Here is a 144,179-nt window from a genome sequence, read left to right as displayed (position 1 = left end):
AATAATGTCATAAAATTAGTGTGAAATGTGCGGTTCACTTTAATCATGGTCAGATATCTCAAAAATAAGCACACGGACCTATACATTTTATTTACCACATTATAGGTCATATATTTATTTACAACTTTAAGAAGTTTTATTAAAATCTACATTGTAGAAAAAATTCTATTCGCGATAATGTTATGAAACTGATGATTTTCCCACAGACTCCCATTATGAAAAATTGCGTGAGGTCCAACTATTCAAATCAGTGTAGCAAAAAATCAAGCACAGGACTCTATCTTTTATAACTGATGGATATTCTGAAGTTTTGATAAATCAGGGTTTTATCAAATTCTACATTGTAGAAAATGTTTCGAACCAAACGTGCAGAACTATCTTAAGCTAAGGCAATTTCAATCCGCTTTTATCTTCTGTGTAAGATGCATCATACTTTTCAATCATCACTCTGAAGGTAAATTTATGGTGAGCTGACCGTAGAATATTTGGTAATTTTCTAGTAAAATTACATTTTTTTCACGAGCATTATATGCTCAGAAAAAACAATTATTTAGTTAACAAAATGTGTCTGTCGTATTTTTACCGCATACTTATTTTACCGTTTGAGCCACCAGATATTTCACTTAGGTTATGCACTTTTAACGTTAGCCCAATATATTGAGAAAACAATATGTAACATCAAATCATAGAAAAGGGAGTTGTTTTACTTGAAAATACAACAACATATAAAACATTGTTTTCCAAATATTTCTGTGTTTTGATGATATAACCCCTAAACTTAAACAAAATATTTGTATTAAACTGCATTTACTAATATAACAAACAAAATCACACAAAAGACAGGAACGTAGTATATCCTAAAGAGCAGTTATTTAGTTTTGCTTTAGCACCTGGCTATAGCTCTAATTCAGCTACCAAGTTTCAACCTTGCGTCGTTTGAGTTTTCCTTCTACTTCTGTGACCGCATCACTTAACTATTCTGAATGTAAAATATAGTCCCATATTCATTTTTTATAACCTTGGTATTGTGTTAGTGTGTGAGCAACTGAGGACTACTATTTTAAACAACAAAAAACAAGCAGCAACGGATTCTAGAATAATTATAATCTTATATTCACATTCGAAATATTCAGAATCACTCCTCTGTAGGGTAAGGGTTCAGGTTTAGGGTTAGGGTTTAGCGCTTTGGGTTAGGTCTAGTCCCACCCTGGGTCAAACTTAGTTTTACACAGAGTTGTATAGGAAAAACCTTTAAAACCACATATATTAATACGGAAATCTGTTGTGTATTGTTACATTTTTTTTTCCAAAATGTTTCATTGAATACATAAATCAATGTGTTGTACACACGTGCAAATCAAATAAAAGATAATAGGTAATGGTAGATTTCTCGGAAGCACAGAGCATTAAAACACAGCCCCAGAGCCACGCATCTGCACAGTAGGCTCACAACAAAAAGAAGCTGTAATGGAAAAATATTTCAGACGGGTTACTTCAAACATCCAACAAGTAAATATTAATTTATGCTAAATATAAATGGAGGGGAAGGAAATGGTAAGGGGCAAAATGGAGCCGGGGAGATGGGGGAGCCCGAAGGGGAAAGTTGAACAAGGACGAATGTACAAGGGAATGCCATGTTCTTTAATAACAGTCACACTACAACGTAAACCACAATACCACAGACATTCATGTACCAAAGATAAACACACAACTACGATCAACTGAATAACATAGAAAAACGAACAAGCAACACATAAGAAAACAGTAGGGCACCGTTATAGACTCACAAGCATACAAACGCACCCACAAAAGTAATAAATTTATTTTGCTCGGTTGCATTCTGTGCTTCCAGAGGCTGTTCTTACAGATTTTATTGAAAAAAAAAACAGTCGCACTTTTCGTTGTTACTGACTGAATGTGTGTACTGACACAGCTGATGCTATTACAGATACCACAGAGGAAGCAGTATGATCGGTATTTGGCACTGAAATGAAATTGAAATTGATTGAATTAACAATGATAATGAAAAAGAAATATAATTCCAAAATAACATTGAAACCATGGTATGAATACAATAACAGCTCAATTTCTTTCATGGATACAATTACATAATCGAAGTATTGAACCAATTCCACGTGTGTGATAGGTCAGCATGCAACCACTCGGAAATGTTCTTTTCAGTATAAGAAAAATAGTTTTATATATGTTCATGGACTGGAATATTATGCCGTAGACACGTGGCATGATACCCTACCTAGTCATATTGTACTGACACTGGGCTGAGCAGCCCTGCTAGAACTATTCTTGTAATGTTGACCGCCAAAGCGATGAAGCTACAGGTACCATTTTCGCATATTTGGAATGACGCAGCTAGGGAACGAACACTCGAAGCCAACACACAAACACTTTGCCTAACTGTGAAAGTGTGTATATTACCTCGAAAAACTAGTTGGTAAAGTGTTCAAAGAAAAGTACTGACAACTGATGACAGACGCTTTGTGCGGAGGAAAACACACATTTTGCTGTCTGTCTTCGACGCTTTTAAAATAAATCTAATCTTAAGAGTTAATGACTAAAAAGGAAATAAAATGTCTAATCCATTATCAATATATGCTAATAGGGCGTACATCTATAGGTTGCCTCCAGTTCCTAAAAGTTTTACTTCATTTGATACACTAAGTGAACACTGTCGATATAAAGATTCGTCTCAATTGTATATACATTTTGAACAGGTCGTGGAAGACAGCTTACTGTCAGTGTTAACAAAAAGAAAAAAAAAATGATTCCAAGACAAATATTTCAAAATTTTTAAGACACGCAATAAGGATCCATAATATATTTGATCATAAGATAGCTTTAAAAAGTGTTATAATATCCAGGCACAGTTATTTAAGACGGTAATTAAAGATCGTTCAAAAAAATGAAAGAAAGAGATCCACTATATTTTTACCCCCCGACAACAAAGTTGTAAAGGGTGGGGGGGGGGGGGGGGGCGGGTATACTGGTTTCAGGTTGTCTGTCTGTCTGTCCGTCTGTCCGTAGACACAATCTTGTGCGCTCCATCTCTTCTAATCCCCTTCACAGAATTTAATGAAACTTCACACAAGTGATCAGCAACAACAGAAGTTGTGCATGGGGCATGTTAGGTTCTTTCAGAAAAAAAAAATGCAGAGTTACGGGACTTTGTTTTTTTTTTACTATACTATATACATAGACACAATCTTGTGCGCTCCATTTCTCCTCATCCCCTTGACACAATTTAATGAAACTTCACACAAGTGATCAGTAACAACAGCAGTTGTGCATGGGGCATGTTAGGTTCTTTCAGAAAAAAAAATGCAGAGTTACGGGACTTTGTTTTTTGTTACTATACTATATACATAGACACAATCTTGTGCGCTCCATTTCTCCTCATCCCCTTGACAGAATTTAATGAAACTTCACACAAGTGATCAGTAACAACAGTAGTTGTGCATGGGGCATGCTAGGTTCTTTCAGAAAAAAACAATTGCAGAGTTACGGGACTTTGTTTTTTGTTACTATACTATATACATAGACACAATCTTGTGCGCACAATATCTTCTTATCCCCTTGACACAATTTAATGAAACTTCACACAAGTGATCAGTAACAACAGTAGTTGTGCATGGGGCATGTTAGGTTCTTTCAACAACAAAAATTGCAGAGTTATGGGACTTTGTTTTTTCTTAACATACTGTGTACATACAGTCTGCATATGCAGTCTTGTGCGCGCCTAATCTTCCGAACCCTTGCACATAATTTCATGAAACTTCACACAAGTGATCAGTACCAACTCTAGTTGTGCATGGTGCATGTTACGTTCTTTTGGATAAATATTCTGCATAGCTACGGGACTTGTTTTTTGTTACTATACTGTATACATACAGTTTGTATACATACAGTCCACATAATTATGCAATCTTGTGTGTGTCAAATTGCAATGTACTGTGTCAGTGCATGACGGGGGTACATTCATCACCTTTAGTGATAGCTCTAGTTTATCTACTGTTTTAGATTAAGGGCATATTAGAATCGAAACAATTTATAGCAAAAGAGTGTTTTAACACTATGCACTTTGGCGGTAATACGTCGTACAAATACTTTCACACGGACCGTGCCCTCGTGAAATTATTGCACCCGACGTATAACCGTCCATCGTGCATAAATAGTGTTAAAACACTTTTTTTGCTATAAATTATTTCTTAAATATACACTACCAGGAAGAGAAATATAAAGTATTATCCTGAATGACTCACCGATCTTTCATTGTTTTGCAGTAGTATAAAGCATTTACATAAATTTTGTCACCACTTGTCAAGATGACTTTATTGTTTAAAACTAGTACGTATATAACATTATACAAGAACATTAAATAAAGAGAGACACGATACACAGGTTTTAAAACAAAGGGAAATATTGTCGGGTAAACAAGATAGTAAGTACTTCTTATTTGTTTTAATGTAACAGTTACATAAAAATATTCATTTCATTATATCTTCGTAGTTGATGTTGTTGTTGTTGTTCTATATCAAAGTGTTTATACAATAGGGTTATTATAACAGTACCTTGAATACGGTTCGGAATATTTTTCCAGACCTGGGTCCCACGAGGCGCTTGCACCAAGTGTGATCCGGTCTTGCAAAATCCACCGGAAGACAAATATGTCATTTGACATCACTTTTAATGACCCTTTTATCATATACATATTATCATTTCTATTGTTATATCAGCCAAAATGGACAATAATTTTAGACAAATAAGACTGAAACGCATTTGAAACGATGCCTTGATGACGCATGGAACGTCGGAAATAAATTAAGTATTGAATATTTTCTTTATTCGATGGGAGTATGATACAGAAATTTATATTTCTAAGTGAAAGCCGAGCTGTATTTCTGACAAAACATTCGTACGTATATAATAACAATAGATATTGACTGCAAAATATTACGTATGCAAAGGGAAATCTAAGGCAAGATATCATAGAATCCTTTCCTTTATAAAAATATTAAAATAGTTGTCGTTTTCACATAGAGTGATGTTTTCTTTTCCTCCTAAAATACATGTAGATATTTAGTGTACTTTGTTTTAGATTGAATGTTCGTTTATTTAGTATTAAAACACTGTTCTCACTAGCAGCACGTGTTACTATGAATGATGATACAGGGTGGGTGAGAATGTATAACCGATTTATTCTAATGCATGAATTACTTTTGGACTTTTGATTGTTTATTTTTCTTTTTTCTATTTTTAAATTGAACCGTTACAGGGTTGGTAAGAATGTATACCCGATTTATTCTAATTTATGAAATACTCTTGGACTTTTGTTTGTTTATTTTTCTTTTCTTTCTATTTTTAAATTGAACCGTTGTTGTGGTCTCTTAGTCATTATTTGGAAGAACAATGAGAAAGATGCGAAAGTCCATACACGTTAATCATACAAGTTAAGTGTATCCGTCTAGCAAGACCAAGCAATGATGTTATTTCGTTTAATCACAAAGTGATTTGCGAAAGAAAAGTTTCAAATGTTTTGTAGAATTATGTATAAAAGATAATTAAGTTATTGTTAGAGAAATGCACTGCGACCTTTTATATCCCTACTCGCTAGGAGGAATATTTAATACGCACCGTCCGTCTGTCATTTTGAACGTGATTTCGTCCATTTATAGGGCCGTCCAATACCCTAAGTCCGCACAGAACAAATCATACGAAAAAGAAAGTTTTCTTTGGCGATTTGCAATTTGTCTTAGGTAATTTGGCCTTAAAGTCTTATTTAGGTCTGTGTTGAGAAGCAACTAAGTTACTTGTGGAGAACAAGTCAGTACACGTATAGATGCCAGGTAAATAACTGGGTTACCTGACCGCCGTTACATATCTTCATTACATTAATTCGTCAGATCTTTATGAATAAATGTATTTCTTTTACGGAAATCACTTAAGTACCTAGTACTCTGTTCATTCTTATAATCAATCTTTTGACGTAAATGACGCCTAGCGAATAACATTTAAATAGGAAATTCATGCGATTATTTTTAGTCTTTTATGTAATAATTAAATACCTTTATAGTTTTACATTATTAGGTGTATAGCTATAAGGAATGTCATTTGTTTATTTTATATTTTTGTTGTTGTTTGTTGAATACATCTCGCATATGACCTGGCACACATTAATCTTCGCAAATATTTTCGGACGTTTTCATTAATTTACGCAATATTTGTAACCTGAAAATATCTATATTACCACAGTAACAGATACAATTAACCGATGACACGGTGGCGTAGTGGTAAGGTGTCTGACTTGCACGCATGTTACCACGGCGAAATAACATTAAATCATTTTTATGTAATGTAATGTTATCGATACCTGTTTTATTGTTACATTATTTGTTCTCCGCAAGTAACTGCCAACTTCCCCACATGAATCAGAGGTGGAGGACTAATGATTTCAGACACAATGTCGTTTATCAAATAGTCACGGAGAACATATGCCCCGCCCGAGGATCGAACTCACGACCCCGCGATCCGTAGACCAACGCTCTACTGAGCTAAGCGGGCGAGCTTCAGTAAATGAAACCATAAAATTCATGATACGTTTGATCCAATAAATGGTTAGTTTGCATATAAGATTTGTAAAAAAAAGATACGGTCAAACGACTCGAACCCACAACCCTGAGATTGGCAGCTTAACATTTGTCTGCACAGCTACCTGCACATGTGACATTATGTTACTTATGAATTATATATGTTATAGTTATATTGCTATTTATGTTGGGACATCGAAAATTAATTTAAGGAAATAAACGGAATATTCATTAGTGCCAGGTCAATACTCACGGACGATACCAGAGGTCTACCAAGGTTCCCTAGTTGAACCTACTTCGTCTCGGGAGTTTGACGAACCTCTAATGGATGAGAATGGTTGAATATATCACTGGAGTGTATGCGGATAGGAATATCAGGCTTTGACAGAGCCTCGTGACCGCCTAAACATTCCTTAAAGTCAACGTGAAACTAGGCGGTCAGATGCTCAAGAGATTACATTAATTCCAACCGTTATTTTGTCTATTATTAAGGATTTTTTAACCACCTGACTAAATATTCACCTTTGCATGACACGTAGCCCATGACGTCATTATCTCTGGCTTCCATAAAACAAGTTATTAAAGTCCTATTGTAAGACTATGGTTTACTAGGATTTGAAAACCATCTTGTTCGACAGCATGGCACTTTTTCTAATTGATCCCAAATTTTATATGTGATATGAGCTTAACGCACCGTATAGATGATAGCATCTGCCCTATCTCAGTGACACATGACAGTGTACAGTAATAAAGATTTGGTATCAGCTCTGATAAAAGTCTTTTCGTTTGGCTTAATACTTTCATGAGTCGCCTATTCACACTTTCAAACCAATCCAAGAAATGTACTCCGGTCCTTTGCACATAGCGAGCTCAATCCACCAAGGGTAAATTTGTTAAAAGTTAATTAGATACATAGAAATCAGCATTGGCAACAGAGATGTCAAATGCAAACGTTTACAGCGGTTGGTCATTTTCCTAGTAAATTGTGTACGACGTCACATTGTGTTGACGTCAACATGTCTTGACGTTACAGTTGGAGGTCAATACCATTTTGGCTCCCCCAACGAGTCAATGCTACCTTAATTCATTCAAACTATTGACTGTGTTTAGACCGATAGAAAGTATTATAAATATAGATTCAAATAATAATTGGAATTATTAGTAAGATATAATCCATATCAGTAACACTGTGAGTTTTGCCGATCTACTTGAACATTGTGCATTAATTTCTACTTTTCCTGTTAAACGGGATTAAAATTTTCGTCGCGCTTTCTTCTTCATAGAGTATTTGTTTAAATTAATGAAAAGGATACTTAACGAGAAAGTATAACGTTACGCTGCAAAAAAAAAAATGAAACAGAATAGCACTTTATGCGTCCTTATAATGTCACAAGACGTACGGCAGCATTTACTTCTATGCGCGTTTGTTTCTCATGCTGAGATTTAAATTTCTTTTAAAGTGCGTATTTCAACGCAAACAAAAGCACCAAATGAAAAGAACATATTTGTTTGTTTTGAATGAAATATGCTACGCAATCGTGAAAATATGAAATATTTTCACTTTTTGGTGAGATATATTCCATATTTACTTAAAAAAAATAATACCCTTTATATCTTCCCTTTTACTCTTTGGAGTGCACATGCTTATGATACAGTCCTATATCTAAACAACATTTCCGCCAGTTATGTAGGCACTTTCCATTGAGAGCATTTAACACTTTAACGATTTATTAAAATATCTCATTAGTTACACAATATGCCTGTTTATGAGCATTTATAAGTAAAAATGTTCTTCTTGTACTTTTTACTTATCAAATTTAAAATATTTTTAACAATGAGTCGTATCTTACACGATAGAAATCAGACATAATTTTGATCTTTATGTTGTTTGAATTATATGTAAGTGAGTATGTTAATTGTTTTTAATAGTGACTTCTGTATACAGCAATTACACAAACATCAGCAGACATGCGGTCTATTTGACATCATCTAACTAATGAAAGAAGGAGCTATCGTGGCCGGCTGGTTAAGGTCAATACTTTCGAATCACTTGCTCTTCGAATCATTGGGGAGGGGGTCCTCCGTGGCCGAGCGGTTAAGGTCCCTGACTTCAAATCACTTGCCCCTCACCGATGTGGGTTCGAGCCTCACTCGGGGTATTGAATTCTTCATGTGAGGAAGCCGTCCAGCTGGCTTACGGAAGATCGGTGATTCTACCCAGGTGCCCGCTCGTGATGAAATAATGCACGGAGGGGCATCTGGGGTCTTCCTTCACCGTCAAAGCTGGAAAGTTGCCATATGACCTAATTGTGTCGGGGCGACGTTAAACCCAACAAAATAAATAAATAAAATCTTCGAAACATCGCTTAGGGTGTAAATTGTTCATGTCAGGAAGCCCTCCAGCTGGCTTACAGAAGGTCGGTGGTTGTTCTACCCAGGTGCTCGCCCATGTCTCAAATGATACCAGGAGAGGCAGTTGGGTCTTCTTTTATGAGTGAGGAAAAATATCACCTAAAAGGGTGAACGAGACGTTTTAAGCAAAGTCGTAGTTAGATAGATAATTATCCTAATTTTAAATCCTTGTATGACAAATAATAGAAAAGAAGTTCGTTTGGCCGTTTTTAATTATTTCAATATTTATAGGGGAGGGGTGATTCTGTTAATTGGTGTGTCAAAATCATTATCTAGGCAAGCGATCCATTTTAGTATCACTTGGAAATGTTTCATGAATCTGCACGAGATAACTAAGCCAGAAGCAAGTGATTCTGTAAATAAAGACATTTCTGGTATATGCCAGTATATATGCTGTTAGTATCCGTGTAGTAATTCAATGGTTAGTAATGCTTATCTTTCAGATAAAATTCGAAAAGAGCTCTTTAACAAGGAAATAAGACCTGCTGAGGAGACGGACTTAAGATGAAACTACAACGAACAGTCCCTTTGATACTGCTGTTAGTTGAAGTTAATGAAATCATCTCAGCCCATCTGGAGAAAACGAACACGTGCAAAGAAGTGGAATTACACAACCGAAAATCCCTAGACTGCAGCCATCAGAACCTTTCATATATCCCAAATATTAAAAGTGATATTCAAACTTTGGTATTCAGTTATAACAATTTAACCAACGTAACATCGAACACATTTGGAAATTTCAGCAACCCTGGTAATCTAGTTGAACTTGAACTTGACCATAATAATATTCAAAACATTTCTGCGAACTCTCTTGATGCATTCTCAAATTTGAGATTCTTATACTTATCTTACAACCCTATACACTATAACGATTTAAAACACCTCCTTGGTGCTTTGTCTAACTTTAGGTATCTTTCTCACTTAAGTATAAGTGGAATTAGATCCATAACCATTCAGAACGACTTGTTTTCTTTGATGAAAGAAAATAGGATAGAAACTCTAGATGTTGCATTTTACGACATGGAAACTGTTTCAATAGACACATTTAGAAATTTCAATAGACTGGAAACTCTGTTTTTGAATAGCAATCATATACACAAAATAATCCTCTCTTACAACGACCATTTGCACAATTTATACCTTGATCACAATAATTTTAAAATTATTCCAGACTTTTACGCCGAAGGTGATGAATCTAACTGTCACATTCCAAATCTTGAGCTTTTGGCCATCCGCAAAAATGAAATACAGAAAATTGAAGCAAAAGATCTCAAATGTTTATTCCAACTGAAAACGCTTGAACTTGGTGAAAACCCTATTGAAATATTGCAAAACAACATCCTGTTAAACCTACCAAATTTAGAAACGTTAGAGCTAGTGTTTGCACCCTCTGGCAGTATAAAAGTGGAACCGCTTGCTTTCAGATCCACATCACTGAACACTCTTAAACTCGAATTGAATAGTCCGGCCAAAGATGTGTTTGAGTCTTTGAATGACACTTTTAAGTATTTACCAAATCTGAGAAATTTGAAGCTTGGTTTTATAAGTATGTTTCTGTTAAGTAAACAGCAATTGTCAAGATTATTTTCACCACTTGTTAACATCCGCTTTTTTCAATGTTTTGCATGTGAAATTTCTCAGGATCCTGAAGTAATCTTGAAACATATGAAAAATGTGGAATCTGTCTATCTTCAGTCAAATCGAATCCCTACGTTAAGTGATAAAACAGTTGAGGAAAACACACACTTGAAGTATCTCAATTTAAAGAATAATGCGATTGGACATATTTCAGAGTCGGCCCTTCCAATTTTACTCTTAAACAAATTGCATTTAATAGATCTTAGTCAGAATCCTTTTGTATGTGACTGCGACCTTGAATGGTTTATCAACTGGATGAAAACAAACAAAAATAAGACTGTTATTTCGGGTTATCCGCATAATTATACATGCTCACTTCCTCATGAAAAGTCGAAGTTAAGACTATTGGATATAACTTTTACATACAAAGAATGCCACCCGTGGAGTCCATGGATCTGGGTTGCTGTAATCGGCTCGCCTTGTGTCATTGTTATTGCTATTGTCGTGGTCATAGTTTACAGAAACAGATGGAATATCAAACATTACATTTATTTGGTTAGAAAAAGAAGGAACTATCAAGTCATTAAAGGTCATAACTTGGTGTATGATGCTTTTGTTGGATATGACACAACAGATTCGGCATGGGTGCGTCGCAGACTGCTGCCTATCCTTGAAGATGAAGAGGGATTGAAATTATGTATTCACGAAAGAGACTTTGTTCCTGGCGTTTTTATAAACGACAATATTGTCACCAATATGGACAGGAGTGCGAAAATCATTCTTGTCATAACCAATGCTTTTGCGCGTAGCGGATGGTGCACGTTTGAATTGAAAGTGGCACATTCAAAACTGATCGAAGATGAAACAGAGCTTGTGTTCATTCTCTTGGAGAAAATAGACGGAAGAAATATGAACCATTCTCTGAAAGTGTTATTTGATACGACAACATACATTGAATGGACAGAGGATATTGTAGGCCAAGAATTGTTCTAGGAAAAACTGAAAAATGTTCTGAAGAAGTGAATGCATGCTAGAATATGCACTGAATATTCTTGTGCAAAGATTATTGATCGCTATTTGTTTAACAAATTGTGGTTATAATTGTTATATTTGATATTATTTGAATGTGCTGTTGAGTGTGTATATAAGTTTGATCTTAAAAGCTAGCTAAAGATTATATGCCGCTTGTTATGTATATCTAATTATCTAGTACTTCTCTAAGGATTTTTTATCATTGCGTTGTTTATACAATATTTATTTCCAAATATGCAATACATACAAATATATATTAAATGTTAAAGAATTGAGGAGTAAGCTATAAGCTTGTATTAAACCCTCTTTCCTGTACACTTTTTATAAAGTTTGACATACATTTAGGGAAATGTCATATTTAAACTAAAGGCACAAGTAACTATTTCATACGCGTAGTAACAAGTAAGTAGCTGATAGATACACTTAACAAAATTCCTAATTGGTCGGTTTATTTTGCATTACTATTTTGTTAATAATTCATGTATTTACAAGAAATTTCAAATACCGACATTTGAATAGGTACTGCAATAAATTATTGATTTATTTTTGGCCGACTCACGGCGAGCATAACCGCATTAGGCGTTTTGACCAATATTGCATATTTTGCACGTGCAGGGCATGCGCACCAATATGCACTTGTTAGTGAACATTTTTGGCATTACTGACGAAAGTCCTACTAGAAAAACGCATATCATTGTGAAATTGACACAGGAGCAACGTGCCCAGGCTGTCGGAATTTTACAACAAAACTCAAAATCGGTCACTTCAATGAATTGTCATCGGGTTAAATTTTGCCAAAAGAGCGCAGACGGTAGATAACCAACAATTGAAGGTTCCTGTAAACGGAAATAAAGTTAAAAATGGAAATAACCATCAAAGTAACAGCTGCAAACAAATTATATCAAAATTCCTTTGAAATTGCAAAAATAATTACACACGTATCGTAAATGTGTCCCGGCTAGCAACATTCCGACAGCTCGATCGCGTTGCTTTTGTGTCCATTTCACCATGATATGTGTTTTTCTAGTAGGACTTTCGTCAGTAATGCCAAAAGTGTAAACGAACACATGCATGTTGGTGCATGTGCCATGCACGTGCAAAATATGTAATGTTTGTCAAAACGTTTAATGCGGTAACTTTAGCTGTGAGTCGCCAAAAATAAATCAATAAGTAGCTGCAGTACCTATACAAATATCGGTATGTGAAATTCCGTGTGAATACATGCATTATTAACAACATAGTAATACAATATAAACTGACCAATTAGAAATTTTGTTGAGTGTATATAGTAAAAGCACTTATTTTTCGCTGGGCCAATGTTTAGCGAATATGAAATATTCGGTATGTTCGCGAGGTTTTATATTCGCGAGATGGAACAAAAAGGTATTCTGCTTGTTTTGGTTGTCTTCCGCAAAACGCACACAACATAAAAATCGCCATGTGTAACGAATTATGGCTAGATATATCTTTGGTTTGGTCTGGAGGATGCTCCCCGTATATCTTTGGTCTCGACTGGAGGGCGCTCCCATTTTGTTGTTGTTCTGTACTGAATATAATTGTATGTAGTAATACACACTTTCATCCTCTTTGTACTGTAATGCTCGTCGTTTGTGGTTAGTCTGAAGTGGAGGCTACCTGTCGCATGTCGTTGATCTGTGCTAGAAAGTGTTCACCGTATGTTGCTGGTGTGTTTTCGAGGTATCTCGCCAAATGTCGGTGGACGTTCTCCGTTTGTCATTTCTGTACTGGAAAATACCTGTTGTTAGTCGAAGCTGGAGGATGCTTGCCCTTTGTCGTTGGGCTGTACTGAAATATGCTCGCCGTATATGGTTGGTGTGTGCTGGAGGGTGATCGTCACTTATCGTTGTTTGGTACTTGTCAGTCCTCGCCTTATCTTGTTGATCTATATGGAGGGTGCTCGTCGTATGTTGTTTGTCTTTACTTGAGGGTGCCCGCCATATACAGTTTTCTGTGCTTGAGGGTACTTGCCGTTGGTGTGTCCTGGAGGTTGACTGGGTAATTGTCAGTTATCGTTGGTGGGAACTTGAAAGTCCTCGCCATATTTTGTTGACCTATGATGAAGGTTCCTAATCGTATGTTGTTTGTCTTTACTTGAGGATACCCGCCATATGCAGTTTTTCTGTGCTTGAGGGTACATGCCGTTGGTGTGTGCTGGATAGTATTCGTCGTATATCGTTTGTCTATATATACATTGTATTGACGTATGTAAAACATGGGCCGTTCCATGAGAAAATCTGTGTAAGTGACATTATATACACTAACAATTGTTTAAATGCACCTTGAGAAGACAGAGGTTTATAGATAAAAGGCCCGTGACTACGTTAAGTTATTTTTCAGTAACTTTTGAACATAAAATGAATCGGATTTTTACTTGTTCGTTGGGATTGAATTTCGTTGATTTACTCAACTATGAAATCCACAAAAATAGGCTCCCACGAATATTAATGATTTTACAGTATATAAATATTTTGTTAGGTCAGCTTTGATTTTTATTGCTTATGCTTGTTAGTCATGGAATGCCATATATAAAATTTACACAAAAGAATGTGTAGTACAGGGGATAAAGAAACTCCAATCTGATAAATATTAACATGTTTTCCTGAATATACAATTTTTATTAAACAAAATCATTTTATTGAAATGATTTCCGTTTGTTTCTGTTTTGGTCTTTCGAATACCACTAACGTGGAATAGTTCTATCTTAAATCAATGATTTTTTTTTAGTAATACACATGTCAGTTTTGATGACTTTCCAAAATGTGATTGTTGAAATGACTCATTTTGTCCTTCTATATGTACATGTTAACATAATATTATTATTCAGATGCCATGACTGAATAAGATATGAGCCGCACCATGAGAAAACCAACATTGTGCGTTTGCGACCAGCATGGATTAAGACCAGCCTGGCCATCCGTGCAGTCTAGTTTGGATCTATGCTGTTTGCTTTCAATTAGAGAAAATAGCGAACAGCATGGATCCTGACTGCGCAGGCTGCTCCGGATCTATGCTGGTCGCAAACACTTTGTTGGTTTTCTCATGGCGCAGTTCACATACGCATGTAAGCGAAAATTGTTGAATTAACTTCATTAACTTTCTACTTTTTTGAAGAGAGTTAAGAGAGATCACTGATGATGACTAAATGTTAAATCAATAGTCAGAGGCAGGTATATATAGAATAGAAAGACATTTTAGTTTTGTTGACAAGAGTGCGTATGAAGCCTCTCGTGTCCATACTACATGTATTCCCTCGCAGCAGGTTATATAATTGTTTGTCGAAGTTGACAGAAGAAGAATAATTATCATTTATGGTTGCCCTAGAGAGATTATTCATTACGTAAAAACATAATTATATAGACGATAAAGTAAGTCCAAAATTTCTCAGTAAAGTAAAAACTAATAAAAATGCTCAAAGGCGTTATATATATTACGAAGGCATCCATTTAAGGCGCCTTATCAATCTCTATTAGTGCGTCACAGAGCAATCTAACCCGAGGACAGAGTTTATCTTAAAAATGATTAAAAAATATTTGCCTGTATTTTGTTACTTATTAAAAAGCAAATTTTCTAACTTTTGTATTAAAAGTTAATCTGTTAAAAATGTCCCATCAAATGTTACATATTCTATTTCGTAATCTGAGAATTGGGCAATTCAACAAAAACATTTGTAGCTTATGCGAAAATGACTTCTGAGTCATCCCTGCCATTCACACTTACAGTTAGTAGACGTTTAAGTCCAGCTCGCTTAGCTCAGTAGGTAGAGCGTTGGTCTACGGATCACGGGGTCGTGAGTTCGATCCTCGGGCTGGGCGTATGTTCTCCGTGACTATTAGATAAACGACATTGTGCCTGAAATCAATAGTCCTCCACCTCTAATTCATGTGGCCAGTTGGCAGTTACTTGTGGAGAACAGGTTTGTACTGGTACAGAATCCATGAACACTGGTTAGGTTAACTGCCCGCCGTTACATGACCGAAATACTGTTGAAAAACTGGGTTTAACCCAAAACAAACAAACAAAAAACAAAAAGTAGACGTTTAAAAGCTCATTCGGGGCCTCCGTGGCCGAGTGGTTAAGATCGCTCACTTCAAATCTCTTGCCCCTCATCGATGTGGGTTCGAGCCTCACTCGGGGCGTTGAATTCATGTGAGGAGGCCATCCAGCTGGCTTACGGAAGGTCGGTGGTTCTACCCAGGTGCCCGCTCGTGATGAAATAATGCACGGAGAGGCACCTGGGGTCTTCCTCCACATTAAAGCTGGAAAGTCGCCATATGACCTATCATGTGTCGGTGCGGCGTTAAATCCAAAACAAAAGCTCATTCAGAGCCATGTTTTATTATTGTATGTCTACATCTCAGTCTTGTTATATTTTCTTGTCCTTCGGGATCATTGATTTCAACTATTTAGATTTGAAGGACCGGTGCTAGGGGGCGTGGGCAGTGTTGCATTTTCCATTACTGCTTATGAATAGACTCAATCAAACCTAGTCTGCAATTTTAACTGTTTGCCTTGAGGGATCTACTTTTCAGATTATATTTCCGACTTAAAATATAAAAATAAAACATATCTGCTTTGACCTTATCTTATCGTATCTTACCATATATTTTTGTTACTGAAACTACTTGAAAATTAATCACTGCTAAATAAAATAAAGTTCCTTGCGGACAATAAAGGCGCTTTTCTTCATTACTCATACCTTTTTAGTCAAATACAATCCCTTTGAAGACAGATCTTTTGTATAATACAGGCATTCCTGTAAATGTTAAATGCACCGGAGTTTAAGAAAATGGTATTTTAATGATACTGAAGAATATAAAATGTGACAGGAAAAGAGGGATTATCGGCAGTTTGTTTCCATGACATAAACGGTAAGTTGTATTTTAAAGTTGTTATGTAAGTCAGTCTCAAAAAGTTGTCATGCAGTCAAGATCATTGCGTTCCGTTGCTCTCATTTTCTTGACATACTGTCAGCCCTTTATATTTTACACATAATGATGAATTTAAATAGTAATGTCACGAGTTTATCACTTAAAACCGAACTCTGAGAGAAAACAGTAACATTTTTATGTTATTGTTGTGAAAAACGGAAAATCAGGTGATTAAAGTACCGGCCTATTATAAGTAAGGACTATTTTATTTTTCATGAAATTAGCTCCCCCTCGATTTGTAATAACAAGATATCAATGCGCGTCTCCATGAATTGAAGCGCAAAAACACGTAAAAAGTATTTACTGCGTTTCGTTTCGTCATGCTCTGAATATTTCAATTAAATGGATCTGAAATAATCAACGCAGACTTTTCGATGTTTTTAAACAGGCAAACACGTCGGTATAAACTGGGAAAACTTGTTGTTAGAGCCGTTTTCATATGTTCCGAATAAGGTGATTCATGGCAATGGTATAAAGACTGGCTAAAGGCCATAATGATGGCAAAATTAATGTTGACTAAGCAATGAAAATTGTTTCTACAGAAATATGAATGTTCCAAAATCGTAATTATTCATTTGTCCAAAGTAACTATAAACAACTTATATCTTTCAGAGGACGCTCATCTGGGATCAGCTTTGATTAACCGTTCATCTAGGATCAGGATTTGATTTACCACTCATCTGGTATCAGCCTTGTTCACCGCTCATCTGGGATCAGTTGTGGTTTGCCGCTCATCTGGGATCAGTTGTGATTTGCCGCTCATCTGGGATCAGTTGTGATTTGCCGCTCATTTTGAATCAGCTTTGTTTACCGATCATCAGGAATCAGCTTTGATTTCCCGATCATCTGGTATCAAGTTTGAATTCTCGTTCATCTGGAATCAGCTATGACTTGACGCTCATCTGGTATCAAGTTTGAATTCTCGTTCATCTGGAATCAGCTATGACTTGACGCTCATCTGGTATCAAGTTTGAATTCTCGTTCATCTGGGATCAGCTGTGATTAACCACTCATCTAGGATCAGCATTTTTACCGCTCATCTGGGATAGCTTTCATTTCCCGATCATTTGTAGCAACTTTGATTTCCTGCTCATCTGGAATAAGCTTTGATCTGACGCTCATCTGGGATCAGTTTTGATTAACCGTTAATTTGGAATCAGCTTTGATTTACCGCTCATCTGCTATCAACTTTGTTTACCGCTCCTCTGGGATCAAATTGATTTCCCGATCATCTGGGATCAACTTTGATATCACCGATAATCTGGGGTCAGCTTTGATTTGACACTCATCAGGGATCAGCTTAGTTGCCACATTTCTGGAATCAGCTTTGATTTGTCGCTTTTCTGGAATCAACTTTTGATTTGTCACACATCTTGGATCATCTTTGCACTCATCTGCGATCAGCATTGTGTTGCCGCTCATCTGGGAACAGCTTTGATTTGCCGCTCATATGGGATTTGACACTCATCTGGGAACAGCTTTGATTTGTCGCTCATATGGGATTTGGCACTCATCTGGGAACAGGTTTGAATTACTACTTATCTGGAATCAGCTTTGGTTTACTGTTCATCTTTATCACTTCACTAGATACCTACTGTCTAAAACGTTAACCAGAATGAATATGCTTTGGGCAAAACTTCTTCTCCTAGTCGGCGTGTTTCAAGAACTATCTGGAAGTATAACCAATCTGAAAAGTCAAGGAGACAATTCAAATCATTGCGTACTAGGAGAAACACAGAAAGGAATGTCTCTTAATTGCTCAGACCAAGCTCTGTCTTATATACCAAGGAACAATGACTCTTTTCAAGTTTTGATTTTCAGTTACAACCTTTTAGTTAATGTCACTACTGAAACATTTGAAAACATCAGCAAACCAGAGAATCTTACAAATCTGGAACTGGACCATAACAGAATTAAGAACATATCATCAAATGCTTTAAAGATTTTCAAAAATCTTGAAATTTTATATTTGTCGAACAACCCAGTTTATTACTACGATCTAAAACATCTTTTAGGTGCTATTTGCCAACTGAAATTTCTGAAACAATTAAGAATAAGTGGCATACCTACCGTAACAATACAAAAAGACTTGTTTTCATTAATGAGTGTAAATCATATAGAGCAGTTAGATGTAAACTCATATAACATGAAGTCACTTAATATGGAAATATTCAGTACTTTTGATAAATTGGAAGGCCTTCGTCTTCAAAACAATCAAATCAAAATACTAGAACTATCAAAGCTAAGACATCTGCGGTCCTTATATCTACAAGGTAACAAGTTAGCAACATTCCCAAACTTTTCTATAAATAGAAACGAGACAGATTGTTATTTCCCTAAGCTCAATGCTCTCGACATTCGCATAAATCTTATAAGAGAGGTTGGTTTAGAAGATCTTGTCTGTATGCGAAAGATAACTCGATTAATGCTTGGCGGGAATCCTATAGAAATATTGCACAATAACATGTTATCAAAGTTACCAGTTATATTCTATTTGAATTTGAGATATATTGATGGATATACGTTTGAAATAGAACCATTTGCCTTGCGGTCGCGATCACTTACTCAGCTGTATATAGGTCATCACGGACAATCGCGTTATGTTTTCAAATCATTAAATGACACATTCAAATTAATACCAAAGCTAAAAATGCTTGACATAGCTGATATTAATATGGCGGATCTGAATGGCCAAATGTTATCTAATCTCTTTCATCCTTTAAAAACCCTTTTGCGTTTCGCATGTGTAAGCTGTAAAATTTCTCAAGATCCGAAGTTTATACTGAAATCAATGAAACGTTTAGAAATACTTGTTTTAAATACAAATGGGGTAACATCACTAACCGATGAAACATTTAAAGACAATAAGCACCTTAGATATCTTCATTTGAGATACAACCAACTTGGACATGTGCCAGAATCGGCGTTTCCTACCGCTTTTTTAAATGAAATACAATACTTGGATTTCAGTGGAAACCCGTTTGTATGTGACTGCGGTATTGAATGGTTCATTAATTGGTTGAAGAAAGTGCATTCGAAAATAACGATACAGAACTACCCAGATGGTTATAAATGTAAAGGTCCTACCGATAAGGCTAACATATTACTGTCAAATGTAGACTTTTCTTACAGAGAATGTCATCCGTGGAGTACCTGGATCTGGGTGGCTGTAATTGCATCACCTTGTGTCGTTGTCATAGCATTAGTTACATTGATTATGTACAGAAATAGGTGGAATATAAAACACTACATCTATCTGCTACGGAAGAAAAGAAACTATGAAGCTATCGAGGGACGCAACTTCATTTATAACGCCTTTGTTGCTTACGAAGCCGTGGATTCTATGTGGATACGTCGCAGGCTACTTCCCATTGTTGAGGAAGAAATGGGACTGAAATTGTGTGTTCACGAACGCGACTTTCAAGCAGGTGTGTTCATTAATGGCAACATTGTCGAACATATGGATTCCAGTGAGAAAATCATTTTGGTTGTTACCAATGCATTTGCAAGAAGTGAATGGTGTATGTTTGAATTAAAAATTGCACACTCAAAACTTATCAAAGAATCAACGGAGGTTGTTGTAATTCAGTTGGAGAAAATAGATGCCAAGAACATGAATCACTCTTTAAAAGTTCTATTTAACACAACAACATATATAGAATGGACGGAAGACATAGCTGGTCAGGAACTTTTCTGGACAAAACTTAAGGACGCTATCAGAAAATAGTTTTGTGTATCATATGCGATTGACATTCTTAAAAATCTTTAAACACTGCATGAAAATCTAGGTAAAATGTTTTAATGGTGAAAGAAGTCCGGTGTTTACCTTTCCGTTTGGTTTACAACTTGTAATTACATTAGACAGTGCCTTGACGTGATCACCACAAATGTAAGAAATGTTTTGCTTGAACTGGTCTAAACCTTATTTATACAAATATTAAAGAAACCAAAGAAGGCCTTTGCATTTTTTTCTGTATCACAAATAGAGCTGACGTGCGCAGGAATTGAACCACATGGGCACTAGCCCCTGAGTGGTTAGATCTTCACGAAACAGAACTTTGAACCATGGATAATAATACAATAAACCATAAGATCATAATTGTTTTTATTCCCTTCTGACATGCTCTTTAAAACATGATGATTAAAAGTATGCTTAACTTCATTCATCTGGGTCAGGCGGCTGTTTGACATCATAATTGAAGTCGTAATGTTCTCATACAGGTCCCCGCGTCAACCGTTGTTTATCGCAGAATATACAATGCTTGACTTCCTTCTTTGTTTAACCGGCAAAGTTAAAAAAAAAACAAAGAAAAATATCAAACAGGGAGTGCGACGCACCAAAAGCGCAAGACATGTTAGAATGAACAACTATCATTAATAATTTACAGGTTGATATAAGAATAAATAATAACCAGCATTATATTTATTTTATTTAATATTTATGATGTTACCCTAAGATCAGCATATGTTAAAAGATGAAAGGCATGAGGTTATTTTCTAGATGCCATTACGTTCATCTCTCCCGTTAGCAGGCACACTTCATTCGATGATTCCAGAGTGATTCAACGAAATCTTGTAAAATTGAAACAAAAAATCTTGAAGTGAGAAATATCATTTCATGTCAACACTTGAATGGCTTCGTTAACTCGTTTAATTGAACTCTTTTGTTAAATTGCATGCTTTAATGAAATCATTTAAATAATTGCACTAACATTTAGTGATACAAGAGGTAAATTTTGACAAAATTGACGTGACTTCTTCAATTTTCTGAAGTTTAGATTTTCTCTTAATGGCGTAGGAGCTGGGACGGCAGGGGCGGCACCCACCGCCCCAATATTTCGAGAAGCGGAGAAATGCCGACTCGTAAGTTTTTGAAAAGGCTAGAAAATATAATTGGGAATAAATACAGATGTCTTCCCTTGCTAATTTCAAATACCAGTAATTATCGAGGTATTACACTCCTAAATGTTATGGCAAAAAATATTTCATCTAGCACTTAGGAATAGAATCAACAAATGGTGTGAATCAGAGCAGTTATTTAGTGATTCACATTTGGTTTTAGAGATAATAATAGTACCGCTGACTGCGTATTTCTATTGCATTCAATTATCCAAAATGTTCTTCATTGTAAATCTAAACTATACTGTGCTTTTATTGATTACAAAATGGCCTTTGATACAGTTATTAGAAACGCTCTATGGATAAAACTTTTAAAGACTGGGGTCAGCGGTAAAATGATCAAGATTCTTAAGTCTATATATAGTAATGTTAAAGCATGTGTAAGAATGTCTTCTGAGATGAATTTTTCTGAGTTCTTTGATGTCACGCTTGGATTAAAACAAGGGGAACCACTCTCACCGATACTTCTTATACTCTTTATTAGCTATATAAGCACTACTTTGGATTTTAATAAGTTAACAGAGAATGATTTGAACCAGTTATATATGTATATGTTGTTATTTGCTGATGATATTGCATTGTTTACTACTGATCCGAATAGCCTACAAGCTCAGTTATATATTATCTATACATATTCAGAAAAATGGGGTCTCAAGATTAACGTTCAAAAAACCAAAATATGTGTATTTGAAAAAAGTTGTAGATCATTTTAAATATTTACGAGTTGATTTTTTGTATACTGGTGTAATGAAAAATGCTGTTAAAGTGCTCTCAGAATAGGCCCTTAAGGCATATAATAGCTTATCATCATTATTCACTCTTGTACACATAGATGTGAAAACTAAACTTTCTTTATTTGATACCATGGTTGTTCCAATTCTTACATACTGTTCTGAGGTGTGGGGCATATATGATTTTAAAGAAATTGACAAGTTGCACATAAAGTTTTGTAAAACAATACTTGGAGTTCGTCAACAGACCCCTAATTTAGCAGTTTATGGGGAACTGGGAAGGTTCCCGTTATCAGTTATTTGTAAAAAAGAGCATTAAAATATTGGTTAAAAATAATGCAAAATCCAAACTCCCCTATGTATAGAATTTTTATAGAACAGTGTAATAACAGTAATGATAGCTGTTGGGCAAAATCTATCAAGCGTTTATTAGACAGTCTTGGTTATAGTGATATTTGGAATAATTTTGATTATAATGTAAATTATTTGCCAATGTTTAAATAACGCATTTGCGACCAATTTATCCAAAACTGGCGTGTTTCTGTCCAATCAATGTCCAAGTTAGAATATTATAGTAAATTCAAAACAGAGTTTTGTTTTGAAAAATATATTGATGTTGTAACAAATAATGGATTAAGAAAAGAATTGAGTTGTTTCAGATTAAGCTCTCACAAGTTGGAAATCGAATTAGGTAGTTACTAGGTACCGTTAGAAATGAAACAATATGTAAAATGTGTAATTTAAATTGTATTGAATCAGAATACCATTTTCTGCTCTGTTGTCCTCTTTATGTTGATATACGTAGAAAGTATTTTGGAAATATATCTTGGCCAACGTTACAAAAATTTGTAAATATACTTTCTTCTACATATAAAAAATCTATGTATAACACTGCAAAATATTTAAAGGACGCGTTTAAGCGTGGACATGAAACCCTTAAGCGCATAGCTGCTTCTTAAGTTTGTTGTATAAATGTATTGACTAATAAGAACTATGTCTATCACGATAGTCTCTACTCCATGTTTTATTGAATATGTATATAAATATGCCTGTATTATGTATGTGTTTCTATGTCTTGGCCATATTCAATTTGTGTTTATGTTAATTGGCTAAAGGTATTGATTTGCTGATTTGCCAAATAAAACTGTAAACTGTAAACTGCTAATTGTCAATTTATCATGAAGTGCATTGGCGACTGATATGTACACAGAATCTTGTCATGGTCAAATCGCTGACACCTAACTTGATGACCTTGATGACAGGGTATTGTACAAAGTCGATAATCTGCAATGACCAAGGTCGCTATGTTTTCACGCCATGCAGACTCGGATTATAGACGATACATTAATTAATAAAGGTTAATCGTTTTAATTGCTTACTGACAAAGTATAGACACTTGCAATTAATGTTGTGTCTCAAATTCTACCGACAAAAGTAAGTATCTTGAGTAAAACACAAACTCAAATCGGCATCTTTAGATGTCTTTTAACAAAATATATTAAATAAAATATTTTGGGTAAACATATTGTTTAAAATTACAAAGAAACCAATTATAAAGATTAACTTCAACGCACCAAATGTAGAAAAATTCTCTAGCTATATGCAAAATTTTATCCGGAGCCATTCCGGACACCGTAGAAGCAAACCCACCACCTCCGCCGCCGTCCCTACGCCCCTGCTCTTTACCAGAAAAAAAATAAATAAAAAAGAAAGTAACGTAAGCATAAACACTATAACATCGATAAATAATGAACGAAAATTCTGAACAACTTTACTATTGGTTGTTTAGTCCTATTTGAAATCTAAGACAAGCGAAAATCAAAACACTCGGTACGTATGAATTAGAGTAACAGGTCATTTTGAAACCAAAACAAACGGAAACATGCCATAGCGTTGTTCTATTTTCTGGTCCTTTTGGATCACGGGTCCATATAGTTTCATTGTACTGGAATTACGCTGAAGCAGATGGTGGGATTCTCGTATGTGAGGAGTGTTGCATATTTCATTACCTCTCATGAACAGACTCAAATCGAGTCAGAATTATTTTGCCATTTTGAGATAAACCGCTTGGCATGCAAAGGAGTTCATATCTGGAGCTACAATCTCGAAGAAACGTTTGATTTAAGACTTTAACCAAAAAAAAGTTGTAAGACAGTAGCCTGGAGTGGGCGGGGATACACATCGCATAAAATTGTCAGTGCAATGACTGATATACGAAAAATGTGACAATTGTCCATTATGCGACAAGATATTGGTATAACTTAGAATTGATGGGCAAAACAATACCGGTCAGATGTCTTTTTACAATATCTATCCGATATACAAAAATATCGGTCTAAAGACGAAAAGAAATGGGTTTCTTGGCCATGAAGAAAATGACATCGAAAGCACCTAAAAGCATTGTGTATATGTAGAAAAAAACTGAAACACGCGAGCTATATAAATTAATATTGAAAATGAAACCCAACCTACAGATCTTTTAAAGACGACAAAATGAACTTTTACACACTTCAATCTACGCCCCAGTTAAATAATTTACTTATTTCCTTTTGCGCTTGTACATGTTAACTCGCACATTTCGAATCATTAAAAGCAGGAAGTTTTATCATTGTCAACAAAACAAAAAACAAGGAAAACACTCAAGATCATCATAAATAAAACACGTAATGCGTAAGTGGTGTCAACTATCATAAGTATGGCACAGCCGACGTGACATGGTTAATTATAAGGACTTTTTTTTGGCAATATTTTTCAATGAGACAACATCTTGTTCAGTTACTAATTCTATTTTTGTTGTCATACTGGACAGGATTGATTCTACCTATGCGACCAGTATAACTGTTCGGCATTCAGTCAGTATCTTGTTGGTAATCACCCCTTTTAACAATTAATGCTACTGTCCAAATTGAAAGATGGACAAGTTCATTATAGAAATTTAGCAGGGTAAGGGTTAAATGTTTTATGTTTATCTTTCAGACTACTTTACCTAACGAAAATGATTTAATTCTAGAATTTTCTTGTGGAAGATATCTTTCGTTGTTAAATATGTACAATAACTGTGGTTAAGGTTAGAATTACTTGTCCCTCACCGCTGTGGGTTCGTAACCTAGCTTGAGATGTAAAATTCTTCATGTGAGTAAAATAGGAAAAGTGGAACCTCCACAAGTCGCTCAACACGACAAAAATGATTATATTGCAGACTCGGTTTTGATTGAGTCTGTTCATGAACGGTAGTGGAAATGCACTGGTTTATGGAATGTCTGTGGTCCTACCCATGTAACAGCTCTTGTCTGAAACAATGCTCAGAGAGGTGCCTAGGGTCTTCCTCTACCAACAAAAGCTGAAAAAGTCACTTAATGACATAAATTATGTTGGTGAAACTCTAAACCCAACAAAAATAAACTATGTATGAAGGTCTGGAGTCCAAATTAAATGTCAAATTCAGTAGCTCTTAAACAGCCATTTGTGAAAACAAACTTCAAGATTTTTAATAATGTAGTCATACCGGGCTTACGATGATAGTAATTAGTGATGGTCCGATTGTCGACGATGTTCGATTAATCATCGCCAAAGTTTCAAAGACGGCGACATCGATTCTGACCACAAAGAATCGATTCTAGTCGCTGATTTTGTTGAAAAATTAAAATCCAGCTTTCAAGACTTTTTCAGATACCTCTCGGCGTACATATATTTGCGCTTTTCTAATCTTTGGGTTAGTATTTCAAAATATCTGCTCTTTAAAATGGAGAACGCTGTTAGGCCACTTCATGACCGTAATAATAATAAAAAAATTGTTTTCCTGGCAGCACAGAATCAGACGCCTGGAAATGTTTTGGGTTCTGCGTGAAGTCTGAATGCCGGGGATTGGCTCATTTTAAGGAAAACCTTGATACTACTAGAGCTATTTACAAAATATGCTTTAAAGCGTACATTAACGAAGGTACCCCACCCACTTCAGTTTTAATTGGAAACGATTTTCAGATTTTATTTGACAAACTTTTATTTTTCCTACAATACAAAATAGTAAAAAGATGATAGAACTAATTCCAGATCAGCCAGGGATGTCCGCAACATATTTTCCATGTCAAATTTGGCATTGCATCTAGCATGACTTGAATCCCAGGTCATTAGTCATGGAGAAAAGATGAAATCCAGATTTTTTCTCAGTTAGGTCCAACAGTTCCTCTCAGGTCGCAATTTGGACTGTGTTGTTCAAAACTTTGAACAGCCGGTCAAGCAAACGGTTGGTTAACTTTTAAGGCTATATGTCGACAATTTAGAAGACTTTGAAAAACAAATGTATGCGTTAAGGACTTTGAACAATAAAAAGCCTTCACAGTAAAATAGAAAAATCATACTAATATTTCCCATCAAGACAAATATTTTGAATCAAAATCTAACCAGCAGTTAGTTTAACAGCCCGTTAAAGATTCGAACAACTGGGCCCTTATTGCCCAACAATTGCTTAAAGGCTGTACACTACAGCAGCTCTGTCATAAAATTTTTCACCAAAAGTAATAAAACTAGTCACACTATAATGTGAAAGTCTTGAGAAAGGTTTGCTTTACTACTATATTGCTACAATACAATTATAGTCTATTTTGGTCTTTCGATTAATCGATTCTGCTTAAGCTGTCCGATGTGCCTTCGGGTTCCACTCGAATCTAGTCCATATCTGTAAATAGTGCCATCTTCCCCCTAGAAAAGGCCACTAACATGGCAGATATAAACTTTATCGATGCTTGATTGGTTTACAAAATTGTCCGTGGATGATTTTATGCACCTATATGCTTCTAAATTGTTTTGTTATAACGTGTATCAGTTTCCTTGTATTATGGTTTCGCAATTCGACATCGTGATTTCGCGATTCGTCATTAGGAGTTCGATCTTTGCCATTGTGATTTTGCGCTTCTCCGAAGGCGATATGAGAAATGCGAGATCACGATGGCGAAGCGCGAAATAACAAACTTTTCGCGATTTTGCGCTTCGCCATCGTGACCTCGCGAAGCACGAAGGGCCAGATCCAGATGTCTCGCCATCCGCCACCGTATTATCGCGCTTCACCATCGTGATTACGCGCTTACCGCATGGCCACTTTCAAGGAAAAGGCGTTGGCCCTAACGGAACACCTTAGCGGAGGCATTAGTACCGACTATCCTATGAGTAATTTATTTGTATGTCGTGATTTAAAATAATTCATAGTTCTGTTTTTTACGCAGACATGTTATTACACGTTTACATAATTACTGAGCAGATAATGTAGACATTTTCAAATATGAAATATAAATACATCTTTGTTTACTTCGGCGCATAGTCTTGTATATTAATATTTAACCCTAAACAAAATGTAAATGTAAATGGATTAGTAATCACAAAGCGGCATTCTTCGTACGAATACAACTTATACACGCTACATGACTCTCGTTGACTCAAAATCATTAACAGGAAGTAAAATACTGATACTGCCCGTGAATTAGCTCTTTTCTTGATATTGAAGTAACAAAGACATTTCAAATACCACGAGGAAGTAAAGGATAAAGTGCTTGAAAGTAATTTGGGAAATTCAGTTAAATGATCGGCAAGGTTTGCAAAATTACTTTTATAATTTTTTATTTTTTTTATTTAAATGTAATGCTGTTTTAGAGTCTTCCACTAGAAAAAAACAAACTTGATATGATACTGAGTTCTGCTCAACCTAGGGCTAGATGCCGTGTTTCCACTTTCCATTTTTTCTATTAGATATTATTGCAACTGATACACTGTAGAAAAGCACTCTTTATTCCAACATTTTTTCGCCTTTTCTGCGTTCTTTTCCAACAAACTTTCAAGTTCTAATGTTTATGGGAAAGGTACGCACGTCCTGAAAATAGACTAAAATGTTTTACATGTATATAGATATAGAACGTATTTTTCAGTGGAGTCTACTGTGTTTTTCCTAAACTGAACTGATGTAAAATTTGGAAAACAAATTAAATGAAAATATTTATAAAAGATTTTTTTCTGAAATAGAAATAAGATTTCATTTATTCTTGCACACATGATTTAGGAAATAAAATGTCTCGTTTTGGTTTACAATTTGAAAAATAAAAATAGTTTTGTGAAGTGAATTATTTCTACTTTCGGCAGATTACATGTAACAAGCACGCGCGCGCGCGCGCGCACACACACACACACACACACACACACACACACATCGCGGTTTATATGCAAAATTGTCAACTGAAGGAGGCTGTTGAAACACTAAACGTCTCAACACATGCGTTCAAATTAATTTTCAGTAGGGAAAATACATAATCTACGTCACATATTAGAGAGATTCTTTTACAGGCATTATACTGGTATGGTACATATTATGCTGACTATACTCGGCACTATCAACTATTTATCCTAGCCTCAAATTATCAAAACAGTCGTTTTCAACGTTTGCAAAACAGCTACATCAACTACTGAATACGTAAACAATAAATTTGAACAGACGTGACGCAACCTAGTCGTCTGCTGTTATTTTACTTGCTTGCGTTCAAGCTTCTTATAGATTCCGTTCAAGTACGCAACATGCTTCTGAAAGTATTAAACTTTTCTTCACAAACAAAACTACCCAAGTACTAGTAACACAAGGCGGCCGGCAAATCGCAAATGTTCTCTGATACAATGGTGTTATTTCTGGTCCTTTTTCGATCATAAATTTCATTGTAATAAAAGGTAAAAGAGTTCCTTATGGGTATATGAGGGGTGTGGCAATTTTCAGTACTTCAGTCAAACCGAGTCTGCTATTATGTTTGCTTGGTTGAGTTCTTTGCCTCCAAAAGCAACGAGATCATTAACTTCTAAACCACATTCTCTGAAACTTGCTACTTTCATTGAATGTTTGTATACTTGTTCAACAAAGCTTTATTAGAAACCCCTATATTTCAGGTTTTTACAAGGGAGAATAAATCCACGAGAATTTGGTGAAAATGGAAACACATAGAGGAGTGACAATTTACCTGTTGTTTCTTACGTTGAAACAGATCACAGACGTCAGCGCAACTGATATCGACACATATCAGAAGACAAAATGCAAAACACAACACTTTTATCATCGGGTGACTTTAAACTGCAGTCATCAAAACCTTACCTATATCCCAAAGACTGAGAACTTCGTGCAAAACCTGATATTTGGGTACAATTTTTTAACAAATGTCACGTCGGGAACATTTACAAATATCAGCAACCCGGCTGATTTGATAGAGCTTCAACTCGACCATAACGACATCAAGAACATTTCATCAGAAGCTCTTCATACGTTTACAAAATTGAAATACTTGTATTTATCAAACAATCCTATAGACTACAACAACTTAAAAGATTTCTTCGGCTCTTTGGCAACATTGAAGTTTCTTTCGCACTTGAGATTGAGCGACATACCCACTATTACACTAGATAAGGATTTATTTTCACTGCTGGAAGAAAATCGAATTGGAACGTTGGAAGTGAAATTCTACAAGTTGACAAAATTTTCAATGGACATGTTTAGAAATTTTAACAATTTGAGAAGTCTTTATCTAAGAGACAATCAAATTGTGGAGCTGATTTTATCTAAACATAAGAATTTGCAGTCTTTATACATCGACCACAATAATCTGAGAGTATTCCCTAATTTTTCATTAAGTGGAAATGATTCAGACTGCTATTTGCCAGACTTGGAAGTTCTCAATGTCCAAAGCAACAGTATAGATGCCCTTAGTCCGAACAATTTCAAATGTCTGCAGAAATTACAAAATCTTAAACTTGGTGGAAATCCTATTAAAGTATTGCGGAACAACGTCTTGTCAAAGTTACCTAATCTTGATTTGTTGCAGTTGAGGTATTTGAGAGCAGGAAGTTTATTGATTGAACCATTTGCTTTCAATTCAACATCACTCAAAAAGCTTAAGTTCGGATTAGGAAGTAGAGCTAGAGACGTTTTCGTTTCTTTCAATGACACATTTAAGTTTTTGCCAAATTTGAAGCATTTGGTGATATATCGAATCAACATGCTAGAAGTAACAAGTGAACAATTAGCAGGTCTATTTAATCCCCTCACTAGTCTTACATTTTTCAGTTGTTTTGCGTGTCAAATTTCACAGGATCCAAAATTCATCTTGACTAATATGAAATCTGTAAGTAATATTGGTCTGCAAGGCAATCTGATTAAAACATTAAGTGGAGAAACGTTTGCGAAAAACAAGTATTTGAAATTTCTCAATTTAAGATATAACCAAATAGGCCACATAAAGGAGTCAGCCCTTTCAAGAACACTTTTAGGAAGATTACATCAATTAGATCTCAGTAAAAATCCCTTTGTGTGTGACTGTGAACTTGAATGGTTTATTAACTGGCTGGAAACTAAACCGAAAGGGACAAGAGTCGAAAAGTATCCACACGGCTACATATGCTTCGGACCGGCGGGAATGTCTAATAAACTGCTGTCAGAAGTGACTTTCACCTACAGAGAATGCCACCCATGGAGTCCTTGGATTTGGACCGCCCTTATTGCTTCGCCTTGTACCATTGTGATAGCCATTATCGGTATTCTACTCTACAGAAATAGATGGAATATTAAGCATTATATCTATTTGTTACGAAAGAGAAGACGCTACAAGACAATACCCGGAAATGACTACGAGTTCGATGCCTTTGTCGCCTATAAAGCAGAGGATTCCGAATGGGTACACGGTAGGCTACTTCCGGTTCTTGAAGATGAAATTGGGTTGAAATTATGCATTCATGAACGAGATTTTAAACTAGGAGTGTTTATAAACGACAATATTATCAGCAATATAGACGCTAGTGAGAAAATGATTCTGATTCTTTCGAATTCCTTTGCACGTAGTGGATGGTGTATGTTCGAGCTGAAAGTTGCGCATACTAAACTCATTGAAGAAGAAAAAGAATTGGTGATTATTCTCTTAGAGAAAATAGATGCAAAAAACATGAAAAATTCTATCAAAGTTCTTTTAAATACGACGACTTATATAGAATGGACAGAGGATCAGGTGGGACAAGAACTGTTCTGGACGAAACTTAAAAATGTTCTTAAAAAGTGAAAATATCTGAGATGTAGCATATGATAAATATATAAAAAGGTCCGTACAAAGTATAGCGCACAACCAAACAGAACAATAACAGACGGTATAGGGTCTGTTTACGAGTGGTTATTAAAAATATGTAACAATTCTCAAGCCCCAATCACTGACTGATGCGGAATTCTATGTTTTTGTTTGTTTGTTTGTGTTGGGTTTAACGCCGTTTTTCAACAGTATTTCAGTCATGTAACGGCGGGCAGTTAACCTAACCAGTGTTCCTGGATTCTGTACCAGTACAAACTTGTTCTCCGCAAGTAACTGCCAACTTCCCCACATGAATTATCAGAGGTGGAGGACTAATGATTGCAGACACAATGTCGTTTATCAAATAGTCACGGAGAACATACGCCCCGCCCGAGGATCGAACTCGCGATTCTATGATACATAAACATGGAATGGACTGAGTGATCCAAAAGGGCAAGAAAATACTTACCGTGAAATAATAATAGTTCGTGGAGAATATTTTGTTGACTTTGTCCTTTCATCAATCCGCGAAAATTAATCACAACAAACTTATACAATTCGTTATGCCTACGGAAATTAACGATTTTTACAGTGTTGATATTGACAACAACCTATAATAATAAATCTTAAAAATAAAACGAAACGGAGGAAGGTATGTAGTACGTACGTACGTACGTGTGCTTTTGGGTGGTGTGTGTTCAAGTTTAACGTTCAACATGTTTTCAGGCATATAAACGACGGTGTCTAGTTTTAGCAGTGAGCTCAATTGCTGTCACACTAATATCACGCCGGAGTCACGTGTCGCAATACCCCACCCAGTCACATTATACCGCTGTACCACTAGGCTACCGTTGCGGTAAATCGAGAAAGGGGTAGTTAAATTTGTAAATGATATTGGTAATATATACTATATTTGATTTTAATTTCAACAAATATGATAGCGTTAAGTAAGCCATAACGATATATATATATATATATATATATATATATATATATATATATATATATATAATTCTATATAATACATATAATATATAATGTATTTTACCTTATATTGTACATAAATTGTGTAAAAAGGGCTACAAACTTTTCTGTTCCATAACAAAGGGTTAAAATATATAATTATTTATAAAGTAGCTTTTTTCTACGATGTCAGCTTGTAGACCATGATCGCACTCAACAGTTCCCCAGTGATTGCGTATTCTCTTTTTTCGGAATACTTCGGACGTAAATGTAGCTCAATGCGCATATGACTTCCCATAAAAACCGGAATTCATTATATCTTCAGTTGCGCTTACTTAAATTATGTTAGGAAAAAAATATATAGACGACTATTACTTTAAACATTCTAACGCTATCAAATTTTCCAAACTTGTGAATTGTGAAAATAGAACGACTTTACTTAAATTGGCAGTCTTTTGTAAAACTATAATGTCTAGGTTTAGATAATTTGCAAGTTTTGGGGGAGATGGACCCGTAATCACATACCGATTGTGACTGCGGGTCCACTATCTTAATAACATTTCTCATCCTCCTCGTACATTATTAACCATAAATTTATCTTGTTTAATACACCATGTTGTATGATATGTTAGGTTTATGTCTGATACCAATAAGGGCCTTGACTTTCAAGAAACTTTAAAACCTTAGCTCCGAGCCCAAGCTTAAGGTAGCTCTGCACGTTTGGACAAATATAGTTCTACAATGAAGAAATTTATTAAACCATATTTTTAAAGGCATTATGTGTATCGGATGGAAATTAAGGCAATAAAGAATGATTATGTCGTGTGCTTGATTTGTTTTTTGTTAAGACAGATTTAAAAATATGTATCTTCTGGTCAATTTTCACAATGGACTTCTATAGACAGTTTTGTTGACTGTTAAATACACGGGATCTTATAAATTCCCGGCAACATTTATATTACCCGTATAATGGTTACTAGAATTATTTTAGGTTTTCCGGAAAGTGGTGTTATGCCGTCAGTTCCGGTTAATCAAACGTGCAGAACTACTTTAAGATCAAAGACTGAAACAATGATACATCGTTCTAAGGCCCGAGTGGCTTAAGTAGTCTCACTGTACTAAAATCATGTAGACATTGTAACTGAAACCACTGTTTTAAACAGTACTTAAATTTCAGGATAATGTGACAGTTGAGCAGAGGTATATAAAGTCGTTTATTATTCATAGACTTTTTTTGACATGGGTGAAGAAATGTGTCAAGAAATAATTTACATTTGATTTACTGATGGATCATTCGCAGACTGATTGCCGATTTCACCTTTATCAAAATAAGCGTTATGATAATTGTATGGTCAACTGCTATGAATTCCTGTATGATGAGTAGCTGACACTGGATTAAATTCCTTAAACCTCTTGACTCTAAACAATCACTAGTGAGTGTATCTGATTGTTTACATTATCATTTAGGTATTAAGATCATAATGCTTTTTCTTACGGTTTTTATCACCCAGATCTTCCTATTAATGAATCAACACATCTTGTACTTTATCTGATGTTGACAAGATTCATTACTTTATTATCATTTTATAAGTCCGCCTTTTTCTTCCTGGTTCATTGCATTGCTAGAGAAACGCATTTTTATTTAAAATGCAGTAATTAGATATTTTGTTCTGTTTCAGGACTTCTAGCGTTGAAAACATTGCAAAGTTACGGAACAAAATGGAATAAAAATTACCAATGAATGGCAATTTTGATACGTTAATCGTAATAACTTTATCCAACCAAAATCAAAACGAAGAAAATATCTTCCACCGACTGAACACTCACTAGAAGCAATTCACGAGTAGCGTGAATTTCAAGTGACCATGTAGGTCAAGGTCACAGAAACCTTGAAACTGAAAACGGTTTCTGCTTAATTACTAAATATATATTTGTTCCACAATCGTCAAACTTCATGAGATGATTGTCTGCAGTTAACAAATGATCGTGTTATTTTGGGGGTTTAGTAGCTGAAAGGTAAAATAGTGGTGACAGGTTTCCGTTTCCGCTCAATAACTAAAGTACACTTTGGCCTACAGTCGTCAAACTTCTAAGAATTATTGTCCGTGATCAGATAAACCCTTATATTTTGGGGTAGCCACCCTGACATCTAGACTGAAAAGATTTTCCGCTAAAACATTTAAGACCGAATTGTCTGTCAATATTCATAGGACGGTTGCCGGTAGCCTGTTGTTTTGGAGGTCATTTGGTAGTTAAGATAAGTTAAGCATACAAAACAGGTCACCATGGAGGTGCACATGTGTTTTCAAAACAGCTCTTGTTATGTTCGTTACGTAATTTGTATTTGTATAGATTTGGGAGAATGTTGTAAGTTCGAACAAAATTAAAAACATCTCACAACCATCTCGACTGAAGAGTAATTGCTTACGCAACTGCGCGAAATCGTTTTTTTAACATTTTAGCGTAACACGGCTTTCGGACTTAAATACAAGTAGTTGTTATTTTTGAATGTGACTGGAGACAATATGACAACTTAGTTTCGGATAACCTTGAATAGTACACTTCTCTCGTTTTCTCGTAATAGATTTATTCTTCAAATCGTTAAAGAAGATAAACAGTTTGTATTGTCTTTCCTAGGACTTTGCAAGTCCATTTAGTTTAGATATTAAAACAATGGCGAATCGAAGATCATCATGAATGTGTTACATGACAATATACTTTCACTTAAACATAACAATAGCCGCACTACTTGGCCAGGCTGGTATAGATCATTGTTGAAAAAGGATTTATCATTTTCTTATTTTCGAGACTCCAGCCAAACAATTCAGTGATATTAGGTTAACATATATATTTGAAATTATATTTTCATTTGACGTTCGTTACACATACAAAAATGCAAGTATATAAGCTTCAAACATTTCTTATACCTACTAAAACACCATGCCTGCGTACACAACTGTAGGCTGCAGCCGTCTTTTGTATGACAAATGTAAATGAAAATTATTATTTAAGAGTTTTGAAACATGTTTTTCAGTTCTGTATGGCAGAGGATTGTGTATGTTCCAGATGGTTCCCGTTATATGTTTATATGCTTATAAAAGGCCATAAAATTCTAAAATCTTTAGTGATGTATCACTCTTTTCCTTAAAAAAACTATTATGAGCGAATGTTTATGTTTTATCATTAAAAATATTTCATTTACCCTTTTGTCTACTCAAAAATATTTTATCAATTTTACATTTTCTCTTAGGTGTAAGACAACTCATTTTAAGAAAATCTTTAAAGGACATCCGACAGTTTTGTTTGAAATGCGCCAAAAGTTTGGGAGTGTTTAAAACCTCCTTCTGCTATTTTCTATATTGACGTGCAAGTATCGGTTGCATAACGTCATTTGTGACGTCCATTTAATGTGTGTCGTCGCGTTAAAACGTTCCAGTATCTAACTACAGACCTATATCGCTTTCATCACAACACTAGAGAAAATCATTCACAAGCATATTTTAACTTCTACGAACACGTAGACAACATCAAAGAAAAGGCAATGAAACGTAATATCATTATGAGAACGTATTAACAAAATGAAACTATCTATCCGTCTTTTATACGCCCCCTTCTGGAGTATTATGATGAGTGGAATAACAGTAACCAGCATAATAAATTTGAACCCGAGGAAATCCTACTCGAAGCATGCATAATCATCGCAGGAGCCACCAAACTCCATTCTTCGACAAACTTTATAAAGAGACTGTCTTCCTTCTCCTAAAGGTCGGAAGAAGTCAAAAACATAAACTCACTCTTTTTATATAAAATGAAAAATCACTCTACAGTATCTTTCTTCCTTTCTACCTAAAACTGTTGTGCAAACATCCGTATACATTCTTAGAAATGTCGCTGATTATAGAAACCTGCACTATCACACTCTTCTTCAGTTCTTTGCGAACTACTTCATGCCATCAACTGTCACTGGCTGGAACCAACTACCATTAGATCACAGGAAGTTTTCAAATTTAAGCATCTTCAAAAGACGGCTTTCTGATGTACTGAATGTCACTATTACGCAGGTAGCCCACCCTCTTAGCTAAGTAGGGAGAAATCAGATCTACGGATCGCGGGGTCGTGCGTTGAGCCCTTGATGGGCCGAATGTTCTCCGTGGCGATATGATTAAAGACATTGTGCCTGATATCATTCTTCCTCCACCTCTGATCCATGTGAGGAACAGGTTTGTACTGGTACAGAATCCAGGAATACTGGTTAGGTTAACTGCCCGCCGTTACATAACTGAAACACTGTTGGAAAACGGCGTTAACCCCAAAACAAACAATTAAGCACCGGATTCTCCATGGTAGACTTAGGACACACAGTAGCTCTCCTAATGAACATCTTTCTTTCAAAAGGCATTGTTTACAGCCCACTGTATGTGGTGAGGTAGAAAATGCAAATCATTTCTATTTCAACTGTCCCATATATTTATTTAGAAATATGAAGCCAATAACCACTGTTACACTAAATACATTGTTGATGTCTCAATTACGAGCACACTAAACAATTCAATACTTCTACATGTTCATAAATAAATACAGAAAACAAAGAGATTTGAAGTAGTTTTAATACTAAATATGCCGTCCACGGTAACCTACCACTGAATATGACGTGGATTCAGCCGTCACAAATCTGTCACGCAAATGGCGTTGACGTATGTGATTGTCCTGCCGTACTGACGTTACACGCGGTCTACCTGAATGAGGCCTATCAACAAGCGCTCCCATGTCTCTGTTCGCCCAATTTCGAGCATGGCCGAAACTTTGACCATCTCTTCGAAATTTAGCCATGGCATTATCACAAAAAGATTAATCGTCAGAAAATCTCTCGACTTACACATGTATCTGTGTAATATTCGCTCAATAAATCCACATGGTTGACACACACGGGCTGCACGAGGAATTCATGAGCAGGTACATAACAATGGGCTGAATAAAATCGTACGAGTTCCGGTTGGCTGTGTTTGTCGGTCAGAGTACATGTTCATTTCTGATATTGTCCAATGGCAATAATGTCAATAGATATTGTTTATACCAAAAGATTCCTCATAATATCGCGCAATATCTCCGCTGCCGTGATTGTGCATACATTTACTCCGATGAGTTATTTTCTTTAGATAATCATATGATGACAAACAGATACTTAGTGAAATAATTTCCTTTAAGTTGTTTCCTGATTAGTCAAAATTCGCCATAGATCTCTTTGACAGCAAGGCTATCACTTTATCAAAAAGTCAAGGGAATGAAAACGTGTGATCTTGCTAAACGGAATAAATATCAGTGATACAATATACAGCTCTGAAATAATTTGAAAATTGCTTTTTGTGAAATGAATAAAACAGAAAGGTAACATTTTTCATTTCTAAGTGCAATTTATGTTAACTGCCTTTTTGATAAGCTTTAATTAGTTCGCCGATAAATCGAGAAATCGGAGAAACCAGTACTTATTGACTTAATTTGTTGTCCACTTAAACAAATTGCAACAAATCAAAGGTAATTTATTGAAAAACTTAATTAGATACGAGACAGTTTTAAACGTCAAGTAAACTCTTTAAATTTATTTGCGTATCTGTGTTTTTCTTTATATATCTTCCCAGATATTTACAAACTAATAATCAACACAAACATCCAAGAAAGTATATTTCAGAGAAATATTAAAAGAAATGTTTTAAGTATATAGTGAACTACTTTACAGTAACATCAAGACTGTAACTAATAGTACATATTCTCAAAGCCATTTACATTACAAAGAATGATAAGAAAGAAATCATAGGATAAGCTGCGTTTCTTATATATAAATATAGAAATGTATGTGCATTTTACAGTTCTGTTGATGCTTCGCGCGTCATTACTTTCTGCAGTTATTTATTTAAGATGCCGAATGGAGTAAAGCGGAATCCGCATCAAATACGCTCGAGCATCACCAGCAGCAAAATTAAAACGAACTAAAACTTTTTGTTTTTAGTGGCGTTAATGATACATGTTCAATGATAGGTAGCATTTAAGAAAAAGCTTGGACTTATTGTTGTTTAATATATATTTCAATATCCTTGTATAATACAGTTCCATTGACGCTGGTGCAAGAGGGCGTGAGAAGTATTGCTGATTACATTATCTCTCATGAACATACTCAATAAAATCTAGTGTCCTAATATTTTGCTCTATCATATTGCTTGGTTGCATTCTATAGTAGAATTCATTTACTGCAATCTTCAAGTGCCGTGTGGCGGACGTAAACATGTGTTCTAGTGGTAACACTGTCTGACTACAAAATCAAAGGTCGTGAGTAAGAGATCCCGCTCCAGCTAAAATATTGCTAACATTCGGATAATAGACCCGTGTATCGGTGTTTTACACCTGGAACGCTAAAGAACCAGGGATGCTTCTGGAGTTAGGGCGTCTTCTGTATCTTGCTCTATCTTCCCACTAACATTACTAACAGGCTTCTGGAGGAGTCGCCCATATACGAGTATGTTACCGGTGGCGACTATAAACAAGTTTATATACAAACAAACGTACAAGTCCCCCATACTTGGCTTCAGTGTTGTTATATTTTCTTGTCCTTTGGTATCATGGAGTCAATTCAATAGAATTCCGTATAATTCCGCTTAAGCCGGAGCTAGTGGGCGGGAGGTGTGTCGCACTGTCCGTTACCTCTGGTGAACAGGCTCAATCAAATCCAGTTTGCTATTATTTTGCTTGGTTGCATTCTAGGCTTGCGATGGAGTTTCTTATAGATTTTATAATTGACAATTACTTTTTATCCTGTATGCATTCGAATGAATCTATTTGTATCTATAACATTTTGAGTGCTTTGTATTTGTAGATATATCGTTGAGAAATAATCCACAGCAACCGTAGCCGTACAACAGTATAAGTTACATCAAATGGAGTCCCAGGGATTTGAAATCTTTCTACTATTTTTGTTTTTGGCTGAAAGCACAAGAAGCAGCGGACCCTTACTAGAGGAACAAAACAGCAAAAGCTACTATTGCAGAGAACAGATTGATCATCATCGAATGTCTCTAAACTGCAGTCATCAAAATCTGACATACATCCCTAGGACTAAAAACTATATCAAGAACCTGATTTTCAGTTATAATGACTTAACAAATGTCACGTCGGTAACATTCGGAAATATTAGCAATCCAGCAAATCTAGTTGATCTTGAACTGGACCATAATCATATCCAGAATATTTCCTCGGATGCGTTTGCTACGTTTCCAAATTTGAAATACTTATATTTGTCATATAATCCAATATACTACAGCAATATGAAAGATCTTTTGGGTGCATTGTCTAACTTTCATAACCTTTATCATTTAGAATTGAGTGGAATTACTACAGTAAAAATCCAAAAAGACCTGTTTTCGTTGATGGGGGAAAATCATATAGAAACACTTTCATTAAAAGATTCCAGTATCAAAAAACTTGCAATGGACAGTTTCAAACCTTTTAATAGTTTAAAATCTCTTTACCTAAGAGACAATCTTATTGAAGAGCTATCACTGTTTAAACATACAAATCTATATTCCCTTTATCTTGATCACAACCGTTTAAAATCATTTCCTGATTTTTGTACCGAACAAAATCGTTCAGACTGTTATTTTCGAAAGCTTGAAATTCTAAACATCCAAAATAATAGGATAAGTGAACTTCGTCCAGACAATTTGCAGTGTTTGCCAAATTTAAAATGTTTAAAGGTCGGAGAAAATCCCATAACGGTTTTATGTGATAACCTTTTGTCTCAGCTACCGAAAATTCATTATCTGAGATTACGAAATTTGAATAGAGATGCTTTAAAAGTACGACCATTTGCTTTTAATTCAACCTCACTAACAATGCTTCATTTAGGATTCGGAGGTCCAGCAAAAAGCATTTTTACGTCCTTCAAAGATACGTTTAGGCTTTTACCACATTTGAGGTATTTAGTTTTAGGTCATACTGGCATGCTTCAGTTAACTAGCGAACAATCCTCGGAACTATTTTCACCTCTGATAATTCTTAAATCATTTCACTGTTTTAGTTGTCAGATTGCACAGGATCCTAAAATTATCCTGAATCAGATGAAACATCTAGTTAATATAAGTCTGCAGTCTAATCTACTTACAAAGTTAAGTGATGAAACATTTAAGGAAAATAAACATCTGAGGTCTCTTAGCTTAAGATATAATGAGATTGGACATATAGACGAGTCAGCCTTGCCAACATCACTTCTAAACAGGTTATATCAATTAGACTTAAGCCAAAACCCTTTCTTTTGTGACTGTGGACTTGAATGGTTCATCAACTGGATGAAAATTAATAGAAATCGGAAAGTTATTTTAAGGTATCCACAGGAATACGTATGTTCCCTTCCAAAAGAAAAGTCTACAATGCGACTGTCTGATATATCTTTCACGTACAAAGAATGTCATCCATGGAGTCCTTGGATATGGGTCGCTATTATTGCCTCGCCATGTGTTATTGTTATAGGTATTACCGTAATTATACTTTATAGAAACAGATGGAATATCAAACATTATATCTATTTGTTAAGAAAGAGAAGAAACTATCAAGTTATTAATGGGAATAACTTTGTGTACGATGCTTTTGTTGCATATGAGGCAGAAGATTCGGCGTGGGTACGTCGCAGACTTCTACCAGTTCTTGAAGGTCAAATGGGCTTGACATTATGTATTCATGAACGGGACTTCCAACCAGGCGCTTTTATCAACGACAATATTGTAACCAATATAGACAAGAGTGAGAAAATTCTTCTTGTCCTTACTAATGGATTTGCTCGTAGTGAATGGTGCATGTTTGAACTGAAAGTTGCACATTCGAAACTGATTAAGGATGAAACGGAGCTTCTGGTTATTCTTTTAGAAAAAATAGATGGACGAAATATGAATCATTCTTTGAAGCTTCTGTTTGATACAACAACATACATAGAATGGACAGAGGATATTGTAGGTCAAGAACTGTTCTGGGAAAAACTGAAAAATGCTCTGAAGAAGTGAACAGATGCTAGAAGACGCTCTAAATGTTCTTAAATAAAAATTACTGATTACATTATTTATTCCAAAAATAGTTGTTATAGTGCGAATGAATCATTCCTAGACATAGAAGTAAAGTAATATTTGAGATGGACAAGTTTTGTTCATGTGACTTCTTAAGACGAAAATGTAATGTTCTAAAATCCTATGTATTATACTAGTATGTCATTGTTTGATTCGTAAATGTATATTATACCATTGAATACATGTTTTTCTTGTGACGTATATTCTGATCTATATTATAAATACTGACTGCAAGCTTGCATTTTATGGACTGTATTTCTATTGTAGCTATAAACAATCATTTAACATTATTACTTTTTATTGTTTTATTAGCTTTGTAAAATGTTTTATTATTTAAACTCAAATAAAAAGTATTGCATAATATACTAAGTTGACTGGAAAAAAATCAGAATGTCCAGGAAGAACTTCGATCTGGCTGCATATTTTCTCAATATGTGACAGAAGTTTATTTTCTATGCACATCTACCGTTATAGATGTAACGTTGTAGCAATAACGTGTATAGGAATTGACCAGGGTTTCCTGTAAATCAATTAAAATTTATCATTACCAATTAGGCGCTAATTAAAAAGAGTGCAATGCAGACCGTATTATAATAACTTGAATTACCGGAAGTTATGGAGATATACCTTTAAACTGTTATCCTCGTAAATAGCTGATAAGCGAAGGAAATTAAATTGAAAGTAATAAATTTGCACCAAAATTGTCTAAAATGACTTCCCTTCCTCGAGAGATTACCTAGACTTATTTTCGGTTTGACAATGTGGATCTACTTTTCAGATTTTATTGATCATACTATTAGTAATGGTATTATATGTAAAGCCAAACTATGTGATATAAGGAGACACAGATCAAATAGGAAAAGTTACGTTTAAAGACCCCATTCTCTCCAGAACTAAACTCTGCAGAAACGTATTTATGAATTTATAGATGATTGACATCTGAACAATGGTAAAAGTAACACAAGTCGACACATTCACATACTGTACCTAGAGAAAATAGAAAAAATGGAAACTCCACAGGTCGCCCAACACGACAAAAACGAAAACATTGCAGGCTCTGTTTGATTGAGCAGCTAGTGGTTCTTGTATAACATACTGTGGTTTTCATTCGTTGCATACTTGTCCATTATTTCAGCACGAGCGGGCTCCTGGGCAGAACCAACGACCTTCCGTAAGCCAGCTGGATTCAACGCCCCGAGTAACTTTCAAACTCATATCGATGAGGGGTAAGTGATTTGAAGTCAGCGACCTTAACCACTCGGCCACGGTGCTCCCTCTATAAAAGTAATTGAATAAGTCTTAAGAACTGAATGAAACAGCAAAAGTGCAAACTCCACAGATCACCCAGGTAGTGGACACTGGCGAAACACTTAACAAATGAAAGTACTTGAAATAATTTATGAGTTATTTGAATAATCTTCCTTATATCGTTTATCAGTATAATATAAAATAAGTGTGGTTACATGTATGTATTGTCCAAGTATCAAAGGGGTTCAATTTTCAGTGAGTGTCAAAAGAAATCGCGTTACTCTTGTTGTTCCTATTCCACTTTTAGTTATGTAGCATTTGTTATTAGTTTTTCTTCATCTCAAATGCCTTACTTTGTTTTGCTTTGTTGTAGTTGTTGTTGTTTGTTTGTTTTGTGGAGGAGGTAGGGTTGTTTAGTGCCGTTTTCAAATATTCAACGACGAGATGTTAACCTAATTAGTGTTTCTACATTTTGTACCTTTACTAATTTGTTGTGGCAGGTAACTGCCAACCTCTTCAATCGAATCACTGGTGGTAGCCGATTGATTTTAGACCAAATGTCTTCTATTAAATCGTAATTAAGACCATACGCCTTGCGATCGCATTCTCAACCTAGATCTGCGCTTTCCCTATTGAGCTTAGCGGGAGTGAAATATTTGTACACATAAGATGCAATCAAAAGGGCCAGAACCACTCTCAATATTTTTAATGTGTTGTACTATCCTCAAAAGATAGAAAGACAGTATTGTACACCACATGAGGATATGCAAGTGTATTAGATTAAAATCAAATCGGGTTCCGATATGATACAGCAAAACAAAGAAAATATAATCAATTGTTAACATGTATATGAATCAAAGGTAAACCCATTTAGTCTTTAATCTCAAATTAATAACAAACTCACAATTGTAAACAAATGCTAGAGAAGGAGTAGAAAAAAGACATGTGTGTACTTCATTTGTAAGGGCACAGTGATACACACGCCTGAAAAACGCTACAAAAACAATTGTAAACATATTACACGCCTGGGAATCAACATGGCCGCTTCTTTCAGAGATATACGGTAAATCGCTCTGTCGCAACTTCGGGGCTAGTACATGTCGCGAGAGAAAAAAAACGCCAACAAATGTAAGTATCATCTCCAATTTTGCATTTTTACAAACATTGTATCTAATATCAAATATTGAGGAATGGTAAGTCCTGTAGATTTGATTTCACTTAACAAACAGTTTTAGAGTTTCGGTTTGTTGTGATTTGATTTTGCTGCGAACTGTCACCATTAAAGCACTTTCATTGTCAAATGTTTGCCTTTTAACTGATACCAAGAAGCAAACAGAGTAGGCCTGAAATAACCCTTAAGGTATACATTACATTTTAAATTGAAATTTGTACCGAAAATCGTAGACATATTTTCTGTCGTGAAAGAGATAGTCATATCGCAAAGGAGACAGCTCTGTTTTCAAAGCTGATACGACTCATTAACAGTCAACGGTCGTCCTTAACGTAACAGAATACTAGTTATGTCCAGTTACGGGATACAATTATATTCTTTTTATATCTATTCAACATTTGTATGATACATCTTGCTATATATTTTCTTAGATTTATTATTTTGGATTAAGTGCCGTTTTCCAACAGTATTCCAGTTATATAACCTAACCACTGTACGAGCACTAAATTATAACTTGTTCTTCGCAAGTTACTGCCAACTTTTCCACATGAATCATTGTATCAGAGATGGCGGACGAATGATTTTAGATCGAATTTACCGCAACATGATCCACAGATCTGCACTCTCCTTGTTGAGCTTAGCGGGCGAGCTATATTTTCTTAGAATCTACATGTACAACTATTCCTCTTAAATGTATTCAATTAGAGGAAATGTACTACCCGGAATAAGCTTGTTCAAAACAATAGACGAGTTTTTCAGGGTGTTGGTTAGTCCCTGCACTCTTAAACCTGATGAAAACTAAGTCTTTGTCCTGTCCCTAACAGCCACACGTTGCAGCACAAATTTGCTTCACTCTATCGACCTATTACTCAAAGTTTCATAGCAGTGGCCCTGCAATATATTTACATTACGAGTTATACATGTAACATCAAATCCGGACAATAATTATTTTTCGCGGAGGATATTGCACATAAAATGAAATGTTTTGAAACTTACTTAAGAAAAGACAAATATTCCGTCTTTAGATTGCGTTTGTCCATGTCTTAAATAACATAATCATGCTTTATATATATATTGTCTTCAGCTTCAAATGTCTGGACATCCTGCACGGGTGATTCGTTGTTACTTTCAGTATATTCTCATGTTTCCTCCGCGTCACTAACTTCTTAATTACTTTGACTACGCTTGTCAGATTGATTAAAATTGTCTTTTTGTACTTTCGTTTATTCCAAACTTATTTTTGATAACATTCTATTGCTCTTACTTGTCGTCCTGAATGAGGCTGGTTAACCTTAAGTGAGGATGGCTTGTTGTTTTTCGAATGAGGAGATAACAATCAACGTATTGTAACAACTTTTTTGTGGAATGTTGGTGTACTTGTTTATAATGGGTTCTTCTGATATTGTCATAAATGTAGTGGGAGTTTCCAGTCTGAAGACTGAATTTTGCCTTTTAAATACACCCATCTGGAACAAAAGAAATCGTGTAGAAATGACAATATTGTCTTCTTTATAATTAAGAAAAATAATCAGAATCTATAACTATTCAAAATGGTGCAAAACCTTATAAAACCGCTCCATCAATACTGGAAAATCAGTTAACATGAATTTTCAATAACTAGATTCAGAGAGTTTACGGATTTTGTTATTTCAAAAGAGGATCACTAAACGTCAGTTTAGCACACAACAGTATTACACGAACCGGACGAATACAGTCGATGCTAGCGTAAGAAGACAGAACTATCACCCTTGGCAACATGACTTTCTCCTAGGACTACCTCACGCCTACTCGGTATGCTTCTTGTGCTGAGATATTGGTCAATATCAGCTGGATTAACTGTAGGAGGTGAGTATTTTTATTATTGTAAAACAAAGTACGACATGTAAAAAACAATGCCCCGTAGATAGTGAAGATTGCAACAACACATTTTGGTGCAATATGTAGGTCCATCAACACCCTCTTGTTTAAATGTTATATATGCAAATAATATGCATATAATTTCTAGATATACATCAATCATGAAATCAATGTTTGAATACACCGCACAGGCAACAGATAACTATATATAACCCCTTGTGAAAGATATATGGTCATCAAGACCCTCTCATTTTATAACAAAATGGAAACAACTTAGGGCCACCAAGATACACTTGAATAAAAATGTTATAAATGCAAAAATATTTATCTGGATATAATTAACGAAAGTATCGTGAATAAAATTCTTATGGGGCGTGGAATTGAAACAAGCAAAATAACAACAGACACTGTTTGACTGAGTATTCATGAAAGATAATGAAATGTACAACACCCCACACAACCCCAAGTATCTCGACTGATGTGGAATTCTATTACATTTATATTGAAGGGTCTCCATGATTCCAAATGATCAAAAAATATATATAAAAACACTGGATATATGTACGGCCACCACAGACACGTAAACGGTAAAGATTGCCGTTATGATTTTTAAACTTAAACAGAAAAAGTGGAAACTCCTGAGGTCTTTCAGTACGACAAAAATAAAAATGTTGAAGCTCAGTTTGATTGAGCCTGATTAGGGATGAAAGTGGAAATGCATGTTAGCGTCCGAGAGCTCTGGTCCAGGGTTGAGCAGAAGTCAGCATTTGCACATATTACAAGTACCAAAACAATTTAGAGCCAAAGTGATTTCATGAAAAGGTCTCAAAAAATCTTCTTTTCGAATTTCTGACCAAGCCGGTATTCCAACTTCTGTTACCCTTTGATGCTGACTACTGACTTAAGTCCAAATTTTCTTGACTATAATATAAACAATGAAGAATTAATTTCCTTGATTTAAGTGTTTGCATATCGTCGTGTATTGTGCATTTACCATTACTAATCCCCAATGATAGCGTGATTCCCGCGAGTTCATTTTATGTTGACTGATAAAATAAAAATATTACTTTACAAGTAATTATTCTATACCTATTTTATCTATCCAATCGCGAACGTTCATTTGCAACACGTGACCGTACAATATATTACGGTATTTGGATGCACGTGCGTACAAAAATCCTGTATTTTCTGTATTTGGACGCACGCGCGTACAAAAAATCCTCTATTTTCTGTATTTGGACGGTTCAACAGTCCCATGTTAAACATACGATAAAGCCCGAAACGCGTGAAAATGTTCCGAATGTAAATCGGATGAAGTAGGCGCTCTATATACAGAGTTTGATTATGCGTCTTGAAATCTGGATTTAATTTGAGTTTTTTTGTTCACAACACACAAAAACGATTCAAGGGACAACAATGCTATCTGATTTAGATATTAAAACGTTCGTTAATAATCAAAAACTTAAAAATACAGTAAAAAGGATCATCAGATGTTGGAATATTTGAAAAGTCGCTTAAAGGAGCCGTTCCGGACGAAACCTAGAAATTGGTATCAGCCCTAACTGTCTGAATAGCTGCCTCATCAGTTTTTATTTAACGGTTACGAAACAAAATGGAGAAGATTATGAATGGCAACGGACGGGTGGTCAGCATCCAAAACATGTCTGCTCTATAATTCAGTTTTCGTCGGATCTTCACCAAACTTGCTGACAATGTTTGTGGGCATTACATCTCGGCCATTTTCGATAACCAGCGAAATTGTACCAGGCACTCTTTGATTATAGTCGTTGAATTACTCGAAAAACGGGGAATTTAGCCTTGTCCGCTCTTTTAAGTCGAACTGTTTTCATCCGATCTTCACCAAACTTGCTGACAATGTTTGTGGGCATAATATCTCAGCCAAGTATTATTACCACCCAAATCGCCAAATGGCTATTGTAGGGAGGTTGCACCATATACTTTTGTAATGATGATACGCAGAAAAAACAACATTCAATGAATTATGTATATTACATATAAAGTGAAATAAATATAGATGAAAAAGGTTATTTAAGGTCTAACATTGTTCTGTATAATAGATATAGAATAAAAAGGTTATTTAACATTGTACCTTACAATACGAGATATATTTGGACTCGTACCCAGCTGAGAAAACCATATTTAACTCGCCTAGCGGCTCGTCCAATATGGTTTTCTCAGCTGGGTACTCGTCCAAATATATCACCGTATTGTACAAAACAATGTTAAATAACCTAATAATATTAGTTTTCTCATTTTAACTATCCAGTTAGTATAATGCAACATAGCTCAGTCGGGTAATATGCAGATAACAATTGGATATAAGCAAATCATGTTGTGGGTTCGAATCCTCATGAGGATTTTTTCAGATGTTTCTCTTTTTTGTTTATCCAATTTTTTTATGCCCCCGAAGGTGGGCATATTAAAATCGCACTGTCCGTCCGTCCGTCCGTGCGTGCGTGAGTCCGTGCGTGCATCCGGTAAATTCATGTTCGGGCTGTAACTCTTCTATCCATAAAGGGATTTTGAAATAACTTGGCATAAATATTCACCATAATGAGACTAAGTGCCGTGCGCAAGACCCAGATCCCTAGCTCCAATGTAAAGGTCACACTTAGAGGTCAAATGTTAATATGGTCTGTTTCGTGTACGGTCATAACTCTGCCATCCATGAAGGGATTTTGAAATAACTTGGCATAAATGTTTAACATAATGAGACAATGTGTCAGGCGCAAGACCCAGACCCCTAGCTCCAAGGTCAAGGTCACACTTACAAGTCAAATGTTAACAGGGTATGTTTCGTGTCCGGTCCATAACTCTGCCATTCATTAAGGTATTTTGAAATTACTTGGCATAAATGTTAACCATAATGAGATGACGTGTCATGAGCAAGACCCAGATCCCTAGCTCCAAGGTCAAGTTCACGCTAAGAGGTCAAATGTTAACATGGTCTTTTCTTGTCCGGTCAATAACTCTGCCATTGATGAAGGGATTTTGAAATTACTTGGCATAAATGTTCTTTATAATGAGATGAGTTGTCATGTGCAAGACCCACACCCCTAGCCCCAAGGTCAAGGTCACACTTAGAAGTCAAAGGTGTTTCTTGTCTGTCCATAACTCTGCCATTTTTCAAGGGATTTGAAAATAATTTTACACAAATTTTAACCATACTAAGAAGATGTGTCACACTTATGACTGAGGCCTCTTTGGTCAAGGTCACAAAATGATATGTGATTTTTTGCAAATACAACTGTGGCATTCTTGGGCCTACTTCGGGGGCATTTGTCACCAATAGTGACAGCTCTTGTTCCATTTTTGTTTCCATATTTTCGTTTCTTTCTTTGATGGTTTGAATTTGCGTATCTTTATATATAACATAATATTATGCTCATAATAAGCTTAAACACTGTTGTAAAAACGACGTTAAACCCCAAACAAATAAAATCATTATTCGCTTAAGTGCATGCATTAAATCAAAATCATATTTGATATGATGTTTGACATTTCCCATCTGCCATATCGGTTTAGATATTATTCTTTCGTGTTGTCACAGAGCACATGAAGGAATCTAAATCTTTTATGCAAACATAAAAAAATAAATGTCGATGCTGAGTTTCGAACCCACACAGCAAAAGTTTAACACGGACAGTATGTTTTACATATGAGAAAATTAAAACAAGAAATATTTAGTTTTTAGCATGTTAGAAAATTGTTGATTTCCCTATATTTCATTTTAATTTATTCATAGTCATATTTGTAAACATCAAGTCATCGTTGGGGCATAGTACAAGTGTTTGGATTAGAAAATATAGCAACACTCATAATCACATTACCAATTCATGTCTACCGGCAGGCAAGGATCTTTTTGAAATCTTGATTGAATGTATATAGTGGGAAGTATTGTGATATACGCATTTAAAACATAGAGGGAGACGCTGTCTTGTTTCCGGTGAAGTAAGTTGCAATTTTTATTTCATTTTTCTATCTTTAGACATTAAAATAGCTGTTGAGTAATTACTGCTCAGATTTATCCGATGAGGATAGGAACTTTTTATATGCTAGTGTATTTTATTCTTTCAAAATACAAAATCATATTATTATCATTATTATTATATTATACCAGATTTACATAGCAAACGCAGCACCATAGGGCGCGAAATTCATTCTCTACTAGTACAGACACAGAGCGGTTAATACATAAGATTTGCAAATCCTTTATTAGCCTAAAGAAACTTTTGGTTGTTTCCACGTGTACAATTTTCCGGCATTTAGAATTTAAAAAGAAAAAATGAAGGCTTCCTGAGTTTCATCAGCGTTTTTCATTTACCAGTATTATATAAACGTTTTGTGCCTATATATGATATGTATATCATTACTGCAAAATTTGACTCGTGTAAATCATGTCAAGTCAGAAAATATAAATAATTGGTTAAGAAACCAGAAGTGGTTATAAAAATGAAGTATGGCCATAAGAATATGAATTTGATCGTTGGCTTTAGTCAACTCAGATGACTTTTTTTAAAGATTCGAATTCTGCCCAGAAGTTAAAACACTATTACCAAGTAAGACATCGATTCTTTTCGTCAAGTTATGCTTCAAATAAAACTAAATTTGACCACCGCTGTAATTTCATGATGATTTTGAAAAGAACTTTCTTTGTATCGTAGTCATATCTTTGTTCTTACATAAAAATACATAACGTATATTCACGTTAAGTATTTTAGGTAAATTGACTGGAACTTGTAACGAATAAAAGTTGGTGAAGACTTCTCATTCTCATGTATTCTGTGAATTCGTCCTAAAACTCAGAGGTGTAAAAATGAAATATAACAATTTTCATCTTACTGACCATAGATCAAGCGTTCTCTAGATATTGATTGGGAACCTTTTAACCTGTGGCCTTGACGTTTAATATAGTTACCATAATAATATAGGTCATTGACAAACCACTGTCAAAATGAGGTTTGGTTGTCATAAGGCCAAGCGTCTTTTTGTTATTTATCGAAAACAATTGTCTGTGTCAGTGTCACTTTGTCCTAGAAATTTGGCCTTGAGACCCCATAACAACGGGTATATCAATGTCATGGTTACTGTCATTTTTAATTTACTCATCTGTAAATAAAAAAAGGCAACAACTAACCACAAAAACGTTATCCTATATACATATATGCTTTGTAGTTTGAATTCTGTTGGTATAAACGTTTTCCAATATTTGATCAGAAACCTTTTCCAGTCTCTGTCACTGTTACCTTGACCTATGACATTTCATCCTCAGAATAAAAGAAATATCTAAATAAATACAGATCCTATAAGTTAAATGACATTTTACATTGCAAATGTAATTAATTACATTCAGTTGCAATTTAAAAAAGCTGCAAACACCCATCAAGTTTTTACTTGAACATTAAAGTTCTTTATTGACAAGTAATCTTTCAAACTGATATACATGCACATGATAATACACTCACAAACTGATTTCAATTAAGTAATTCCTAAACTGCATTATTGCACAAAAACACTAATATCTTGAAATGTGTGCCATTTAGAGAACACAATTCAGTCTCTAATATTTTTAAATAAACGGGCGCAAAAGCAGATAGTCATTCCCGTAATATTTTGCCACAGTATAATAAATTTTCCACAGTTACTGTAAATAGGGGCTGTATTTCTGTGTTAGTTTACAAACAGCTGTGAACTTTTCATTTATTAATTTTAGTTAATCACGAAATGCAATTAAATTACAATTGATTGCAATTATATCTTTTATTTCCACATGTCGTCATGTTTGAAACATCTTTCAATTATTGATAGTAAACCATTTTTTTTATACGAAGATCACTATTACATTGCACTTTGACAAATGTTTCTGGAAAGCTTTCTCATTGCTTATTTGTTTGCACCCGGGTAACGAAGATTAGTAATTGACTAGCTATTGTACAGAATACCAGATAGTAAGTTACATGTGTTAAGCTGTACTTTCGTTACTCGGTCTCCTACATGTGGGGCAAGACATATTGATTTTGCGCTGTCTGCCGGTCCGTCAGTCCGTCTGTACGTCTATCTGCCACAGATATAGTCTACGTAACTCCTCTGACACCAGGATGGATTTATACAATACCTCACAAAAGTTATAATTGCCAAGCCTTGTTGTGCATATTGTCGATATTTTCTGTTTTAATAATTTTCATCGGAGTTATGGCCCTTAATTCGTCAAATTGTATTATGTTTTCGCCAGTTTTCTTATATTACTGAGCGTTTTTATTACAAAACCTCACAGGAGTGCCAAGATTAATTATACATTTTATCATCATGTTCCGGTTCAATGATTTTAGCAAAGTTATGGTCCTTCATTTGTCGTATTTTACCTTGCCCGGACAAATGCTTCGTGGCAACTAGAAGGAATTACACCAAACTTAATAAAAGTGATCACCACTTAGCCTTGTTGTGCGTATCATGTTGCATGTTCCGGTTCTGCGTTTGTTCTTGATTAATCAACTGTGATTATTTTTAAGCTACTTCTCTTATATAATTAGTCTAATTTCTAACAGACCATTATCAGCATGTTCTGCTTCAGAGACTTTTAAGGGAGATATGGTCCTTTATTCGACAAATATTTACACAGTTGGGCGGACTCCCGCCAAACCTTAAAGGTGCTATCAGTGTCAAGCCTAATGCATATCATTGGATGTTCAGCTATTTTCCATGGAAATATGGCCTTAATATGTTTTGCATGGGAGGTGGTGGGAGACCTACGTTTTTCTTTAGTTAATTATGAAACGATAATTATCATAATTTGACATGTTCAGAATGCAAATATACAGATTATAACTGTACTGGGAAAATGAAGAATAACCGAGCTATGCGTTTCATAGCAACATCTCATTCTTCTGCGATGAAGATGTTAAAAGGTTGAAAAAAAATTCTCCAAGGCCATAAAAACATTTAGGGACGGGCGTAAAATTTAGTGTAGGTCGTGATACCGGAAACAAACATGTTATTACGCCTAATCATAACAACGTTCTCTTTAACCTGTTACCTATTTTCAAACATCATTTTCTATTTCAGATAAAAAAAGAAAATAACTGGAAGCGGCAGAATCAAAATGATGAAAGAAAGAACATCACTTTTTCTTCTACTTCTAGTGATGTCTATAGTCACAGAAAGCACCTCGACAGAGAGAAAGAATGAATGCAGAGAACGCATCATTCATAATCAGAAGGTTCTAAACTGCAGTCATCGAAACCTGCCATATATTCCAAAGACACGTTATGGACTTGATATTTAGTTACAATGATTTAAGAAACATCTCATCTGAAACATTTGGAAATATAAGTGATCCGGACAGTCTGATTAGTCTTGAACTTGATCATAACAATATTCAGAATGTTTCTCGAAGGGCCCTTAATAAGTTTCAAAATCTGAAATATTTACATCTGTCATACAATCCAATATACTACGGAAATATGAAAAAACTGTTAGGTGATTTGTCTAACTTGAAATTTCTTTCAAAGCTTGTTATGGATGGAATCAGTACCGTAACAATCAAAAGATTTGTTTTCCTTGATGAGAACAAACAACTAGAAACTGTAGATGTTGCATATTACAACATGAAAACACTTTCAATGGACTCCTTCGAGAATTTAACAATTTGAAAGCTTTATTTTTAAACGACAATTATATTGAAAATATAAAACTTTCTCAAATTAAGCATTTAAAAAACTTATACCTTAATTATAATAAGCTTCGTTTATTCCCAGATTTTTCAATCAATGGAAGTGAAAAAGATTGCTACTTCCCTAACCTTGAGATTCTCGCTGTTGTAAGTAATGATATAAAAAAAATTGCTTCTGACAATTTTAAATGCTTATTGAAGTTGAAAGCACCGTCACTCGATAAAAACCCCATAAAAGTATTACCAAACAACCTCTTGTCGAAATTACCAAATCTTGAAATACTGCAGCTTCGATTTTTACTCACAGATAATCTAACACTAAAGCCATTCGCTTTCAAATCAGCATCACTCAAAATGTTACAATTTGAATTTAATAGACCTGCAACTGCCCTGTTTGACTCCTTCAATGACGCGTTTAGATTTGTGCCTAATTTGGAAACTTTAAAATTGGGTTTCATAAGTATGCTACTTTTAACTAACCAGCAATTATCTGCATTATTTTCACCTCTCGCTAACATCAGTATGTTTAAGTGTTTTGCATGTCAGATTTCGCAGGATCCAAAAGTCATCTTGAATAGTATGAGAATTGTTATCGAAGTAGATCTTCAATCTAATCGAATTACAACGTTAAGTGATGAAACATTTAAGAACAACAAGCATTTGAAGTATCTCAGTTTAAGGTATAATGACATCGCACATATACAAGAGTCAGCCCTTCCAGTGTCACTTCTGAATAATTTACATTCACTAGATTTGAGTCAAAATCCTTGTGTATGTGACTGTAATCTAGAATGGCTAATCAACTGGATGAAAGCATAGTGAGAAAAAGAGAGTTATCACAAGATATCCACAGGGATACATATGTTCACTTCCAACCGAAAAGTCTAACTTTCGACTGTCTGATATATCCTTCACGTACAAAGAATGTCACTCATGGAGTCCATGGATATGGGTTGCTATCATTGCCTCGCCTTGTGTTATTGTCATAGGTATAGCCGTACTTATACTTTATAGAAACAGATGGAATATCAAACATTATATCTTTTTGTTAAGAAATAGAAGGAAGTATCAGCTTATCAATGGACATAACTTTGTGTATGATGCTTTTGTTGGATACGAAGCCGAGGATTAGGCTTGGGTACGTCGCAGACTGCTACCTGTCCTTGAAGAAGAAGAAGGCTTAAAATTATGTATTCACGAAAGGGACTTTCAACCGGGTGCTTTTATAAATGACAACATTGTTACCAATATAGACAAAAGTGAAAAAATCATTCTTGTTCTAACCAATGGATTTGCTCGTAGTGAATGGTGTATGTTTGAACTGAAAGTTGCACATTCGAAACTGATCAAAGATGAAACAGAGCTGGTAATCATTCTTTTAGAGAAAATTGATGGAAGAAATATGAATCACTCCTTAAAAGTTTTGTTTGATACGACAACGTATATAGAATGGACAGAGGATGTTGCTGGTCAGCAACTGTTCTGGGCAAAACTCAAAAACGTTTTGAAAAAGTAAACACAGGCGAACGATAACTTACCTTATATATATGCTTTTAGAAATATTCAGCTTTATAGATTTCCTCGAAAATATCAAATGGTATTCAGCTTCCTAAACAAATCACGTATTTTTGAAATGTTTTCATTAGTAGTTAAACGTCTCTTTTTCAGTCGGAATTTGTCAAATATCATTAAGTGACAGAAATTGTACTGTCATTGATCTTAAGATGTTTACAGACATTCCGGAAGCTGACTAGTAACTCTTTAAAAACACATATTTACAAAGCAAACATGTAAAGTTATTAATTTATATTTCATTGCAATATTACTAGAAATGTCACATTCCAAAGAGTGTTTGCTGTATTGCCATATTCAATTTGTCATCGGCCAATGTGCGTGAAATTAGCCAGAGCAGCCAGAGTTCAGCCAGAGTTTAGCCAGAGTAGCCAGAGTTCAGCCAGAGTTTATCCAGAGTAGCCAGAGAAGTCAGAACTCTGGTTACTCTGGCTAGCCAGAGTAGCCAGAGTTCAGCCAGAGAAGTCAGAACTCGGTTTACTCTGGCTGGCCAGAGTAGCCAGAGTTCAGCCAGAGAAGTCATAACTCTGGTTACTCTGGCTGGCCAGATTAGCCAGAGTTCAGTCAGAGTAGCCATAACTCTGGTTACTCTGGCTGGCCAGAGTAGCCAAAGTTATGCCAGAGTAGCCAGAACTCTGGTTACCTTGGCTGGCCAGAGTAGCCAGTGTTTCTAGGATTTTAACATGTTTTTGCTACTCTGGTAGCCAGAGTAACCAGGTCCCATGTTCACAAAAGATTTTCAGTCTTAGCTGAATTTGATTATGAAATCTAATAATTGAGCCGTGCTATGAGAAAACAAACATAGTGGCTTTGCGACCAGAATGGATCCAGACCAGCCTGCGCAACTGCGCAGTCTGGTCAGGATCCATGCTGGTCGCTTTTAAAGCGTATTGGACTTGGAGAAACTGTAAGCGAACACCACGGATCCTTACCAGCCTGTGCGGATGTGCAGGCTGGTCTGGATCCATTCTGGTCTCAAACCCACTATATTGGTTTTCTCATGGCGCGACACATATGTCATTTCTATCTAAATAGCATGTTTAAAACTGAATTTCATGTTAATAACTATTTTCAAGTGGCTATTTAGAGTAGCCAGAGTAGCCAGAACTCTGGTCACTATGGCTGGCCAGAGTAGCCAGAACTCTGGTTACTCTGGCTAGCCAGAGTAGCCAGAGTTCAGCCAGAGTAGCCGAGTAACCAGGATGTCAATTGCTCTGGCTACTTTGGCTAGCCAGAACAGCCAGAATTTCCGAGATGTCCATTGGTTCTAGCTACCCTAGCTGGCTAGCCAGAATAGCCAGAAAAATACTGTAATACCTATTGCGAAATGACCCTTTTGGTACTCTCAGGTTTGATTTTTTAGTGTTTTATATGTATCAAATGTATCATCGTACCATCGTGCATCGCGGTTTAGTAAGTCAGAGTAACCAGAGTTATGAGTTCTCTGGCTGAACTCTGGCTACTCTGGCCAGCCAGAGTAACCAGAGTTATGACTTCTCTGGCTGAACTCTGGCTACTCTGGCTAGCCAGTGTAACCAGAGTTCTGACTTCCCTGGCTACCCTGGCTAAACTCTGACTGAACTCTGACTGAACTCTGGCTACTCTGGCTAAACTATGGCTGAAATCTGGCTACTCTGCTGCTCTGGCTAATTTCACGCACATCATCGGCCAATTGTTAATATTGTTTTTGTAAACTTTCTAGTTTAGTCAAGAATGGAATTGTATTATGGTCACATTCATGTATTGCACATTGAAGGTAACGGCAAAAAAATGTATATATGACAGAATGTTTTTATTTTATCAAACAAGTAGAATATAATAATAAAATCTGGAAAGTAGATCTATTGGAAGCACCGAGAACAAACATTGAAAATTGCAGACTCGGTTTGATTGAGTCTGATCATGAGCAGTAATGAAAAATAAGTAGTATATGGTTTATCATATATATATACAGATGATTACTTAATGATTTTGACTTGGGGCGAAGGACTGTTTGTTATATTCTATAAAATGAATGAATTAAAGGTCTTTTCATATAATATGAAAGATGGCAAAAATGACAAGTGAAGAAGAATACGCGGACAGGGGTGTAGAACTGATCTTGCAATAAGTCTTCACTTTGAACAGGTAACAGAGTGTTTTGATCGTTGAACGTTGTTTAATACGGTGTAGACGTTTTCATTGATGTGCTACCCTGCTTAACACATAGAACTTCGTATTCTTGAATAATCTTTGCTCTATTTATATGAAATATTGTTTTGCCAATAAACTGATATCTATTGCTAGTTCATGTATGTCATAATAAAGACTTCAGTTATATTTTTCAGTTCTTTTTTCTTTCATTCATAATTGTCAATGATAAAGAGATAAATATGATTTATTTATTTATTTTGTTGGGTTTAATGTCGCAGCGACACAATTTTGGTCACATGGCGACTTTCCAGTTTGGTGGTGGAGGAAGACCCAAGGTGCCCATCCGTGCATTATTTCTGCACGAGCGGACACCACCGACCTTCCGTAAGCCAGCTGGCGTCCTACATAAAGAATTTTACGCCCTGATTAAGGTTCGAACCCACATCGACGAATGATTTCACAATGCTTTCTGTCTAATCGTCACGGCTGACATACGCCCCACTCGTGGATCGAAATCGCAACCCCGCGATCCGTAAGCCAATGCTCTCCCTACTGAGCTAAGCCATCGGGCGTGTTCATGTGAGTTTGTTTATGATTAATAGATATATTAACGAAATATATAGACAAAGTAAAACTTATAGAAAACTAGAATAAAATGAACACCACTTTGTAGTAGTCGGCCGCATAACACTTACATGGAGTTTGAACCGGTTAACGGAAAGAAATAAGTCTTTTTTAACAACAATATTCCAAAGTCAAAGGATTGTTTAAATAAAAGCTTTTGCAGTCATGTAACATAGAATAGTATCAAGACGTGCACTGTGTAATACAATCTGTAAAAAGATTCTTTGGAAGCAAAGAATGCAACCAATAAGAATAATAGCAGACTCGGATTGATTGAATCTGTTCATGAGAGGTAATGAAATGTGCAACACCTCTCACGCCCCCTAGCACCGGCTTAAGTGGAACTCTTTCCACATATGTTGAATGGACTCCATGATCCCAAAGGACCAGAAAATACAACAACGCTGAATCCAAGTACGGGGAGACTTTTTACAGCCGCCTCATGGCACTTAAAGATTGCTGTTGTGATAGTAAATAAAATCTGTAAAAAGATCCTTTGGAAGCAAAGAATGCAACCAATAAGAATAATAGCAGAACACTTAAAACATCGTATCAAATATATGAAAATACAAGACTTAAGAACCATATAATAAAATCTATATAAAAAAGATTATTTAGAAGGTTTAGCATGTCATAAATGTGATTTAAAATAACTGCTTTATTTATTGCACGATGCATATGTAATTATTTGTTCTTAGCTTTGCATTAAAACATATGCACTCGCTCTATGACAGAATAACATCGCGCTCTTCAAATCGCCCAGTTTTTCCTCTGCAGTACTTTCCAATAAATTATATGATGACTGAATTATTTTTCTTTAAAATGATTAGTAAAAATGTCCGACATAAATACAATTTTTTTATAGAAAGACACTAACTTTATTAACAGTCCAACTAAATAAAAACGGGTAGTCTCGCTAAATAGAATAATTTTCTGATAAAAAAAGCACATATTTTCGCTGGGTCGATATTTCGCAAATTTGAAATTTTGAGTATGTTTGCGAAGTTTAACATTCGCTGAATTATAAAAATGGTATCCTACATGAATTTGAATTATACTACTGGTGAACATTTATCCGAGGAATAATTGTCGCGAGATACAGGTCCTTCGCGAAATATTCTGTTTTATCAGTATTATTCCGATAAAAATTGAAAATAGATTTAGGTAAGTCAATAAATTGTAATAGAGATCCGCTTAAGCCGGTGCTACGGTGCACTTCCTCCATATCTCTAATGAACAGACACAATGAAAGCGAGTTTGCTTATTTTGCTTAATTGTTTCTATGCATAAAGGATCTTCTTACAGGTTTTTATTGGATACTACATAAGGTAATGTTATTTTCCATTTCTAGCGCAATTTATTTGAACATTTCCCTTGATATTTTTTCAACTAGCTCGACTCTTATCACCTCGTGTATCAAGACAATTCTGAAGAAAAATCCATTGGAGGCAAAGGACGCAACAAAGTGAATTCAGCTTGACAGTCTGGGCCCAGTTGTTCAAAAGTTTAACTGGCGATTAAGCTAACAGTTAATTAACTTTTAGAGTTATATTTCGACATTTTAGAAAACTTTGAAAAACAAAGGTATGAGCTAATGATTATGAACACCAAAATGTCTTTACAGTAAAACCATAATATCGTACTAGCGTTTCCCACCAAGACTAGTATTTTGAATCAAAATTTAACAGTCGATTAGTTTAACAGCCCGTTAAAGTTTCGAACAATTCGGTCCAGATTTATTTATCGCAGTATCTGTAATGTGTTGGCGCCCGTAAATTCGAATACTCTGTCTTTAGAATGCCACTGAGCGAATTAAGAGCAAACTCGGTTTGATTGAGTCAGTTCATGATAGGTATAGGGAAGTGCAACACCTCTCACTCCCCTAGCACCGGCTTGACCGGTAGTCTATTACAAAGGCATTAAATGGACTCTATGATATGACGCATCACCAAAAATATTCAATTGCAAAGCTATAAATAGCCTGCAACATTTTCATTTTTATTTAGCAACCTGTGGAGTTTCCACTTTTTATCTAATATAAATACTTGGACTCAATTTTGTTTAATTTGCTATTCCTCTGGGATCATGGTTTTTCATCTAACATTCATATATAACAGAGTAACGCTGCTGCAGCCGAAGCTGGGTCATTCTATGATTGAAAAGGATCTTCTGATAAATTTTAGTACGAATTTTACTGTTGACAATTGTTCTTTATTCTGTATGCATTAAATACATTCATTTTTATATGTATCATATTTTGTCGTACCTCATCTTGAAGATTTTGTCATTTCAGATATATCATTGAGAAGCATATTCAATACCCCTGAAAAAGCTGAATTTAGCATCCGGAGGTTCAGCTTAAGACATGTTCATGTCTTTCAACAAAACGTTTAGATTTTAGTCTTAGAACGTATTGACATGTTTCAAATTAACAAAGGAACAGTCCTTGACACAGTTTTTCACCTCTGACAAATCTTTAATTCTATTGATGTTATGGTTGGACAGATTTCGCAGGATTCTAAAATTATCCTAAACTATAAGAAACATCTCGTTAATACAAGTCATGAGCCATACGCAGATGTATTCATCTAGCGGTGTACATGGAATTTTTTAGAAATTGAAACTGACGTCCTGGAAATATCGCGGAAACTAACATTAAATATCAAATGTCGGTGTTCAGTCTATAATAAAAGTAATGAAATTCCATGAATATTAGTAACTGAATGAAGTAGAAACTCCGTAGGTCACCCAAGTCGGGGACACTGGCGAAACAATTAACATATGAAAGTACTTGAAATAATTTATGAGTTATTTGAATAATCTTCCCTATATGGCTCATCAGAATGATATAAAAGAAATTGTAGTTACATGTATGTATTGCCCAAGTATCAAATGGATTAAAATTTCAGTGAATGTCTATATCTATAAAATTCGCGTTACTCTTGTTGTTCCTATTCCTCCGTTCAGTTATGTAACATTTGTTATTAGTCTTTTCTTCACAGGAATCGATTTTTTAACCAATTGTCAGAACAGCCGAAATAGATAGGATCTTTACAGAAGCCTGGATATTTTTACACCTTAGAACATTGATACACACCCATCTCAAATATTCTACTTTGTTTTGTTTTGCTGTAGTTGTTGTTGTTGTTTATTTGTTTGTTTGTTTCGGAGTGGAGGTATTGCTGTTTAATGAAGATCTAAGATATAAAGCGGCAGTGTATGGATTACGTACCTGTAATAATCTGTTTTCAGAAAGTAACTGACAAAACTTCCAATAAAGGTGGAGTCAAAAATAATTTTAGATAAAATGACTTCTATAAAATCGTCAAGGAGAACAAATGCGTCGCGATCGAACTCTCGCCCCAGCGGTCCGTAGATCGGCGCTCTCCCTATTGACTTGGCGGGAGTGAAATGGCTGTAATATTTAAATGCATTTAAGACGACCGGAGTCACCTGTTTGTTACGTGTGTTGTATTCTTCTCGGAATGCAGATAGCATTCTCAAATATGATCGCGTATAACATATACCTAACGACTGTATGATTTGTTAAAAAGAAATACTGGCTGTTTTTGTTCTTTGTCATTTCTGTGACACTCTAAATAAAAAGCTGAAGATTTTAACCTTTTAACTTTACCCGGAAAATGTGAGTCAGTATTTCTGAATAACAAAAATGCAATATTTAAGAACGTTTTTCTTGCAAACAATGCCCTGTAGATCATGTTTATTGTCATTAAACGTTTGGTGAAATATTTAGGTCCATCACGCCCTTCAAGACCCTCTATAAATGATATATATGTATTTTAATATGATTAGCAATGCTAAATCATTGTAATCATATTGTGTTGAAGACATATTGGAATAGAAAAAAGTGGAAACTTCACAGGTCGCTCAACACGACAAAAACGAAAATGTTGCAGACTCGGTTTGATTGAGCCTGTTCATGGACAGTAGTGGAAATGCATGCTACCGTCTTGAGCAGAACTCAACATTTACACATGCTAAAAGTACAAAAAGCAATTTAGAGACATCCACAGAAATCAAAATTATGTATAGCAAAACAGCGTCGTACGAAATAGCTGTACTCTGGCTAGGATGCGCCATCGTGAAATTATTACGTTCGACGTTGAGCCGCCAATCGTGTATAAAAAGTGTTAAAACATGGTTTTGATATAGATTATTTCTTAAATATAAAAACTCTTGTGAAAGTTTTATGGTCATCATGACCCTTTCGTTTTATAAGAAATATGGAAAATATATAAGACCTTCAATATACACCTGAATAACTATGGCATATTTGTAAAAAAATGTCTGGATATAACTAACAAAGTTAACATGAAAAAAATCCATAGAACACATTGATGAAATCAAGCAAAATAACAGCAGACTTGATTTAATTGAGTAGTCAAGAAAGAAAATAACATATGTAACACTCTCAAAACCCCAAAGACCGACTGATCCGGAATTCCATAAAATAGATATTGAATGATCTCAATTATCAGAAAATAAAAACAGCACCAAATTAAAGTACGGCCGTCACAAGGCACGTGAATATTGCTATTGTAATTTTTAAAAAGAAACAGAAAAAATGGAAACGTCAAAGGTCTTCCATAAAATAATCAAACTATGTGAATAAAAGTAAAAGTCTTGAAGCACGGTTTGTTTGAGCTTGCTCAATTATAGTAGTTAAAATACATCGCGAGTTCTGACTTAGGGTCGAACAGTAGTCAGCATTTAATTATGTATTAATAACCAAAACATTTCAGATCCATACGCAGATGTATTCATCAAGCGGCTTACATGGAAGTTTTAAAGATAAGCATAGCGTTATTCCATGAATCTAACAAATCTACTTTTAGTATTTATTCACAATTTCTTTTATCCCTTTAATGACTTGACGCTGACTATTTACTTAATTCCGATTACACATGATGTTAGTTTTAACAATGGTCCGAATTATTTTCCTTAATTTATTGTTTTGCATATTGTCAAATAGAAAATACAATAATGCTCAATAATCACATCATTAATTCATCTCTTACCGCAAGCAAGGATCTCCTTTAAATCATGATGAAATATATATAGTGAGAGAAATGATGTTTCCGGTAAGTTAAGTTGTAAATTACTACTTTATTTTATTTTTTCTAGCTATATAAACTTTATAGTTATTATTTATAAAAAACTGATTATTTATTTAATAATAATAGGCACACTTATGTGAAATTTACCATTCTTTCAAAATACAAAAACATATCACTGTTGTTATATATCTTCGTGCAATGCTTAAAATATTAGACTTGCCAATCCTTTATTAGCCAGAAGAATCTCTTATCCGTTTCCGCTTGTAAATTATGTCAACATTTAGAATTTAAAACAAACGAAATTTTTTTACAGGTTTCCTGTGGTTCATTATCGTGTTTTTCTATAAAATTGTTTTTGCCTTTATGATATGCCTTCTATAAGTACGAAATGTTTATTCGTGCAATACATGTCATGTCAGAAAATATCAATACTAAATGAAATATGTTCATAAGAATATGAACATACCAATTTAAATTTCATTTCATCTTGATAGTTGACTTTAGATTGCTCAGATTATTTTTAAGATCCGATCTCTGACAGAAGTTAGATATTGTTACCAAGTAAAATATCAGTGCCTTTCGCCAAGCTTTTATTTCAAATAAATTTGACCAAAAGTGTTATTTCCTGGTGTATGAAAGCATTCTATTTGTATCGTAGCCGAATCACTTTTTTACGTTAAAACACCAGTCGTATACTTACTTACTTATTTAAGTTATTTCAGTTCAATTAACTGAAATTCTTTTCGAACAAAATGTTCACGCATTCCCGCTTGATGCCTTGACGAAAGTAACCTGATGGAGAGTTGTTAGTCTCATATATTCTGTGAATTTGACCTTTGACTCGAAAACCCTAAAAGTGTGATATTCAAATGTTGATTGGAAGCCTTAATTTTCCACAACACTCTGGACCATTACCTATCCACAGTCAATATTTATTCCCGCTTGATGGCTTACCAGAAGTGACTGGATGGAGAGTAGTCAGTCTCATATATTCTGTGAATTTGACCTTCGACTCGAAAACCCCTAAAAATATGACATGTCAGTGTTAATTGGAAACCTCTTTTATCAATCTTGACGTATATCCTAGTTAACAAAATACTTTAGGCAATTTCCTATCCAAAGTCTATCGGCATATAAGGTTTGGTAGTCTTATGTCCAAGCGTATTCTTGTTTTTGAACGAAAACAATTTTCTGTATTAGTGTACCTATGCCCTTGAAATATGACCTTGTGACCTCATAACAATAGAGGTTATATGCAATATTTATGCATTATCCCAGGACGTCGTTTACTTTGACACATATTCAAACGACATCAAAACAGTCTGATTAAACTGAGAATATGTCTTCTTACCTTTTTTAAAAATTTCATTCCCAATATTCAGATTGAATAAAAAATAACTGATAACAAGGACACCTACAGAATCAAAATGATGACAGAAGGAACATTGAGTTTTCTACTATTTCTAGTGATGTGTATGGTCACAGAAAGTATCTCGACAGAAGGAAAGAAAGAATGCAGAGAACGAATCATTCATAATCAGAACGTTCTTAACTGCAGTCATCGAAGCCTGTCGTATATTCCAAAGACTGAAAAACACGTTATGGATTTGATTTTTAATTTCAATGATTTAAGAAACATCTCATCTGAAACATTTGGAAATATAAGTGATCCGGACAGCCTGATTAGTCTCGAACTGGATCATAACAATATTCAGAACGTTTCCCGAAGGGCCCTTGATAAGTTTCAAAATTTGAAAAACTTGCATCTGTCACACAATCCAATATACTACGTAAATATGAAAAATATGTTAGGTGATTTGTCTAACTTGAAATTTCTTTCTAAGCTTGTTATGAATGAAATCAGCACCATAACGATTCAAAAAGATTTGTTTTCCCTGATGAAAACGAATCAGATAAAAACACTAGAAATTTCACATTACAACATGAAAACACTCTCAATGGACTTCATCGAGAATTTTAACAGTTTGACAGCTTTGTATTTAAATAGTAATCAGATTGAGAATATAAAACTTTCTTTAAGTAAGCATTTAAAACATTTATATCTTAACTACAATAAGCTTAAGTCATTCCCAGACTTTTCAATCTGTGGAACTGAAAAGGATTGCTACTTCCCTAACCTTGAGAATCTCACTGTTCAAGGTAACGATATAACAGAAATTGGTTTCGACAATTTTAAATGTTTAATGAAGTTAAAAACACTAGAATTTGGTCGAAACCCGATAAAAATATTACCAAACAACCTATTGTCAAAATTACCAAACCTTGAAATACTGCAGCTTAGATTTTTACGCGCAAACTATCTGACAGTCGAGCGATTAGCATTCAAATCAACATCACTTAAAATGTTACATATTGAATATACTAGACCTGCGACAGAAGTGTTTGAATCTTTCACTGACACATTTAGATTTTTGCCAAATTTGAAAAGTTTACGTTTGGGGTCTATGAGCATGCTTCTATTAACTAACCAGCAATTCTCAACATTATTGTCTCCACTTGCTAACATCAGTTCGTTTAAGTGTTTTAAATGTCTGATTTCGCAGGATCCAAAAGTCATCTTGATTCATATGAGAAATGTGATCAAATTCGATCTTTCGTCGAATCGAATAACAACATTAAGTGATGAAACATTTAAGAACTACAAGCATTTGAGGTATCTCAGTTTAAGGTATAATGCAATCGCAGTTATACAAGAGTCGGCCCTACCAATGTCACTTCTGAATAATTTACATTCACTAGACCTGAGTCAAAATCCTTTTGTATGTGACTGTAATCTGGAATGGCTAATCAAATGGATGAGAACAATGCATAGTAAGGAAAAGAGAATTATCACAAGATATCCACAGGAATACGTTTGTTCACTTCCAGTCGAAAAGTCTAAATTACGACTGTCTGATATATCTTTCACGTACAAAGAATGTCACCCATGGAGTCCATGGATATGGGTCGCTATTATTGCCTCTCCTTGTGTTATTGTTATAGGTATTACCGTACTTATACTTTATAGAAACAGATGGAATATTAAACATTACATCTTTTTGTTAAGAAAGAGGAGGAATTATCAGAACATCAATGGACATAACTTTGTGTATGATGCTTTTGTTGGATACGAGGCCGAGGATTCGGCTTGGGTACGTCGCAGACTGCTACCTGTCCTTGAAGAAGAAGAAGGCTTAAAATTATGTATTCATGAAAGGGACTTTCAACCGGGTGCTTTTATAAATGACAACATTGTTACCAATATAGACAAAAGTGAAAAGATCATTCTTGTTCTAACCAATGGATTTGCGCGTAGTGAATGGTGTATGTTTGAACTGAAAGTTTCACATTCTAAACTAATCAAAGATGAAACGGAACTAGTAGTCATTCTTTTAGAGAATATTGATGGAAGAAATATGAATCACTCCTTAAAAGTTTTGTTTGATACGACGACGTATATAGAATGGACAGAGGATGTTGCTGGTCAGCAACTGTTCTGGGTAAAACTCAAAAACGTTTTGAAAAAGTAAACACAGGCGAACGATAACTTACCTTATATATATGCTTTTAGAAATATTCAGCTTTATAGATTTCCTCGAAAATATCAAATGGTATTCAGCTTCCTTAACAAATCACGTATTCTTGAATTTTTTTCATTAGTAGTTAAACTACTCTTTTTCAGTCGAAATTTGTCAAATATCATTAAGTGACAGAAATTGTACTGTTATTGATCTTAAGATGTTTACAGACATATCGGAAGCTGACTAGTAACTCTTTAAAACACATATTTACAAAACAAACATGTAAAGTTAAAATATGCTCGTTTTGCAAGTGTGCCGTTTAGGTCATGTGAAATGAGAAAAAGTTTTTAATAATGTTGACAAAATATTACTTTATTTATATTTCATTGCAATATTACTAGAAATGTCACATTCCAAAGAGTGTTTGTTGTATTGACATATTCAATTTGTCATCGGCCAATGGTTAATATTGTTTCGGTAAATTTTCTAGGTTAGTCAAGAATGGAATTGTATTATGGAACATATTACATTCATGTATTGCACGCTAGCATTCATTGAAGGTTATTGGCCAAAAACAATTGTATATATGGCAGAATGTTTTTTATTTTATCAAACAAGTAGAACATAATAATAAAATCTGGAAAGTAGATTGGAAGCACCGAGAACAAACATTGAAAATTGCAGACTCGGTTTGATTGAGTCTGATCATGGCAGTAATGAAAAATAAGTAGTATATGGTTAATCATATATATACAGATGATTACTTAATGATTTTGACTTGGGAGGAAGGACTGTTTGTTATATTCTATAAAATAAATGAATTAAAGGTCTTTTCATATAATATGAAAGATGGTGAAAATGACAAATGAAGAAGAATACGCTGACAGGGGTGTAGAACTGATCTTGCAATAAGTCTTCACTTTGAACAGGTAATAGAGTGTTTTGATTGTTGAACGTTGTTTAATACGGTGTAAACGTTTTCATTGATGTGTTACCCTGCTTAACACATAAAAGTTTATATTCTTGAATAATCTTTGCTCCATTTATATGAAATACAAATGTATTGTTTTGTCAATAAACTGATATCTATTGCTAATTCATGTATGTCATAATAAAGACTTCAGTTATATTTTTCAGTTCTTTATACTTTCATTCATAATTGTCAATGACAAAGAGATACATATAATTTATTAATTTATTATGTTGAGTTTCACGTCGCACCGACACAATTTTGGTCACACTACAACTTTCTAGTTTGGTGGTGGAGGAAGACTCCAGGTGCCATCCGTGCATTATTTCAGCACAAGCGGACACCACCGACCTTCCGTAAGCCAGCTGGCTTCCTCACATGAAGAATTTTACACCCTGATTAAGGTTCGAACCCACATCGATGAGGGGCAAGTAATTTGAAGTCAGCGATCTTAACCACTCGGCCACGGAGGCCCCATGATACATAATATGCAGTCAGGTGTTCACATAACATGGAATAGTATCAAGACATTGCACTGTGTAAAATACGGAAAAGTTCGTATCAAAATATATGAAAATACATAACTTAAGAACCATATAATAAAATCTATAAAAAAAAGATTATTTGGAACTTCTGGTATGTCATAAATGTGATTGTAAAAAAACTGCCTTATTTATTGCACGATACATATCTAATTATTTGTTCTTAGCTTTGCATTGAAACATGTACATTCGCTCTATCACAGAATAACATTGTGCTCTTCAAGTCGCCCAGTTTTTCCAATAAATTATATGATGTCTGAATTATTTTCCTTCCAAATGATTAGCAAAAATTTTCTACAAAAATACAATTTCTTTGATAGAAAGACACTAAAAGTCCAACTAAATAAAAACGGGTAGTCTCGCTAAATAGAATAATTGACTGATAAAATACCGTAAAAGCACATATTTTCGCTGGGTCAATATTTCTCAAATTTAAAAGTTTGAGTATGTTTGCGAAGTTTAACATTCGCAAAATTGTAAAAATGGTATCCTTCTTGAATTTGATCTATACTACTGGGGAACATTTATCCGAGGATGAATTATCGCGAGATGTAGGTCCTTCGTATTCTGTTTTTACGGTATTATTCCGACAAAATTGGAAAATACTTTTAGGGTAAGTCAATACATTGTAATAGAGTTCCGCTTAAGCCTGTGCTACGGTGCACTTTCTCTCATGAACAGACTCAATGAAAAGCGAGTTTGCTTTATTTTGCTTAGTTGTATTCTATGCTTCTAAAGGATCTTCTTACAGATTTTATTGGATACTACAGAAAGGTAATATTTTCTATTTCTAGCTGCAAATTATTTGAACATTTCCCTTGATATTTTTCAAGAAGCTCGACTCTTATCACCTTGTGTATCAAGACAATTCTCTAAGAAAATCCCTTGGAGGCAAAGGACGCAACAAAGCAAATTCAGCTTGACAGTCTGGGCCCAGTTGTTCAAAACTTTAACAGGCGATTAAACTAACAGTTAATTAACTTTAAGAGTTATATTTCGACATTTTAGAAAACTTTGAAAAACAAAGGTATGAGCAAATGATTATGAACACCAAAATGTCTTTACAGTAAAACTATAATATCGTACTAGTGTTTCCAACCAAGACTAGTATTTTGAATCAAAATTTAACTGTCGATTACTTTAACAGCTCGTTAAAGTTTCGAACAATTTGGTCCAGATTTACTTATTACAGTATCTGTAATGTGTTGGCGCCCGTAAATTCGGATCCCCTGTCTGTAGAATGCCACAGAGCGAATTAACAGCAGACTCGGTTTCATTGAGTCAGTTCATGATAGGTATCCGAAAGTGCAACACATCTCACGACCCCAGCACCGGCTTGACCGGTAGTCTATTACAAAGGCATTAAATAGACTCTATGATATGACACATCACCAAATATACTCAATTGCAAAGCTATAAAAAGCCTGCATCATTTTCATTTTTATTTAGGACCTGTGGAGTTTCCATTTTTTTATCTAATATAAATGCTTGGTCTCAAATTTGTTTAATTTGCTATTCCTCTGGGATCATGGTTTTTCATCTAAAATTCATATATAACGGAGTAACGCTGCTGTAGCGGGTGTATGAAGGCATTCTATGATTGAAAAGGATCTTCTGATAAATTTTAGTACGAATTTTACTGTTGAAAATCGTTCTTTATTCTGTATGCATTAAATGCATTCATTTTTATATGTATCATATTTTGTCGTACCTCATCCCGCTTAGCTCAGTGGGTAGAGCGTTGGTCTACGGATCGTGGGGTCGCGAGTTCGATCCTCGGGCAGGGCGTATGTTCTCCGTGACTATTTGATAAACGACATTGTGTCTGAAATCTTTAGTCCTCCACTTCTGATTCATGTGGGGAAGTTGGCAGTTACTTGCGGAGAACAGGTTTGTACTGGTACAGAATCCAGGAACACTGGTTAGGTTAACTGCCCGCCGTTACATGACTGAAATACTGTTGAAAAACGGCGTTAAACCCCAAAACAAAACAAAATCATCTTGAAGATTTTGTCATTTCAGATTTATCATTAAGAAGCATATTCAATATCCCTGAAAAAGCTGAATTTAGCATTCGGAGGTTCAGTTTAAGACATTTTCATGTCTTTCAACAAAACGTTTAGATTTTAGTTTTTGAATGTATTGACATGTTTCAAATAGCAAAGGAACAGTCCTTGACCCTGTTTTTCACCTCTGACAAATCTTTAATTCTTTTGCTATTATGGTTGTCAGATTTCGCAGGATCCTAAAATTATCCTAAACCATATGAAATATCGGGTAAATACAAGTCATGAGCCATACGCAGATGTATTCATCTAGCGGTGTACATGGAATCTTTAAGATATTGAAAAAGACTTCCTGGAAAGATCGCGAAAACTTTTTGTACGTTGCATACTTGTTCATTAAATATCAAATGTCGATGTTCAGTCTATTATAAAAGTAGTGAATTAGGTACTGAATGAAGTAGAAAAAGTAGAAACTCCGCAGGTCACCCAAGTCGGGAACACTGGCGAAACAATTAACATATGAAAGTACTTGAAATAATTTATGAGTTATTTGAATAATCTTCCTTATATGGTTCGTCAGCATGATATAAAAGAAATTGTGGCTACACGTATGTATTGTCCAAATATCAAAGGGGTTAAAATTTCAGTCAGTGTCTATATCTGCAAGATTCGCGTTACTCTTGTTGTTCCTATTCCTCCGTTCAGTTATGTAACAGTTGTTATTAGTATTTTCTTCACAGGAATCAATCTGGCTACTTTTACACCTTAAAGGAGGAACATTGATACGCACCCATCTCAAAAATTCTACTTTGTTTTGTTTTGCTGTAGTTGTTGTTGTTGTTGTTTATTTGTTTGTTTGTTTCGGAGTGGAAGTTGAGTTGTTTAATGAAGATCTTAGATATATAGCGGCAGTGTTTGGATTCTGTACCTGTAATAATCTTTTTTCAGAAAGTAACTGCCAAAAATTCTAATGAATAAAAAGTGGATTCAAAAATAATTTTAGATAAAATGACTTCTTTAAAATCGTCACGGAGAATAAGTGCCTCGCGATCGAACTCTCGTCACAGCGGTCCGTAAATCAGCGCTCTCCCTATTGACTTAGCGGGAGTGAAATGGCTGTAATATTTAGATGCATTCAAGACGATTGAGTCACTTTCCTTTTTGTTACGTGTGTTGTTTTTTCGTCAGAATGCAGAATGCATTCACAAATATGATCGCATATAACATATACCTAACGACTATATGATTTGTTAAAAAAAACAAATACTTGCTGCTTTTGTTCTTTGTTAGTTTACCATTAAGGTATTTGATTATAATTATCGGAATGTGACTCCCTAACTAAAAAGCTGAAGATTCTAACGTTTTAACTTTACCCGGAAAATATGAGGCAGTATTTCTGAATAACAAAAATGCAATGTTCCATTAAACGTTCGTGAGAAAAATTTAGGTCCATTATGCCCATCAAGACCCTCTGGCTTAAATATTATATATGTGTTCTTTTACGACTAGCAACGCTAATTAATCATTATAATCATATTTTGTCAAGTCGACATGATATTCAGCGCCATGCATGGATCGAGAAATAGCACTTTCTAATTTGATCAAATCATATTTAAGTCGAAATGTTACATAGCACAACTCTTGATTAATTCACACACCTGATGAATTGGTTTTTTGCTGTGCAGAATAATTCGCCAATATTAGCGCATTAATTGAACTTTTCTTCAAGACGTATTAAATTTTCCGATCCTGGCAGCAGCGTGACGACCTACCATATGGCGCCATACTTTCACGAAGAAACAGTTCAATCATATTTAATGTAAAGTTTACAAAAAAGACATATTGGAATCGAAATTATGTATAGCAAACTGCGTCTTATAAAATATTTGTACTCTGGCTAGGCTGTGCCATCGTGAAATTATAACGTTGAGCCGCCAATCGTGTATAAAATGTGTTAAAACACGGTTTTGATATTGATTATTTCTTAAATATAAAACTCTAGTGAAGGTTTTATGGGCATCATGACCCTCTCGTTTTATAAGAAATATGGAAAATATATAGGACCACCAATATACACTTTAATAACAATGGCAAACTTATAAAAAACATTCTGGATATAACTAACAAAGTTAACATGAAGAAAATCCATAGAACGCATAGAAGGAAATCAAGCAAAATAACAGCAGACTTGATTGGATTGAGTATTCTAGAAAGGAAATAACATATGTAACACTCTCAAAACCCCAAAGACTGACTGATGCGGTATTCTATAAAATAGACATTGAATGATCTCAATGATCAGAAAATATAAAACAGCACCAAATTATAATACGGCCGCCACAAGGCAAGTGAATATTGCCATTGTAAGTCTTTAAAAGAAACAGAAAAAAATGAAAACTTCAAAGGTGGATAAAAGTAAAAAAAATTGATACACGGTTTGTTTGAGCTTGCTCAATCATGGTAGTTGAAATGCATCGCGAGCTCTGACTCAGGGTCGAACAGTAATCAGCATTTCTTTATCTAGTACCTAAACATTTTAGATCCATACGCAGATGTATTCACCCAGCGGCTTACATGGACTTTTTAAAGATAAACAGAGCGTTGTACTTTGACACATATTCAAACGAAATCAAAGCAGTCTATATTTAAACTGATAATATGTCTTGTTACCTTTTTTTAAAGATTTCATTCCCAATTTCAGATTAGAATAACAAGGACACCTACAGAATCAAAATGATGACAGAAGGAACATTGAGTTTTCTACTATTTCTCGTGATGTGTATGGTCAAAGAAAGTATCTCGACAGAGGGAAACAAAGAATGCAAAGAACCAATCATTCATAATTAGAATGTTCTAAACTGCAGTCATCAAAGCCTGTTATATACTCCAAAGACTGAAAAACATGTTATGGATTTGATGTTTAGTTTCAATAATTTAAGAAACATCTCATCTGAAACATTTGGAAATATAAGTGATCCGGACAGCCTGATTAGTCTCGAACTGGATCATAACAATATTCAGAACGTTTCCCGAAGGGCCCTTGATAAGTTTCAAAATTTGAAAAACTTGCATCTGTCAAACAATCCAATATACTACGGAAATATGAAAAATATGTTAGGTGATTTGTCTAACTTGAAAATTCTTTCCCATCTTGTTATGGATGGAATCAGCTCCATAACGATTCAAAAAGATTTGTTTGCCCTGATGAAAACCAATACATAAAAACACTAGATGTTGCATATTACAACATAGTAACACTTTCAATGGATTCCTTCGGGAGTTTAAACAGTTTGACCGCTTTGTATCTAAACGACAATCATAATGAAAATATAAAACTTTCGAAAAATAAGCATTTGAAAAATTTATATCTTAACTACAATAAACTTAAGTCTTTCCCAGACTTTTCAATCGATGGAAGTGAAAACGATTGCTACTTCCCCAACCTTGAGATTCTCGCTGTTGTAAGTAATGGTATTACAGAAATTAGTTTCGACAATTTTAAATGTTTATTGAAATTGAAAACACTTGCACTTGATCAAAACCCCATAAAAGTATTACCAAACAACTTCTTGTCAAAAATACCAAGCCTTATAATACTGCGGCTTAGATTTTTAAGCGCAAACAGTCTGACAGTCAAGCGATTTGCTTTCAAAACAACATCACTTAAAATGTTACAAATTGAATATACTAGACCTGCGCCCGAAGTGTTTAAATCTTTCACTGACACGTTTATTTTCTTCCCAGGTTTGGAAAGTTTAAGATTGGGATTTATGAGCATGCTTCTATTAACTAACCAGCAGTTCTCAACATTATTTTCCCCGCTTGCTAACATAAGTTCGTTTAAGTGTTTTGCATGTCAGATTTCACAGGCTCCAAAAGTCATCTTGATTCATATGAGAAATGTTGTCGAAATCAATCTCCATTCGAATCGAATAACAACGTTAAGTGATGAAACATTTGAGAACAACAAGCATTTAAAGTATCTCACTTTAAGGTATAATGACATCGCAAGTTATACAAGAGTCGGCCCTTCCAATGTCAGTTCTGAATAATTTGCATTCACTAGATCTCAGTCAAAATCCTTTTGTATGTGACTGTAATCTGGAATGGCTAATCAACTGGATGAAAACAAAGTATAGAGAGAAAAAGAGAGTTATCACAAGATATCCAAAACAATACATATGTTCACCTCCAAAACAAAAGTCTGAAATGCAGCTTTCTGAAATATCTTTCACGTACAAAGAATGTCATCCATGGATTCCTTGGATATGGGTCGCTATTATGGCCTCGCCTTGTGTTATTGTTATAGGTATAACCGTACTTATACTTTATCGAAATAGATTGAATATCAAACATTACATCTATTTGTTAAGAAAGAGAAGGAATTATCAGAATATCAATGGACATAACTTTGTATATGATGCTTTCGTTGAATACGAAGCCGAGGATTCGGCTTGGGTACGTCGCAGACTGATACCTGTCCTTGAAGATGAAGTTGGGTTGAAATTGTGTATTCATGAAAGGGACTTTCAGCCGGGCGCTTTTATAAATGCCAACATTGTAACCAATATAGACATAAGTGAGAAGATCATTCTTGTTCTAACTATGGATTTGCTCGTAGTGAGTGGTGTATGTTTGAACTGAAAGCACATTCGAAACTGATCAAAGATGAAACGGAACTGGTAGTTATTCTTTTAGAGAAAATTGATGGAAGAAATGTGAATCACTCCTTAAAAGTTTTGTTTGATACGACGACGTATATAGAATGGACAGAGGATGTGGTAGGCCAGGAACTGTTCTGGATTAAACTCAGAAACGTTTTGAAAAAGTAAACACGTGCAAACGATGACTGACCTTATACTATTCTTTTATATTTTTCCTCAAAAATATCATATGGTATTCACTATTCAGCTTCCTAAAACAAATCACGTTTCCTTGAAACTTTTAATAAGTAGTTTAACGCCACTTTTTAAGTAGCAATATGGCAAATATCGTAAATTGACAGAAAGTGTACTGCCTTTAATCGCAAAATGTTTCAGACATACCGGAAGCTGCTTAGAAACTCTTTAAAACACATAATAATGCAAAGCAAACATCGAAAATTAAAGTTAATAAATGCTATGTTGGACATGTGTCTGTCAGGTAATGTAAAATGAGAAAAAGTTGGTAATAATGTGGAAAATGTTTCTTTATTTGCATTCCATTAAAAGTTTACTGGAAATGACACTGTCCGAGCAGTGTTTGATGTGTTGGCATATTTTATTTGTCACCTGTCAATTGCTCACATTGCTTTTGTAAATTTTCTAGTTTAGTCAAGAATGGAATTATAATTGTATAATAGCATTTATCAGTTTTAATTGAATGTTATTTGTCCAAAAATTATATATAAGGCAGAATGTGTTCTAATACTTTATCAAACAATTAGATTATCGTTTATCACATATATACAGTTGATTACGTAATAATTTTGACTTGCGGGGAAGGACTGTGCGCTACATTCTATAAAATGAATACACTAAAGGTGTTTCATACAATAAGAAAGTGGGTGAAAATGATAAGTGAAGTAGAATACGCTGAAAAGGATATATAGTTTAAAGTAGAGGTCTAGCAAGAGCTCTTTAGTTTGAACATGTAAGAGAGTGTTTGGATTTTGTAACGCAGTTTCATACATTGCGAACGTCTTCATTGATGGTCTTATTGTGCATAACATATAGATGTGTATTGTGCTAACAAAATATTCTTGAATAAAGTTTGATCTATTTATGTAAAATATTGTTTTTGTCAATGCACTGATGTGTACTGCTAGTTCACGTATTTCATAAAGAAGACTTCTGTAAAAGTTCGTGTTTATTTCATCCAAAATAGTTAATGATGACGAGGTACGCATAAAACACCTAAACAATGTCCATTTATAAAGGAGTAAGCTATGGACCATAGTAATGTTGCTCATACCTTAACTTAAATGTTGGTCAGAATTATTTCAATGCTTTTCTATAAGTAATCGTGAATTTATATTCTCTTGCCAGGTCATTTCTACTGCTGAAAACAAGGATAAATATTCAATAGGAAAATAGTTAAAAAGCCACGTTCCAAGAATAACTTAAATGTTGGTCAGAATTATAACACTACTCTGGAATTTGAACCGATTTAAGGTATGAACTAAGCTTCTTTCTTAACCACCACCATGTTCTCAAAGTCACATGATAGTTTAAATAAAAGTTATCGCAGCCAGGTGTTCCCATAACACATGGAATTGTACCAAACAGGCGATTGAGTGGCAAAATCACTACTCGGGAATTTCAACTGGTTTATGGTACGAACTAAATTTCGTTTTAACTACCATCATGTTCTAACGTCACAGGACAGTTTTAATAAAAGTTATCGTAGCCAGGTGTTCCCAAAACACATGGAATAGTATCAAATAAGCGCTCTGCGTAAAACACTGAAAAGTTCGTCTGAAAGCGTAGAATGAAACCAAGCCAAAAATAGCAGACTGAGTTATACTGAGTTTGTTCTTTAAAGGTAAGAAAACGTGTAACACACCTCATGCGCCTAGCTAGGCTTATGCAGAAAGAACCAAACAATAATAATAGATCTCATCCTCTGTCACATATAATAACACTGAGTCCAAGTACGGAGTGACTTTTTTCAGCCATCACATGGCACTTCTCATCCACCAGAGGTTCGTCATAATCCCGAGACTTGGGAAGCATGGTAGACCTCTGGTATGCGAGAATGACAGCACTTAAATACTGATGTTGTGACAAGCACAATAATAGTACATTCAGTTTGATCGAGTCTGTTCGTGAAAGGTAAATTATTCCATATGAATGCGATCAGACTGAAGCTTATTTATTGAATTACTTGACCTAACAGCTAACAGAATTGTTTTGTGTTACTAATTGTAACCATAAATAGTCTAATATGTTGATGCCAGGTAATGTTATTATGTTACCCTGGCTCAGACCCAAGTAATAACTTGAAATTCCTATATGACTTGCATAATTTTAGTGACTTCCTTTGTAGTTCTACGGGTACTTCTTGAAATACCAAGAGAACAACTCATGATAAAGTGGAAATATGTTTGATGGTGTTTCTATATGCATTTTAACATGTTTTTCTTGTTTTAATTATCATCAAAGTCGGTCATTAAACAGGGGTGTAAAACAAAACCACGGGCTACATTTTCTCCTCCGGAGATTCAAATACATCATCATTGCCACATAATTAAAGGAACGTAGACATTTGAAACACATTCAAAAATTATAATTTCAGATTGAATTCGGTCAGTTTTACAATATTGATTTAACTCAACCTTGGCTACTTGATGTAAGATTCTCTGGAAGCACATAACACAACCAGTAAAGCAAAACAAATTTGGCAGATTTGGCTTGACTGAGTCAGTTCAAACGAGTATTGAAAAGTGCAACACAACTCTTAGCACTTCTATTCAACATTTCAATTGAATAGACACATGATCCCAAAGAACGTATATCATTTAACCTAAATGAGTTATTGAAAAGAAATACTTCGTATTTTCGATCCACGGTCGAGGCATATGTTCTCCGTGACGATCTAACATCATCCGACTATATGCAAGGTAAGAAGATGGCAGTTATTTGCGGAAACGTATAAGTACTGGTAAAGAATCCAGGAACCTTGTTAGGTTAACTGCCTGTTACACAACTAAAACACTGCTAAAAGGGTATGGGATCAAATTTTGACACGCCGCTCCAAATCACACAACACGGTTTCAGTATGCATTAGACGGCGCCAAGCTTTTATGAATCGTTTCATTTTACACTGCACGAATTCAAGTTGCGTTAAACGTCTTCACATTGGACTGCATGGCATCAAGTTTTTATACACCTCCCTTAATTACACAAAGCGCTTTCAATATGCATTAGACAACGTCAAGTTGTAACGAATTATTTCACTTTACAATGCACGTACTCATGTTGTGTTAAACGGCTTCACATTGAGTTGCATGGTATCATGCTTTGTTGGATGATTTCATATTACGGTGCATCGCAACAAGTTTTTCAATGCATCGTTCCATGTTTAAATGGATGGAATGAAGTTTCGTATTAAATGGTCTCCAAATGCAATGCGTTGAATGCAAATATATTGGACGGGATGGAGTTTTAGACAAGACGCCATTGAAATGCTATGCACTGACTGACTTGTTTATGAATGGATTGTATATTTACTAATTTTGGCGGTAACTGCCGCCCATAAAAGCGCGCTATACTATAGACGAACTAAACAAAACAAACGAAGGAAATATTTTCCGTAACAAAAGTGCTTTGGTTATTTGATTGGTCGTTACTTCCGCTATTTATACAATCTTTTTACTATAACACAAAAACCACTTCATAAAAGTATTTAGGTTAAAAAAAGTCAAGGAGATATAAACTTAAAATCTCACCAGACGAAGGTTATCAGTAATATTAACTGTTCTAACAAACTTTTAACATCATTTTTGTGTTTTGGATAAAACAGAAAGGTAAAGTCTTCTTTTAATCTCATTTTGCTTGACTGCAATGTTTGATTCATAATTTCGTAAAGGGTTTTATGTTTGTTTTACTTTTATATTGACAGAATTTATATTTGCAGCATATCTTCAACATGTGAACAATATTTTTGTACATTAGAGTTAACTTTGCCATGTGATTGTTAACCCTTATCATACTGGACACGACTGATTCCGCCTTTCCGACCAGTGTAGATCTTGATCAGACTGTTCGAATAATGTAAATTATTATTAGCATGCACATCCGTGCAGTCTGATCAAGAGCTGCACTGTTCGCCATTCAGTCAATATCTTTTTGGTAAGCACCCTTTTTACAGTTAATGGTAATGTCCAAATTTAAAAGATGGTCAAGTTCGTTATAGAAATTTAGCAGGGTTAGGGAACGTGTCTATTCCTATTGAATTTTAATGGTACTGGAAAATAGATATGCTACAAAATCCGTGTTTTATATCATTATACTAAAAGCGACAATAACTGCAGGAAAAACGAGTGCTTCAATCTTTTCTGTTTTATGTCCAGAATCACTATGTATGCGTTCAATGTTTACAGAAGATCATTATGTCAATCGGTTCAATTGCACAACAGTAGTCTGTATGTGCACACCAGTTTAAAATCCACAGTGGTGCTTTAGCCACCACTCGGACCGTTCCCGGGCGATGTCCGGCTATTTTCCTTCGTATTTGTTTTATTCCCGTTGCCTTTTAATTAACTTTGAATTTTACTGCCAGGTTTTGCTTTAAGGGACTATTTTATTTCTGCAACGCGGATATTCCTGTTGGTGCAATTTTATTTAGAGTATGACTTTTAAAGCAAATCAATAAAACGCCCGCCCGCTTAGCTCAGTAGGTAGAGCGTTGGTCTACGGATCGCGGGGTCGTGAGTTTGATCCTTTTTGTACCACAACCAAATCAATAAAATGTGTGAAAAGAATTTTGGAAGCGCATAACGCAACCAAACGACATAATAGTAGATTTGGTTTGACTGAGACATGAGAAGTAATGAAATGTTCAACATCTCTTACGGTTTCTAGCAACGGCTTAACGGGATGTCTGTAAATTATATTCTGGAACTTGTAACATGTGTAAATGTTGAGTTCTGCTCAACCCGGGTCTAGAGGGTGTGGACGGTAGATTGCATTTCCAATACCTTCTCTGAACAGGCTCAATCACACCTAGACTGCAACATTTTCATATATGTCGTGCTGGGCGACATTTAGAGTTTAAGTTCGATAGACCTGCCAGAGATCTGTTCCGATCCTTCAATGAAACGTTTAAATTTGTGCCAGACTTGAGAATTTTATCGTTCGGACTGATTAATTTTGCACAATTAACTGACCCATATGAAACATGTAGTTTCTCTAGATTTGCAAGACATTGTGAAATATATTTGCGGTTATTATTTATATATAGTTGAGTTAGTTCTGCAAGATATAGAATCAGAATATTTGTGCTCAGAATATTGAAAAGGACAATAACTGTAGAAAATATCTATCATCATAATATATAATCATCTGTTACAGAAATAATGAATAAATGGTATGTCCAAACTGAATCAATCTGTGTTTATTGGTTAAGTTAGGATCAATTTATGCATTAATTCGCCGTTCACAACAGCAGTCTTAAAGTTCCGTGTCGCGGTCTTAAAATACCATACCTTACTTGAACTTGGACATTATGTTGGCAATATAGATCCGCCGGCAAGGTACGTTTCAGTACGGATAACTACGTTTAATACGTTTAACTACGGAGGAATAAGTTTCGACCAAGTTGGACTAAGTCACGCTCAAATGGCCACGGATCGCTTAAACTTTTGTGCATGTTCAAAAGTTGGAGAAACGTGCAAGTTTGGAGTACGTCTTGAATACGTTTTGACCAAGTGTTAATACGGATTGATACGGATTACTACTTTGAGGTACGGCACAGGTACGGATCGATACGGATTACTACGTTTCTATCCGTGGCTAAACGTAGCTATTCGCGCCGTATGTGTGACTGGGGTATTACAGAAATAATGTATAAAGGGTATGTCCAAACTCTAAATCAATCTGAGTTTACTGGTTAAGTTAGGATCATTTTATGCATTAATTCATCGATCACAACAGCAGTCTTAAAGTTCCGTGTCGCGGTCTTAAAATACAATACCTTACTTGGACTTGGACATTATGTTGGCAATATAGATCCGCCGGTATTTTTAGTTTAGATTCCATCTTCAATCGTGTCAGACTAAGACAAGTAAATCAGACGAAGTAGATGATAACGCTTGCTGTATGACTTTACAAGGAGTCGAGACACTATGTCTTATCACGGAAAATTACATGTAGTAATAATTTTCCTTAGAGTCTGCATTACGTTGTACGGAACAGATGGTCGCTCAATGACAAACAAACCTGCAAGCCTGCTGGGATTGAGCTGCTTTGCTAATTGTCTTTTTGTCTGTTTCGTCGGGTTTTTTAAATGGTGTTTGTCTTCTTGCTTTCCCATCTGTAAAAGCATGGTAAACATTTGCAAACTAATGCAGGTTTTTGCTTATAGGGGTTGTGTTTTCAACGTTGACTTTCCTTTTGTATGCAACTTTGTATTCTAATTGTTTAAAAGATTTTATAATGCAAACACGCGGACCCCTATGGCTACATATTCTTTCGTGCAAATGATCTAGATTACATGCACTTGGCAGCTCATTACCACAAAATGCTTCGTGTAAAATATCTTACCTCTAGCCCCTGGGCATTTTAAGGTGGGAACATTTTAAAGTTATCCTTATGTAATTGTCAGTCGTGGCTGCTAATTTGGCCTTGGGGAATCTAGTTATATACACTTCATCCTATGTTTGGTTTCAAGAACCCAGCTTGAATTATCAGGGTAGGAGACCACCAGATAATGTTTCTTGTAAAATGACAACAAATGTACCGGAAAAGCCAAAAGAACGCATTGAACTACTAGGAAATAATTTTAAAGATTGCTATGTAATTGCACGTAAAACAGTGACATCTGTGATGGCCCCGAATTTTATTAAAGTGTTTCGGCTTGCAAAAAATTGGCAGTGTACTAACTAGCCAACACTTTTATGTGAAATGTTTATTTTCTTATAAACTTTAGAAGAAAATTATTTGAAAACATTAACACAAACCAGCAAACAAACAGCTGAATGAGAGGTAATGAAATGTGCAGCAACCTCCTTTCCCTAGCACCAACTTAAGCTTAACTATATTATTCAAAATCATTTTGTGTTTTTCATGATTCCAAAGAACCAGAAAATAGAGTTCATTTTATAGTCACCACATGGTATTTTGACAGTGCTGTTTGGATAGCTCTAAAGCTTCCATAAGAAGATCATTTTAATATAGTTCAACCACATAAGATAGAGCGTTGGTCTTCGGATTGCGGAGTTTGATCCTCGGGCGGGGCGTATGTTCTCCGTGACTATATGATAAACGACATTGTGTCTTTAATCATTAGTCTTCCACCTCTGATTCATGTGGGGAAATTGGCAGTTACTTGTGGAGAACAGGTTTGTACTGTTACAGAATCCAGGAACACTGGTTAGGTTAACTGCCCGCCGTTACATGACTGAAATACTGTTGCAAAACGGTGTTAAACCCAAAACAAACAAACAAAACATAAAATAATAGCAGACACGGTTTGCAAGTCTTCATTACCTGTCGTAAACAGACTCGATCAATCTGTGTCTTCTATTAGTTTGCTTGGTTGCGTTCTGTGCTCCCAAAGGGTACATACTTATAGATATCATTTTTCTTATGGTGAATAAACCAATATGTAAAAACACTGCGTCCTGTGGCAACCCTAAATTTGGTCCAAGGAACACAGCTTGTGTTAACATCGTAAACGACCACTTGTCAACGCTTCAGGTGAAATATTGCATATCTACGCCTGGTACTTTAGCTCTGAGGGGTCCCTATTTGCAGTCAACCCGAGCCGTTCAGACTGTCTACCCAAACAAGACAGTGGTTCATGCAACGGATTCTGACCATCAAAGTTAATGAACATTCATAAAGCGGAAGAAGTCATTTAATGTACTCAGTGGACGCCAGAAAACGGGTTTTCGTCTTAAACTAAAAGCTCATCCCGAATCCTTCATTCATTTAAGCTTGTAAAAAGGGCGTCTCAAATATAGCTCAAATAAAACTTGTTCTCGGTGCTTCCGAGGGATCTACTTTCCAAATTTTAAAACATTTCTTTCAATTTTAGATAAACGCAGGAAAAACCAATTTCGAGGAAACCTAAACTGCCGTGGCGACTGGATAAAAATGAAAACAGAAGAAGCATCTATATTTCTTCTACTTCTAGTGATGTTTACAGCCACCGAAAGGACATGGATAGAGAGAAAGAAACAATGCAAAGAACAAATGATTCATAACCAGAAGGCTCTAAACTGCAGTCATCAGAACTTACCATACATTCCGAAGACTGAAAATAATGTTACGTACTTGATATTTAGTTACAATGATTTAAGAAACGTCTCATCTGAAACATTTGAAAATGTAAGCAATCCAGACAGTCTGACGGACCTTTTCCTTGATCATAACAATATTCAGAACATTTCAAAAACGGCTCTTAGTGCGTTTCAAAATTTGAAATACCTATATCTGTCCTACAATCCGATATACTATGAAAATATGAAAAATCTGTTGGGTGAATTGTCTAAATTGAAGTTTCTTTCTCATCTTGGTATGAGTGGAATCGCTACCATAACAATTCAAAGAGATTTGTTTTCCTTGGTGAAAGAAAACCAAATAAAATTACTAGAAATTCGATTTTACAATATGAGAACGCTTTGGATGGATACTTTCGGAAGGTTTGATAGTTTAGAAGTTTTCTATTTAAGTGATAATCATGTTGAAAACATAAAACTTTCTAAAAAGAAACATTTGCATAACTTATACCTTGATTTCAATAAGTTTAAATCATTCCCAGACTTTTCAGTTGATGGAAGTGAAAAGGATTGCTATCTCCCCAACCTTGAGCTTCTCAGTGTCAAAGGTAATGATATAACGGAAATTGGTTTCGATAATTTTAAATGCTTATTGAAACTGAAAACACTTCAGCTCGATCGTAATCCTATAAAAGTATTACAAAATAACTTCTTACTGAAACTACCAAAACTTGAATTACTGAGGCTTAGATTTTTACACGCAGACAGACTAACAGTCGAGCCATTAGCCTTCAAATCATCTTCACTTAGATGTTTACAATTAAGATTCGATAGTCCTGCTAAAGATTTGTTCATATCCTTCAATGACACATTTAGAGTTGTGCCAAATTTGAGAAATTTATCATTAGGACTTATTAGTTTGCAGCAATTAACTAACCAGCAATTCTCATCATTGTTTTCACCACTCGATAAGATTAGGTTTTTTGAGTGTTTTGGATGTCAGATTTCGCAGGATCCGAAAGTCATCTTAACTCATTTTAAACATGTAGTTTATCTAAATCTTCATTCAAGTCAAGTTACACGGTTAACTGATGAAACATTTAAAGAAAACAAGCATTTGAGATATCTCGATTTAAGATATAATGATATTGCACATATACAAGAGTCGGCCCTACCAATTTCACTTCTGAATAACTTACATTCACTAGATTTGAGTCAAAATCCTTTCGTATGTGACTGTGACCTTGAATGGCTGATCAACTGGATGAAAACAAAACAATATAAGAAAGTGATTCGAAGGTATCCACAACAATATATATGTTCTCTTCCAACCGAAAAGTCTAAATTGCTGCTCTCAGAAGTATCCTTCACGTATAAAGAATGTCATCCATGGAGTTCATGGATATGGGCCGCTATTATTGCATTGCCATGTGTTATTGTTATAGGTATTACCGTACTTATACTGTATAGAAATAGATGGAATATCAAACATTACATTTATTTATTAAGAAAGAGAAGGAATTATCAAATTATAGATGGACATAACTTTGTGTACGATGCCTTCATTGGATACGAGGTAACGGATTCGGCGTGGGTACGTCGCAGACTGCTACCTGTCCTTGAAGAAGAAGTTGGGTTGAAATTGTGTATTCATGAGAGGGACTTTCAACCGGGCGCTTTTATAAACGACAATATTGTCACAAATATGGACAAAAGTGCGAAAGTCGTTCTTGTTCTAACTAATGCATTTGCTCGTAGTGGATGGTGCATGTTTGAACTGAAAATTGCACATTCCAAACTGATTGAAGATGAAACAGAACTGGTGATCATTCTTTTAGAGAAAGTTGACGGAATAAATATGAATCACTCCTTAAAAGTTCTTTTTGATACGACGACATACATAGAGTGGACAGAGGACGTGGTAGGCCAAGAACTGTTCTGGACAAAATTAAAAAATGTTTTGAAAAAGTAAATACCAGTTATACTGACTGACCTTTTACCTGTTTTATAAGCAAACTTCAGCTGTATATATTTTGCTATGGAAAAAAACCAAGTGTATACATTCCAAAATATATCAATTGAAACTGTACTGATCAAATGTAGATTCTATACCATGAAGACTGTTGAAAGGCTAATCTACACTTCTTATGAATTAAAAAAATATGTATCCTATCTGTTTGTACTTTTTAGATTGAGGGAATTGCGCAGTTATTCTTTACAAACATATCTAAACAGGAACGATGTCAATGTTGACAGAATAATTCAGTCAATAACAGGGTCATAACTCAAGGAAAAGAAAGTAATAGGACACGAAAGTTCCCACAGTATGGACATGTCCGGTTCATATTGGTTTCATTTCAACTGTATGGAAGTTCAAGGTGTTGAGTACAGAAGGTATTGTGACAGACGGACTAATGGATTGATAGTTCAAACACTATATTCGGCCTGGGTCTTAGGCACCGGGGACATAAACAGTACTTTCAGCGTGTACTTATGTCTTTTAAATAATGTACATACAGAATGTTAAACAGAGATCTTTATGTAATTTGAATGTGGCATATATATTTATTTTCATTTCTGTAAATATCACTGGTTATGCGACCGTTCATCTTGATACGTATTACATGTCATCGGTCAAAGGCGTGAATATAACGCTTTTTGAGTCTTGTCAAGAACTGAATACATTTTGCATGGAATCTGTCAGTTTTAAGCATTGCTCGCCAGACCTGGGTTCAATTATTTTCAAAAGTAATTTATTAATTACAATTAAAATAGAAATGCTTCAATTAAATTACAATTATAATTACTTGCTTTTTACAGAAGATATTGAATAATTACAATTATTTTAAGGAAAATAATTAATTATTTTTTTAATTATTTGGCAAGATATTCACAAATAGAATCATGATCAAAGACATATTAATGATGCAGATTTATAAGTACTTATTGCATTTCAAAAACATTAATGCTTCTCAGTGTACACCGTTCAGGCCTAAACACTTTCCCGGCTATTGAGAAGAGCAGTTCAAATGGCGCAGACGATGCTGTTAGAGCCAGGTAGGTTGTGGCCATCTTTGACGTCTTGGTGTCTGAGGAATGAAACTGAATATACTGCTTGCGGAGATTTTAGCTTTTTTCTGGGATGGAGAATTCTCTTCAGCTGGCTCTTCAAATCTCGAGATTGGTTTCGACAATTTTAAATGTTTATTGAAATTCAAATCACTTGAACTTAATCAAAACCCCATAAAAGTATTGCCAAACAACCTTTTGTCAAAAAACCTTGAAATACTGCAGCTGAGGTTTCTACGCGGAAACAGTCTGATAGACAAGCGATTTGCTTTCAAATCAGCATCACTCATACAGTTACAACTAGAATTTAACAGACTTGCGACAGAAGTGTTTGAATCTTTCACTGACACGTTTAGATTTTTGCCAAATTTGAAAAGTTTAGGTTATGGGTTTTTGAGTAAGCTACTATTAACTAACCAGCAATACTCGGCATTATTTTCACCACTCGCTGACATCAGTTCGTTTAGGTGTTTTGCATGTCAGATTTCGCAGGATCCAAAAACCATCCTGAATCATATGAGAAATGTTATTAAATTCAATCTCCAGTCGAATCGAAAACAACGTTAAGTGATGAAACATTTAAGAATAATAAGCACTTGAGGTATCTCAGTTTAAGATATAACGACATTGCACATGTACAAGAGTCGGCTCTACCAATGTTACTTCTCAATATTTTACATTCACTAGATCTGAGTCAAAATCCTTTCGTATGTGACTGTAACCTGGAATGGCTCATCAACTGGATGAAAACAAAGCAAGGAGAGAAACAGAAAGTGATTTCAAGATATCCACAGAAATACGTTTGTTCACTTCCAATCAAAAAGTCTAAATTGCGACTGTCTGATATATACTTCACGTACAAAGAATGTCACCCATGGTGTCCACGGATATGGGTTGCTATTATTGCCTCGCCATTTGTTATTGTTATAGGTATTACCGTACTTATACTGTATAGAAACAGATGGAATATCAAACATTACATCTATTTGTTAAGAAAGAGAATGGATTATCAAGTTCTTAATGGACAAAACTTTGTGTATGATGCCTTCATTGGATACGAAGCTGAGGACTTGGCATGGGTACGTCGGAGACTGCTACCTGTCCTTGAAGATGAAGTTGGGTTGAAATTGTGTATTCATGAACGGGACTTTCAACCGGGCGCTTTTATAAATGACAATTGTAACCAATATAGAGAAGAGTGAAAAAATCATTCTTGTTCTAACTAATGAGTTTGCTGTAGTGAATGGTGTTTGTTTAAACTGAAAGTTGCATATTTGAAAATAATCAAAACTGGTGATCATTCTTTTAAAGAAAATTGATGGAAGGAATATGAATCACTCCTTAAAAGTTTTGTTTGATACGACGACATACATAGAATGGACAGAGGATGTGGTAGGCCAGGAACTTTTCTCGATAAACTGAAGAATGTTTTGATAAAGTAAACACAGGCAAACGATGACTGACATCACAATTTGAATTTTGGAAACATTCAGCGGAATAATTTCTTTGAAATTATCATTGAGTTGTCAGTTTCATACAACAAAAACATATGTCACTGAAACTTAAGCTTCTTTCCTGAGGAAGATTTTCGGACATGATTGCAATTTTACTTTTTAAGGACGTATGCTAGAATTTGGTGCGAAACTTTTCCCAATAACAAAATTTCTTCAAACTTTGGATATTGAAAGACAATCACCTAAGAAACAAAAAAAATGCAATAAAAATCATAGGTCACCGGATTCGAAAAAGAGTTATCTGCCCTTGAAAACGGCATTTCCCCCCAAAATGACGTTTTCAAGGGCAGATAACTCTTTTTCGAATCTGGTGATCTATGATTTTTATTGCATTATTTTGTTTCTTAGATGATTGTCCTTCAATATCCAAAGTTTAAAGAAATTCTGTTATTGGGAAAATTTTCGCCCATCTCATATACAGGGAATTCTAGCATACGCCTTTAAGTAGAAATATTGCAAAAGAACACTTTGATATGAAACTGACAGAATTTTTATCGCATTTCATTGCACAGGGATTTCAGACATTCCGGAATCTGAGCGGTAACGCTTTATAAACACTCATAACAAAGCATCAAAAGTCCAAGTTCATTAAGTGCTATGTGTGCTTGTTTGTTTCTTGGGTGGGGGAGGTGGGGTTGTCAATAAATTAGTCAGCTGATATCTTTCATTTGCACTCTCTTGTGAATTGGGAGATAAATTGAAAATTAACGTTGTGTTGTTATGAATGACAATATTGACGCCATTAAGGATATGAGTAAGATTATTTCAATCCTCCCACTCAATTCATTTCCTCGCAAAGGATTAAGTATATTAAAGCTAAAAGTTGCAAATTTCAAACACGTTAAAGATAAAAGGGAACAGGCATTATTCTCATTAGAATAACTGATAGTGATTACAAGTATGAATCATTTTCTGAAGGAACCTGGCGTACTGCGGATGAATAGAGAGTGTAATATGCGTCCTCACAAAAAAGCAAATTGAAAAGAAGCTGGAAGATATAAAATATGTTTATTTTCACAAAATAAATGACTGTTAAAATCCTTTAAGACCACTTTGTATGAATCGTTTAGCCAATATCAACTTAACCTTTTAAATAAAACTACGAAGGAGTTAAATGCTTCAGCTGTAGTATTTGTTACAGTAAGAAGAAATAATGAAGAACAAACTTGTTCCGTCATAACTGAAGTCCAAAGCAAAGTTTTCTTAAATTACTCTCTATATCTATTCGAGAAGTTCTCACAAGTTGGTCATATATCGTAAAAATCACTTAAACCTCTTAAATATAGCAAACTTTTAGGCTCGTAAAATGTCCAGTTTTACATTATTCATTTGAACGAATTTCATTTCAAAGGGAAAATACAATAAGGCTTTGGGAACAATGAAGACGTTTCCATGAGGATGCATTCAAGGTCATGACTGTCCGGTGTATATCGTGAGAGACTTAAAACAAGTCAAACAACTTGACATCACTCAGTAAATGCAAGATAACAATTGAGGTCTTTATTTCCTGAAAGAATTTTGCAAATTTGTTGTAGTAGATCTACTTAACTTGAAAATGATCGTAATTTTGCTCAAACATTTCATATCATCCAAGTAAATATTTCATTGAAACTAGCAATTTGTAAACGGATAGGCTAAAAGAACAAGAATTTCTACATTAAGAAACCTTCCAAAATAGAAAAAGTGGAAATCACAGGTCAGGTCGCCTAACACGACATAAACGAACATGTTGCAGGCTGTGTTTGACTGAGCCTGTTCATGGAAGGTAGAGGTAATGCAAGCTACAGTCCACGCCCTCTAGCCCGGGTTGAGCAGAACTCAACATTTACACATGTTACACATGTTCTAAGAAACAGAATATAATTGAGAGACATTCGCAGATGTATTCATACGAAAGTGCTAATTAATGGAACCTTCAATGATGCACTAGGCGCAATGCTATGAAAAACTGCGTATTGTACCCAGATAAAATAATGGCTTTGATCTTAACGAGAAAACAATGGAGAAGAACAAAACAAAATGGAATTTAGAGAGGGGATCTGAGGTTATCACAAACTGCAAAAAGATACAATTAAAGAGTAGGTACCATATCAAAGGGGTTATTAAACAAAACCGAAAGATGTTCAAGCTGAAAACTTAAACAGAACACTAACACAACGGAAATGTCGTGGTGAACGATCTGAAGAGATCGAAATCAAAATAGCTTTATGACTTTGCTCCAATGAGTAATTTCCTTTTTATTCATTTACAATAGACAAAGAACTACAAAATGAAATATTCTTCCGTGACAAAAATGCCTCAGTTTCCTGACTGGTCATAACTTTCTGAATAGAAAAAGTCGCTTTATGGTTAAACTCAAGTAAATGCATTTAGGCATAAAAATAGTCAAAATATACTCAAAAGTAATAATATTAGTGATAATAATTTTCTTTGGTCTGGCTGCAATATGCAATGTAATTATCATATTAAAGGATTTTAAGTTCCTTTTTAAAACAAAAATGACATAATAAATATTTGCAACACATTGTGAAATATATTTGCGGTTAGTATTTATATATAGTTGAGTTAGTTTTGCATGATATAGAATCAGAATAACTAAAAATGTGTATTTGTGCTCAGAATATTGAAAAGGACAATAACTGTAGAAAATACCTATCATCATATATAATCATCTATTAAGCTACAGTCACACATACGGATATTTCCGTGCGTTGAGGTACGGTGCGGATCGGATTGATCTGTGGTAGAGTGGACACGGATAAGTACGGAGCAGTACGTCTTAGAACGGAAAAAATGGTGAGAAACGGGGAACAAAAAGATACAGGACGCGAATCAGTACGGATAGGTACGGCGTACTACGTTGAACTACGTTTTATTGCGCCTGACTAGTCCGGCGCGTTGACGGATCTGCGGTGAACTACGTTGAACTACGCTTAAGTACGGACAGCCTCGGATAACTACGTTAACCTACGGATCAATACGAATGACTACGTTTGCATTAAGGTTTAGTAACGGGTCGGTAAGTTTCATATAAATAGGCCACGTTTAGCCAGCGTTTTCATTACGATTATCTTTTACATCATGTAAAACTACGGCAAGGTACGTTTCAGTACGGATAACTACGTTTAATACGTTTAACTACGGAGGAATAAGTTTCGACCAAGTTGGACTAAGTCACGCTCAAATGGCCACGGATCGCTTAAACTTTTGTGCATGTTCAAAAGTTGGAGAAACGTGCAAGTTTGGAGTACGTCTTGAATACGTTTTGACCAAGTGTTAATACGGATTGATACGGATTACTACTTTGAGGTACGGCACAGGTACGGATCGATACGGATTACTACGTTTCTATCCGTGGCTAAACGTAGCTATTCGCGCCGTATGTGTGACTGGGGTATTACAGAAATAATGTATAAAGGGTATGTCCAAACCCTAAATCAATCTGAGTTTACTGGTTAAGTTAGGATCATTTTATGCATTAATTCATCGATCACAACAGCAGTCTTAAAGTTCCGTGTCGCGGTCTTAAAATACAATACCTTACTTGGATTTGGACATTATGTTGGCAATATAGATCCGCCGGTATTTTTAGTTTAGATTCCATCTTCAATCGTGTCAGACTAAGACAAGTAAATCAGACGAAGTAGATAATAACGCTTGCTGTATGACTTTACAAGGAGTCGAGACATTATAACGGCATTTAATAATACATCACGCTATCTAGATGATATTCTTAATATGGATAATCCGTTTTTTGGTCAATTGGTGGGTACTATTTATCCTAGGGAGCTTCAGTTAATTAAAACTAACAATTCGGATACTGATGCTTCATTTTTAGATTTACATCTCTCTATTTATGACAATTTTATACATACCAAATGACAAGATGGATGATTTTAATTTTAGTATTGTAAATTTTCCCCATTTGGATGGGGATGTACCTCAGGCTACATCTTATGGGGTATATATTTCTCAATTAATTCGGTTTGCCAGAGCGTGTAGTCATGTCAAGCATTTCAATGAACGTAATCAATATATTACAGGTAAACTTCTTCAGCAAGGCTACCGTTATTACAAATTGCGTAAATATTTTGCTAAATTTTATTATCGTAATTCTGATTTAGTTTTAAAATTCAATAGTAATTTAAAGACACTTCTGCGAGAAGGTATTTCTAAACCCGTTTTTATGGGGATGTGGTTTACAAACTTCGTAAGATCTTGGGTCATGGTAATTTTCCAAATGTATTTGGAAAGATTATCAAACGTTTTATTAAAAGAGGTTACGACCCAACTGTTTTGAGACATACCGCATGTTTAGTGTTCAACCCGTTTACAGTTGGACACTACGCTTCCCTCTTTGATTGCGTCTGACGGAAGAGGGGGAGGACTCTATGATAAGCAGTTTTTAAATCCTACCAGGACTGAACTGTTTTGATATTTGTCTTCTGGCCTGTTTCGTCGGGCCCTTAAGGGTGTTTCTCTTGTAGCTCTGTCTTCTGAAAAGGGATTGAGTACATACGTTTTTGGTTCTTAAGGTTTGTTTTTTATATATTTATACACGAGCATTTTTGTGTTTTACATGCCATGCCTTTTTGTTTCCATTACGTGTGTAAGAGATTCACCTGGAGGGGATTACTTTTATTTACACTGTCCCATGTCTTTGGAACATGGTGGGGGTAAGAGTGAGGTTAGGTGCACCATAAACCGGTTTAAGCTCCCCAGTGGTGTTTTTGCCACTGACCGTTCCAAGGCGGTGCCCCACTGTGTTCCTTTGTTTGTTCGTTTCGTCTTATGTGTTGGCTTTGTGTGCGTGTGTGTTGTTCGTTTTGTCCTTATGTGTTGGCTTTGGGTGTGTGTGTATGTGTGTGTGGTGCACGCGTCTGCGTGCTGGGGGTTTCGTTTTGAGGAGGCTGCGTTTTTGGTGCGTGGCATTCCCTGTTTGATATTATTCTTTGTTTTTATCACGGAAAATTACATGTAGTAATAATTTTCCTTAGAGTCTGCATTACGTTGTACGGAACAGGTGGTCGCTCAATGACAAACAGTCCTGAAAGCCTACTGTGATTGAGCTGCTTTGATAATTGTCTTTTTGTTTGCTTCGTCGGGTTCTAAATGGTGTTTCTCTTCTTGCTCTTCCATCGGCATGGTAAACATTTGCAAACTACTGCAGATGTTTGCTTATAAGGGTTGTGTGTTTGCAACGTTGACTTTCCTTTTGTATGCAACTTTGTATTCTGGTTGTTTTAAAGATTTTCTGATGAACAAACGCGGACCCCTGTGGCTACACATTCTTTCGTGGTAATGATCTAGATTGCATGCACTTGGCAGCTCACTATCAGAAAATGCCTCATGTAAAATATCGTACCTCTAGCCCTTGGGCATTTTAAGGTGAGGAGGTTTTAAATGTATCCTTATGTAACTGTCATTCGTGGCCGCTAATTTGGGAGTTATATACACTTCATATTAAATTTGGTTTCAGGGACCCGTCTTGAATCAGCAGGGTAGGACACCACTACTTAAAGTTTCTTGTAAAATATGTTACTTCTGAAATTTAAAACAAAAGTCACGTTTGGAAAAGCCACATTCAACAAACGCATTGAACTACTAGGAAATAGTTTTAAAGATTGCTTTGTAGTTGTACGTGAAACAATGGCATCTATGATGGACCCGGATTTTATCAAAGTGATTCGCCTTGCACAAAATTGGTAGTGAACTACTAGCCAACGCTTTTATGTGAAATGTCTTACCTCTTATAAACTTTAGAAGAAAATAGTTTGAAAACATTAATACAAGCCAGCTAACAAACAGATGAATGAGAGGTAATGAAATGTGCAACAACCTCCTTTCCCTAGCACTGGGATTAGCTTAACTATATTATTCAAAATCATTTTGTGTTTTTCATGATTCCAAAGAACCAGAAAATATAGCAACACTGAGTCCATTTTATAGTCACCACATGGCACTTTAACAGTGCTGTTTTGATACTTCTTATGCTTCCATAAGAAGATCATTTGGAATTCAGCCATATAAAGTAATAGCAGACACGGTTTGCAAGTCTTCATTACCTGTCATAAACAGACTCGATCAATCTGTGTCTTCTATTATTTTGCTTCGTTGCGTTCTGTGCTTCCAAAGGGTACATACTTATAGATATCATTTTCTTTTTGATAAATAAAGAAATTCCAGTATGTAAAACACTGCCTTCTGTGGCAACCCAAAATTTGGTCCAGGGAACACAGTTAAACGACCACTTGTCAACGCTTCATGTGATATATTGAATATCTATAAGCATAGTACTTTAACTCTGGCGGTCCTTAAAGGGAATTCCTATAGTTTTTTATGCGCAACTTTCTGCGCAGCCGGCACTATCCATGCGAAATTGAAATGAAGTCAACATTTGTTGAAACATTTGACAGACAACCTTGAATCTTGAATGAAATAGCATTTTTGATAAGTTTTATCAGTAATCAAATGTTGATACTGGTTTATGTAATGACAAGTATCATGCCTGCCAGGTATCTTGCCATTTTTGTGTTTTCACATCGCATTTTAGTACAAAGATAGTGTTGTTCATATAATGTAAGACAATTGACTTAGTACTGATAAGACAATATCACCTTTCAGATTATTTAGTATTCAATTATAGAAAGAATTAAGAATTTTTAAAACATTTCTTAAATTCTAGCAGGTATACATTTGGTCAGGTTCGCGCCATTTTTCGTCCGAACAGATGTTGTATTCAAGCGGTCTTAACATAAAATTTAGCCTGGTGACCCATACATTTTTAGCCATTTTCATGCTCACAATACAATTATTCATACACAAGAAAAACAGGAAAAAATTCTATGAAACAGTTTTTTTAAAATTTAAAAAAATATTCTTCACTATAGGCATTTTTCATTAAAATAAATTCACAAAATTGAATAGGAAACAAGATTAATTTTTCATTTGTACCCATTATTGTAAGGATATAGTATTACAAATATGACTATGATATCTAATAAGTATATAATAAAATCTGTAAAAAGAATCAACCTTATTTTGCGGTCTTGATGTATATTTTGGTTGGTATTTATAAAAAAGCAGAAGATTATGAAAATGTTGAAAAATCGCTGGCAGTTTCAGCAACATTGGGTGTGTTCAAAACAATTTTTCACAAAAACAAGCCTGGTGACCCATTGTTTTTATTTGTTCTTTGTTTTCAGCACAAATTTTCCTATCATATATTTGAATTTGAAAAAAATTCTATGAAAGGAAAAAAACTATAGAAATCAAGACAGTGGTCCATGCAACGGATTCTGTTCATCAAGGTTGATGAACATCCATCAGGCGGTTCAAAAGAAGAAGTCATATAATGTACTCAGTAGACGCCAAAGAACGGGGTTTCATCTTATACAAAAAGCTCATCCCAAATCCTTCGTTTATTTGAGCTTGTAAAAAGGTCGTCTCAAATTTAGGTCAAATGAAACTTGTTGACTTTTAAACAGTACTTTCAATTTCAGATAAATGTAGGAACACCCTGTTTCGAGGAAACCTAAACTTTTGCGGCGGCTGAATCAAAATGAAAACAGAAGGGCAGTCGATATTTCTTCTTCTTCTAGTGAGGTTTACAGCCACAGAAAGCACATCGATAGAGAAAAAGAAACAATGCAAAGTACAAATGATTCATAATCAGATGGCTCTAAACTGCAGTCATCAAAACTTGCCATATATTCCGAAGACTGAAAATTAAGTCATGTACTTGGTATTTAGTTACAATGATTTAAGAAACGTCTCATTTGAAACATTTGAAAATGTAAGCGATCCAAATAGTCTGACAAACCTTTTCCTTGATCATAACAATATTCAAAACGTTTCAAAAACGGCTCTAGGTGCGTTTCAAAATTTGAAATACCTGTATCCGTCCTACAATCCGATACAGTATGAAAATATGAAAAATCTGTTAGTTGAACTGTCTAAATTGAAGTTTCTTTCTCACTTTGGCATGAATTGAATCGGTACCATAACGATTAAAAAAGATTTGTTTTCCTTAATGCGAAAAAAAAACAGGATTAAAATGCTAGGTGTCAGATTTTACAACATATTTGTTTGAAAGTTTTGTACTTAAGTCACAATCAGATTGAAATTATAAAACTTTCTAAACATAAAAAGTTGTTTCATTTATACCTTGATACCAATAAGTTTAAATCATTGCCAGACTTTTCAGTCGATGGAAGTGAAAAGGATTGCTATCTCCCAAACCTTGAGCTTCTCAGTGTCAAAAGTAATGATATAACAGAAATTGATTTCGATAATTTTAAATGTTTATTGAAATTGAAAACACTTGAACTCGATCATAATCCTATAAAAATATTACAAAATAACCTCTTTCATAAACTACCAAAACTTGAGTTACTGACGCCTAGATATCTACATGCAGACAGTCTAACAGTCAAGCCATTAGCTTCAAATCATCTTCACTAAGATATTTACAATTCGAATTTAGTAAACCTGCAAGAGAACTGTTCCTATCCTTCAATGCCATGTTTAAATATGTGCAAAATTTGAGAAATTTATCATTCGGACTTGTAAGTTGGCGACAATTAACTAACCAGCAATTCTCAGCATTTTTAACCGCTCGATAACATTAAGTCTTTTCAGTGTTTTGGATGTGAGATTTCGCAAGATCCTAAAGTCATTTTAAATCATATGGAACAAGCAGTTTATGTAAGCCTTCATTCAAGTCAAATGACACGGTTAACTGATAAAACATTTAAAGAAAACAAGCATTTGAGATATCTCGAATTAAGATATAATGATATTGCGCATATACAAGAGTCGGCCCTACCAATTTCACTTCTGGATAATTTACATTCACTAGATCTTAGTCAAAATCCTTTCTTATGTGACCTTGAATGGCTGATCAACTGGATGAAACAAAACAAGATAAAAATGTGATTCGAACGACTTTAATTTGATTTTTGTTTTATTTAACCATGTCAGACTGCACGTGCAATCTCAAGGAAAAGGTCGCCATTTATTTATTGAGCCAGCGATATTCATATGAAAACTAACGATTTTTTCTTTCTTTTCGAAGTACATAATAAATCGTAATATATATTTTTGTGTCTGTATGTAACTTCTATATTGTTACTATTGCTATCTTTTGTACTAATGTGTTCCCGTGCTCAGCCTTTATGTACGTGTATAAATTCACTCACATTTCTATCTAAATGCGGAATGATGCATGACCGGCTGCGTTTTTATAATGTGACTTCTCTTGGTATTAATTTTGGTTTAGTAAGTTTAGACTGGTGCCAATTCTAGGGGCCGTGGGACGTGTTGTACATTACATTTCCTCTCATGAACAAACTCAATCAAACCGAGTCTGCTATTATGTTGCTTGGATGCGTTCTACGCTTTCACAGGATCTTTTCACAGATTTTATTTATGACAATATGTCATTCAAGTAAAACACAGTAAATGAATAAATATCACAAGAGCACTACTTTCTTGGTCTGATCTCCAGATGAACCGGTGTCAAAATGACTCATTCAACCTAACAAAAACTAAGTCCTTCTTGTAGTAAATATGTTGTTTTTTATACATTCACTTTCTTCACAGTAACGAAATGTTTTGTCTCATAAAGAAAATATCATTGACATGAAACCAAGTGTTTTCTTCCTCATTTTAAGGAAGATATTTCTCCCTGCATTTCTTTGTATAAGTAGTTTTGATGCATCAAAGAACGGAACTGAATCATAAAAAATGACGCGTTGAAATGTTTTGTTCTTCTTTGACAAAGTAATCCCAATCCTTTTAAGGTAAATCTTAGCGTCACTTAGTGTACTCCTTCACAAAGTTAAAGAACTTTAAGAAAAATATGTATCGAATGGTTCCTACACTTAAATCTTGTACGAAACATGTAGATTTAATTACGTGACTTCTTACATGTATGACAATGATAGAAGACAGGAAAATCAGGAACACGAATTCTAATTGTTTTTGCTACTCTTGAAATAATGTCACATTTTCAGCCTACCACACTGATTATCAACTTTCTCGGGAACTATAAATAGCACGATATGTACGCCAAACATTTACGTAAGTCACGGAGGTAGCACGTGGATTCGGGCAAATCAGTATGAAAAGTGATTTATCGAAGAAAACTGGATAAAACAAGACAAAACGGACACTGATACGTTTTACACTGATTAAAAACGCAAGGTTATAAGTATGTGTAAATTCATTCTATATATGCATTTGATTACGCTGTGTAGCCTTAATTGTTTCCTGTTATTGTTGATAAACCATAGACGTTGTCCATGTTAGGCCATGTGTACAATTAAATTTTCAGAGTTGCATTTTCCTTAGAAATGAGACTTCAATTCAAAAAAAAATCCGGAAGCTACTCGTGGAACATGTCTAGGCACTGGAGGGGGTGTTTTTAATATTTGTTGATGTTAACGAATTTGTTACATCTGTTGTAATTTTGAGTGAAATATTTGAAGAAAAACATGCTAAAATCATCTATGAGGTCCCAAGGGGTACAAAAGATCCTGATGACTGAAATTTCTATGCAAATTTTTAACGCACCTGAACAATATCAAACTTGGTCTGTAGCATCCTGGCATAGATCTCCAATGTGTTCAAGTGGTTCCCCTTGGCCCTTTTTTGGAGATACAAGAGGTAATAATAGAAAATCCGATTTCTTCTCATGAACCAAACTTTGTCTGTAGCATCCTGGCATAGACTTCTCTAACTCTTCTTTTTGTCAAATGGTTCCGCCTGGTCCCAAGCGCTAACGCTAGAAGTAAAAATTAAAAAAAAACTGTAAAAAATTTCTTCTAAAGTACCTCATGATGGATTTTCATCAAACTTGTTCTGTTGTGTCCTTGTATGGACCGTTCTCTATTTTGTTCAAATAGTTTGGCTTATCAGGGGTCGCCAGAGCTAAAGATAGAAAAGAATAATAAAGACCAGCAAGTAGAGAACATAGTTGAAATAATCAGTAAATTAACAGACAGAGAAATCAGCATGTTCACAGACGGGTCTACGTTGGGAAATCCAGGACCAACAGGAGCAGGAGCATGCATCTATTTGAAAGGTACACACTTAGATCCAGTCCAACTAAAACGCCCAGTAAGTCCAAACAGCAACAACTATGTAGGAGAGTTAAATGGAATTCATCTGGCTTTATCATTTTTAGAGGAAAAAAGCATCAAACCAAAAAATATTCACTTGTTTTAGACTGCCAGCCTGCAATTAAAACCATTTTTTCAAACACAATACCAGAGTCCAACATAGCATAAACGATAGAAACAAGGAAAATTTTACAAAGCCTAGAGAACAAGAATAACAAGATTCAAATACACTGGACACCAGGACATAAAAATATAGAGGGAAATGAAATTGCAGACAAGCTAGCAAAGGAGGCAGCAAGTGAAATGATAGGAAAGCAAGAGAATGAAAACACTAGGAAAGTAGATAAGAAAGAATTAGCAAAAGATTTAAAGTTAAATGTGAAGCAAAAATGGCAGAGAAGATATGAAAACACAGAAGGTTATGAAAGATTTATGGATATTTTTCCAACAGTACAGTCAAGAAAACCTTATAATTCTGAAAGAAGGCTGGAATGTATTATAAATCAGTTTATAACAGGACACTCCCATTTGAATAGTCATATGTCGAAAATATTACAGGATGTTCAAGAGACATGTCCAAATTGTGACAAAGTAGAGACAAACAGACACTTCATATTTGAATGTCCAGAATATGAAACACAGAGAAAGAAACTAGAAAGAGAAGTTGAAGAGGCTTCAAGCAGACACAGTGAACCGGTGGCAGACATAAACCTGAACGTTCTGATAGGCAATGTAGAGGGGAGGAGGGAGTTTGGGGCTGACATTCAGAAGCTGTTTCAGCAATTTATTAAAGACACCAGAAGATTTTAAAAATTAAAGCGACCAACTTCACACAGTGACATATTAAGTGTTAAGTATACCTAGAGAATCATTTCCACAAATAGAAAAATATACACCCAGAGACTATTGTCAGCTGTATAATGACATAAAGGAAAAACAACAACAACAACAGAAAAGAAACTTGAACCATATTAGTTTAGAGTTGGTCCATACCTTTGTTTAGAACTGTAATCAATGTTAACAACAAAAACAAGTACTAGCGCAATATCAACTAGATCATACATAGGGAACAGCTACAGCCATTATTATCAGAATTTCAATTTTGCCTTATTTTGCAATGAGGAAACTTACTGTTCTGTCAGTGCTTTCCATATTACAAAAATGTAGAATATCAATATGTTTGTTTGCAACACAATTCGAGGCAAATCACTGATGTAAATATTCATTAGTTCACCTATTATTATATAGTAATTACTTGGAGACATATTTCTTGTATTCAAATTTTAAAGCGTAAATCTAACGTTCTCGTCTACAAATTAAGTAACTAAGATAATAACACCAAACACAACTGTCTGAATGATACAGCTGGACGTATGTATACATATGTGACGTTTCCTGGCAATTTATGTTTTCTTTCTGTTTGCCTGAATTTATGTTAGAAAGCTGTTATATATGTGTTAGTGTTGTTACAGACTTCTATGTCAAAGATACCCATATCACTTTGTATTTGTGATATTTCATGAAAAGTCGCCATTAAGATGACAACTATTTGTATATTTTAATATAGATCGCGGAACTGATAAGATTTTTTTTTTTTGGTGGGCAATTTATTTCAATTATGGTCTCATTGTGACAATTCATAAATGAGCTGCGCAACATAGTACATTTGCGACCAGCATGGATCCTGACCAGACTGTGCGGATGCGCATGTTATGGTAGTGTAATCTTCACATGCTGGGGGATATTAAAATATATAAACTGCAAGTATATACATATGTTTTAGTTTGGGTTTTTTCTTCTTGTTGTTGTTTTTTATTTCTGAACCTATCAGACTGTTGTTATATTTTCTTGTCCTTTGGGATTATGATGTGCACTCAATTTCATTGTAATAGAATCCGCTTAAGCCGGTGTTAGGGTGCATGACGGGTGTTCCATATTTCATCACCTCTCATGACCATACTCAATCAAACAGAGTCTGCTATTATTTTGCTTAGTTGCATTCTGTGCTTCCAAAGGATCTTCTAACATATTTTTTTTAAATTGTGTGAATACATTTTTAATTAACATGTCACACAACCTTTTGTCCTTGATACTCTTAAATAATTGGAAAGAACATGACATTTCAAAGGAAGTTTTTGGCTAAATATCTGACGTTGTCAAAATAATTAGAAGAAAGTGCATAATCCTATAATCAGTGTAAATATCATATATTGTTTGAAGTGCAAAAACTTCCTGCTATAAATGATAAATGTTATAAAGATGTACATTTAAAAGACATTTAAACAACATGAAGAAATAAAGGAAAAAGAGGCTTAACTTTATGATGATGTTATGTAGAGAATATCTTTCACCGGGTGCGCATCACGAGTGGCGTAACTCGACCGAATTTGTAAAAACTGATGTTTATGAAAGAAAAAATTTTGATGTTTACCAGTTGCAAAGGTTATACTTTATAAGCCTCTTCTATGTCTATTTCCTAGATACTTAGAGGTTAATAGGCTCGAAAACGTACCCTCATAAGGATATCGACCGACCTCATAAGGATATCGAACGTAAAATAATGAAAGAAACATTTTACCAAAACAAAATCTGTGAACGATGCGATTTCATTTGGTACAGCACTAAACGATAAATCTCCTACTTAATTTCAACTTAGTGGACTGACGTGGAATCCGTGTTTCTAAATTTAGAACAGCTTAGTCATACCGTACTTTCGATAATGATTGTTTAAAACTTTTAGATTGGAGCTCAAAAAGTTGATAACTGGCTGAAACGTCCAGGAAAATAAATATTGTTGTAACAAATATGATAAGACGAAAATACCGTAATGCTTAAGAACGTAACCTTGTCTACGAGACGTTCTAATGTTTGAAAAGGAAATTAACTTTTAAAACCAAATAGCATGACATTATGTCTTCACTCATATTAAAGACATTGAGACAATTAGTTTGATTATCACAAATGCATTTACAAAAAGTGATTGGTGCATGTTTGAACAGAAAATTGCACATTCAAAACATATCATTGAAGGTAATAATTATAATTCAGTTAATAGATGCAAGGAGTTTGAACTAATCTTGCACATTTCTGTTCTGTATAATTACATGTATAAAATGGTCGTCAGAAAATTTTCTGGAGCGCTCTCATAAAAAATTGATATTTGTATTCATGCCCTTAATCGTTTAGATCTAACTTCAGATCTAACTTCAGATGTGCCACTGTAGGCGACCGGCCTGGCATTATGCTGTTATGGTAGCGTTTGTTATACTCAATGGTACAGGTATTCTGCTCTTACTCTACATTTTCGCAGGTATTGTTTGTTTTCGACTGCTTACCTGTTCGACATTTTATGCAAGTCAGAGATTTTTTGAAATAACTGAAATACAAGAATAACAAATATTACCTTTAATGTTACAGTTGAAAAGCATTAAGCCATATGTTTGATATAACATAGGTTGATATAACATTGGTTGCAAATTTAGTACAAACCGTTTGGCATGCAGAGCAGCTCATATCAGTCTTGAAGAAACGTTTGATTAAAAACTTTAACACAAAAAAAACAGGTATTAGACAGTAGCCTGGAGTGGACTGGGATACACATCGCATAAAAATGTCGATGCAATGACTGATATATGAAAAAAAGTGACAATTGTCAAGTATGTGACAAGATATTGGTGTAGCTTAGAAATGATGGCCAAAACAATATCGGCCAGATGTCTTTTTACGATATCTATCCGATGTACAAAAATATTGACCTGAAGACGGATATAAAAGGAGTTTCCTGGCCAGGAAAAAATTGCCAAAATTATTCTATGTAAGTAGAAAAAACTGGAACATGCAAGCTATATAAATCAATATGGAAAATAAAACCCAACCTACAGATCTTTCAAAGACGACAAAATGAACTTTTACTTACAACTATCAACGTCTGCGTTAAACATTTTACTTATTTCGTTTTTGTGCTTGGACATGGCAAGTCCTACATTTTCAATCAGTAAAAGCAGGAAACTTTATCATGGTTAACGACAAAAAACACTCGAGATCATGATGAAAATACACGCAGTGGTGAGTGGTGTCAATTATTATAAGAATTGCACAGTCGCCATAATATGGTTGATTATAAGGACTTCTTTTATTTTTGGCAATCTTTTTCAACGAGACAACATCTTGTTCAGTTACTAATTCTATTTATCTTATCATACTGGGCAGGATTGATTCTACCTTTGCGACCAGATTTCGCGCTTCTCCGCCATAGTTTCGCGCTTCCCGTTGGCCCTAACGGAACACCGTAGCAGAGACATTAGTAACAACTATTCTATGAATCATTATCTGCGCGTCGTGATTTAAAATAATGTTTAGTTCTGTTTTGCGCAGACATGTTATTACATGTTTACATAATTACTGAGCAAATGATGTAGACGTTTTCAAATATGAAATTTGAGCATATCATTAATCTTTAAAAAGAGGAATGTGCTCTTTTCTGCTCTTGAATCTAGCCACTAGCTAAAAAAACTTATACATTTAGCAAAAAACAAATCTACAAGTACATCTTTGTCTACTTCGGCTCCTGGTCTTGTATTTTAATACTTAACCCTAAACAAAATGTAAATGGATTAATGATCACAAAGCGGCTATCTTCATACGAATACAACTTATACACGTAACATAACCCGTCATGCCCTCGAGTGTTTTGAGGAAAATATTGACATTTTGAAGCGGGACGCATGCTGATTCAAAATCAAGAACAGGAAGTAAAATACTGATACTGTCTGTGAAATAGCCTATTTTTGATCATGCAGTAACAAAGACATTTCAGATATCACGGAGAAGTTAAGAATAAAGTGCTTGAAAGTAATTTGGAAATTCAGTTAAATGATCAGCAAGGTATGCAAAATAACTTTTATAATTTTCTGGGGGTGGGGGTGTTATTGGTCTTTTTATTATTTATTCCTTTAAATGTTATGGTGTTTTTAGAGGCTTTCACTAAAATGATATGTAACATGTGTCAATATTGAGTTCTGCTCAACCTGTGGTTAGATGCCGTGTTTCCATTACAGACCATGAACAGACTTTGGTAAATTGAGCGGTAAAATGTCGTGTTTGGCGACCTGTGGAGGTTCCTCTTTTTCTGTCTAATATCATTATACTTGTTCAACAAAACATTATTAGAAACCTATGTATTTCAGATATTTACAAGTGAGAATATATCCACGAGAATTTGGTGAAAATGGAAACACATAGAGTATACACAATTTACTTGACAATGTTGTTTCTAACGTTGAAACAGATAGCAGAAGTCAGCGCAACCTATATCGACACAGATCAGAAGACAAATTGTAAAACACAACAAATCTATCATCGGGTGTCTTTAAATTGCAGTCATCAAAACCTGACCTATATTCCAAATACCGAGACCTTCGTGCAAAGTCTGATATTTGGATACAATTTTTTAACAAATGTCACGTCGGGAACATTTACAAATATCAGCAACCCGGGAGATTTGATAGAGCTTCAGCTCGATCACAACGACATTAAGAACATTTCATCAGATGCTCTTCTTACGTTTACAAAATTGAAATACTTGTATTTATCAAACAATCCTATAGACTACAACAACTTGAAAGATCTTTTCGGCTCTTTGGCAAAATTGAAATTTCTTTCGCACTTGAGATTGAGCGACGTACCCACTATCACTCTGGGAAAAGATTTATTTTCACTACTGGAAGAAAATCGAATTGGAACGTTAGAAGTAAAATTCTACAAGTTGACAAAATTTTCAATGGACACGTTTAGAAATTTTAACAATTTGAGAAGTATTTATCTTAGAGACAATCAAATTGTGGAGCTGATTTTATCTAAACATAAAAATTTGCAGTCTTTATACATTGACCACAATACTCTAAGAGTATTCCCTAACTTTTCATTGAGTGGAAATGATTCAGACTGCTATTTTCCAAACTTGGAAGTTCTCAATGTCCAAAGCAACAGTATAGATGCTCTTAATCCGAACAATTTCAAATGTCTGCAGAAATTACATAATCTTAAACTTGGTCAAAATCCTATTAAAGTATTGCGGAACAACGTCTTGTCAGAGTTACCTAATCTTGATTTGTTACAATTGAGGTATTTGAGAGCAGGAAGTTTATTGATTGAACCATTTGCTTTCAATTCAACATCACTCAAACAGCTGAAGTTCGGACTAGGAAGTAGAGCTAGAGATGTTTTCGTTTCTTTCAATGACACATTCAAGTTTTTGCCAAATCTGAAGCGTTTGATAATATATCGAATCAACATGCTAGAAGTAACAAGTGAACAATTAGCAAGTCTATTTTCTCCCCTCACTAATCTCACTTTATTCCGTTGTTTCGCGTGTAAGATTTCACAGGATCCGAAATTCATCTTGAATAATATGAATTCTGTAAGTAATATTGGTCTGCAAGGCAATCTTATTAAAACAGTAAGTGGCGAAACGTTTGCGAAAAACAACTATTTGAAATTTCTCAATTTAAGATATAATCAAATTGGCCACATAAAGGAGTCAGCTCTTCCAAGAACACTTTTAGGAAAATTGCATCAGTTAGATCTCAGTGAAAACCCCTTTGTGTGTGACTGTGAACTTGAATGGTTTATTAACTGGCTGAAAAGTAAACCAAAAGGGACAATAGTCGAAAATTATCCACACGGCTATATATGCTTCAGACCGGCTGGAATGTCTAATAAACAGCTGTCAGAAGTGACCTTCACCTACAGAGAATGCCACCCGTGGAGTCCCTGGATTTGGACCGCCGTTATTGCTTCGCCTTGTATCATTGTGATAGCCATTGTCGGTATTCTACTCTACAGAAATAGATGGAATATTAAGCATTATATCTATTTGTTACGAAAAAGAAGAAGCTACAAGGCAATACCTGGAAATGACTACGTCTTTGATGCCTTTGTTGCCTATAAAGCAGAGGATTCCGAATGGGTACACGATAGGCTACTTCCGGTTCTTGAAGATGAAATTGGGTTGAAATTATGCATTCATGAACGAGATTTTAAACTAGGAGTGTTTATAAACGACAATATTATTACCAATATAGATGCTAGTGAGAAAATGATTCTGATTCTTTCGAATTCCTTTGCACGTAGTGGATGGTGTATGTTCGAGCTGAAAGTTGCGCATACTAAACTCATTGAAGAAGAAAAAGAATTGGTGATTATTCTCTTAGAGAAAATAGATGCAAAAAATATGAAAAATTCTATCAAAGTTCTTTTAAATACGACAACTTATATAGAATGGACAGAGGATCAAGTGGGCCAAGATCTGTTCTGGACAAAACTTAAAAATGTTCTTAAGAAGTGAAGCCTATAAAATGTTACACGTGATAAAATGTATAAGAAGATGCGTTCGAAGTATAGCGCGCAACAAAGCAAAAAAAAAATAGCAGACGGTATTAAGTCTGTGCACGAGTGGTTATGAAAAATGTGTAACAATTCTCACGCCCCTACCCCTGGCTGATGCGGAATTCTATCATACATAAACTTAGAATGGACTGAGTGATCAAAAAGCACAAGAAAATACTTACTGTGAAATGATACTAATTCATGGGGAATATTTTTGTGGATTTTGTCCTTGCATCAATCCACGAAATTTAATCACAACAAACTTATACAATTCTGAACCAACTGATAAATGAAATAGACATTTTCAAACGTCATGCTTACGGAAATAAACGATTTTACAGTATTGATATTGACAACAACATATCAATGATAAATCTTATAAATAAAACGAAACGGGGGAAGGTACGTGTGTGCTAGACTGGCTCCAGTCCCTATGTTTGTTCTTCTTTACATATATTATATTTTATTCATTAAGAGGGACGTTACTCCAGCAGGTTGTTTCTACATTGATATTTTGTATTGCCCCTGGCTCCGAATATGTATGGTTCAGCCATCAGATAAAATGTGCTATTTTAGAGGCTTAAAATTTTATTATAAAATGTTAGCATTATTTATATAAAAATAACCATGCAGCCAGGGAGCCAGGTTACGTGTGTGCCTACGAGCGTGCATGCGTGAGTGCGTATGTACGTACGGTTGTTGTGAGTAGCGTGTGTACAGGTTTAACGTTCAACAAGTTTTCAGTCATATAAACGACGGTGTCTAGTTGTAGCTCAAAATTTATAGTGCTATCACACTCTAATATCACACCCTTTGTGACGTGTCGCGATACCTCACCCAGTAACATTATAACGCGGTACCAGCGGTAAATCGAGAAAGAGGTTGTTAAATTTGTAAATGATATTGGTAATACATACTATATTTTATTAAATGTTGCATTAATAAGCTTATACTATACATAAATATACATATAGTGCAGTGAAAATATTTGTATCATAGTTTATATAATACATATAACATATAATGTTTAATAGCTTGTATTACAAATAAATTGGGTAAAAAGGGCTACATACTTTTCTGTTACATAATGAAGAAGTTTATGTATACAAAGTGTTAAACATACGTATATATTTTTCTATTAAGAGTAGATTTTTTCTATGATGTCAGGTTGTAGACCCATAATGACACTCAACAATTCGGAATATTTCGGGTGTAAATGCAGCTCATTGAGCACATGACTTTCTATAAAAGCCGGAAATTGGCGATATCGCGTTCGGAAAATACGTAGTTTGCTGCTCGTCGTTACGTGTCCATTACTTAAGTGTCAAGGCCACGTACCAGCTACCGACTCCTTAGCTTCAAGTCAAAGCTTAAGGTAGTTCTGCACGTTTGAAACAAATGTTGTTCTACCATGAAGAATTTTATTAAATCATATTTTAAAGGCATTATGTGTATCGGAAAAAAATTATTCCGGTAAAGAAACGTTGGGCCGTGTGCTTGAGTTTTTGTAAGACCCATTTAAAAATATAAAAGTCTTAGCAGATACACTCACTAGTGATTGTTTAGACATGTAGAGTCAAGAGATTTAAGGAAGTTAATCCAGCGTCAGCTACTTATCATACAGAATAGCATGTCAGTTGATCATATTAATATAATAACGCTAATTTTGGATATAGGTGAAAACGGCAATCAGTCTGCGAATGATACGACAGTAAATAAAATGTTAATCATTTCTTGGTAACACATTGCAAAACATGTCTATGAATAATAAACGACTTTATATACATCATCTCAAATGTCACATTATCCTGAATGATTAGTATTGTTTTACAGCGGTTTCAGTTTCATTGTCTACATGTTTTCTAAAAAGGGAGACTACATTAGTCACTAAATGAGAACCACTCGGACCTTGGAACGATGTTTCATTGTTTCAGTCAGTTCTGCATGTTTAATTAACCGGAATTGATGGCGTAACACCATTTTTCTGTAAACCTAGAATAATGTCTAGTAACCGTAAATATAAATAATGCCGGAAATTAATTAGATTCCTGGTATTAAGTATTAAACAGTCAGCACAACTGTCTGTAGAAGTCCAGTGTGGAGATTGACCAAAAGATAAATATTTTTATTTAGGTCTAAAGATTATAATACTTTTTTAAGTTATTTTTGTCACCCTAGATTTTTAAGTATCTCAGCTTCCGATTAATGAATCAACACAACTTGTATTTTATCTGGTGTTTGATTTGATTCATTTAAATACTTTATTTTGTTATTTTATAAGTCCGCCTTTTTCTTCCTAGTTCATTGAATTGCTAGAGAAACGCGCAGGAATAAGATGTATATTTTTTTCTGTTTCAGGACTTCTGGTGTTGAATAGCACATATGAAAGCATATTATAAAATCATAACACAGAATTGACTTAAAGATTACCAATGCATTGCAATTTTGATACGTTGATCGTAATAACTTTATCCAACCAAAATGTACATGAAGAAAATATCTTTCACCGAGTGAACACAAGAAGCATTATTTTCATGAGTAGCGTAACTGTGTAGGTCAATGTCACAGAAACCTTGAAACAGAAAGTTTCCACTCAATATCTAAAGAAAGACTTATTCCACAGTCGTCAAACTTCATGTGATGTTTGCCTGTAGTTAGCAAACGATCCTGTTATTTTGGGGGTTTAGTAGCTGGAAAGTAAAGGTTATAGTGACCTCGAGACTCAAAAAGGTTTCCATTTCCGCTCAAAAACTAAAGTCCTCTTTGGCCTACAGTCGTCAACTTTCTAAGAATTATTGCCCGTGATCAGTTACCAGTCCCTTATATTTTAGGGATCTAGACTGCAAACTGTTTCCGTTAAAGAATTAAATATCAATTTGTCTGTCAATATTCATAGGATGATTCGGAGGTCATTTGGTGGTAAAGTCACAGGACAGTGTAAATAAAAGTTGTATTCACCAGGCGAATACCTAACACATGAAGGGTTTAGATACGAAATTGCCTTCTCGACAACGGATGGACAAATATTAAGTACAAAATTTAATGAAAATGCTGGATATTGAAAAACAAACAGGTTTAGTAGGTAGGGCATACCGTTTAACGGCTGTTATAGCACATAAAAAACATCATATGCTTCATTGTGGCAACCTTTTGCTAATTTATTTGATGATGAGATGGAATTAGCAGCCATTTGTTAAAAAAAAAGAGACAATAGACGGTAAAAATAAATGATTACTTAAAGTTCTTTTTATATATATAACCACCTAATTTATGTGCATTTGACAGTATGTGATAAGCTCGAACGACATGAAAGCTGTAACTTTCAAACCCTTTTTCATTATTTATATAGCTGTTATTCAACTAGTACACAGTGTGCATGTAGACTTTAGTTGCAGTTAAGATATGTATAAATAATATCGATTTATACATTGTTAACAAAAAACAGACAAAATTAGTAATTAATATGAAATTAAACGAACACCTATAGTATTTATTAATCCCCCGCCACAAGTGGTGGGGTCGGAGGGGGAGGGGGGTTATAGGAATGGTCTCCGTCCGTCCTTCCGTCCTTCCGTCCATCTGTCCGTAACACTTTCGTGTCCGCTCCATATCTCCTAAACCCCTTGAAGGATTTTCATGAAACTTGGGTCAAATGATCACATAATCAACGATGTGCAGAACTTATGAGTCAGCCTTGTTGGCTCAAGGTCAAGGTCACAACTCGAGGTCAAAGGTTTGAGCCTTTCATTTTGTGTCCGCTGTATATCTCCTTAACCCCTTGAAGGAATTTTATAAAACTTGGATCAAATGATCACCTCATCAAGACAATGTACAGAACCCATGAGTCAGCCATGCCGGCTCAAGGTCTAGGTCACAACTTAGGGTGAAATGTTTGAGCCTTCCATTTTGTTTCCGCTCTATATCTCCTAAACCCCTTGAAGAATTTTCATCAAACTTAGACCAAATGATCACCTCATCAAGGCAATGTGCAAAACTTATGAGTCAGTCATGCCGGCTCAAGGTCAATGTCACAACTGAAGATCAAAGGTTTGGGCGTTCCATTTTGTGTCTGCTCTGTATCTCCTAATACCCTTGAAGGATTTATATGAAACTTGGGTAAAATGATCATCTCATCAAGGTGATGTGCAGAACTCATGAGTCAGCCATGCAGGCTTAAGGTAAATGTCCCAACTCAAGGTCAAAGGTTTTAGCCTTCCATTTCGTGTCCGCTCTATATCTCCTAAACCCCTTGAAGGAATTTTATAAAACTTTGGTCAAATGATCACCTCATCAAAATGATGTGCATCACTTATGAGTCAGCCATGTCGGCTCAAGGTCAAGGTCACAACTTAGGGTGCAAGGTTTGAGCTTTCCATTTTGTGTCCACTCTGTATATCCTAAACCTCTTGAAGGATTTTCATCAAACTTGGGTCAAATGATCGCCTCATCAAGAACTAATGAGTCAGCCATGTCAACTCAAGGTTAAAAGCCACAACTCAAGGTCAAAGGCTTGAGCTCTGTATCTCCTAAATCCCTTGAAGGATTTTCATGCAACTTGGGTCAAATGATCACCTCATCAAGGCGTTGTGCAGAATTTATGAGTCAGCCATGTCAGTTCAAGGTCAAGGACACAGCTAAAGGTCAAAGGTTTACCATTTCACTATCCATAACAGAGGTGGGGGATTAAGCTGTCTTTTAGACTGCTTTGTTTCACTTGTTCTACATACCGAAAATCACAACTTGAGATATTTTCAAAATAAATAGGTGGCATTAAGAATCGTCAATTGCAACGTTTGTTTTTTACGAAATGGAAGGACTCATTAGTTTTAGGTGAAATGTTTACAAGCGTCTCAACTGCCTGATTATTTTCTTGGAACCCTTGACGGCACATGACCTTGGAAACGAATAACGGCGAGGTGTTATTTGAAAAAAAAAACGTCTTCTCAGTCACTGAATTGTTTATCTTTGTGAGGTTCAAAACAATTATAATACCTTTATAGTATTCGCGATGTAGTATTTGAAGGTGGTCAATCACATTTAATCAACATTTAATGACATTTTTTACTTTTTGTATATTCTGGTAGAGAATTATTTAAGGAACAAAAAGACCGATTACAATGAGTTAGATTCCTATTTGAAATGTATATTTTATTATTTTTATAAAATTTTGTAATTACTCCCCGTTAATATGAAAGTATATAAAAAGCTGGGTATTTCTTTTTATTTCGATACAATGTCTAGTTTTACATTTGCATTTGATAGACATATCAACTATTGAACAATCTGAACCAAAATGCAAGTTTAAAAGCTGTGTGTAGCTTCTGAATTCATTTATTTCCAATCTATCTTGGTTGCGTAACCAAGATAGGCAAAGGGAGGTAATAATAATTTTTCAAACTTGCGTTTCTAATGAATTCCATCTAAATACATAATTTTTAATGCAAATATTTTACAACTATATTACAATATGTCTAATATTTATACATTTCCTTAGGCAAAGTATGTTTATCAAATTTATACTTATGATAAAATAACTCTATCTTGGTTGGGCAACCAGGATAGGAAAATGAAATTTTAAAAATACCTCCAGTGAAAATATAATTTGTATTAAGTGTTAAGTGAACATAAATGAGTGTAAATGATCAGATGCTAAAGTTTCGAACAAATCCATTACATGGCCAAAATCTGATTATCCACCTCTAAAACTAATCCCAATTGGGTCTATGGAAATTTTATCTTGACCCTAACCCTTACCTTAACTTGAGATATAATAAACGAATTTATCAATTACTTTGAGAGCGAATGAATGCTGGTGGTCTTGTGTTCGGTGTCTGGAAAGTTACAGGGAATGGTATGACATGCATGAGCCAGGCAGTGGTTTCGTCATTTCCTTTTTAATCAATGATATATTTTGTTGAGAAATAAACAAATTGAGGTGACGAAAATAGGCCGGATGTAGATGTTTTGTGGCAACGTGATCATTAGGCGTGTAATCGGACTAAAATTCGTGATGATCACGTACATTCACTTGCCTAAAACACATATTGTTTCTTGCAAAAGACTCTTCTCGGACGTAAAGCGTTATTTAAATGTATCAGGAGCCGAACAAGGACTATTAGCGCTTGTATTTCTCTAAGAATGCACTTATTCCAGTTGTAATGATAAAGTATGAGATAAAATGAATGTGGTTTTCTATTTAGAAAAGTGTACAATACTGCATTTAAAAATATGTTTGAAGAGAAAAAAGCGAAGCAGAATTCATATCTAAAGTATTGAATGATTGAAATAAAAAATCTGATAAGAATAGCTGTTTCAAGAATGCAACCTCCCAAATATTAACCCTAATCCTACTAAATTTATATAATGAACTTGTCCATCTTTATGTCTGGACAGTGCCATTAAATGTTAAAAGGGGTGCTTACCTAAAAGATAGTGATTGAATGGTGAATATTGCAGACCTTGATCAGACTGCACGGATATGCAGTCTGATCAAGATCTATACCAGTCGCAAAGGCAGAGTTAGTTGTGCCCTGCATGATAAGGATTCCTACAGCAGTATATGTATGGGTGTGAATAACACTTACACTGAAGTACATAGACAAAGTTAATCAAATAGACAAATAAAGAAACAGGACAAAACAAACAAATAGAGGATAACAGTGGAGCAATTGCATTGTAACCGTCAGTGGCAAAACACAATTTGGGAGTTTGAATCGGTGATCAGAGTGCAAATTGACCTCCTGGTTAATCGCCATGATCTAAAGTTTCTGAAAGGGTGTATAAAAGCTATCCTGGCAAGATCAAAGTAAGAACACAATTTTTCTGTCATTGTGATAATAAGATAAGAAACAATTCAATCTCAGACCCACTACGAATGTTATTGCTTTTCTTTATTGTTTGAAGTCATCGTCAAGCACGGCTTTAGAGCTAAAATAATTGTATGTTACTCATTTTAGATAAGACACAAACAATATGACAATTTAGTTTAAGATGACTTTGAATATTGTAATACACTTATTCTTCAAACAGTTAAAAATAGATAAAAGTCTGTATTGTCTTTCCTCGGACTTTGCAAGTACGCATCTCTTTAAAAATAAAGTACATAGAAACCGGTCAGTGCAAAGTCTAGTTAATTTAGCTGTAAAAACAATGGCGAATCGAAGATCATCATCGTTGTGATATAGACTTTTATACTTTCGCTTCACTTAAAAGTGACAATAGCTGTTCTACTTGACCAGATGTAGTTATGTATGTTAAAACGAATTGTTTCGATAATCTTTGATACTCCAACAAAACACTTAAGGAACATTTAATAAAAACACATCTTCATGTGTTGTACTTTTAGTTGGTACAATGTATGAAAGTGTAACAGCTTTGAACTGTTCTTATACATGCGAAAATGATGACTAAATGAAGCATGAAAAACACCGGTGTCGCGTGCACAACTGCAGACAGCATTCCTTGTTAGGATTATAAAGGGAACAATTTTAAAGAAACTTTTTCTTTTAGATTTTGAGCCATTTTTATTTTTAAATTACGTTTTACAAAGGACATATTGTATTCCAGGTGGTTTAAAATAAATGTATATGTGCTTTTAATTTTTAAATCCTTGCAGTAATACTGATGGATAATTCTTTTCTTTTATATAAAAAAACTTATTGTTTACGTTATTAAGCATGTGCAATTAATGCACAAAATATTTTTATCAACTCTCTACTTTGTGCTAGGTTGAGAGTTTAAAAATATGCTTCTGTGGCGTCAATTAAACTTGTGTGTTAGTGTTAAAAAATCATTAACAGCGATCCTTTCAGTTTAACTCGAGAGCAAGAACAAATATATTTATACATGTATATCATTTTTATAATTTATATCATGCTAAAAAGGGTACATTCATATGTAATAAAATAGTTTAGCTTTACACCGAAAAAATATGCACTAATTCTATCGCAGATAAGGATTGTGCCGTTAAAGTCGCGCAGTGCTTTCGCTGTAGTACTCATCAATAAATTATATGATGACAAGCGAAAGGAAGTAAATTAATTTCCTTAAAGTTGGTTAGTCAAAATGTTTGCCATAAGTATAATTTGTTTGATAAAAAGACACACACTTTATTAAGAGACCACGGAAATGATAAAAAAACGTTTAGTTTCGCTAAATGGAATAACTGTCTGATAAAATATTGCTCAACAGTTTTTATGGCTTGAATAAATCAGAAAGGTAATATTTTACATTTCTAGCTGCAATTTATGTTAATAAAGTACTTGATATATTTTAACTAGCTCGCCTTTTATCACCTCGTGTATAAAGTCAAACCTATAAAAACATCCATTGGAAGCAAATGACGCAACCAAGCAAATATGGTTTGAAAATCTGACAGCATTTTCACAGTATCTGAGATGTGCAGGCTTCGTTACATCGAATCCTGTCTCTAAGATTTAGTTTGTTTAGTTCGATTCATTGTTTTCTCGTATAGGTCTAGTCAATTATTTTAACAGGGGACCATAAGCCGCTTTTTATGGAACTGCATGCTAATGTATCATTGAATTCCATGAATACCAACGTGTCTGCAGATGTCTCTAAATTGTATTGTAGTACATATAATATATGCAAATGCTGAGTTCTGCTATAACTGCGGTCAGAGTGCGTTGACGGTAGCATGCATTTATATTACATACTACTTAATCTACAGTGATACAAGGTTTATATTTAAGAATTAAGTAAAAATAGAATATATTTTTAAAAGCATCTACGTTTCTGTCGTTAACTCCACCTATTTACAAACTTATGATCAGCACAAACGTAGTGAGATCCTAGAAAATATATTGAAAGAATGTTAAAAATGAGAACATAAAAGGCATCAATATAGTTAACTGCTTTAGGCATTACACTACCAATAGCCTGAATTAATACAAAGGGCTTGAACGGTAGCATGCATCTCTATTACCGTCTATGAATAGGCTCAACCAAAACCGAGGCAGAAACATTTTCATTTTTGTCGTGCTGAGCGACGTTTCCGCTTTCTCTATGTTAACTCATATTGAATGTTTTGTCATTTCAGATGTATCATTGAGAAGCATAGCCGCATTGCAGAATAAGTTATATCAAAATGGACTTACGGAGAATAGCAATCTTCATTTTGTTTCAAATGTTGGTTGAGATTACCAAAGGCAGTGGACCTTATTCAGAGAAACCCGAAGGCTATTATTGCAGAGAACAGATCGATCATGATCGAATGTCTCTTAATTGCAGTCATCAATATTTGACATATATTCCGCAGACTAAAAGCTACATCAAGAACCTGATTTTCAGTTATAATAGTTTAACAAATGTAACTTTAGAAACATTCAGAAATATTAGCAATCCACCAAATCTAGTTGATCTTGAACTGGATCATAACCGTATCCAGAATATTTCCTCGGGTGCGTTTGATATGTTTCCAAATTTGAAATACTTATATTTGTCATATAATGCAATATACTACAGCAATATGAAAGATCTTCTGGGTGTCTTGTCTAACTTTCATTATCTTTCTCATTTGGACATGAGTGGGATTAAAACAGTAAAAATCCAAAAAGACCTGTTTTCGTTGATGAAGGAAAATGATATAAACACACTTTTATTTATGGATTCCAGTATCAAAACACTTGAAATGGACAGTTTCAGACCGTTTAATAGCTTAAAATCTCTGTACCTAAGAAACAATCAAATTGAAGAGCTCACTCTGTTTAAACATACAAATTTATATTCTTTATATCTGGATCACAACAATTTAAAATCATTCCCGAACTTTTCTATCGATAGCAATTTTTCAGATTGTTATTTTCCAAATCTAGAAATCCTATATCTCCAAAACAATGAAATTAAAGAACTTCGTCCAAACTATTTCAAGTGTTTGCAAAAGTTAAAAGATTTTAAGGCAGGAAAAAACCCTATAACGATCTTATTCGATAACCTCTTGTCTGATCTTCCGAGAATACGTTATCTGAAACTAAGATACCTAAATGGAGGAAGTTTAAGAATACAACCATTTGCTTTTAATTCAAAATCCCTACAAAAGATTAATTTAGCGTTTGGGGGTTCAGCTAAAGACATCTTTATGTCATTCAATGATACTTTTAGATTTTTGCCAAATTTGAGATATTTATTCTTATATCGTATTGGCATGCTTCAAATAACAAGCAAACAGTTCTCTGAGCTATTTTCACCTCTGACAAATCTTTATTATTTCAGCTGTTTTAGTTGTCAGATTTCGCAGGATCCCAAAATTATCCTGAATCACATGAAACATCTAGTTAATATAAGTCTACAGGCTAATCTACTTACAAAGTTAAGTGATGAGACATTTAAGGAAAACAAACGTCTTAGGTCACTCAGCTTAAGATATAATGAGATCGGACATATAGACGAGTCAGCCTTGCCAACAACACTTTTAAACAAGTTATACCAATTAGATTTAAGCCAAAATCCTTTCGTATGTGACTGTAGACTTGAATGGTTTATCAACTGGATAAAAATGAATAGAAACCGGAAAGTTATTTCAAGGTATCCGCAGGAATACGTATGTTCATTTCCAACAGAAAAGTCTAAAGTAAAACTATCTGACATATCTTTCACGTACAAAGAATGTCATCCATGGAGTCCATGGGTTTGGGCTGCTGTTATCGCCTCGCCTTGTGTTATTGTTATAGGAATATGCGTATTTATACTTTATAGAAATAGATGGAATATCAAACATTACATCTATTTGTTACGAAAGAGAAGAAATTATCAAGTTATAAATGGACAGAACTTTGTGTACGATGCTTTTGTTGCATATGAAGCCGAGGATTCAGCATGGGTACGTCGCAGACTTCTACCAGTTCTTGAAGGTCAAATGGACTTGAAATTATGCATTCATGAACGAGACTTTCAACCAGGTGCTTTTATAAACGACAATATTGTAACCAATATCGACAAGAGTGAGACAATTCTTCTTGTCCTTACTAATGGATTTGCTCGTAGTGAATGGTGTATGTTTGAACTGAAAGTTGCACATTCAAAACTGATTAAGGATGAAACGGAACTTCTGGTTATTCTTTTAGAAAAAATAGATGGACGGAATATGAATCATTCTCTGAAGCTGCTGTTTGATACAACAACATATATAGAATGGACAGAGGATATTGTAGGTCAAGAATTGTTCTGGGAAAAACTGAAAAATGCTCTGAAGAAGTGAACAGGTGCTTAAAATAATTCAAAAAGCATTTGTTATAGTGCGAATGAATTATTCCTAGACATAGAGGTAAAATAATAATTGAGATGGACAAGTTTTGTTAATGTGACCTCTTAAGACAAAAGTCTGTAAATGTTCTGAAATCCTATGTATTATATGTCATTGTTTGATTCGTAAATGTATATATTGAATGCATGTTTTATTACTTTTTATTATTTATTACCTTTGTGAAAGATTTGTAATATACTCAAATAAAAAGTATTGCATATTACTTACTTGACTCGAAAAAACTCAGAATTTCCAGGAAGAACTTCGATATGGCTGCATATTTTCTCAATATGTGACAGAAGTTCATTTTCTATGTACATCTACCATTATAGCTAATATCAACTTTGTAGCAATAATGTGGATAGGAATTGACCAGGATTTCCTGTAAATCAAATAAGATTTATCATTAACAATTATGCGCTAATTTAAAAGAGTGCAATACCGATCGTGTTATAATAACTTGAGTTACTGAAGTTATAGAGATATACCTTTAAACAGTTATCTTCGTAAATAGCTGGTTAGAGAAGGAAAATAAATTGAAAATAATAAATTTGCACCGAACTTGTCTTAAATGACTTTCCTTCCTGGAGAGATTGCCTAGACTTATTTTCGGTTTTACAATGTGGATCTACTTTTCATATTTTATTGATCTTACAATGATCAATGACATTATATGTAAATCCAAACTGTGATATAATGAGACACAGATCAAATATGAAAAAAAATTTTAAATAACCCATCCTCTCCAGAACTAAATTTTGTAGAAACGTAACTATGAATTTATAGATGACTGACATCATCTGAACAATGGAAAAAGTAACACAAGTCGATACATTTACATATTGTATTATTATTATTATTATATTATAATACCAGATTTATATAGCGCCCTTTTCATGATTAATTTCACATTCAAAGGCGCTTTACATAGTTCAAATGCAGCCACATAAGCAGGGCGCATAATTCATCCTCTACTAGTACAGACACAGAGCGATCTGACCAGAGGGACAGAGTTAGACAAAGCCCCCACACAGAGAGATCAGAAATCAGATACAGGCTTATCCGGCTAACTTAGCCTAGCTCGTTGCGAATAGACAGCCTGGTTCTTTAACGTGCCCAGTGTATAGCACTGATACACGCAAGGATTGCCTGGGTTCCTGACAACGTCTAGTTGAGTGGGAAACACTGAAAAGCGTTTCTGAAAATTCCCGAGTAGCTGCCTTGAGAAAATAAAAAAATTGAAACTCCACAGGTCGCTCAACACGACAAAAACAACGATTTGATTGAGCAGCTAGTGGTTCTTGTAATAACATACAGTGGTTTTCATTCGTTGGTTACATACTTGTCCGTTAATGATCACATATTGCTGTTTAATCTATAAAATTATTTATGTAATTTATTTATTTTGTTGAGTTTAACGTCGCACCGACTCAATTTAGGTCATATGGCGACTTTCCAGCTTTGATGGTGGAGAAAGAACCGCCGACCTCCCGTAAGCCAGCTGGATGGCTTCCTTATATGAAGAATTTAACGCCCTGAGTGAGGCTCGATATTCTCATTTCTTCCGTGTCACTAGTTGTAACGTCTTAATTACTTAGAATACGCTTGTTAGATTGATTTTAATTGTCTTTTTATACGTCTGTGTATTCCAAACTTATTTTTGATAACATTCTATTGCTCTTACTTGCTGATCCAGAATGAAGTTGGTGAGGATGGCTTGTTCTTTTTCGAATGAGGAGATATTAATTAACGTATTGTAACAACTAATTTCTTTTTGGTGGAATGTTGGTATACTTGTTTGTAATGGGTTCTTATGATCTTGTCATTAATATAGTGTGAGTTTCTATTCTGAAGACTGAATTTTGCCCTTTAAATGCATCCATCTGGAACAAAAGAAACCGTATAGAAATAACAATGTCTTTTCTATGAAAAATTATCTGAATCAACAACTATTCAAAATGGTGCTAAACCTTATAAAATCACTCCATCAATACTGGAGAATTAGTTAACATGAATTTTTAATAACTAGATTCATAGATTTCATGGTTGTTTTTTATTTCAAAAGAGGAGCACTATACGTCAGTTTAGCACACATCAGTATTACACGAATCGGACGAATACAGTCGATGTTAGCGTATGATGACAGAACTATCACCCTCGGCAACATGCCTTTTTCCTAGGACTACCTCAGCCCTACTCGGTATGCTTCTTGTGCTGAGATATGGGTCAATACCAGTTGGATTAACTTAAGGAGGTGGGAATATTTATTACTGTATAACAAAGTACGATATTTTAGACACAATGCCGTGTAGGTAGTGCAGTTTGCAATAAGACATTCTTGTGCAATATTTAGGTCCATACAACAACCTCTTGTTTAAATGTTATATATGCAAATAATATACAAACAACATCTAGATACACAGGCAACAGATAACTATATATTACCCCTGGTGAAGAATATATAGTCATCAAGACCCTCTCATCTTATATTAAAGACTTAGGGCCAACAAGACACACTTGAATAAATATTTTATAAATTCAACACTATTTGTCTTGATATAACTAACGAAAGTATCGTGAATAAAACTCAAAATAGCAACAGACACTGTTTGACTGAGTATTCATGAAAGGTAATGAAATGTGCAACACCACACACAATCCCAAGTACTGACTGATGTGGAATTCTATTGATTTATATATTGAATGGTCTCCATTATCCTAATTATCGTATTTCTGACCATGCCGGTATTCATAATTTCTGTTACCCTTTGATGCTGACTACTTACTTAATTTTCTTGATTTAAGAAATAATTTATAGCAAAACAGTGCGTTATCACTATTTATACACGATGGGCGGTTATACATCGGGCGTAATAATTTCACGAGGGCGCGGCCCGAGTCAAATTATTTCGGGCGACGTATAACAGCCTGAGTGTATATTAAGTGATAAAGCACTGTTTTGCTATAAATTATTTCGATTCTAATATGTTTCTTATTGTAAAATTTATATCAAATTTGATAAAACTGTTTCTTCGCGCAAGCATGGCGTAAAACACGCCAATACGTAATACGTCTTGCGGCAGAATTCAGTTCGAGCGAAAATTATTGCGAATTATTCAGCAATGCGAATAACAAATTCAGTATGTGTATGTTATTAAGTAAATTATTTCATGAAATTTGAAAGGGCTACTTCTTGGTGCGTACATGGCGAAATATCGCGTTGACGTGACGTCAACATAACATCGTTGTGATGATTCGAGCATTGTTAGCCATATTAGAATAAAATATAAACAATGAAGAATTAATTTCCTTGATTTAAGTGTTTGCATATCGTCGTGTATTGTTTATTTGCTATTTCTAATCCCCCCTGATAGCGTGATTCCCGCGAGTCCATTTTATGAAAAGTGATAAAATTACAATTTATAATGCTTGCACATTACTTTACAAGTAAATATAAGTATTTGTTTCATTTTAACTATCCAGTTAGTATACTGCAACATAGCTCAGTCGAGTAAAATGCAGGTAACAATTGGGTATAAGCAAATCGTGTTGTTACTTCGAATCCTCATGAGGATTTTATTAAGATGTTTCTCCTTTTGTGTTTATCCCAATTGTTGTCGTTTTATTTCCGTATTTTCGTTTCTTTCCTTGATGGTATTTGCGTATCTTTATATGTAACATAATATTATGTTCATTATTGACTTAAACACTGTTGGAAAACGACGATAAACTCCAAACAAACAAACTCATTATTCGCTTAAGTGCATGCATTAAATCAATATCATATTTGATACGATGCTTAACCTTTCGCATCTGCCATATCGGCTTTAGATATCATTCTGTCGTGTTGTCACAGAGCACATGAAGTAATATAAATCTTTTATGCAAACATAAAAAAATAAATTTCGATGCTGAGTTTCGAACCCACACGGCAAAAGATCGGTTTAACATGGAGAGTATGCTTTACCTTTGAGATAATTAAAATTAGAAATATTTATATTTTAACATGTTAGAAAATTGTTGATTTCCCTATGTTTCAATTTCATTTATTAATAGTCGTGTTTGTAAACATTAAGTCATCGTTGGGGCATAGTACAAGTGTCTTGAATGGAAATTATAATAACACTCATAATCACATTACCAATTCATGTCTACCGGCAAGCAAGTATCTTTTTGAAATCCTGACTGAATGTATATAGTGGGAAAAATTATCACACATTTTCCTGTGGTACAGGCATTTAAAACATAGATGGAGAACGCTGTCTTCGTTTCCGATTAAGTAAGTTGCAATTTCTATTATATTTTTGTGTCTTTAAACTTTCAAAGTAATCTTTCAAACTGATATACATGCGTATGATAATACACTCACAAACTGATTTCAATTAGGTAATTCCCAAATTGCATTATTGCACAAAAAAACTTTTATGTCTTGAAATGTGTGCCCTTGAGAGTACATCACTCAGTCTCTAATATTGTTAGGTAAACGGGCGCAAAAGAAGCTGATTTTTATGCCCGTATATAGTATAAATAGAGACTGTATTTTTGTGCTAGTTTACAAACAGCTGTGAACTTTTCATTTCGTCATTTTAGTTAATCAGGAAATGCAATTAAATTACAATTAATTCAGTTACATCTTTTATTTTCATATTTTTACATGTTTGAAACATCCTTTAGTTATTGATGGTAAACCATTTTCCATACGAAGATCACTGTAACATTTCACTTTGGCACATGCTTCTGGAAAGCTTTCCCTTTGCTTATTTGTTTTCACCCGGGTAACGAACTAAGTTAGTAATTGACTAACTATAGTACAGTATAACAGATTGAAAGTTACATGTGTTAAGCTGTGCCGTTGTTACTCAGTCTCCTACATGTGGTGGAAGACATATAGCTTTTGTGCTGTCTGCCTGTCCATCAGTCTGTCTGTACGTCTATCTGTCACAGATATTGTCTATGCAACTCCTCTGACACCAGGATAGATTTATATAATACTTCGCAAGAGTTATAATTGCCAGGCCATGTTGTGTATATTGTCAACATTTTCTGCTTTAAAGATTTTCAGCGGAGTTATGGCCCTTAAATTATCAAATTTTATGATGTTTTTGGCCAGTGTTTCTTATATTACTTAGCGGATGTTTACAAAACCTAACAGGAGTGGCAAGATGAATCATACATTTCATCATCATGTTCTGGTTAAGTGATTTAAGCGGAGTTATGGTCCTTCATTTGTCGTATTTTACCTTGCCCGGACGGGCAAATGCTCTATTGCAACTAGGAGGAATTACACCAAACTTAATAAAAGTGATCAGCGCTAAGCATTGTTTCGCATTTCATGGGCAGGTTCCGGCTCGGCGTTTGCTCTTGATTCATCAACTGTGATTTTGTTTAAGCTATTTCTCTCATATAATTAGTCGTATTTCCAACAGACCGTTATCAGCATGTTCTGCTTCAGAGACTTTTAAGGGAGATATATGGTCCTTTATTCGACAAATATTTACACAGTTTAGCAGACTTCCGCCAAACCTTTAATGTTTAATCAGTGTCAAACCTATTTAGCTATTTTCTATGGAAATATGGCCTTAATATGCTGCATTTTGCAATATTTGCATGGGAGTTGGGGAAAACCTACGTGACATATTCAGAATGTACACATACAGATTATAACAGTGCTGGGAAAATGAAGAATAACCGAGCTACGCGTTTCATAGCAATATCTCATTCTTCTTCGATGAGTAAGGCCTAGAAGAATCTTTGTTTCAGCTAACATGCTCACAAAAGTAAGGGTAGGTGGGTCGGAATGTTTATTATTACTATTATTATTATTATTATTTTATTAAGGGAGACTTTTCGGAAAATATATTTGTGTCGAAAAATGAATACAAATAAGGGGTTTATGCCTTTAGAGTATCAATAAGTTGATTTCTAACATCACTCGCCATGCTTAAAGCATAAAAAGGACAGTTTTGCAACTTTTTGTACAAAAGTTAAAAAAAAATTCTCCAAGGCTATAAAAACATTTAGGGTCGGGCCAAAAATTTAGTGTAGGTCGTGATACCGGAAACAAACATTTTTTTACGCCTAATCAAAACAACGTTCTCTTTAACCTGTTACCTATTTTCAAACATCGTTTTCTATTTCAGATAAAAAAAGAAAATAACTGGAAGCGGCAGAATCAAAATGATGAAAGAAAGAACATCACTTTTTCTTCTACTTCTAGTGATGTCTTTAGTCACAGAAAGCACCTCGACAGAGAGAAAGAATGAATGCAGAGAACGCATCATTCATAATCAGAAGGTTCTAAACTGCAGTCATCGAAACCTGCCATATATTCCAAAGACTGAAAAACACGTTATGGACTTGATATTTAGTTACAATGATTTAAGAAACATCTCATCTGAAACATTTGGAAATATAAGTGATCCGGACAGTCTGATTAGTCTTGAACTTGATCATAACAATATTCAGAATGTTTCTCGAAGGGCCCTTAATAAGTTTCAAAATCTGAAATATTTACATCTGTCATACAATCCAATATACTACGGAAATATGAAAAAACTGTTAGGTGATTTGTCTAACTTGAAATTTCTTTCAAAGCTTGTTATGGATGGAATCAGTACCATAACAATTCAAAAAGATTTGTTTTCCTTGATGAGAACAAACAACATAGAAACTGTAGATGTTGCATATTACAACATGAAAACACTTTCAATGGACTCCTTCGAGAATTTTAACAATTTGAAAGCTTTATTTTTAAACGACAATTATATTGAAAATATAAAACTTTCTCAAATTAAGCATTTAAAAAACTTATACCTTAGGTATAATAAGCTTCGGTTATTCCCAGATTTTTCAATCAATGGAAGTGAAAAAGATTGCTACTTCCCTAACCTTGAGATTCTCGCTCTTGTAAGTAATGATATAAAAGAAATTGCTTCTGACAATTTTAAATGCTTATTGAAATTGAAAGCACTGTCACTCGATAAAAACCCCATAAAAGTATTACCAAACAACCTCTTGTCGAAATTACCAAATCTTGAAATACTGCAGCTTCGATTTTTACTCACAGATAATCTAACACTAAAGCCATTGGCTTTCAAATCAGCATCACTCAAAATGTTACAATTTGAGTTTAATAGACCTGCAACTGCCCTGTTTGACTCCTTCAATGACGCGTTTAGATTTGTGCCTAATTTGGAAACTTTAAAATTGGGTTTCATAAGTATGCTACTTTTAACTAACCAGCAATTATCTGCATTATTTTCACCTCTCGCTAACATCAGTATGTTTAAGTGTTTTGCATGTCAGATTTCACAGGATCCAAAAGTCATCTTGAATAGTATGAGAATTGTTATCGAAGTAGATCTTCAATCTAATCGAATTACAACGTTAAGTGATGAAACATTTAAGAACAACAAGCATTTGAGGCATCTCAGTTTAAGGTATAATAACATCGCACATATACAAGAGTCGGCCCTACCAGTGTCACTTCTGAATAATTTACATTCACTAGATTTGAGTCAAAATCCTTTTGTATGTGACTGTAACCTTGAATGGCTAATCAACTGGATGAAAACAAAGCATAGTGAGAAAAAGAGAGTTATCACAAGATATCCACAGGGATACATATGTTCACTTCCAACCGAAAAGTCTAAATTTCGACTGTCTGATATATCCTTCACGTACAAAGAATGTCACCCATGGAGTCCATGGATATGGGTTGCTATCATTGCCTCGCCTTGTGTTATTGTCATAGGTATAACCGTACTTATACTTTATAGAAACAGATGGAATATCAAACATTATATCTATTTGTTAAGAAATAGAAGGAAGTATCAGCTTATCAATGGACATAACTTTGTGTATGATGCTTTTGTTGGATACGAGGCCGAGGATTCGGCTTGGGTACGTCGCAGACTGCTACCTGTCCTTGAAGAAGAAGAAGGCTTAAAATTATGTATTCATGAAAGGGACTTTCAACCGGGTGCTTTTATAAATGACAACATTGTTACCAATATAGACAAAAGTGAAAAGATCATTCTTGTTCTAACCAATGGATTTGCTCGTAGTGAATGGTGTATGTTTGAACTGAAAGTTGCACATTCGAAACTGATCAAAGATGAAACAGAACTGGTAATCATTCTTTTAGAGAAAATTGATGGAAGAAATATGAATCACTCCTTAAAAGTTTTGTTTGATACGACGACGTATATAGAATGGACAGAGGATGTTGCTGGTCAGCAACTGTTCTGGGCAAAACTCAAAAACGTTTTGAAAAAGTAAACACAGGCGAACGATAACTTACCTTATATATATGCTTTTAGAAATATTCAGCTTTATAGATTTCCTCGAAAATATCAAATGGTATTCAGCTTCCTTAACAAATCACGTATTTTTGAAATGTTTTCATTAGTAGTTAAACGTCTCTTTTTCAGTCGGAATTTGTCAAATATCATTAAGTGACAGAAATTGTACTGTCATTGATCTTAAGATGTTTACAGACATACCGGAAGCTGACTAGTAACTCTTTAAAAAGCACATATTTACAAAGCAAACATGTAAAGTTATTAATTTTCTCATGGCGTGACTCATATGTCATTTCTATCTAAATAGCATGTTTAAAACTGAATTTCAAGTTAATAACTATTTTCAAGTGGCTATTTAGAGTAGCCAGAGTAGCCAGAACTCTGGTCACTATGGCTGGCCAGAGTAGCCGAGTAACCAGGATGTCAATTGCTCTGGCTACTTTGGCTAGCCAGAACAGCCAGAATTTCCGAGATGTCGATTGGTTCTAGCTACCCTTGAATAATCTTTGCTCCATTTATATGAAATATTGTTTTGTCAGTAAACTGATATCTATTGCTAGTTCATGTATGTCATAATAAAGACTTCAGTTATATTTTTCAGTTCTTTTTACTTTCATTCATAATTGTCAATGATAAAGAGATACATATAATTTATTTATTTATTTTGTTGGGTTTAATGTCGCAGCGACACAAGTTTGGTCACATGGCGACTTTCCAGTTTGGTGGTGGAGGAAGACCCAAGGTGCCCATCCGTGCATTATTTCTGCACGAGCGGACACCACCGACCTTCCGTAAGCCAGCTGGCTTCCTCACATGAAGAATTTTACGCCTTGATTAAGGTTCGAACCCACATCGACGAGGGACAAGTAATATGCTTGTTTGTTTGTTTTTTGGGATTAACGCCGTTTTTCAACAGTATTTCAGTTATGTAATGGCGGGCAGCTTACCAGTGTCCCTGGATTCTGTACCAGTACAAATCTGTTCTCCGCAAATAACTGCCAACTCCCCCACATCAACTATTAAAGAAGAAGGACGAATGAATGATTTCACAATGCTTTCTATCTAATCGTCACGGCTGACATACGCCCCACCCGTGGATCGAAATCGCAACCCCGCGATCCGTAGGCCAATGCTCTCCCTACTGAGCTAAGCCGGCGGGCGTGTTCATATGAGTTTGTTTATGATTAAAAGATATATTAACGAAATATATAGACAAAGTAAAACTTATAGAAAACTAGAATAAAATGAACACCACTTTGTAGTAGTCGGCCGCATAACACTTATGTGGAGTTTGAACCGGTTAACGGAAAGAAATAAGTCTTTTTTAACAACAATGTTCCAAAGTCAAAGGATTGTTTAAATAAAAGCTTTTGCAGTCATGTAACATAGAATAGTATCAAGACGTGCACTGTGTAATACAATCTGTAAAAAGATTCTTTGGAAGCAAAGAATGCAACCAATAAGAATAATAGCAGACTCGGATTGATTGAATCTGTTCATGAGAGGTAATGAAATGTGCAACACCTCTCACGCCCCCTAGCACCGGCTTAAGTGGAACTCTATTACACATATGTTGAATGGACTCCATGATCCCAAAGGACCAGAAAATATAACAACGCTGAATCCAAGTACGGGGAGACTTTATACAGCCGCCACATGGCACTTAAAGATTGCTGTTGTGATAGTAAATAAAATCTGTAAAAAGATCCTTTGGAGGCAAAGAATGCAACCAATAAGAATAATAGCAGAACACGAAAAACATCGTATCAAATATATGAAAATACAAGACTTAAGAACCATATAATAAAATCTATATAAAAAAGATTATTTGGAAGGTTTAGCATGTCATAGATGTGATTTAAAAAAAACTGCTTTATTTATTGCACGATGCATATATAATTATTTGTTCTTAGCTTTGCATTAAAACATATGCACTCGCTCTATCACAGAATAACATTGCGCTCTTCAAATCGCCCAGTTTTTCTTCTGCAGTACTTTCCAATAAATTATATGATGACTGAATTATTTTCCTTTAAAATGATTAGTAAAAATGTTCGACATAAATACAATTTTTTGATAGAAAGACACTAACTTTATTAAGAGTCCAACTAAATAAAAACGGGTAGTCTCGCTAAATAGAATAATTTTCTGATAAAAAAGCACATATTTTCACTAGGTCAATATTTCGCAAATTTGAAATTTTGAGTATGTTTGCGAAGTTTAACATTCGCTGAATTATAAAAATGGTATCCTACATGAATTTGAATTATACTACTGGTGAACATTTATCCGAGGAATAATTGTCGCGAGATACAGGTCCTTCGCGAAATATTCTGTTTTATCAGTATTATTCCGATAAAAATTGAAAATAGATTTAGGGTAAGTCAATAAATTGTAATAGAGTTCCGCTTAAGCCGGTGCTACGGTGCACTTTCCATTATCTCTCATGAACAGACACAATGAAAGCGAGTTTGCTTTATTTTGCTTAGTTGTATTCTATGCTTCTAAAGGATCTTCTTACAGGTTTTATTGGATACTGCAGTAAGATAATATTTTCCATTTCTAGCTGCAATTTATTTGAACATTTCCCTTGATATTTTTCAACTAGCTCGACTCTTATCACCTCGTGTATCAAGACAATTCTGTAAGAAAATCCATTGGAGGCAAAGGACGCAACAAAGTGAATTCAGCTTGACAGTCTGGGCCCAGTTGTTCAAAAGTTTAACAGGCGATTAAGCTAACAGTTAATTAACTTTTAGAGTTATATTTCGACATTTTAGAAAACTTTGAAAAACAAAGGTATGAGCTAATGATTATGAACACCAAAATGTCTTTACAGTAAAACCATAATATCGTACTAGTGTTTCCCACCAAGACTAGTATTTTGAATCAAAATTTAACAGTCGATTAGTTTAACAGCCCGTTAAAGTTTCGAACAATTTGGTCCAGATTTATTTATCGCAGTATCTGTAATGTGTTGGCGCCCGTAAATTCGAATACTCTGTCTTTAGAATGCCACTGAGCGAATTAACAGCAAACTCGGTTTGATTGAGTCAGTTCATGATAGGTATCGGAAAGTGCAACACCTCTCACTCCCCTAGCACCGGCTTGACCGGTAGTCTATTACAAAGGCATTAAATGGACTCTATGATATGACCCATCACCAAAAATATTCAATTGCAAAGCTATAAATAGCCTGCAACATTTTCATTTTTATTTAGCAACCTGTGGAGTTTCCACTTTTTATCTAATATAAATACTTGGACTCAAATTTGTTTAATTTGCTATTCCTCTCTGGGATCATGGTTTTTCATCTAACATTCATATATAACAGAGTAACGCTGCTGCAGCCGAAGCTGGGTCATTCTATGATTGAAAAGGATCTTCTTATAAATTTTAGTACGAATTTTACTGTTGACAATCGTTCTTTATCCTGTATGCATTAAATACATTCATTTTTATATGTATCATATTTTGTCGTACCTCATCTTGAAGATTTTGTCATTTCAGATATATCATTGAGAAGCATATTCAATACCCCTGAAAAAGCTGAATTTAGCGTCCGGAGGTTCAGCTTAAGACATGTTCATGTCTTTCAACAAAACGTTTAGATTTTAGTCTTAGAACGTCTTGACATGTTTCAAATTAACAAAGGAACAGTCCTTGACACTGTTTTTCACCTCTGACAAATCTTTAATTCTTTTGATGTTATGGTTGACAGATTTCGCAGGATTCTAAAATTATCCTAAACTATAAGAAACATCTCGTTAATACAAGTCATGAGCCATACGCAGATGTATTCATCTAGCGGTGTACATGGAATATTTTAGAAATTGAAACTGACGTCCTGGAAATATCGCGGAAACTAACATTAAATATCAAATGTCGATGTTCAGTCTATAATAAAAGTAATGAAATTCCATGAATATTAGTAACTGAATGAAGTAGAAACTCCGTAGGTCACCCAAGTCGGGAACACTGGCGAAACAATTAACATATGAAAGTACTTGAAATAATTTATGAGTTATTTGAATAATCTTCCCTATATGGCTCATCAGAATGATATAAAAGAAATTGTAGTTACATGTATGTATTGTCCAAGTATCAAATGGGTTAAAATTTCAGTGAATGTCTATATCTATAAAATTCGCGTTACGTAACATTTGTTATTAGTCTTTTCTTCACAGGAATCGATTTTTTAACCAATTGTCAGAACAGCCGAAATAGATAGGATCTTTACAGAAGCCTGGATACTTTTACACCTTAGAACATTGATACACACCCATCTCAAATATTCTACTTTGTTTTGTTTTGCTGTAGTTGTTGTTGTTGTTTATTTGTTTGTTTGTTTCGGAGTGGAGGTATTGTTTAATGAAGATCTAAGATATAAAGCGGCAGTGTATGGATTACGTACCTGTAATAATCTGTTTTCAGAAAGTAACTGCCAAAAATTCCAATAAAGGTGGAGTCAAAAATAATTTTAGATAAAATGACTTCTATAAAATCGTCAAGGAGAACAAATGCGTCGCGATCGAACTCTCGCCCCAGCGGTCCGTAGATCGGCGCTCTCCCTATTGACTTGGCGGGAGTGAAATGGCTGTAATATTTAAATGCATTCAAGACGACCGGAGTCACCTGTTTGTTACGTGTGTTGTATTCTTCTCGGAATGCAGATAGCATTCTCAAATATGATCGCATATAACATATACCTAACGACTGTATGATTTGTTAAAAAGAAATACTGGCTGTTTTTGTTCTTTGTCATTTCTGTGACACTCTAAATAAAAAGCTGAAGATTTTAACCTTTTAACTTTACCCGGAAAATGTGAGTCAGTATTTCTGAATAACAAAAATGCAATATTTAAGAACATTTTTCTTGCAAACAATGCCCTGTAGATCATGTTTATTGTCATTAAACGTTTGGTGAAATATTTAGGTCCATCACACCCTTCAAGACCTTCTATAATTGAGCCTATTCATGGACAGTAGTGGAAATGCATGCTACCGTCTTGAGCAGAACTCAACATTTACACATGCTAAAAGTACAAAAAGCAATTTAGAGACATCCGCAGAAATCAAAATTATGTATAGCAAAACAGCGTCGTACGAAATAGCTGTACTCTGGCTAGGCTGCGCCATCGTGAAATTATTACGTTCGACGTTGAGCCGCCAATCGTGTATAAAAAGTGTTAAAACATGGTTTTGATATAGATTATTTCTTAAATATAAAAACTCTTGTGAAAGTTTTATGGTCATCATGACCCTTTCGTTTTATAAGAAATATGGAAAAAATATAAGGCCTTCATTATACACCTGAATAACTATGGCATATTTGTAAAAAATGTCTGGATATAACTAACAAAGTTAACATGAAGAAAATCCATAGAACACATTGAAGAAATCAAGCAAAATAACAGCAGACTTGATTTAATTGAGTAGTAAAGAAAGAAAATAACATATGTAACACTCTCAAAACCCCAAAGACCGACTGATCCGTAATTCCATAAAATAGATATTGAATGATCTCAATTATCAGAAAATAAAAACAGCACCAAATTAAAGTACGGCCGTCACAAGGCACGTGAATATTGCCATTGTAATTTTTAAAAAGAAACAGAAAAAATGGAAACTTCAAAGGTCTTCAATAAAATAATCAAACTATGTGAATAAAAGTAAAAGTTTAGAAGCACGGTTTGTTTGAGCTTGCTCAATTATAGTAGTTAAAATGCATCGCGAGTTCTGACTTAGGGTCGAACAGTAGTCAGCATTTAATTATGTATTAATAACCAAAACATTTCAGATCCATACGCAGATGTATTCATCAAGCGGCTTACATGGAATTTTTAAAGATAAGCATAGCGTTATTCCATGAATCTAAAAAATCTACTTTTAGTATTTTTTCACAATTTCTTTTATCCCTTTAATGACTTGACGCTGACTATTTACTTAATTCCGATTACACATGATGTTAGTTTTAACAATGGTCCGAATTATTTTCCTTAATTTATTGTTTTGCATATTGTCAAATAGAAAATACAATAATGCTCAATAATCACATCATTAATTCATCTCTTACCGCAAGCAAGGATCTCCTTTAAATCATGATGAAATATATATAGTGAGAGAAATGATGTTTCCGGTAACTTAAGTTGTAAATTACTACTTTATTTTATTTTTTCTAGCTATATAAACTTTATAGTTATTATTTAGTAAAAACTGATTATTTATTTAATAATAATAGGCACACTTATGTGAAATTTACCATTCTTTCAAAATACAAAAACATATCACTGTTGTTATATATCTTCGTGCAATGCTTAAAATATTAGACTTGCCAATCCTTTATTAGGACGGATTACACCAAACCGGAAGTGACTACTCAGTGTTACATGTGAAGTAGTCCAAAATGTAGTTCCATGCTATGGATGAAATCTGGTATAATGAGTGACATGAGGCGGTGAGAGTTAAATTTTTGGCTTATGTTTATTACTTATAGTATTGAGAATAGATCTAGACCATTTTCATTGTAAATTTCTTGGAATAAGTTTTATTCTTTGCGAAAAATGTCTACCTACGCGTAACTGCTAAACGGCTGTTTTCATGGGGGCATTTTTAGAGGGTGATGTTTCTCAGAACAGATTATTTTTCTTATATTCAACATAATATGTCAATATTTTTCTATTTTTGATAAGAAGACATGTTATACTAAATGACCATATATGGTTTTCATATCATTGAAATGCTCTAAAGTGCTGAAAATGAGGTCTGAATGTTTTGTTATTAATATGAAATAAATAAGGAATTGAATTGGTAGAATGTAACCTATAAGCAAGAAGAATCTCTTATCCGTTTCCGCTTGTAAATTATGTCAACATTTAGAATTTAAAACAAACGGAATTTTTTTACAGGTTTCCTGTGGTTCATTATCGTGTTTTCTATAAAATTGTTTTTGCCTTTATGATATGCCTTCTATAAGTAGGAAATGTTTATTCGTGCAATACATGTCATGTCAGAAAATATCAATACTAAATGAAATATGTTCATAAGAATATGAACATACCAATTTAAATTTCATTTCATTTTGATCGTTGACTTTAGATTGCTCAGATTATTTTTTAAGATCCGATCTCTGACCAGAAGTTAGATATTGTTACCAAGTAAAATATCAGTGCCTTTCGCCAAGCTTTTATTTCAAATAAATTTGACCAAAAGTGTCATTTCCTGGTGTATGAAAGCATTCTATTTGTATCGTAGCCGAATCACTTTTTTTACGTTAAAACACCAGTCGTATACTTACTTACTTATTTAAGTTATTTCAGTTCAATTAACTGAAATTCTTTTCGAACAAAATGTTCACGCATTCCCGCTTGATGCCTTGACGAAAGTAACCTGATGGAGAGTTGTTAGTCTCATATATTCTGTGAATTTGACCTTTGACTCGAAAACCCTAAAAATGTGATTGGAAACCTTAATTTTCCACAACACACTGGGCCATTACCTATCCACAGTCAATATTTATTCCCGCTTGATGGCTTACCAGAAGTGACTGGATGGAGAGTAGTCAGTCTGATATATTCTGTGAATTTGACCTTCGACTCGAAAACCCCTAAAAATGTGACATATCAGTGTTAATTGGAAACCTCTTTTTTCAATCTTGACGTATATCCTAGTTAACAAAATACTTTAGGCAATTTCCTATCCAAAGTCTATCGGCATATAAGGTTTGGTAGTCTTATGCCCAAGCGTATTCTTGTTTTTGAACGAAAACAATTTTCTGTATCAATGTACCTATGCCCTTGAAATATGACCTTGTGACCTCATAACAATAGAGGTTATATGCAATATTTATGCAATTATCCCAGGACGTCGTTTTACTTTGACACATATTCAAACGACATCAAAACAGTCTGTATTTAAACTGAGAATATGTCTTCTTACCTTTTTTAAAAATTTCATTCCCAATTTCAGATTAGAATAAAAAATAACTGATAACAAGGACACCTACAGAATCAAAATGATGACAGAAGGAACATTGAGTTTTCTACTATTTCTAGTGATGTGTATGGTCACAGAAAGTATCTCGACAGAAGGAAAGAAAGAATGCAGAGAACGAATCATTCATAATCAGAACGTTCTTAACTGCAGTCATCGAAGCCTGTCGTATATTCCAAAGACTGAAAAACACGTTATGGATTTGATGTTTAGTTTCAATGATTTAAGAAACATCTCATCTGAAACATTTGGAAATATAAGTGATCCGGACAGCCTGATTAGTCTCGAACTGGATCATATAAATATTCAGAACGTTTCCTGAAGCGCCCTTGATAAGTTTCAAAATTTGAAATACTTGCATCTGTCACACAATCCAATATACTACGTAAATATGAAAAATATGTTAGGTGATTTGTCTAACTTGAAACTTCTTTCCCGTCTTGTTATGGATGGAATGAGTCAGCACCATAACGATTCAAAAAGATTTGTTTTCCCTGATGAAAACCAATCAGATAAAAACACTAGATGTTGCATATTACAACATGACAACACTTTCAATGGATTCCTTCGAGAGTTTAAACAGTTTGGCCGCTTTGTATCTTAACGACAATCATATTGAAAATATAAAACTTTCTCAAAATAAGCATTTGAAAAATATATATCTTAATTACAATAAACTTAAGTCTTTCCCAGACTTTTCAATCGATGGAAGTGAAAACGATTGCTACTTTCCCAACCTTGAGATTCTCGCTGTTGTAAGTAATGGTATAACCGAAATTGGTTTCGAAAATTTAAAATGTTTATTGAAATTGAAAACGCTTGAACTTGATCAAAACCCCATAAAAGTATTACCAAACAACTTCTTGTCAAAATTACCAAGCCTTATAATACTGGAGCTTCGATTTTTAAGCGCAAACAGTCTTACAGTCAAGCGATTTGCTCTCAAATCAGCATCTCTTAAAAAGTTACAAATTGAATATATTAGACCTGCGACAGAAGTGTTTGAATCTTTCACAGACACGTTTAGTTTTTTGCCAGATTTGGAAAGTTTAAGTTTGGGATTTATGAGCATGCTACTATTAACTAAGCAGCAGTTCTCAACATTATTTTCCCCGCTTGCTAACATCAGTTCGTTTAAGTGTTTTGCATGTCAGATTTCACAGGATCCAAAAGTTATCTTGATACATATGCAAAATGTTGTCGAAATCAATCTCCAGTCGAATCGAATAACAACGTTAAGTGATGAAACATTTAAGAACAACAAGCATTTGAAGTATCTCAGTTTAAGGTATAATGACATCGCACATATACAAGAGTCGGCCCTTCCATTGTCAGTTCTGAATAATTTGCAGTCACTAGATCTGAGTCAAAATCCTTTCGTATGTGACTGTAATCTGGAATGGCTAATCAACTGGATGAAAACAAAGTATAGTGAGAAAAAGAGAGTTATCACAAGATATCCAAAACAATACATATGTTCACTTCCAAAAGAAAAGTCTAAAATGCAGCTGTCTGAAATATCTTTCACGTACAAAGAATGTCATCCATGGGGTCCTTGGATCTGGGTTGCTATTATTGCCTCGCCTTGTGTTATTGTTATAGGTATAACCGTACTTATACTTTATAGAAATAGATGGAATATCAAACATTACATCTATTTGTTAAGAAAGAGAAGGAATTATCAAAATATCAATGGACATAACTTTGTGTACGATGCTTTCGTTGGATACGAAGCCGAAGATTCCGCTTGGGTACGTCGCAGACTGCTACCTGTTCTTGAAGATGAAGTTGGGTTGAAATTGTGTATTCATGAAAGGGACTTTCAACCGGGCGCTTTCATAAATGACAACATTGTTACAAATATAGACATGAGCGAAAAGATCATTCTTGTTCTAACTAATGGATTTGCTCGTAGTGAATGGTGTATGTTTGAACTGAAAGTTTCACATTCTAAACTAATCAAAGATGAAACGGAACTAGCAGTCATTCTTTTAGAGAAAATTGATGGAAGAAATATGAATCATTCCTTAAAAGTTTTGTTTGACACGACGACGTATATAGAATGGACAGAGGATGTTGCTGGTCAGCAACTGTTCTGGGCAAAACTCAAAAACGTTTTGAAAAAGTAAACACAGGCGAACGATAACTTACCTTATATATATGCTTTTAGAAATATTCAGCTTTATAGATTTCTTCGAAAATATCAAATGGTATTCAGCTTCCTTAACAAATCACGTGAACGTGTTTACTACAATTACCGGAAGACCTGACGTTATGGAGATATGTCTATAAATAGTTATCCTCGTAAATAGCTGGTTAGCTATTGAATTTAAACTGAAGAAATAAATTTGCATCACATTTGTTTAAAATGACTTCCTGGAAGGATTGCATAGACTTTTCATACGTTGCATACTTGTCCATTAATGATCACATATTGTTGTTCAATCTATAAAAGTAATGAGATTGCATAAATATGAAGAACTGAGTGAAACCGAAAAGGTGCAAACTACAAAGGTCACCAAAGAAGAGAACACTGATGAAACAATTGACATATGAAAGTACTTGAAATAATTTATGAGTTATTTGAATAATCTTCCTTATATTGTTTATTAGCATAATATAAAAAATTGTGGTTACATGTATGTATCATCCAAGTATCAAAGGGGTTAAAATTTCAGTGAGTGTCAAAAGAAATCGGGTTACTTTTGATGTTCTTATTCATCTTTTTAGATAAGAAGCATTTGTTATTAGTCTTTTTATCACAGGAATCGTTCTTTTAACCACTTTTTAAAACAGCCAAAATAAAGAGGATTTTGCAGAAGTCTGGCTGCTTTCTCAAGTAAAAGATGAATTTTGAAAAAACAAACCAATCTCAAATATTTTACTTTGCTATGTTTTTGCTGTAGCTGTTGTTTGCTTGTTTGTTTGTTTGTTTGTTTGTTTGTTTCGGGCTGGAGGTAGAGGTGTTTAGTGAAGATCTTAGATATATATATATATAACGGCGGGCAATGTTTGGATTCTGTACCTGTACTACCTGTTTCCAGCTAGTAACTGCCAGCCATTCCAATGAATAAGAGGTGGAGTAAGAATAATTTTAGACAAAATGTCTTCTATTAAATCGTCACGAAGAACATACGCCTCGCGATCGAACTCTCAGTGGTCCGTAGATCTGCGCTCTCCCTATTGACTTAACGAGAGTGAAATGACTGTAATTTTTAGATGCATTCAATACGACTGGAGTCACTTTCCTTTTTATTACGTGTGTTGTATTCTCTTCGGAATGCAGAGTAGATGCTTTGATATGCATTCACAAATATGATCGCATATAACATATACCTAACGACTATATGATTTGTTAAAAAAACCTGGCTTCTTTTGTTCTTTGTCAGTTTACCATTATGGTACTTGATTATAAATATCTGTATGTGACCTCCTAACTAAATAGCTGAAGTTTTTAACCTTTTAACTTTACCCGGAAAATGTGAGCCAGTATTTCTGAATAACAAAAATGCAATATCTAAGAACATTTTTCTTGGAAACAATGCCCTCTAGATCATGCTTGTTGTCATAGAGCGTTCGGGAGAAATATTTAGGTCCATCAAGCCCATCAAGACCCTCTAGTTTAAATGTTATATTTGTTATTCTAATATGACTAGCAATGCTTATAAATCATTACAATGATATTATGTTAATGTCACGTCGACGTGATATTTAGCGCCATGCATGCATCGAGCAATTTGATCAAATATTTGAAAACATATTCAAAACGAAATGTTACATAGCACAACTGTCTTGATTAATTTACACACACATGGGTTGATAATTTATTCTCTGTGCAGAATAATTCGCCAATATTTGCGCATTAATGGAACTATTCCTCAAAACGTATTACAATCTCCGGTCCTGGCGTGTATAAACAAAGCAGCGTGACGACATATATGGCGTCATACATGAGCGAGGAAAAAGTTCTATCATATGTGATCTAAAGTTTACAAAACAAAGATGTTTTAAAATCGAAATAATGTATAGCAAAAAAACAAAGACAAATATCAAACAGGGAATGCCACGTACCAAAAACGCAGCCTCCCCAAAACGATACCTACAGCACGCAGACGTGCACACCACAAACACACACACATACATACACGCGCACACACACAAAGCCAACACATGAGGACAAAACGAACAAACAAAGGAACACAGTGGGGCACCGCCTTGGAACGGTCAGTGGCAAAAACACCTCTGGGGAGCTTAAACCGGTTTATGGTGCACACCCAACCTCACTCTTACCCCCACCATGTTCCAAAGACACGGGACAGTGTAAATAAAAGTAATCCCCTCCAGGTAAATCTCTAACACACGTAATGGAAACAAAAAGGCATGGCATGTAAAACACAAAAATGCTCGTATATAAATATATAAAAAGCAAACCTTTAGAACCAAAAACGTATGTACTCAATGTCTTTTCAGAAGACAGAGCAACAAGAGAAACACCCTTAAGGGCCCGACGAAACAGGCTTACAGATATCAAAACAGTTCAGTCCTGGTAGGATTTAAAAACTGCTTATCATACAGTCCTCCCCCTCTTCCGTCAGACACAATCAAAGAGGGAAGCGTAGTGTCCATTTGTAAACGGGTTGAACATTAAACATGCGGTATGTCTCAAAACAGTTGGGTCGTAACCTCTTTTAATAAAACGTTTTATAATTTTACCGAATACATTTGGGAAATTACCATGACCCAAGATCTTACGAAGTTTGTAAACCACATCCCCATAAAAAACGGGTTTAGAAATACCTTCTCGTAGAAGTGTCTTTAAATTACTATTGAATTTTAAAACTAAATCAGAATTACGATAGTAAAATTTAGCAAAATATTTTCGCAATTTGTAATAACGGTAGCCTTGCTGAAGAAGTTTACTTGTAATATATTGATTACGTTCATTGAAATGCTTGACATGACTACACGCTCTGGCAAACCGAATTAATTGAGAAATATATACCCCATAAGATGTAGCCTGAGGTACATCCCCATCCAAATGGGGAAAATTTACAATACTAAAATTAAAATCATCCCTCTTGTCATAAATTTTGGTATGTATAATATTGTCATAAATAGAGAGATGTAAATCTAAAAATGAAGATCAGTATCCGAATTGTTAGTTTTAATTAACTGAAGCTCCCTAGGATAAATAGTACCCACCAATTGACCAAAAAACGGATTATCCATATTAAGAATATCATCCAGATAGCGTGATGTATTATTAAATGCAGTTATAATATCTGCCTGCGTATCTGGAGAAAGGCTCAACATAAAGTTTCTTTCATAACATAATAAAAAAACAAATCTGCGACAAGGGGTGCTCAATTTGTTCCCATGGGAATACCAACTACTTGTCTAAAAACTGCATTCCCAAACCTGATGTAAATGTTGTTCAATAAAAAGGAGAGGGCTTTACAAACTTCGTCACAGGTCTACATTGTATAATGTTTAATAATATTGCTAGTAAAAAAAGCTTTATCAAAATTGCAAGCGAGAAATGGTTAGCCGTGTTTGAACACTGCTATAAGCCGTGTTTGAACACTGCTGTTATACGTCGTACGAAATAATTGCACTCGGATTGCGCTGCGCCCTCGTGAAATTATTATGTTCGACATATGCAGCACTCATGAGATTTAAGATACGTTATAAATGAAACAAATCACTGTCATTACATATATATAAAACCCCTGGTGAAAGTCTTATGGTCATCATGACCGTCTCGATTTAAAAAAAAAATGGTAAAAATATAGAGCCACCAAGATACACTTGAATAACTAAGGCTTACTTGTAAAATAATGTCTGGATATAACTAACGAATTTATCATGAAGAAAATCCATAGAAAGAATAGAAATAGAATGAAATCAAGCAAAATAACAGCAGACTTGATTTGACTGAGTATTCAAAAATTAAGAAAATAAAACATGTAACTCTTTCACAACCCCAAAGACCGACTGATACGGAATTCTATTAAATAGATATTGAATGATCTCAATGATCCCAAATGATCAGAAAAAAAATGAAACAACACCGAATATAAGTACGGCCGCCACAAGGCACGTGAAGATTTCCATTGTGATTTTTGAAAAGAAACAGAAAAAGTGGAAACTCCAAAGGTCTTCCAACACGACAAAATTGTCAAACTATGTGAAAACGTAAAAATGTTGAAGCTCGGTTTGTTTGAGCTTGCTCAATATGATACGCGAGCTCCGGCCCAGGGTTGAGCAGAAGTCAGCATTTGCTCATGTAACAAGTACCAAGAGCAATTTAGATCCATATGCAGATGTTTACATGAAATGTTTAAAAATACATAGAGCGTGATTCCTTGAAAAGATCTCCATAAAAAACCTACTTTTAGTATCTTTTCACAATTTCTGTAATCCCCTTGATGCCTTGATGCTGACTGCTTAATCAATTCCGATTATACTTGATAATACTATTAACAATGGTTCGAATTAATTTCCTTAATTTAAGTGTTTTGCATATTGTTGTACATCGTGCATTAGCTCATGAAAATATTTCAAATGAAAATACAACAATGCTCAATAATCACATCATTAATTCATGGCTAACGACAAGCAAGGATCTTTTTGAAATCATGATTGAATATATATAGTGAGAAGAAGAAACACATGTTTTCCTCTATTTTACGAATTTAAAACATAGAGGGAGACGTTGTCTTTGTTTCCGGTAAGGTAAGTTGCAAATTACTACTTCATTTTATTTTTCTAGCAATATAAACTTTATGATTATAATTATTGTTTTGTAAAAACTGATTTTTATCTAATAAGGAGAGGCATATTAATGTGATATTTTCTATTCTTTCAAAATATAAAAACAGATCACTGTTGCTACATATCTTTGTGATATCCCTTGAAATATTAGATTTGCAAATCCTTTATTAGCCAGAAGAATCTCTTATCCATTACTATGTAAAATATCAATGACTTTCGTCAAGCTGTATTTCAGATAAATTTGACCAATGATGTAATTTCTTGGTGTATGAAAGCATTCTCTTTGTATTATAGCCAAATCACTTTTCTTACGTTAAAACACCAATCGTATATTTACTTAAGTTTATTAGTTCAATAAACTGAAATTCTGTTCGAATAAAATATGCACATATTCCCGCTTACCGGAAGTAACTGGATGGAAAGAAGTCAGTCTCAAGTATTCTGTGAATTTGATCTTCGACTCAAAGACCCCCCAAGAATGTGATATAACATTGTTAATTGGAAACCTTTTTTTTAAATTTCGATCTTGACGTTTATCCTAGCTACCACAATACTGTAGGCCATTTCCTATCCACAATCACCATACAAAGTTTGGTAGTCTTATTTATGCCCAAGCGTCCTCTTGTTATTGAGCGAAAACAATTTTCTGTGTCAATGTCACTATGTCCTTGAAATATGACCATGTGACCACACAACAATACAGATTATATACAATTTTTATGCAGTCATCCCACGACGTCGTTGTACTTTGACACATGCTTCTGAATATTTCTTATTCTTGTAACTTACATTTATTAAGTTGTATTATCGTTACTTAAGAAATATATCCCAAACAGTGATTTGTCATTGAATAAAATCATTGTTTGGAGTTCAGATGCGAAGGAATTATATCATGAGGGCGCGCCCTCGTGATATAATAATATGCATTTAAACGACAAACAGTGATTTTATTCATGCGCAAACCACTGTTTGAGACATATTATTTCGATTCTAACACGTTATCAAGAATTATCATGTACGTCCTTGACGATATCTATCAAATATTTGCCTCATTTCTGTTGATTTCTTTTCTAGAGAACCGCTATGCAGTCTAACGCTATTACGATATAATTGTGACGTCAGAAAAAATGAATTGTTGAATAATAACACACAGTTTTCAACCTTCTTTGTATAATAGGAAAACAAATCGGGTCGTGTTAGAATCTATAATTAATTATGAAACCATAAGTATTGCAGATATATTCAAAAGACATCAATACAGTCTATATTTATACTGAGAATATGGAACACAACAGTGCTACATTACAAATTAAAGACCTAGTAGTGCAGATAACATTAAGGTATGGGTACGTAAAACATCATTCTCTTTAACTTGTTAGCTTTTTACAAACGGCATTTTCAATTTCAGATAAGGATAGAAACTAACTGATACCAAAGAGAGCTACCGAATCAAAATGATGACAGGAGGAACGTTGAGTTTTCTACTATTTCTAGTGATGTTTTTGGTCACAGAAAGTACCTCAACAGAAGGAAAGAAAGAATGCAGAGGACGAATCATTCATAATCAGAAGGTTCTAAACTGCAGTCATAGAAACCTGCCATATATTCCAAAGACTGAAAAACACGTTATGGATTTGATGTTTAGTTACAATGCTTTAAGAAATATCTCATCTACAACATTTGGAAATATAAGCGATCCGGACAGTCTGATTAGCCTCGAACTTGATCATAACAATATTCAGAACGTTTCCCGAGGGGCCCTTAATAAGTTTCAAAATTTGAAACATTTACATCTGTCATACAATCCAATATACTACGAAAATATGAAACTTCTGTTAGGTGATTTGTCTAACTTGAAATTTCTTTCACATCTTGTTATGGATGGAATAGGTACCATAACAATCCAAAAAGATTTGTTTTCCGTGATGAGAACAAATAAGATAAAAACACTAGATGTTGCATATTACAACATGAAAACACTTTTAATGGACTCTTTAGAGAAATTCAACAATTTGGCATTTTTGTATTTAAACGACAATCGTATTGAAAATATAAAACTTTCTCAAAGTAAGCATTTAAAAAACTTATACCTTAACTACAATCAGCTTAAGTCATTCCCAGACTTTTCAATCGATGAAAGTGAAAACGATTGCTACTTCCCTAACCTTGAGATTCTCGCTGTTGTAAGTAATGGCATAACAGAAATTGGTTTCGACAACTTTAAATGTTTATCGAAATTGAAAACACTTGAACTTGATCAAAACCCCATTAAAGTCTTACCAAACAACCTCTTGTCAAAATTGCCAAACCTTGAAATACTGCAGCTTAGGTTTTTACGTGCAAACAGTCTGACAGTCGAGCGATTGGCTTTCAAATCAAATTCACTTAAAAAGTTACAAATTGAATATAACAGACCTGCGACCGAAGTGTTTCAATCTTTCTCTGACACGTTCAGATTTTTGCCAAATTTGAAGAGTTTAAGTTTGGGTTTTATGAGCATGATTCTTTTAACTAGCCAGTAGTTCTCAACATTATTTTCTCCACTTGCTAACATCAGCTCGTTTAAGTGTTTTGCATGTCAGATTTCACAGGACCCAAAAGTCATCTTGACTCATATTACAAATGTTGTCGAATTCAATCTCCAGTCGAATCGAATAACAACGTTAAGTGATGAAACATTTAAGAACAACAAGCATTTGAAGTATCTCAGTTTAAGGTATAATGACATCGCACATATACAAGAGTCGGCCCTTCCTATGTCAGTTCTGAATAATTTACATTCACTAGATCTCAGTCAAAATCCTTTTGTATGTGACTGTAACCTGGAATGGCTCATCAACTGGATGAAAACAAAGTATAGTGAGAAAAAGAGAGTTATCACAAGATACCCAAAACAATACAAATGTTCACTTCCAAAAGAAAAGTCTAAAATGCGGCTTTCTGAAATATCTTTCACGTACAAAGAATGTCATCCATGGAGTCCTTGGATCTGGGTCGCTATTATTGCCTCGCCTTGTGTTATTGTTATAGGTATAACAGTACTTATACTGTATAGAAATAGATGGAATATCAAACATTACATCTATTTGTTAAGAAAGAGAAGGAATTATCAGAATATCAATGGACAGAACTTTGTGTATGATGCTTTCGTTGGATACGAGGCCGAGGATTCGGCTTGGGTACGTCGCAGACTGCTACCTGTCCTTGAAGATGAAGTTGGGTTGAAATTGTGTATTCATGAAAGGGACTTTCAACCGGGCGCTTTCATAAATGACAACATTGTTACAAATATAGACATGAGCGAAAAGATCATTCTTGTTCTAACTAATGGATTTGCTCGTAGTGAATGGTGTATGTTTGAACTGAAAGTTGCACATTCTAAACTGATCAAAGATGAAACGGAACTGGTAGTCATTCTTTTAGAGAAAATTGATGGAAGAAATATGAATCACTCCTTAAAAGTTCTTTTTGATACGACGACTTATATAGAATGGACAGAGGATGTTGCTGGTCAGCAACTGTTCTGGGCAAAACTCAAAAACGTTTTGAAAAAGTAAACACAGACAAACGATAACCGACCTTACATATATATACCCTTTTAAAAATATTCTGCTTTATAATATTATATGGTATTTAGCTTCCTAAAACAAATCTCATTAGTAGTTTAATGTCAATAAAATCTGGAAAGTATATCCCTCGGAAGCACCGAGAACAAGGCAAATAGTGAAAATTGCAGACTCGGTTTGATTGAGTCTGTTCAAGTCGCAATAAGACTAATATCGTAAATTAACAGAAATTGTACCTTCTTTAATCTCAAAATGATTTCAGACATACCGGAAGCTGACCAGTAACTCTTTAGAAAGCAAACATCCAAGTTATCTAAATGTTAAGTTTGCAAGTGTAAGTGTGTCTGTCATGTCATGTAGAATGAAAAAAGTTGGTTATGATGTAGAATATATTTCTTATTCTTATTCGTATTCCATTATAAGGTTACTGGAAATGACACTATCCTAAGAGTGTTTGATGTGTTGGTATATTTGTTTGTCATCGGACAACTGATTATATTGCTTTGTAAATTTTCTAGTT

General features: G+C 34.7%; 11 protein-coding genes, 1 long non-coding RNA gene and 2 pseudogenes across 20 annotated transcripts; all 14 read left to right on the top strand.

The window, feature by feature from the left end:
* The first annotated feature begins 4,285 nt into the window (after window positions 1–4,285).
* LOC123550812 (toll-like receptor 2) lies at window positions 4,286–11,900 on the top strand. Of its 3 annotated transcripts, XR_008370435.1 has the most exons (3): window positions 4,286–4,456; window positions 9,458–9,765; window positions 10,710–10,849. XR_008370435.1 is itself a non-coding variant. In XM_045339204.2 (2 exons), exon 2 carries the CDS (start codon window positions 9,519–9,521, stop codon window positions 11,583–11,585), a length of 2,067 nt encoding a protein of 688 aa, XP_045195139.2. In that variant the 5' UTR covers window positions 4,288–4,456; window positions 9,458–9,518; the 3' UTR covers window positions 11,586–11,900. The 3 variants fall into 3 exon arrangements, 2 of the variants coding, with proteins under 2 accessions (XP_045195139.2, XP_053396094.1); XM_045339204.2 differs by having other exon boundaries at window positions 4,288–4,456; window positions 9,458–11,900; XM_053540119.1 differs by having other exon boundaries at window positions 4,288–4,456; window positions 9,441–11,900.
* An 835-nt stretch (window positions 11,901–12,735) lies between these two features.
* LOC123553555 (toll-like receptor 13) lies at window positions 12,736–23,361 on the top strand. The gene is made up of 2 exons (XM_053540118.1): window positions 12,736–16,513; window positions 17,186–23,361. Exon 2 carries the CDS (start codon window positions 18,024–18,026, stop codon window positions 20,298–20,300), a length of 2,277 nt encoding a protein of 758 aa, XP_053396093.1. The 5' UTR covers window positions 12,736–16,513; window positions 17,186–18,023; the 3' UTR covers window positions 20,301–23,361.
* A 4,069-nt stretch (window positions 23,362–27,430) lies between these two features.
* Window positions 27,431–32,243, top strand: LOC123550804 (toll-like receptor 13). The gene is made up of 2 exons (XM_045339191.2): window positions 27,431–27,786; window positions 29,119–32,243. The coding sequence occupies exon 2, from the start codon at window positions 29,160–29,162 to the stop codon at window positions 31,269–31,271; it is 2,112 nt and encodes a 703-aa protein (XP_045195126.2). The 5' UTR covers window positions 27,431–27,786; window positions 29,119–29,159; the 3' UTR covers window positions 31,272–32,243.
* Window positions 32,244–37,133: 4,890 nt separating this feature from the next.
* On the top strand, window positions 37,134–41,628 carry LOC123553126 (toll-like receptor 13). Its single transcript, XM_053540117.1, has 2 exons — window positions 37,134–37,622; window positions 39,103–41,628. The coding sequence occupies exon 2, from the start codon at window positions 39,164–39,166 to the stop codon at window positions 41,276–41,278; it is 2,115 nt and encodes a 704-aa protein (XP_053396092.1). The 5' UTR covers window positions 37,134–37,622; window positions 39,103–39,163; the 3' UTR covers window positions 41,279–41,628.
* An 11,148-nt stretch (window positions 41,629–52,776) lies between these two features.
* Window positions 52,777–57,195, top strand: LOC123550802 (carboxypeptidase N subunit 2-like). Its single transcript, XM_053540009.1, has 2 exons — window positions 52,777–52,897; window positions 53,201–57,195. Exons 1-2 carry the CDS (start codon window positions 52,777–52,779, stop codon window positions 54,121–54,123), a joined length of 1,044 nt encoding a protein of 347 aa, XP_053395984.1. The 3' UTR covers window positions 54,124–57,195.
* LOC128556104 (toll-like receptor 2) lies at window positions 54,125–57,195 on the top strand (the record flags this gene model as incomplete). The annotated part of the gene is given in 1 exon segment (XM_053540008.1): window positions 54,125–57,195. A coding segment is annotated over 1 exon segment (696 nt), but the record flags the coding sequence as incomplete, so codon positions are not given.
* Window positions 57,196–64,105: 6,910 nt separating this feature from the next.
* On the top strand, window positions 64,106–67,355 carry LOC128556149 (toll-like receptor 13). Its single transcript, XM_053540116.1, has one exon. It carries the CDS (start codon window positions 64,139–64,141, stop codon window positions 66,239–66,241), a length of 2,103 nt encoding a protein of 700 aa, XP_053396091.1. The 5' UTR covers window positions 64,106–64,138; the 3' UTR covers window positions 66,242–67,355.
* A 6,288-nt stretch (window positions 67,356–73,643) lies between these two features.
* Window positions 73,644–74,582, top strand: LOC128556103 (toll-like receptor 6; annotated as a pseudogene).
* A 3,445-nt stretch (window positions 74,583–78,027) lies between these two features.
* LOC123550803 (toll-like receptor 2) lies at window positions 78,028–84,844 on the top strand. Of its 2 annotated transcripts, XM_053540115.1 has the most exons (3): window positions 78,029–78,256; window positions 82,489–83,280; window positions 83,881–84,844. In XM_053540115.1, the coding sequence occupies exons 2-3, from the start codon at window positions 82,548–82,550 to the stop codon at window positions 84,642–84,644; spliced, it is 1,497 nt and encodes a 498-aa protein (XP_053396090.1). In that variant the 5' UTR covers window positions 78,029–78,256; window positions 82,489–82,547; the 3' UTR covers window positions 84,645–84,844. The 2 variants fall into 2 exon arrangements, with proteins under 2 accessions (XP_045195125.2, XP_053396090.1); XM_045339190.2 differs by having other exon boundaries at window positions 78,028–78,256; window positions 82,489–84,844.
* A 3,127-nt stretch (window positions 84,845–87,971) lies between these two features.
* Window positions 87,972–96,354, top strand: LOC128556148 (uncharacterized). The gene is made up of 2 exons (XR_008370432.1): window positions 87,972–89,797; window positions 94,758–96,354. It is a non-coding gene; the product is annotated as an uncharacterized LOC128556148 (long non-coding RNA).
* A 6,534-nt stretch (window positions 96,355–102,888) lies between these two features.
* On the top strand, window positions 102,889–106,829 carry LOC123550811 (toll-like receptor 13). Its single transcript, XM_045339200.2, has 2 exons — window positions 102,889–103,262; window positions 103,565–106,829. Exon 2 carries the CDS (start codon window positions 103,606–103,608, stop codon window positions 105,721–105,723), a length of 2,118 nt encoding a protein of 705 aa, XP_045195135.2. The 5' UTR covers window positions 102,889–103,262; window positions 103,565–103,605; the 3' UTR covers window positions 105,724–106,829.
* A 6,366-nt stretch (window positions 106,830–113,195) lies between these two features.
* Window positions 113,196–125,918, top strand: LOC123550808 (toll-like receptor 2 type-2). 5 transcript variants are annotated; one of them, XM_053540112.1, is made up of 3 exons: window positions 113,196–113,981; window positions 114,823–115,183; window positions 115,995–117,247. In XM_053540112.1, exon 3 carries the CDS (start codon window positions 116,044–116,046, stop codon window positions 116,977–116,979), a length of 936 nt encoding a protein of 311 aa, XP_053396087.1. In that variant the 5' UTR covers window positions 113,196–113,981; window positions 114,823–115,183; window positions 115,995–116,043; the 3' UTR covers window positions 116,980–117,247. The 5 variants fall into 5 exon arrangements, with proteins under 5 accessions (XP_053396087.1, XP_053396084.1, XP_053396085.1 ...); XM_053540109.1 differs by having other exon boundaries at window positions 114,823–117,247; XM_053540110.1 differs by lacking the exons at window positions 114,823–115,183; window positions 115,995–117,247 and adding an exon at window positions 123,165–125,918 and having other exon boundaries at window positions 113,216–113,981.
* A 5,455-nt stretch (window positions 125,919–131,373) lies between these two features.
* On the top strand, window positions 131,374–136,986 carry LOC128556147 (toll-like receptor 13). Of its 2 annotated transcripts, none has more exons than XM_053540113.1 (2): window positions 131,374–131,466; window positions 133,296–136,986. In XM_053540113.1, the coding sequence occupies exon 2, from the start codon at window positions 133,817–133,819 to the stop codon at window positions 135,446–135,448; it is 1,632 nt and encodes a 543-aa protein (XP_053396088.1). In that variant the 5' UTR covers window positions 131,374–131,466; window positions 133,296–133,816; the 3' UTR covers window positions 135,449–136,986. The 2 variants fall into 2 exon arrangements, with proteins under 2 accessions (XP_053396088.1, XP_053396089.1); XM_053540114.1 differs by lacking the exon at window positions 131,374–131,466 and adding an exon at window positions 131,594–131,784.
* A 2,869-nt stretch (window positions 136,987–139,855) lies between these two features.
* On the top strand, window positions 139,856–143,674 carry LOC128556146 (toll-like receptor 13; annotated as a pseudogene).
* The last annotated feature ends 505 nt before the right edge of the window (window positions 143,675–144,179 follow it).

Source organism: Mercenaria mercenaria, chromosome 4, assembly GCF_021730395.1.
Source record: "Mercenaria mercenaria strain notata chromosome 4, MADL_Memer_1, whole genome shotgun sequence".
Lineage (NCBI taxonomy): Eukaryota > Metazoa > Mollusca > Bivalvia > Venerida > Veneridae > Mercenaria > Mercenaria mercenaria.
The sequence above is the reverse complement of the archived record's forward strand: the minus strand, read 5'-3'. Positions and strand labels throughout refer to the sequence as shown.

Bases quoted from the DNA above. Each gene is read 5' to 3' on its own strand.
- LOC123550812 (XM_045339204.2), top strand. From the start codon at position 9,519: ATGAAACTACAACGAACAGTCCCTTTGATACTGCTGTTAGTTGAAGTT.
- LOC123553555 (XM_053540118.1), top strand. From the start codon at position 18,024: ATGGGATTTGACACTCATCTGGGAACAGCTTTGATTTGTCGCTCATAT.
- LOC123550804 (XM_045339191.2), top strand. From the start codon at position 29,160: ATGGAAACACATAGAGGAGTGACAATTTACCTGTTGTTTCTTACGTTG.
- LOC123553126 (XM_053540117.1), top strand. From the start codon at position 39,164: ATGGAGTCCCAGGGATTTGAAATCTTTCTACTATTTTTGTTTTTGGCT.
- LOC123550802 (XM_053540009.1), top strand. From the start codon at position 52,777: ATGTCTATAGTCACAGAAAGCACCTCGACAGAGAGAAAGAATGAATGC. The intron at 52,898-53,200 runs GTTATGGACTTG...TTCCTTGATGAG, and splicing joins GCCATATATTCCAAAGACAC to AACAAACAACTAGAAACTGT.
- LOC128556149 (XM_053540116.1), top strand. From the start codon at position 64,139: ATGATGACAGAAGGAACATTGAGTTTTCTACTATTTCTAGTGATGTGT.
- LOC123550803 (XM_045339190.2), top strand. From the start codon at position 82,548: ATGAAAACAGAAGAAGCATCTATATTTCTTCTACTTCTAGTGATGTTT.
- LOC123550811 (XM_045339200.2), top strand. From the start codon at position 103,606: ATGGAAACACATAGAGTATACACAATTTACTTGACAATGTTGTTTCTA.
- LOC123550808 (XM_053540109.1), top strand. From the start codon at position 114,871: ATGGACTTACGGAGAATAGCAATCTTCATTTTGTTTCAAATGTTGGTT.
- LOC128556147 (XM_053540113.1), top strand. From the start codon at position 133,817: ATGAAAACCAATCAGATAAAAACACTAGATGTTGCATATTACAACATG.